The sequence below is a fragment of the Poromitra crassiceps genome (assembly GCF_964638095.1).
Source record: "Poromitra crassiceps genome assembly, chromosome: 5".
In the NCBI taxonomy this organism is placed as follows: Eukaryota; Metazoa; Chordata; class Actinopteri; order Beryciformes; family Melamphaidae; genus Poromitra; species Poromitra crassiceps.
Window position 1 is genome coordinate 41,996,523 of NC_139642.1, and position 138,304 is coordinate 42,134,826.

Consider the following 138,304-nt stretch of genomic DNA (forward strand, 5'->3'; position numbering starts at 1 on the left):
CTTTCTGCCCAAAGCTGCTGGAATAGACTCCAGCCACGAACAGGCAGAGAAAATGAATGAATGAAAATTTGTATTTTGTCATTTGTATCTCTAGTGGTTTACCCAGGGATGTAGTGGAGGAGGGGGGTAAAACCAAAATGTTTGATTTGCTAAATACATTTCCTCATCTTTTTAGGCTGACATAAATCCTTATAGCAGTGGTTCTCAAAGTGGGGTCTGGGGACGCCCAAGGGTCCTTGAGATGGTTCCAGGTGGTCCCCAGCAAAAAGGCTAATAATTTATTTTCACTAGAATTCATGGGTCATGGGTTTCATACACTTTGTGTAATAAAACATCTAAAAGTGTGACAAGCCTCCCACTCTCCTGGCTCTGTCTTGCAGGAGCCTGGTGTTGATGTTGTTAGGCTGATTGGGTGCACCTGCTGGACCTGATGCACTCATTGGGCCTTCAGACCATCCTCACAGATGCACCTTTTGTTATGTTAGTTTAATGTATTTTGTGTTGTCTTGTTATTTTCCCTTAGTTTTAGTTAATAAATTATTGTTTTAACTTTTACTTTGGCATATGACCCCCCTCATGTGTTACTTCCTTGAGGAGAGTCATACACAAGTAAGTTAAAACAATGTATTAACTAAAACTAAGGGAAAAATAACTAGGCTACTACTAGTCCTCACAAAAGCTAAACATCTTATCAGATGTGGGAGCCTGGGACAAAATCTTAATTTGGGTCAGTGGTCTATTTTATTTATTGATTTATTGATTGATTTATTCATTTGTTTGGGGGGGGGGGGTATTTGTGTTAGTTTAGGAGTTTGTGATGTGGGAAAAGTTTGAGAACCACTGTTTAGTGTAGCCCACACATCATAGTAAACAATCTCAGACTGGCGTTAATTATAAGATCCTCCTTTGAGGAACAAAAAAGCACAATTTCCTAGTGCAATTTACAAACCTTTTGATCTACATCCCTGAGTTAATTAATATATTTTCCAACGCCAATAAGTGAGTGTCATGTGACTGACAGAATGACGAACCAACACGAGGTCCTTTCCCTCTTCGGGGCAGTTCATTCTCCACTCCACTAGAGTGTGCATTTGGACCCCAGTATCCATATCCGTGTCATGTCTAAGGAGGAATGTTCATACAATGAGGGTCTGTGTAGTAGCGCCGCAATCGCCTCGGTGCACCACTCGGACAAACGATTGTCAATGGACTACTTGAGACGGATCTCAATCGGTTTACGCAACGGTTTCGGCTGCGTTGTTTTATTGGTAATTTGCAGTCAGATCCGGGTGGAGAAAGAACGAGAGAAAAAGGACTAATTTCCCACCAAAACATGCCGTGAGTCTTGAAGTTTAGGGGATTTGGCTCGTAGATTCTCCTATTTTGGTGACTATTTGCTCACTTTGAATTCATTGTTGGCTCTTTTTTTCTTACTGTTTGAGTGTGGCACATTTTGAGCTAAAGTAATTCTGACAGTGTGCCAGGGATGTAGGGATGTAACATTACTGAATCCATCGCGGAAACAGAAGTTCTGCGTGATATGGTTTTGAATGATCCAAAGGATATTGAATATAATTTATTTGTGAGCAGAGGTCGAGCGATTTTAGCAAGAGGGGGGGTCATCCCAGGGTTGAGTCCACGAGCTTTTCGTGTTTGTAAATCATCTTTATTTTAATTATAAGCTGACCTAGTGCCACCCCCGAGGAATAAATCACTAGCACCCCTATGGGTTTACACTCTGTGCTACTCAGTAGCCTAACGTTATGAGTTTATAGGGACCTTATCGTAGCCTACTTCATGGTGTTTTTTCTTTGAATCACTATTGAATATCTCCGCTTGAAGTGATACTTGTGTAATACCCTCCTACAATTTGTCATAGGATTGCAATAGCTCTTCTCACGGGACTTTGTGCGTGCGATTTGGTACATTTCCCCCCAATGGGTTCATAGCTGAGTCCATACATTTTCTTGTGTTCCATGCCCGTACTGTGGTCCATCAGAAGCTCAGTGGACCTCAGTCTGTGCGAACTTGTTGGGGACCTTTGGGCACATGGGAGAGGCGACTCCCGCTCAGTCCGCTGCGGGGGGATTCGTACCCATGTTGGGTGTTGGCATGGGCTCCATGCCCGGCGGGGTGGTGGTGAACGGGCCGGTGGGCACCTCCAGGGGCTCCGCCGTGCCGCAGCTGCACAGCGCCATAGTGGAGCGTTTGCGCGCCCGCATCGAGCTGTGCAGGCGGCACCACTCCACCTGTGAAAACCGCTACCAGAGGGGCCAGGCCGAGACCTCGGACCGGGAGCATGAGAGCACGCTGCATCTCCTCAACATAGTCCACCAAGGACCTGGGACCCGGAAGGCTAAGGGCGGCCGGGGGTCCAGCCATCAGCAGCCTCCAGACTACAGCACCAGCAGGGCCAATGGAGAGCAGAAGCCCCAGCCTGGGCCAGAGGGCGAGCAGAAGATCAACACCCGCATAGCGGTGAGTTGGGGACTGGGAAGAGTGATGGTGGTGGTGATTTTGGTGGTGGTGATGATGATGATGATGATGATGATGATGGTCATGTGTGGCTGGGTGATATCCTGGACGCAATCAAATACTGTTAATCTGCAATGTTTTTGACCAAATACCTCGATGATATTGTACAGGGATGACTACTTTCACACAATATTTACACAATGAGGTTTTTGATAAATAATCTTCAGTAATGTGGATATAATGACCAAGTGTGTACTGTAATAGAACAGCTAGAACAGTCCGGTAAGTCCAGAACATCGGCAGGAAAAGACAACATATCCCAATATTGTATTGCGATGGGCAATCCAAAATCTAGATGTCTAGTTTCATATCACAGTATCGATATGATATAATATAATTTATATTGCCCAGCCCTGTGGTCATGGTCATAGTCATGGTGAAGACAATGCGGCTGTTATCCTACTATGATGATGATGTGGATGATGATGAAAGAATAATTGGGGTTTTGATTGATCTAAAGTTACAAAATGCAGACCAAAACATCGCAGCTGAAAGGGAATATTTTAAAAACAAGGGGAACAGACTCTAGGCTCCCCCTGATTCTGTTGATTAAAGGGGCCTGAAGAAGATGGGATGACACCGGACCACAAAGCTTGTTTGCCAAGTAATCCATTCAGAGGAAATGGGTTTGGGGTCATGAGGTCACGGGGATGTTTCACATTTGCTGAAAAACCATGTCAACATCTCTCGCTGTGCATCTCATTCAAACAGATGGAAGAGCTCTGTGGCGTGTTTGTTGTTTAACCTATTTAATATGCACCAGTTCAGTTTCACTTGACAGGGCAGCTAATTCCATTTCCTTTCGGCGTTACATGAATACGATTCTCAAGAGTATGCTACATGTCATTGAAAGAGGTTTCTCATATCGTATCCACATAATTGATTCGTTTTCCCTTGATCAACATTTTTGAGTGAAAAATAAAATGTCATACAATTGAAAGGCATTCCAAGACCAACCAAGATCCTTTTTAAATAGTGACCTAATTTTGAATAGATTTCAAGCTTCATTCTGAAAAATTGTGAACAAAATGCCAAGAAACATCTTCTCCTTATCTATTGAGACTATCGGGAGATATACTGTAGTTTGCATACGGTCCCCCAACAGAAGGGCATGGCAAAGAATAGGGTTGGGAAAGTGAAGAGTGAAACACAAGAGGGCTTTCTGTGTGCCTGCTACTGCTGATAGCACTGACTTCCTGTATGGCATCTGTTAAGGGCACAGCCAGTGAGATGTGAGATTTATTTGGTTGTTTTCTTCCATTGGGCACTGGGGAGTTCAACAACTAGACTACAGGCTATGAAATGTTTCCCAACGACTGTTTCAATAGAATGTCAAAAGGGTGAGAGCTTGCAGATGTTTCTGCGTTAGGTTTGCTTTAGACACTAAATGGAAAAATAAACACTGTAATATTTGTTCCAGCAAAGCCATAAAAAAAGGCAAAATGTATTTATCATCACTGGAATTGGGCACTAGATATAATGCATTATGCAATTTTAAATTGATCTGTTTGGGCCTTTATCCATTATTCAATGCATACAGATCAAGAGGCTCACAATAACAATAGATTCCGCTTTATTCCCAGTACTAATTTGCTGTGTAGCCGCCCTCCATATATTTGGTTAGCATGCTGTTAGGTGCAGCGCAGCTAAGGAAGTGATGGGAGGCAAGACGCAACAACAGCATGGATTATATTGACTGTCTAAAAGAGGTCAGGGAACATCATTATCATGTAGCCTTTCATTTCTACTGATGTTGACTCTGGGGGAGCCAGCGTGTTCTACATAAAACTGATGAGTGCAGCAAGAGCACGGCGGATATGAAGTCCTGGCGTTCATGTTTATATCCACCCCGAGGTTAATATGTTTTTCACAACTCATGATGATTGGTGGTGAAGCAAAATAAAAAAAGTGGTGCAGCCAGTGGCAGGCATGGTAGAAATCCCCCTTTATATCCTGCATATCCGCTATTAATACTGCAGACAATGCTTTATTGAATAGTGCACACTAGAGCCAAATTAGTAAACTGTAAGACAAAACACTGCCTCTCAGCCAACTAGTTACCAAAGCGTTCCTTAAAGCAGTGGTTCTCAACATGGGGTCCAGGGACCACCAGGGGTCCTTGAGGGGGTTCCAGGGCGTCCTCCCCTGCACATTGACGAATTGTTAAGCTTCAGCATTACGTCATTTACAAGAGGATGTAATGAGAGAATGTAGAAGAAAAATGGTTTTGATCATAGTGTCACTGTTATCTCGCTCTACCTACAATACAGATAGTCATGGAATTATGGACGAAATCATACATAACGATTAAAAAAACGATTCGCAGATTTGGGTCAGAGAGAGAAAATCTCATCAAATGGGCTTCCGTTGCTCTGATGTAGACTGAAGTTGGGGTCAAAGGTTGAGAATCAGAATCGTTGCCTTCTAGCCTCCAATGGCTGAAGCAAGAGCAGGACTTGATGTTTCCTGGGGGAGAGAGCAAAAGAGCAGCAGCAGTCCAGCACAACGCATTCTTTTGCATTAAAAAGTGTCTCTTCTACAATGACTACATGTGTGCGTGTTATTGACTGTTCACATTGGAATTCGCCATGGAAATGTACACCGAGCAACACAATGGATTATGACTGGCTGGGAGTCTAGAGTGAGCAGCACTTCACAACGGTGCTCATTGAGTCCAGATTAACAAAGGATATTCTTTGAGATGAAACTGGAGAAATGGGAAAGAAGGAGAGACGAGAGCTTATGCAGCGAGTTGGAAAAATGATTTTCCTTGATGCACGCATGGCCTGGAAGCTTTTGGGTATATTCATATTTTAGATGATGTCTTTTTTTCTCCTTTCTTTTACATCCAGGACCGTTTTCAGCCTGTCCCTTTTCATACCTGTATCAGCAAATGTATTCAGCACAGAAATAGGTCACAGAGTAGAGCCTACAAAACATTAGTACTGTATTACAATGCACAGACATTCGGTTTCATCAGATCAGGACTATTATAGCAGCCAACTTATATTGTCAATATTGAGTAGAGAAAGTCATGTTTAACAGACAGGGATACTGCTTGTGGCATGCCATGCATTGCCGTTCCCTATTGACCTTTCTTTGACTTATGTACCCCTTGAGCTGAATTGAATTGAAAAATTGAATTGAATTGACACCTGCCGGGTGCTACTAGTTGTGGCGCGCAAGTACAATTTTAGCAATGGGCTTATGAAATCACTCGGAATATGATTTTGGAAATAAATTATAATCCCCCGTCTTTCCGCGTACCCCCTGCAAGCTGCTCAAGTACCCCTAGGGGTGCACGTACCTCTGGTTGGGAATCACTGGTTTAACAAATGACTCGCTAAGCACCTTCTTGAAAGATGTGTTGGCCATGAAACTGTTTGAAGCACGCGGCCTCCATATAAATGTTTAGAGCCACTGAATACATTTCCTGGATGTGTTTACTTCAAGTCAAACAGGCCTTGAAAATGCAGTAGAGGAGGGATGCCTGTGATTAACAGTCCTGTGTGCATTGGGAGGATTGTGTTGTATCCCAGTCTTGCTCTAGTGACAGATCTGAGAACAGTCCTGTGTGCATTGGGAGGATTGTGTTGTATCCCAGTCTTACTCTAGTGACAGATCTGAGACCTGGAGCAGTGTGCTCTCTTAAAGGAGTGCCTGTTGTGTTTGCCCATTCGCCACTGTCCACCACACACTCGCAGTCTGTGCTACTAGCTTGCTTTAAAATCCACTATGGCTTCTTACTGTGTCAACACATTCTGTGTCTACATGCTCCATTTGGTTCAGTAAACACAGCATGAATACTAACAATAGAACAACAAAACTCTTTATACATAGACATATGATACATTTACATTGAAGCAACTACAAATGCCGGATAAGTGCTTCCTCAAAAAGCATAAGAAATAAGATATTGCTTGTGATTACTAGTAGTGCTGAAACGATTAGCCGGTTGTGTGGGTTGCAACACAGTCTCACAGACAATTGTAAAATAGCAATGTTTGTAAGAATGATTGATCAGTCATTTTAGTCATTTTACATTTGTCAGACGATTAATAAAAAAATCTATTAATCAATCAATCAATCAATCAATCAATCAATAATGATCATAATCATGAGTTACAGCCCCACACGTGTGATCTGTGATGGAGGTCACGTATGACGGATGCAGTGTGTGCACATCATGTATGTATGTGTGTGTGAATGGGGCGGGGTGGTATTATGCACTGTAAGTGTTTCCTGGCATGCCCTGTTAGCCTGCTGAACTGCCTGAATCAGAGCTGCCTGCCGGTGGTCTGATCTCGGCCTCGCTCTGCTCTCTGATATGAAACAATTAGCCCAGGTCCACGGGGGCCACCCACAGCCAAGCCCACCACCATGCCCACACCCAGGGACACAGCCATGCCCACATCCACTGCTCATACCACAGATCACTTCCACCACACTCAAAGCTACAGTCTTTTTTAAGGGTAGCTGGTTGCTGGTTAGGCTCAATGCCAAATTGCCTGTAGTGCCCTATAGAGTGCACTGGAAACGCTATGGCTGCTGATTATTGACAGCAAGATGTGATTAAGCTTCTCCCATTGTGCCGAGTGTAGCAGTGAGATGAGCCGAGCATCTCACAATGTTCAGATGAAAAGACATGAAGAAAGGCCTCCGTATAGTAAAGCAGTGTTGTGATGAAAAGACATTAAAATAGGCCTCCGTATAGTAAAGCAGTGTTGTGATGAAAAGACATTAAAATAGGCCTCCGTATAGTAAAGCAGTGTTGTGATGAAAAGACATGAAGATAGGCCTCCGTATAGTAAAGCAGTGTTGTGATGAAAAGACATTAAGATAGGCCTCCGTATAGTAAAGCAGTGTTCTGATGAAAAGACATGAAGAAAGGCCTCCGTATAGTAAAGCAGTGTTCTGATGAAAAGACATGAAGAAAGGCCTCCGTATAGTAAAGCAGTGTTGTGATGTAAAGACATGAAGATAGGCCTCCGTATAGTAAAGCAGTGTTCTGATGAAAAGACATGAAGAAAGGCCTCCGTATAGTAAAGCAGTGTTGTGATGAAAAGACATGAAGATAGGCCTCCGTATAGTAAAGCAGTGTTGTGATGAAAAGACATGAAGATAGGCCTCCGTATAGTAAAGCAGTGTTGTGATGAAAAGACATGAAGATAGGCCTCCGTATAGTAAAGCAGTGTTCTGATGAAAAGACATGAAGATAGGCCTCCGTATAGTAAAGCAGTGTTCTGATGAAAAGACATGAAGAAAGGCCTCCGTATAGTAAAGCAGTGTTGTGATGAAAAGACATGAAGATAGGCCTCCGTATAGTAAAGCAGTGTTGTGATGAAAAGACATGAAGATAGGCCTCCGTATAGTAAAGCAGTGTTGTGATGAAAAGACATGAAGATAGGCCTCCGTATAGTAAAGCAGTGTTCTGATGAAAAGACATGAAGATAGGCCTCCGTATAGTAAAGCAGTGTTCTGATGAAAAGACATGAAGAAAGGCCTCCGTATAGTAAAGCAGTGTTGTGATGAAAAGACATGAAGATAGGCCTCCGTATAGTAAAGCAGTGTTGTGATGAAAAGACATGAAGATAGGCCTCCGTATAGTAAAGCAGTGTTCTGATGAAAAGACATGAAGATAGGCCTCCGTATAGTAAAGCAGTGTTGTGATGAAAAGACATGAAGATAGGCCTCCGTATAGTAAAGCAGTGTTCTGATGAAAAGACATGAAGATAGGCCTCCGTATAGTAAAGCAGTGTTCTGATGAAAAGACATGAAGATAGGCCTCCGTATAGTAAAGCAGTGTTCTGGTGAAAAGACATGAAGATAGGCCTCCGTATAGTAAAGCAGTGTTCTGATGAAAAGACATGAAGAAAGGCCTCCGTATAGTAAAGCAGTGTTGTGATGAAAAGACATGAAGATAGGCCTCCGTATAGTAAAGCAGTGTTCTGATGAAAAGACATGAAGATAGGCCTCCGTATAGTAAAGCAGTGTTGTGATGAAAAGACATGAAGATAGGCCTCCGTATAGTAAAGCAGTGTTCTGATGAAAAGACATGAAGATAGGCCTCCGTATAGTAAAGCAGTGTTGTGATGAAAAGACATGAAGAAAGGCCTCCGTATAGTAAAGCAGTGTTGTGATGAAAAGACATGAAGATAGGCCTCAGTATAGTAAAGCAGTGTTCTGATGAAAAGACATGAAGATAGGCCTCCATATAGTAAAGCAGTGTTGTGATGAAAAGACATGAAGATAGGCCTCAGTATAGTAAAGCAGTGTTGTGATGAAAAGACATTAAGATAGGCCTCCGTATAGTAAAGCAGTGTTGTGATGAAAAGACATTAAGATAGGCCTCCGTATAGTAAAGCCATCTGTTCATCTCCTTCTATTTGGGATTCGTGCTCATTGCAAGATATGGTTTAAACACTGCTGCAGGCTACAGCACAGTGTGCTAAATGTCAATCCAAGTCTCCATTGTGCATACTGCGCATACTTTTTGCTGTGCCATGTGTTAAAATGTCTTCTATTTATTTTGATGTTCATTTTTATTGTTAAATCTTAAAGGCCCCCATAGTATTCCATTTTCATGATTTTGTTTGCAGGGAGGGCTCATTATAAGAATATTGTTGATTTGTTTGTGGTTGATGATTTGTTTGTAAATGTAGTTTAGTTATAAGGGTGGTTGTTTATTGAATACAATTGCAGGCAAAGTCCTCACTGGCCCACCAATCACAATACTGATGGAAATATTTTAGTAATTGTTTCATGAGGGGAGCCCATCAAGATCTGATGCACTGACTGGAGTTGGTCAAAAACTACCTATTAAAAAAAATACATTTGATAAAGGACTGTTTTCCATCAGAGACCTATACATAGATGGTCATTTCGCATCCTTTGATCTTCTGAGGAAGAAATTTGAGTTGCCCAACATGCATTGATTCAGATACCTACAAGTCAGAGATTATGTTCGGTCCAAGATTCGTGACTTTGAAATTCTCCCAGATGAACATGCTCCAGGCACCTTATCTCCAGGTTTGTGTATCTGTTTGATGGCTGTGTCAGGGGCCAGGCCTCCACTGAGAGGATTAGAGAGGCATGGCAGCAGGATGAACTTGGTGTTGATTTGTCTGAAATTGTCTGTGGTCCCAACCAGGGATGTTCATTTTGAAAATTTTCCAAAATCGATAATCGGTGAAAATTAACGATCAATTATCGATCATCGATTTTATTAATACTTAGAAAATTTTCAATATTTTTTTTTTTTTTTTTTTTTTTACAAAATGAATGCCTATGGCAGAAAATACGAAAGACAACGTGTTCTCCTCAATGAACTCTTTATTTCAATGTGTCTCCTCTCCAACACTGCTGTCCCCGGCGCATGCCGGTGTGAATTTCCCATGTTTAAAACAGTTTTGTTGGCACAAAGGCCCGTGCCCAGCCAGAAAACTAGAGACTATATGAAGCTCCACCTCACGTTAGTCGGCTGTGCAATGGAGTGGGGCGAGGAGGAACGAATTCCACCCAAACCTAGTCCAAATTTTTTTTTTTTTTTTTTTTTTTTTTTTTTAATAATTAAAAAATCGATCCAAATGCCACAGGATCGATTCCAATCCTTAACGATCGATTATCGATTTTCGATAATTGATGAACATCCCTAGTCCCAACTCTGCTCAATTAACAACAGACACCAGCTGATCCAATTGAAAGTCACTCACCATCTTCACTATTCCAAGTCGAGGTTGCACAAGATCTACCCTTCTGTCTCTCCATTATGTGATAGATGTCAGGTGTTAGAGGGTACACTCTCACATGCTTTTTGGCTTTGCCCTTCACTATCCGGATTCTGGGCCAAGATATTTGACTGGTAAGGCATATAAAATAACCCTTCAGCCGGAGGCAGAACTCGCCATCTTCGGCTGCTCGGAATCCTCTCTGCTCCTCCCCATGGCTGTGCAGCACACTCTGACACAGGGGATGACTGTCGCCAAAAGACTCATTCTGAAAGATTGGAAGTCCCCCTCCACGCCTTCTTTTCAATTGTGGCTGGCGGACATGGTTTCGGTTGTGTGTATGGAAAGACTCGGGTTCTTGAGGACCAACTCGCTCGGGGAGTTCTCAACTATATGGGACCCGTTTCTGGCCTACTTGGACGAGGTTAGAAATGACAATTAACTTGCCCAGTTGATTTCTCATGGACTTCTCGCACAAGATTTTATGTACGGCCTCTTTTGCAAGCACACAGGCATCTTAGGTTGCTGCTAGCACCATGTCGCAATGTTGGTAGTGTTTTTTTTGGGTCCCCCCCCTCTTTGTCTCCGAGTTTGTTTTGCTTCTTAATGTTTGTTTTTTTGTTTATTGTTTTGTTTTTCATGTTCTGAAAGAATTAGAATATTACTTTGCTTTCAATTTAACCACTCAAGACAAAATCAACTTTTAACAATATCTAAATTAAACATGTATCTATATAATAGTGCCCCTTTAAGGGAAAAGTAACACAACTAAACAATCACTGAAATTGTCTTCTAGCAGAGGGTCATAAGTCTCTCTCTCCTGTCTCTTGATTGAACATGAACACAACAAAAGTAATAAATATCATTACAGTTAGCTCAAATAAAACATGATAGTATACTTCTACAGAAATATACAGTTACAGATTTACTGCCTTGTGTAATAGAAGTTACAGTTAAGTAACGTGTGTCCTGGGCATTCCACAGTCGTAGCCGAGGGCAGTTCATGAATTGGTAGCATATAAATCTAAGCACAGCTTGTCCTGAAGACGGGGAAATGGTAGGTTAATATCACACGCAACGTTAAGCCTGGAGTTTGTGAGTGTCCGGGAAATTACTGCCTCTGGAGGACATTATTTTGTTTGGACAGTATGTTGACTCTGACATTGTTAATAGCTACTGTATCATCTTCTGGCTAAATGATGCATGAAATGATAAACATAGTTTCATGATAACGTCATATTGCATGCATTATAAACAATTTAGCTACACATAAATTTTGTGATCCTGTTTGCTATGTCCCCAAGGGAAAGATGGGTACGAGTTTAAACAAGCACTGTTTTTTGGTGGCCGACCTAGATGCCAGATTTTGAAAGCACTGCAGTGAGGCAACACAAAGTTCACAGATGACTGCATTTTCTCAGAGGAGTTTTTTAACAATCCCTCTGACTTTATAAAAACGGTTACTAAAGATATATTGAGGTTATTGTATTTCATTGCTTCAAATCTGCATGATCTGATGTCATGATGCAAGTCAGAATGTTTAACTGTGGCGTTTCTGCACATCTCAGCGATCACTTCACTTGGCAGTCAAACAGTGTCTCTCTCTTTTCATTGTCTGTTGAGTCATGGTGGCTATCGCCGCTCATGCTAACCACCCAGTTCGTCTTCTATTCATTTCTAAACAAAAACAACACTGTTTTTACTAGCAGAAACATAAAACGCATCACTTCCTGTGCCAGAGCATTTCTCCCGGGAAAGACCTACATGTACAGGACTGTAGCAGACAGCAAATCTTTCATGACGGGTATCGACTGAATCGCTACTGTGTTACACTAATCAGCAAAAGAGAGTAACAAAACGCCACAGGTTATTACTCATTTATTGTCATTCATTTGTTATAAAAAAGAGAAGAAATACAAGCTGTATGGATGTCATGTGACAAAGAAACCCCAAGGGGCTCGTAAAAAAATGCCTCACCCAAAAAGACAAAAAGGAGAAAGAAAACAAGTTGAGGAACAGAGTTGCAGGTGAATTGGTCTGTAAAGCAAAGTAATGGAAGAATGAAAAATTAGTCTATATTGTCAGTGGAGTTTAAGTTGAAACTTTTAACAGCCAACACTGTCTCCTCAGCGTCTATAGAGTTCTTATCCTTCTCCCTTTTTTGTGAACTGCCAATGTCATCAGCATTATTCGTCTGGAATGGTCGTATTCCATTTTTACCACTGCTTTAGGAACTGCCTCTGGTCCTGGAGAGGTGTGAATAGTTTGATCATGAAAATCTTCACTGTTTAGAGCAGTGGTTCTCAAACGTTTCCATGTCAAGGACCCGGAAACTGACACAAATTAGACCACGGACCCCCATTTGATAAGATTTTGTCCCAGGGGGTCCCCCCATCTGATAAGATTTTTAGATGTTTTATTTTAGAAAGTGTATGAAACCCATAGCCAAAATAGTCATACATTCTGTCATTGTCATTGTGTTACTCATTGATGGAATTACAGTGGAAATAAATTACCGTACTCTTCTGCTGGGTTGGTAGTAAATCAACACTATAATCACTCACTCTGGGTCTGGGGACTAGATAATTAGACTAAGACACACACACAAAAGATACTTGTAAGTTGATGTTATATTAACCTGAAAACTATTTTGTCATATTTTGACTGGATGATACCTTTAAGGCTCCCTGGGTAAAGCTTTTGATAAATCCAGTGTAATTTGTCATAAAAAGACAAGGCTCAGCACTGGCAGCAGCGAGTTGGAAATAGCGCTCGGCGAATCTGGGACATCTCCGTACCTGCTGGTGAGCGGAGCTTTGCGTTGCCTTCTGCTTTCCTGAAACGAATGTGCCTTTATTCTTTTCTGAACTAATTTAGTATTTGTTAACAAGTTCCATGCGACAAACAAACAACAACAAAGAAACACAAAAGAATCAAGCAAGACAGAAGTTTCCAGACACCCCCAGCAAGGCTGGATGGGTATCAAATCAAAGGCAATCATGGATCATCTGTATCTACTAGTGGTGTCTTAAGAAAACCCCTCTCTCCTCTCCTCTCCCCCCTCACACTCACAGACACACAACCCACCCAGCCGCGCGCGCCTCATGTTTTATTCAGCAGCCTATGGGATGGCTGGGGCTTTCTTTGAAGAGTGCTGCTGAAGCCATCTAGTAGAGACCCATCTCATCCACAGTCTTCAAGGGATAATACAATATAAGTGGGTACATGCTCGGAGGAACGCAGGCTCTTCTGGTCCAGGTGGACCCGTTGCGTTCCGGCTGCCTGCATTGGCCTGCAGGGTATTTCGCCCGTGGTTCTGCAGAAATGCCCATCCTGCTTTAAAAGCCTTTCTTTCATTCTTTCATGCACATCTGGCTGCTGTCCTTGGCTGCGGCACGCGGCCTCGAGCAGAGCGTGCTGCAAGGTAACAATGTTACCTTCACCGCTCCTTTAACATTGGAGAAAATACACCATCAGCATCAACCTTGCAACATCTTCTCCCTAGTGTTGCGGTTGTTTGTGTCGAATATATCCTAATTTGCATCCAGTGCAAGGTAATGAATAACAGGTCATTTATATGTGCTTTGCGTGCAGCGTTTCCCATTCTTGAATGAAACACATGATGAAATTAAGTAATGTAATGAAGTGTATTTGTATTTATTTGTATTTGTATATATTTATTTATTTATTTATTTATTTATTTGAGGGACAGTGCACATTAATTAACATGACTGTAAACATGCCAGTGTTAGCCAAACGGCTAATCAACTGATGTCCCTTGGCCAGAACTGAAGATATCTCCTGTAGATATTATGTATAATAACTACAGGAGAGTATATTTATCTGAACCGCAAACCCCCCCCTAGTCTGACAAGTTCACCTAAACCGCAATATGAAAATGAGTTCTAAAAATTCCGCACAATTGTTTAAATGTCCTTGTTGATCCTCCAACTGCAAATTAGACTGTGTAAAGTGTTGTGGAATATGCCTGCGTACTTGTTTCATGTTTTGAATATGAATTACCCGGCGCTATTCAATGCGTTTCATCCAAGTGAACGTCTCGCTGGGCTGAAATCCCTCCTTTCCCAAGGGGGTTGGATTAGAGAGTCCCCACTGTAGCCCTTTGTTGTCGATTTGTGCTTTCAGCATGCTTCACGTTGTTGCCAACACTGCGTTTGAATTCTGAGTACTATGTGGTCCTCGAGACAGCACATCTCAGACGCACCACTGGGGGAGTTTTAGCCAGGAGGAGTCGCAGGAGGAGGACTGATGCAATTGCGCAGCATCTCAGCGATTACATTCATTTGACTGAGGAAGTATCGTATGGGTTTCCTGTTTCCATCATGTGGAAGTCAGACGTCAGAATGTATGTGAAGCTGGGGAAAATCACAGGGTGACAAAGGGCCGTATTTGTACGTACGTCTTCAGAGGGGCCTTGTCGAGGTCTCCGCTCATGCCTGATGCCATTTCTTCTGCTGAGAGAGCTCTTTGAGGGTTGTCAGGTTTTTCCTGCTTGACTTAATTGAAGAGAGGGCAGGATTGTGTGTGAGCACAGGAGAGGAGAGAGAGAGGAGGAGGGAGGGGGGCGAGAGAGAGAGAGGGCAGTTTGTGTGTGAGGAGAGAGAGGAGGGGGGTGCCTTGGAGTGTCTTTCCACAAGTGCTTACCCACTGCTGAAACTGGAACCCTGTGGGAACTAGCATGTTCAGGTGTATTTCATGTGCAGTGCGTGGAAGGTGAGTTGAGGAGACAAACGCACGTAGAATGAAACAGAATCAAAACTCTGCTGCCTTGTTTACGACAAACCCAGAGAGAAGTAACCTGGCTCTGCCCATTATTAGAGGTCAGGGAAAGTGCACTGTTTTGATACTTACAGCGTTCATATTGCAAATCGGTAGCACTTTAGATTAGGGAACACATTACTAACTATTAATGAGTTTCTTATTAACATGCATATTAGTCGTGTTTTGGTTCATTATGTGTTATTACAAACCACTTATCAGCACCTATTCTGTACTACAGTATTCTACAAGTATAGCCCATTAACTAACTGAACTTAATGGCTTTTCCCTCAATCATCCTAATTAGTACTTACAGAGACATGCATTGGGTTAGCCTGCTTTGCTCAGTATGGGGTTTATAAGGTCCTAGTTAAGAGAAAGTATTAAAGGTATACTATGCAACCTTTTTAGGGCCCTTCAAACATAAACTATTTTTTTCTTTTTTACATCTTAACACATTGACTGCCAGCCGTTTTTTTCTTGCTGTAGGTAGCTTCTGCCAAGGCATTTTTTGAGGATTATGGCTCATTTTACAAGAGCCGAGGATTGTTTTCTGCTTGGACTTGGTGAACATACAATATCTCAAAAGTACTAATAGAATGTGTACTTTCTCTGTCTAAAAGAGTTAGTTTGTAGAGTTAGTAGTTATGTAGATATTAGCCGTTGAGTACAGCATGGTTTCAGGGTCTGAGGCAGAAAGCTGAGATAATCGCAGTTTTGTGAAATTCAATCAAACAGGCAGAAAAGTCACTTTAACCATTTATTTTTGCCATCAGTGAGACATCAGACATCTGAACAATAGTTGTTTTCAATAATGGAGGAATAATACCATAATAAAATAAATAAATGTCAAAATAAATACAAAACAACAGCAGACCACAGGTCACTCCGCTTTTTTTTTTTTTTTACATGTTTTTTTTTTTTATTGGTTTTTTCGGTTCGTGATCAAACCGGTTTGGGCTCGTACACCGAATCCAGAACTGCTCCAAAATGTAATGGGTACTTCCTTGGCCCATGTTACACCCATCCACAAAGTTACATGAAAATCGGCAGGTGCTTTTTATGTATTCCTGCTAGCTAGCAAACAATCAAACAAAGAGCATCAAAAACAGGCAGTTTTTTTTTTTTTTTTACGACCCATGCCTACTTGTGCCACCGAGCACGGTTCCTCTCTGAGTGGTACACCTCATAGCAGTCAGCCCTGTGTAATGGGACATTACACATGACACAACGGTAGCGTGACTCGCTTCTAACACCTCTCTCTAGACAAACTCTACACCTCCTCGTTGGGCCAGCTTTTTTGCATGTGGCTGGATACATGGCCATGTGATGGCCCGCTAGATCGACATCCAGCCTGCTTGGAGGGTCCAGGTATGGTGCCCGGCCCGGCCTGGTTGCAGGTTGGTCACTGCCCTCCCCCCCACCCCCCACCTCCTCCCCGCCACCCCCCACCCCAGCCCCCACCTCCACCCCAGCCCCCACCTCCTCCTCCTCCACCCCAGCCCCCACCTCCTCCTCCACCACAGGTCTGGTCCATGCAGTGACAACACTCAGGATGAAAGCCATCAATGTTTTACACTTTCTCTGGCGTTTAGCTGGGTGTTTAGCTTTGTACAGCACAAAGTCGTTATAAAAAGACATTTGAAACATGTACATGACAAACTTGAATGGCCACCTGGATGTCTTCCTGGCAAAGGGATAGTAGGCAATGTTCTGGTCCAATCTGTCTACCCCATTCATGTACTTGTTGTAGTCGACAACGCACTTGGGTTTTGCATGTGGGACCCTCTCTCTGCTGCCTTTCTGCCTGACCTGCACCGTCTCCATCGTGTCATCGTGCAGCGTGGAAACCATTTTGACGATGCGCTTGTCTCGCCAGGCCAGAACCATGGTGCCACCATTGTGGCGCATGACAGTTTCCCCCAGCTTCACGGTGTGGTTGGTAACCTTTGTAGCAGGTGGCTCGCCCCTGTTCCTCCTCAGAGTGCCACAGACATGTGTCTGACACTCCAGCAGCTGTGCACACATTCCAACAGAGTTGTAATAGTTGTCCATGTATAAGTGGTACCCCTGCCCTGCCAAGTCCCCGAGGAGGAACTCCACTGTCTCGCCTAGGGTGGACCGCTCACCACAGTAGGGCTTCATGCTGTAGCAGTAACCTGTCTGGGAGTCACAGAGGATGTATGATTTTATCCCATACTTTATGGGTTTCTGTGGGTTGTACACCTTGAAGGCCAACCGCCCACGCCACAGGAACATCCCCTCATCAATACTAATGTTTTGACTTGGTGTCAACATGGCTCTGAACTTTTCTAACAGGTCGTTCAATACTGGCCGGACCTTGTACAACCTGTCTGCACCATCAACATCAAAATTGTTAGAGAAATGGAGGAATCGTGTCAGGAGCTGAAAGCGGTTGCGAGACATGGTTCTGGGGAAGTGGGGGGTAGCAGTCACTTCATCTGTGGTCCAGTACATGGACAGTTCAGGCTTCTGCACGATCCCAGTGAGGAAGTACAGTCCCAAGAAGCTCTTGATTTCTGCCACATCAGTGTCCTTCCACCTCCCAAGCCTCGAATGTGGCAGAGCCTCGCTCACCTGACTGATGTACTGATGAGCATACAAGTTAGTTTGTGCTACGATGGCCTGGAGCAGCTCATTGTCCAGGAAGAGCTGGAAGAACTCCACTGGTGAGGCAGCACCACCACTATGAGGACCCGGTTCTGCTCTGAATGGGATGTGGGTTGGCTCCCAGTCAGCATCACTCCACTCAGCAGGACCTGCAGGCCGAGGACGTGTCCCACTTCCAGCTCCATCTGCAAATTATAGAAATACATAATTACCATAAAATAGTGTTTTTTATATGTGTGGTACTGAATTCTGGAGTTCTAGAATTTCTGGAATTCTGGCTGGAACCTGTGATGTGAAAATAAACCTGATTCTGAAGTGTGCTCTTACCCATTTTCCTGGCACTAGAGGCTGTGGCACCAGGTGCTGTACCGCTACAGCTGGCTGCTTCAGGCTCATCTTCAGAGTCTGAAATTCAGTAAAATGAATTGACTGACTGCTGGCTTTTGTACAGTCATAGTAATTACATTTACACAAGTTACACAAGTCATCTCAAACATCGTCTTACCACTGCTCTGTGGACCTTCGCTCCTGGATGGGGCCCACTCATCTTCAGAGTCCTCCACGTCTGGGGAAGACGTGATGTCACTCGACTCGGACTCAGTCAGTCCAGCAGCCGCAACCGCGACATCCAGAGGCTCACCCCGTTCATCATCCGAGACCTCGGAATCGGTCTCCGGCACAAGCTCGTTTCGGACGGAAAAGAAATCAAGCAGTGATCTCTGATCGGCCGATCGCTTGCGTGTGGTCGCCGAAGACCGCTTGCGTTTGGCCGGCATGGCACAAACACGCCACCCGCTCCCAACTAAACTGAAATAAAACTACTGCTACGACTAGCTCAAACTGAACTGAAATAAGGCTAATCTACCGGCTACCAACTCGATCAAACTGAACTAGAATAAACTGAACTAGAATAAAGGCTAAATACTAAAATGAACTGACGCTAAAGGCTAAATGTGCTAAGCTAACTACAATGAACACTAACTGTAACTACCGCTAACTATCTATCTAAACAAAGTCTTTATAAAGACTATACTAAACACTACTACTGTACTAACAACTACAAACTAAATCAACTACGCTAACCAACTCGCTCTAAATCTGACGCTAAATTGCTGAAATTCTCTATGTATAATAAATCGCTATGTAATGCTGTCTCGCTCTGTCTCAATCTTACCTACACCCACGCTGATCAAAGGAGCCCGCCTTCCTTATATAGAAATCTTTGTTAGAGTACTTCCGGGGCAGCGGGAGAGGTCGGATCCACATTCACCTATTGCCCAAGGGCCTCACCTAGTGGAAACCACTGGAAAAACAGTTTGACGAGTCAAGTCGTCGCTGGCAGTGAACAGCTGGATTGTGTTTGACGACTACACTCGTCGCTGGCAATCAAGGTGTTAAAGTCATATTCTTGAAGAGCACTACTTCTAGATGGACAATGTGCTGTTTTAATTGTTATTATTAAACCATGACTAAAAACACCAGCCTGTTTTGCTACAAATGATACAAATGTAAACAAACCATTTATGGCTTTCAAGTACATCTAAAATCTATTTTTAGCTCTTACAAACTGATATTACTTGTATCAAGAGCTCTGTCAGAGCTAAAATATACTATAAAATGTAATGTTTGAAGAGCATATTATTAATATGCTTTTAAACTATTGAGGGGAAAACCCATAGTTAACAGCTAATATGTGTTCCCTAATCTAAGGCGTTACCTGCAAATCAGCTCAGGAACTATGAAGCTTTTGTTTTAGAGCTGACAGTTATGTGATGTGCAGATAACCAGCAGCTCATCCGTAACTGTTCTCATACTTATCTGCCAATCAGCCACCTGATATGTCAGTGTTTCCTGGAGCTGCACTGTTGTAACTGCCGTAAACAGATCTTGATTATCTAACGTCGCAGTTGACACTGGAGAGCTGGGTGTGGATGTCCATTTACGCTGTGGCCTTCCCGCTGCCGCGCAAACACAATGTCGCCACCTCCACCTCTCCGAAATTCCTTACGCCGATAATAAGCAGCCGTGACGCGGGTTTTAGGTTCACAACAAGAAAGGTCTTATTTGTGAGACCAAACCATTGAAGCCCAAACGCTATCAGCCATCTCTCTCTCTTACCGAGGGACAATGGGGTTCAGAGGAAAAGCAGCTTTATTTGCGGGACTTCAAACGGTCCATTCTCCCTAGGGTCATTACCCCGCGCAGGAAATGAGAAAGTGGGCTCCTGATGTCACTGGCAAACCCCTCGCCGGAATGCCGGGGGGAGGCGGGGGGGGGGGGGGGGGGGGGAGGAGGGGGTTCTTGCTAGATCAGAGTTCAGACATGTTTACATTACAGCTCAGGATATTTCTCAGAGCCGGGCCAAGCTGCCGAGGTTCCCAGGCTCCAGAGTTGCGGAGCGCTGAAAAGAGCCACAAGCATTCACTTTTCCTCTCCCCTCTCCCTCTCCCTCCTCTCCTCTGCTCCGCTCTGAGGTCCAAGTCATAGTTCAACTCCATTTGCATCGTGGTAATGCTCTGCGTTCTGTGCGACACCGCTCCTTAGGGAATGTTATACATGTGAAATGAATGCAAGGTGAAAGTCACTAACCATGTAGTTGACACGGCTTATGTTTGCCCATCTGAAATGGCGTTGTTGACATTGCTTTAGAAATGAATGTCAGGAACTAATAGCAAATTCAGCACAAGTATACATACATTATTATGATTTTTTTTTCTATAGTCCTTGACATCTCCTTTTCCTTCAAAAAAAGAAGAAGGTGTTGAATATGCATATCCTCTCCTCTGTCTCAGCGGTGACAATAAGCATATCTGGCAAAACACACAAGGTGAACACTGTCCCATTCTTAACATAAATTGAATAAGAGTTAGACAGACATACAGGGCCAATCCACTGCCGGTATGATGCAGGCTCCTCCCTGACTACAGCCAATCCACTGCCGGTATGATGAAGGCTCCTCCCTGACTACAGCTAGTGATCTTTTTATTATTATTATTACTACTACCACTACTACTACTACTACTACTACTACTACTACTACTTCTTCTTCTTCTTCTTCTACTACTACTACTACTACTACTACTACTACTACTACTACTACTACTACTACTACTACTACTACTACTACTACTACTACTACTACTACTACTACTACAACAGGCATAGCCTGTGACATCACGTTGAAGGCTGGGTTTACCCAGGCTACGTGTCTGTGGGTGGGAAGCCGGTAGGGTATGAGTCCTGGTCGCTTTTCTAGTGCATCCTCTGGTTGGTCAGGGCACCTGTTCGGGGGGAGGGGAACTGGGGGAATAGTGTGATCCTCTCACGTGCTACGTCCTGCAGGTGAAATTCCTCGCTGTTAGGTGAAAAGAAGCGGCGGGCGACTGCACATGTATAAGAGGAAGCTGCCATGTACTAGTCTACGGCTCTCCCCAGATCGGCAGAGGGGGTGGAGCAACGGCCGGGACAGCAGGGGGAATTGGCCATTTACAATACATCAGAACGGCAATATGGTCCCGCCCCCTTTTAGGGAGAAAACACAAGCCACTCACCGTTGACTTCAATCTAAAATAGCAGTACAAAAAAACAAATCAAAGAATTAATTTAGTTTATTAATGACCCAAAGACACCATGACATGACAATATATTACTACTCGTCTGGCCATAGAATGCGCAACATACACCGGAAATATTACCGTGACCCATCTAAAATTACAGCCCCGGCAGTCTAGCCTGAGCCAAGTAGCCTACGTAATAGTGTTATCACGATACCAAGATTTTTCCCTGCGATACGAGAGGGAGAGGCGAGGGAGAGAGAGAGAGAGGGGACAGACTGAGGGAGAGAGAGGGGGTGAGAGACTGAGGGGGAGAGAGAGGGAGACATTGCGCGTGCGTCAATAGGGCAGGTGAGACCACGCAGCAGCCGAGCTGCAGGGGGAGGCCGCGAGCCCGTGGAGCGGGCGAGCCTAGGAATCGAGCGCGCGCAGTGAGATGCCTAGTATATATATAAGCAGATATTTTACAATAACACACAGATAGATAGATAGATAGATACTGTAGACAGAAGTGACACAATTTATGCTTTTACTTTGAAGGCAGAATAGCCCAACCTCCTGTCCCATTCCTACCTAACGCTGGGCAGACCTTGGCACAGCTACACCTAACTTCCTGTCTGTTGCTAGCTAGTCTCTTGACACTGGTAACTGCGGAGGAAGAAATTATTCAGACTCAAACAGAGCAGGGCTGCTAACGTTACAGTCAGCGGTCCCATGTGTTGTTTTGTTGTGACGTGTCCTAAACGCAACATTGCAACATTCATTGAGCCAAAAATCTTTGTCTCTGGCTGAGCTACAAGTAGCGACCTGTATGCTAATGGATAGCAGCTAACGTTAGATTTGCCTTCCTCAGAGCCGCATAGAAACAAACACGTATTGTTGCTTCCAGAAGAGGGTGCGCTAACGTAAATATAGGATTATGAATGCAGAAACCAATGAATTTGGGAACGGAGGTAAAGCATTGCTGCTGGCACCGTCATTCCACGCTAGCATAGTGTCTCACGGTAGTAGCATCGTTTAAAGCACCGTGACGTTTAGGCACCGCAGTAGGACGGTAGGAACCGGTAAACCGGGCAACACTACTATGTAAGTTGCCGACTTCAAATGGAGCTCGCTGACCATGTAATGCGCTGAACAGGCGGACACCGGAACTAGGTCACAGTTGGGACATGAGTCACATGATTTTAGATGGTCAAAGTCATATTTCTGATGTATCTTGCGCATTCTGTGGCCGGCCGAGTTGTAATAGATTGTCATGTCATGGTGTCTTTCGGTCATTAATAAACCAGATTAATTCTCTTATTTTTCTATAACATTTTTTTTACTGCTATTTCACATGGAAGTGGCTTGTGTTTTCCCCCTAAAAGGGGGCGGGACCATGAGCGGCCTACAAAATGACGTATTGCCAATCTGATGTATTGGAGAGAAAATACAAAAAAAAAACATCTTCTTTGATGGCTGACCACCAGTGAAATCATTGCCGTGTGCTGTGGGAAGCTTTTATTCAACAGCTTTAGGGGTGGCCATCTGTAAGGCCTGCAATGAAACCTGCCTCACCCTTCCTTCAACAATTTAATTAGCATGTGTTTGAGTGGAGAAGACTTTTCCAGCCTGCTCAGAGTCACATCCTCAGGGAAACACCAGAATTCTGCTCTAGAAAACAGAATGGCACTTAAAGGATAAGTTCACCCAAAAATTTAAATTCAGTCATTATCTACTCACCCCCTGCCGATGGAAGGAGGGGTGAAGTTTTGTCTTCCACAAAACATTCATGGAGTCTCACAGCAAAACACTGTTGAAGTGAATGTTGACCCACTTTCAAACATAAAAAAACGGCAGAAAAAAACAAACATAAAATGTCTCTCCATACTACTCACCTGGCATACTCCAAGTCTCCACAAGCCCTGAGATGCCAAGTTGACTTGGAAATATGTAATTTACACCCTGTTTTTGGCTGAAATAGGCTACAGTGAAGACGCCAGCTAAAACCAGGGTTTGTGGAGACTTGGATTATGCCAGGTGAGCAGTATGGAGGCTTTTTTATGTTTGAAAGTTGGTCACCATTCACTTCTTCAATTACTTAGTAGAATTCTGCAACAGTGTTGTGCTGTGAAACTCCACAAATGTTTTGTGGACTCTAAAACTTCACCCGTCCTTCGATCGGCATGGGGTGAGTAGATATTAATGACTGAATTTTCATTTTTGGGTGAATTTATCCTTTAAAGTTATTGATATCATCTTCAATGCATAAATATGGGCCTGGGTTATCAGCCTTCACCTGGCCGTATCGGTCAGGGCCTAAATGGAATGGTTGAGAGTGCTGGCGCAGGCTTTCCCCTGCCTGCAGCATCAGATCTGGGTGTAGCGGAGGAACACAGATGGTCTTGTTTCTTGTTTCTTGCCTGGGCTCTGCCAATAAGGCTGAGAAGTGGCAGCTGGAATGTTTGTGTTAGTGCTGTGCTGTGGTGAGGTGTCACGCTGCTGAGCTATGCTCTGGCGCCTCCTCTCTCTCCACCTTGCCTACAGGCACACAGACACTGCTATTGCATCGACAGCACACACACACACACACACACACACACACACACACACACACACACACACACACACACACACACACACACACACACACACACACACACACACACACACACACACACACACACACACACACACACACACACACAGACACACACAGAGGAGAGGAGGGGAGACCATTGAAGGATCTCTGGTCTCTCTCTCTGCCCCGTCAGATCAACCGGGTTCTGGTTTGAACAGGAAGCAGGCCCACGGTGACAGAGGCGCTGCCGGCTCAGCCTCAGCGGCTATTTTAGACTAATTTCAGCTTGTATTACTGATTATGACATGTAATGGAAACTGGCTGCTGCACTGGAGCTGTGCCTTGCCTACATAAGATCGATGTAGAAGATATAACTATACACATATCGACTGTGAGTGCTGGCCTAGATGCAGAACATGATTCAAATGTAGAGCCCCGCACACCGAGGTATAGGTAGGAGGTCAAGGTGGATCATCGTCTGGACCAGATGAAGATCCACCTTGGACCGAAACGTTTAAAATCAAACTAGAAGTGCACTCGGAGAGCGCGGACCTCCGCCAAGGCCCATTCCATCCCCACCCCTGGAACCCCGACTCTCTACGAGCTTCCTATCCCTAGCTACGGCCCCTTTTCCCTAGCCCCGCCCCCTCCCATTGATGTGACCCGGATCAGATCACAGATTGCAGTTGGCACACTCCCACTTTGGAGACGTGAGAGTCCCAGCACGGAAGCTGAACAAGTTAATATAGCATACACTTAAACTGATATTGATTTGTTTAGGTGGGCCTTTTTTAGGTGGCTAAAATATATATTTTTTGCTTCAGTGCTGGGACTACTCTCTGCTTCTCCATACTGGGAGTGCACCGACCGCAATCTACTGGAGGTAATACACTGACTATCGATAAGTACCTCATACGTCAAATAATCCAAACTATCTAGTGTGTGAGGCACACACTCTGATCCACGTTCTGATATTAAACCCAATGTACACCAGATGCGTTACGGCTCCATGCGGGTCCGGTAAAACTGCCGGAACAGACTCTGATCCACGTTCTGTATATTAGGTTGATGCGGTCTGTTCTTTGCTTGGCTGTAAGCAATTAGTCCCGACAAAAGCTGATGATCCAGGCGTCCGGGTAGTGTAGCGGTAGATTTCCTGCCTACCAACATGAGGGTCGCTAGTTCGCACCGCCGTGTTACTTCTGGCTTGGTCGAGCGTCCATACAGGCACGATTGGCTGTGTCTGCGGGTCGGAAGCCGGATTGGGGGTATGTGTCCTGGTCGCTGCGCTAGCGGGTCCTCTGGTTGGTCGGGGCAACTGTTCAGGGTGGAAGGGAATTGGTGAGAATAGCGTGATCCTCCCACATGCTACATCCTGCTGGTGAAGCTCTCTGCTGTTAGGTGAAAAGAAGCAGCTGGCAACTGTGCATGTGTTGGAGGAAGCATGGTGCTAGTCTACGGCTCACAATTGTACAATGAGTACAATTGTGGAGAAAATGGGGGGAATCAGAAAAGAAGAAAAAAAAAGCTGATGATCCGCTGTTAAAATAGCAATGCGTCAAGTTCCAAGCGCAGCCACTCTTAAAGAGAATGGGAGATGACACTCTGATTGGTTGAGTTCATGTTGCACCCAAAACAATAATTCTGGTACTTAACCCAGCCCATTTCAGCTGGGGCAGATTTGCACCGTCAAATTAGGAAATGACTTGGACATGCCTCCAACTGCGCCAACGCCTGGCGTAGATTGCCCGCGCCTACCAACACAAGGGTCGTAGGTTTGAGCCATAGTGTCACAATTGTTGGCCGTGTCTGCGGGTGGAAAGTCAGATTAAAGGTATGTGTCCTGGTCCCTCCACTAGCGCCTCCTCTGGTTGGTCGGGACACCTGTTCGGGGGGGAGGGGAACTGGGGGGAATAGTGTGATCGTCCCGTCCCACATACTATGTCCTGCCGGTGAAACTCCTCGCTGTCAGGTGAAAAGAAGCGGCTGGCGACTGCACATGTATCGGAGGAAGCTTGTGCAAGTCTACTCTCCCCAGATCAGCAGAAGGGTGGAGCAACGACCGGAACATCCTAGCAGGCAATTGGCCAAGTACAATTAAGCTCAACAGTCACGTGACTTTTCGTGACGTTTCCGGCCCCGGAAGTAAGTATTCAATTTCCCGCCCGTTATTATTTTTTGTTCTTGCCCAAATGTTTTATGGTCACTCACGATCCAGTAGGTCACGGGTCGGCTTGGTTCCACCCTTAAAACTCGTTATATAAGGATTTTTCAAAATGTCTGTGGAGAAAATGTCTGGGGGAATTTAACGTCACGAAAAGTCACGTGCCTGTTGAGCTCTATTGGGGAGAAAACAGGGGGGAGGGAAACTTGATCCAAAAGTGCATTTATTTAACAAATTTGAAGTCCTCACGCAGAATGGTCACTTTATACTGGTCACTGGTCTCTCGCTATACTGGACCCTGATTGGTCAGGAGCTCCTCTAAATCAAATGAGGTAAACAATGCTGAATAGAGGCTTTCCAGTGTGTCTGTGCTGAAATGATTAACAAACTGAAGCAGTCGTGCACATCCAACACGCTTAAAAGCAGGTGCAGGAACCACAAAACAAAAGCAAACAAGGAAAAAATCAGGTCCGCACACTGTAGCTCCCTTTGGGTTATTTATTAGCCATCCACAACATGACGTTTCGAGCGACTGCTCTTCTTTAGACATAAAATACCACATACAGACGCCATCTTTAAATTCACCTGTCATCTGGTCATGTGATCGTCACATGATCCCAGTGAAATTACATAAAAGCCACAGATTCACACTACACAGTAGAAAACACATTTATACAGAAATAAAGGGAACAGGAAACATACAGGAAGCACAGCTTATTTGGGCATAATAACAATCGACACAATCCCTGTCTGACATTAATAAAAAAGGAAGTTCAATGCTAGGCCAGAAGCCCCAACGAAACGGTTGCTCAGCAGTTATGAGGTTCTCTCACAACAGACATGTTCCAAAATCAGAAATATAGAACATGGTCTTAGAGCACAATAAGAACATCAGGCCGAATGGCCGTCATACCTTAAATATGGCTCGATCTAGAAAGGCACCTCTATAAGGGATGACCCTAAAACATTACATTGGAATCAGCAATACCCAGTATGCTCTAACTGTAGGAGACCTTAGAGCATTTGAGTGGACAGCACAGGAGACTACTGTAACTGATACACAGTACACATAGCACCAGCAGTACAAGGTGGAATGGGCAGACACAGGATCACATTAATACTAGGGAAGACACTATCACAGTCTGTTAAGGTGCATACTAGAATCTCTTATGCTGCCAATCAGACCATAAAACTTAATTACAGAAAAGGTTTGATACGGAAATCCTCGTTTAGACCTCTTGGTGTGTGATGGTATCCAGTGTGTACTGTTGATCCAGAAAGGTTCTCTCCTCAGGAGTAGAGTCAAGTCACCTCCTCTCTCCGGGTGCAGAGGACAGCTTCAGGTGAGATGATTGGCAGGATTTGGGTGATTTAAGTGAGGGGAGCCAATCATGGCCAAGTCCAGTGATGATGCGTTGACTGGCGTCAGTCCAAAACAGCCTGAAAAGGGCGGCTTTTTAAAAATGCAATAACATTTAACTACTTGGTCAAAAGCCACATTTTTACAGTGATCTTTATGAAACATATTTGATCATATATTCATATAGACAGATGAAAGATTTAATTCCTCCCCTTTACATTTCTGTTGGTTTACTTGTGCTGCTAAATGAGATGGAAAAAAGATTTTTATTAAGCACATAAGGGCTGATTCCCCCGGCCGCCCTCTGCTTACAGGGAACAACTGTGTTGCTGCATTCTTCTCATAGCTTGTTGCGTGAAAGTCGTGTGGTTATTAAACATACGCATGATAACCAGATGGAGAAAGAGAGAGTGAAGAGTACATTCCTTTCTCACTCCCACTCTCCTCTACCACACCCCCATTGCTACGCGCTGCCACCCCACCCCCAGTTTCCTTCCTGTGCTTTTTTTAGAATCTATTGGATGTTTTTCCCACATCCGGCAACAAAGAGAGTCTTATTATGCCATAACCTAACAACATGGTCTTGTGTGGTACGGCTACACGAGCCTGCTCATAATGTTGTCATAAATTAACCCAAGCCCCCTCTCGCTCCTCTTCATGTCGGTTGTCCGATTAGTAATGGTTAACAGTTAAAAGAACAGATTAGTAACAGTTAACAGTTAAAAGAACAGATTAGTAACAGTTAACAGTTAAAAGAACAGATAATAGTCGTGTGGATTGTCTCCCTGAAGGGCAGAAATAATGTCTGCTGTATCGTGTGGAACGGTCCCTGTAAATAATGTTAATACTAGGTAACACTAATAGGTCAAGGTTTTCAATATTTTTAAACTCTGACAGATTATCTAAAGCATTAACCTCATCACCTGGTATGAACATTTCTTCTGGGAGAAAAACACAAATTACCTGAGAGATGTATGAACTTGAAACAGTGAGGATTGTAAAGACGGTTTGATTGAATTGTTTTAGATAATATTTTCACTGCCATCCATGCCACACTTCAAGAAGTTGCAAGCATCCAAGTGTACACAGAAGATGTAACGTAATTGTTAGTCTTTGTCACATAAAGCATCATAATGATCAATGCATATGATCAAGTAGTGATAGCAAATACTAAGAGCTGCAAGATAGGATGCAAACGGTTTAAAGTTTGAGCACATAAATCTGGTACTACACTGATTTGCTTTAATTGAATTTCATACATGTCCATGTAGTAGCATATAATGTCTGTGTTGAAGACAGTTTTTCTTCTTTCCCCACGATGTGAAATAGTTAATAGCTTGTATCAAAACTATTCCACAAAGCGGTGATTAAAATGATTGCCACCGATGTTTATAAATTCATGTCCTCATTGTCATTCCCAGTGAATTAATTCCCATAGCGAGACGGAATTTTCCCCTCGATTATGCTGACTTTGGCTGCGTTTGAATCAGCAGGCTCATCTGTTTTGCCTGAAGTGAGGAAAAGCGAGGGGGAAAAACAGCTGTCTAGTCAGTGAAGGGACGCGTTGCCCGTCGAGCTGTGAAATCTACACAAGCCAGCAGCAGCATAATCTCTCTCCCACCCAGACCACATGCAGATATGGACACAGCCTTGACCTAACCCTCAGTCATCTCATATAATGTAGCCATGATACCCGCCAATCCCATCTTGTTGACACTAAAACCAGATGCTGTCTTTGTTTGAATAACATTTGTGCTAACAGTGTGTATAACCTCATATAATGGCATATTTAAAACATTTGAAAAGACACAGTAGCACCGCACGGTGGTGAGCAGTGTACCTGTGAGTAAAAAAGATTGACCTTGCGATGGACCCGACAAAATCCACATGCTTCCTCCAGTCATAGCAAGCCCCATGCACACACACATGTACTGTGATTGTTATTCTAATCTACAACTTGTTCACAGAATTCGTTCAGCCTCGTGTGATGCGTCCATATCCTAGCTGAGGATGTGTGTGCAGACTAGACTGGAAGTGGGAGATTGATGATCTTAGCTTTCCGCTTCCCGCTTGCCATTGCCTCATCTCGACTCGTACTATCAGTGTGATCTGCCAGTTCATGTGCCATTACACAGCCTCTGTGCCCTGCGAGGTTGTTGTTTGTGTTTGCGAGCCGGTTCCTGGTTCCTACGGCCTGGACAGAGGGAGCCTGGCCAGGCTCTGTGCTTCCTCCTCCAGCAGATGCTGTGACGATAGCCAGATGGCTTTTCGTGTGTGCCTCGTCTTAGCAGTTTTCATTGCTGCGTTTTTCAAGGGCGCACTGTTCATTCGGTCATGTAACACCAGGCATGCAACAACCTCTCCTTGAATCAAGCGGTGATATATACAACGTTTCACTACCAATTAAAACAACTCCTGGGCATTTAGTGATTTTGAGTGTGAACTGCAGATGGAGTATCAAGAGATTTGTACTTCTTCATCCTAGTTGCTCTATTTGAATCTACCGTAATCTAGCGCAAGTTCTATACAAATAATTCAGATGTCAGGGGCTGCATGTTCGGCAGTAGCAGCAACATGATCTGGGATTTAACCCGGCGATGGAAGGCTCAACAAAGAAATAGTTTCTCTATCCTCACGCAACAGACCCGCTGGTTGCTTGACCACATGCCATTCGAGGAAGTCCTTTGCTTTTTAGATGCTCTGGACTATTTAGATTGACAAGATATGATGCTTACGGCCGGGGCCACAACATTTCCCTACGTGTCTTGATCAGAGCAAATCTCCTTAATATGACAATTCTGACATCTTAAACGCTAAAACACATGAAAGGTTGTGTTTTTAGCGTGTGTGCCTCCTTTAAACCTTGAGTGGATGTTAATGATCAGATCATGGGAAAGTTGTTTTTTTCCAGACACTTAGAGAGATTACCTGAGAGCTCTCTCACCAGCTGTGACATGTAAAAAGGACCTAAAGCACCGCTTCACAAGGCCCAGTTAGAAGCAGTCAGAGGAGCTGGCTGCGTGCAGAAACTTGCTCAGAGACAGTCTGTGTGCAACAGAAACTTGCTCAGAGACAGTCTGTGTGCAGCAGAAACTTGCTCAGAGTCAGTCTGTGTGCAGCAGAAACTTGCTCAGAGTCAGTCTGTGTGCAGCAGAAACTTGCTCACAGACAGTCTGTGTGAAGCAGTCAGAGGAGCTGGCTGCGTGCAAAACTTTCTCAGAGACAGTCTGTGTGCTGCAGAAACTTGCTCAGAGTCAGTCTGTGTGCTGCAGAAACTTTCTCAGAGACAGTCTGTGTGCTGCAGAAACTTGCTCAGAGACAGTCTGTGTGCTGCAGAAACTTTCTCAGAGACAGTCTGTGTGCTGCAGAAACTTGCTCAGAGTCAGTCTGTGTGATGCAGAAACTTGCTCAGAGACAGTCTGTGTGAAGCAGTCAGAGGAGCTGGCTGTGTGCAGAAACTTTCTCAGAGACAGTCTGTGTGCTGCAACCTTGAACTCTCCCTGCCACTGTGAGAGCCACAGACAGACAGTGGCGAGCTCCACACCTGCGGGGTGTCTTGTATGAGCCAGTGTCCTGTGGAAAAACAAGCCACGGGAAAGAGATGTCTTATTTTTCTCCACGTATATGCAGAAGAATACGCTGTGTCGTTTTATGATGTCTTACAGCTGCACCAGGCATTGATTTTATTTATTTATGGAAAAACACACCCGTCTTATCGGCCGACATCATATTTATAAGCCTAAATCACAAAGAGGGGGCTGTGCTGGCGTAGTGATTCTCAACTTTTTTTTTTATTAAGGACCTTTAATTTAGTCCACATCAGAGCCATGCCCCTCCCCCTCCCCATTTGATGAGATGTTGTCTCTTGGACCCAAATCTGAGAATATGTTTATTGTTAGATATGATTTTGTCCAGAATACCATGACTATGTGTATAGAAAGTAGAGAGAGAACAGTGATCAAAATAGTCATTCCTCTACATTCTTTTTAATGGTGTTAACTTGTTGTAAATTAAATAATGGTTACATTTAACATGATCAGTTTGCTGGGGACGGCTCTGGAACCCCCTCAAGGAACCCTGGTGGACCCGGAGCCCATGTTGAGAACCACTGTGCTAGAGAGAATCATCCCATCCCGCTTGAACTGAGAGGCAGTTGATTGGGTCTGTCCTGATCACATTCTGCTGTTGGTTAACTGAGGAAGTGACTAATCGAAACTGTAGCTTAGAGCTGTCGCCTCTCGTCTTTGTTATCCTTTGGTATAAAGCTGAGCAATCACAGCCGGCAGGGTTGGTAAACATGAGTGTGCTGCTGTGTGCAATTTACTGACGTCACCATTTCATGATTTCCGGGTATTGAAGATCAAAGTGACTGGCATTTGCACTTTTGCAGCCACCAACGTGCAAAGTTGCCTAGTGGAGCTTTGAATTTGCTGCTCTACCAAAATCATTCCCACGGGTTTCATAAATTCCGGTATTTTTATGGCAGTCAGACTCCATCCAAAATGAAATAGTCACCGGTCTCGACAGTGTAAAGCCGATCCTTGCGCAGACCGCGGCTATCCGGGGATCAAGGCAAACGGTTGAATTAGTTTTGAATGAGTTTAGGATAGTTTTTGTTTGCTTTTCGTGGAGGACTGTATCTACCTAATATCTTGCTGTAAAATATCAGTATCATGTGATATTTTGTTTTTGTCGTTCTGGGAAATGTCAGGCTGATGATAAATCATTGAGGTCACATATTTTGTGCACCCCCCTTCCCCCTTCCCCGCTCCCCCCTCCCCCCTCCCCCCCCTCCCCCCTCCCCCCTCCCCCCACTCCTTCTCTTGGTTGGCGTCGGCGAGAGCTCTGCAGTCTTCTCTGTGTGTCCGTCTATGCCAGCAGCAGCAGCAGCACCGGGCTGCACAGACCTTATTTGGAATGTCAGAACTGATAGGAGTGGGAGTCAAACAAAGCTTCCCACTCATTTCTTTTTTTCCTGCTTACTTTCTCACTGCAACAGTCCCTTTTTTTCCAGCTCAACCAACCAGCCCAGGTTTGCTGCTCCAGAATATGCCGAGTGCACATTTGTGCGACTCTTCTTAACGTGCGCCGCATGCGTTTTTTGGAATTGAAGTGAAAGCTGGGAAAGATGGCAAAACGCAACAAGTCCCCCCCTGCTCAGCTCAACCAGTGGATGTTTCCCAGCTTTCTGGGTTTGAAGCGGTTTGAAAAGACTAAATGTGTTTCCCTGCTCTGAAAGCAGGCGGCTTATCAAGACCTGGCTGAGTGAGGCAGCATTAACACAGCATTAAGCACTCAGGCCAGGTTTCCCACGGGATCCAAAATGGATCCTTGTTTCACTGGGAAAACCGCCACAGCAATGCTGTTAAGGAGCACTTTGCTGCTCTCGCATCAGATATTGATGAATATTGTTGCACGATTTGGGCCTGCAGTTATTGCATTGCAAAGCACACACGCACAGCAAGGAATTAGACTCCAAATAGTTTTATGGAGGTGGAACGTCCCTGAATACAACACAACTAAAGTTTAATTATGATTTAATCAATAGTGCACCGTGAATCATTCACACTACTGGGTTGCCTGGCGTTAGCTAGTGAAGCTATTTCAGGGCAGGAATGATACCAGGACCAAAAGGTCAGTGGACTGCCCCGGAGTGTGGCCAAAAGGCCACCTCTCTCTCCCCACACGGCCAGTTTGGCATGCCCTGTTTCAACCGGCCGCTGTGCCCTTACAAGAAAGTTGTGGATTTCCTCATTTAAAACGACGATGTGTGATGCAGCAAATAGGAGACATCATTCTGAATGTGTCACGACAGAAAATAAGCTGTTAAGGCCCAATTATACTCCGTTTTCATCCGTAAATAAGGGTGTCCGTTTCAAACGGTGTAATCGTCACTGCCCACATACTTCCATGCGTCTTTCACGTTGGTATCATGTTAAGCAATACATCCACCAGTGGGCAGTAGAGAGTCACATGTATGAGTGTGTATGTGGTTTTCCTCCGTTTCATGCGTATCCGTAAGCTTTCAGATGACGGACAGAAAACGGACGAAATGAACGCAGAGTACGGACAGAAGGTTCTGTCCGTCTCCGTTTCCGTCTTTAGCGTTGAGTATAATTGGGCCTTTAGACTTATCGTGTGTTACTGGACATGTAACTAACTTTGCAGCCGTCTTGCATACAGTATGTGCTGTATCAAACTGCACCACGCAATTTCTCTATTAGGATATTTATTTTGTTGCGGAAAAAGGACTGAAATAATTTTGGATTTTAATAACCATTAGTTTTGGCCTTGGTGCCCTACATTTTGGCCGCGATGCCCCAATAAATTAGGATTTATCAAAGGCCAGAGTGGCCTTGCCCTAAAAATCACTTAATTCCAGGGCTGTGTTTGATGGTTTTCTCTCTCTAGTGGCCGGAGACATGAGTGGAATGGCTCTGAGGGCTGTGTGTTGTTGTTGCTCAAGCCGACAGTGGCACTGTTGGCTGTGGCCGCGCTGCAGCTGCGCGCTGAAGAGCAGCCAGATGTTTGAGATGGTGAAAGGAGCAGCGAGCAGGAAGCGGCTCTGCGTGCCATAGGACTCGTCTTTGAAAACAGGAAGGCAACTTGTTCCCTGCTTATGGGCCTTTTCCTGTGGCATGACCGGAGGCGGGCCTTGTGCTTTTGACGGTTGCTGGGAAAAAGGTGCTTGTGGCTGCAATGGCAGTGGCCATGTAAGGGTATAAACACACTAGGGGGACCTGTTTAACTGCACGGGGAGTTTATTGTTCGAGGAGGCTCAAATCATCAGATTATCTACTTTCTCATGCCACCTGGTTTCCATTTCACGATGGCGTTTCCGCCCCCACGCTGTACTCATTAGCTTTTTGTGTAATGTCATGGTAGAACTGAAAGAATTTGTACGGCAACTAAAGTTAAGTGGTGGAAAATTGCAGTTTTTAATTCACTTCCCTGTGGCACATCACCTAGGCCACAAAACAAACGACAACACTGAGTTTTTCCAGTGTTAGCCAGTATTAGCCATAGCTCTCAGCTGCCTAAAGACACAACTTTCATTGGGTTTTATTATCCCGGTTTACCTCGTTTAGTGTAATAAATAGCTAATCCTAATACCCAGCATTGTTAAATTTGAGATTTCCTGGGTTTATGCAATCATTAGGATTTTTGTCATGCTCACAGTGACCCCTGGTGTCTATAGGGACTCTGCTATTTCATATTCCTCAGCATTTGCTCTGGAAAAGAAAAAGCTTTTAAAAATCTGATTTATACCCCCCCTCCCCTCCCACAGCCTCAAGCTGTCTCCCAGCCTGAAAATGGTTTCTTCTTCCCCTGCACCTCCTGCCCTTAAGCAGGCACAGTGCACATATACCAATTCAAAGCAACCTGTCATCATGGTAGATCCATCATGTCCCGTCGGTTCTTTTCGGTACACAGCGTGCAGCACATTAGATGTGGATTGAAATAACGAGTGATGAGAGAGAGGCTGTTCCCGGCGCTAAGCGTGTTGGACCAATGAGGATTGAAGTCGGTGTTACCACTAAATGAAACCCTTAGAGCTAGAATAGCAGCTTTAGCCTATTACGCTGTCGACAGGCAAGCCCTGCACAGTCAACTGTGACCGGCTCCCAGCTTGTTAAGTGGCGGGACGTCTTTCTCTCCATCACTTGGTCAAGAAGGGTTACGTTCATTGAGCGAAAAGGTGGCAGTATAGTCTATAATTCAAAGAATGACACTTGTGTGCCCTCAGTGTGAGAGCAGGATGTGCGAGCTAAACCTGGAGCACACCCCCATTATTTTTTATGAATATGATTTTACACTTTGCTCAGTGCGCCGCCAGTCAAAAGTTTGGCCACACCTGACTGAATGTACTGTGTTTTTCATTATCTTAAAAATAAACGCTTGAAATTAGTTTCTCAGACAAATATTTAAATAGTGAAGGTGAAGTCTAGGCATGAATTTATTTCCAAGTCAACGCCTTTGCCTTTCCGTCAAGGCAGAAAAACATTATACATGTACAATCTTTATTTGTTTAACACTTTGTTGGTCTGTCTGCATAAGTCCATCTGTGTTATTTCATTCTTTTGACATCTTTACCGTTATTCTAAAAGATGAAAAAAAATTAAAATAAAGAACAATGTGTCTTAAAACTAAAAACTTTTGGCTGATAGTGTGTGCATTATGGCAGGCAAATTAGTTTTCCTGAATGGTTTATTGAAGGGATCTCTTTATAGCAGTCCCAGCTGCCTGCGTGAATTGCTGGCTGGTCCTGGGAGCCTTGGGTTGTCTTCAGTATGTCCCTGTGGTTCAGGGTTGTCTTCAGTAGATGTCTCTGTGGTTCAGACTGACGTGCGGATGCGAGGCGACAGCAGCGTCAGGGGCTCTGTGAGCCACATGGCCGGGGGTGATGTGATGTGACGGCTTGTCACTGCCATGCTGGTGACCTGTGCTATGTCTGCTGTGAGCTGCTGCTGTGGTGATGCCTTGACACAGTCCCCCGTCCCCCCACCACCAGGGTTTGGAGGGTTACTTTAAAAATGTAATCCGATACAATTACTAATTACCTGTTACAAATTGTAATCAGTAATATAATCCAAGCATTACAATATTAAAGTAATGTAACTGATTACTTTCCATTACTTTTGGATTAATTTTGAACAAATTTCCTGCATTTGACTACTGGCATGCTCTTCAGGAGGACATTTCCCCCCTAAAAACAGCTCTTTCAGACCTTACGTGTTGGTTACAGAAGGGCCAATCTATCTAGTGGTGCCTGTTTCTCATTAATTATAATACAAAGTGAAAATAACAGAATGTCAGCTGGTGCAACTGGCTGCAGTCTATTATTTCACAAACTGCTGTGAGACCGGGTTGGACCGGGTTGGTGTTGTGTGAGGCAAGTGTTGCAATGTGTGTGCATCATTCTTTATTTTAAATGTATAAAAAAATTGTAATCCTGCTAGTAGTAATCCCACTTTTTGTAACTGTAATCTTGATTACATAAAAAAAAAATCTGTAACTGTAAGGGATTACAGTTACCTTTCTTTGTAATCTGATTACATAATCCAGTTACATGAAATCTGCTACTCCCCAAACCTGCCCACCACCGCACGCACGCACGCACGCACACACACACACACACACACACACACACACACACACACACACACACACACACACACACACACACACACACACACACACACACCCTACATCCGTTCCCAGGATCACTTCACTACCAGCCTACCAGGCAGGCGTCTGTGGGCCCGACCAAGCAGCCACAGCTCAGCTCAGGGACTCTGTCATCGCACACCCAATGAATATTAAATATCATGTAGGCATTCAATCAAAATTCCTTTACTTTTTTGAGACAATCCGGAAGGATTCATACAGTATAAAGAGCTTTATTTGAATTTTAGAGGACACTGAAATGAAAAGTGACCTCTTTTTTTTTTTTTTGCCTTTTTTCCTCATTCTATCATATCATATCATATCATATACAGTATCATGCACCAATTATACAATGTATGGCTAAAAACATTATAAAAAAAGTTTCTTGTATATTTATGTCAAAATTCCATTAATTAGATTTCATGGAAAATCTTTAGTGGTGACTTCATTCTGTAGCAGGATGCAACATAACAAGTGCAAACCTTTTAGACCACGGCACTTTTTCCCCTCGCCCAAACACACCCAGCCCTCGCCCCCTCCTCAAACACCACCCATATCCCCCTAGCCACTAATCATACCCACCCCTCGCCCCCTCCTCAAACACCACCCATATCCCCCTAGCCACTAATCACACCCACCCCTCGCCCCCCCCCCTCCCCAAACACCACCCATATCCCCCTAGCCACTAATCATACCCACCCCTCGCCCCCCCCTCCCCAAACACCACCCATATCCCCCTAGCCACTAATCATACCCACCCCTCGCACCCCCTCCCCAAACACCACCCATATCCCCCTAGCCACTAATCATACCCACCCCTCGCCCCCCCCCCCCTCCCCAAACACCACCCATATCCCCCTAGCCACTACTCATACCCACCCCTCGAACCCTGACTCTCTAGCACCTTCCTATCCCTATGGCCCCTTTTTCCTCACAACCCCCCCCTTCCCACACACACACACACACTTGTGCCCCCTTCCCCCCTCCCGGGTGACTGACTGACTGACTGACTGACTGTACTGACTTTTCCTCTCATGACCCCGGCGGGACCGCTGGTCCAGCGCCATGGTAAAAATTCCCCAACGAATTCCAAACAAAACCATCACAGGGTTTTGAACAATCTCACCCCTCCCATCAAATGACTGCCTTTCTCTCCCTAACTGATACTGTATGCCATTGGTTTACACTTGGATGAATGATCTCTCCCTGGGTTATGTCCCACACCTACAGTACATCCTGTTTGAACAGGAAATACATCGCATTAGGGCTCCTCATTGTGACTTTAAACTCCTGCTGGACAGTCCTAATGTCACAACAAGCACTCTTTTCCCTCTCAAATGAACAATATTTCAGTGGGATAATCTAAAGTATTTTCCTATCCTATTCTAAAAAGAGCTGCCTGGGGATATTATCCAGCTCATATTTGTTGCGAGGAGTAGCTTCAGATGCCTTGTCCAGTCAGCCTGAGCTCAGGCCTCTCAGCATTGTAATGGGCCGTGTGTGCAGTGAACAGTGACTGCAGAGATAGCAGCATTGCTTGTTCCTTTTCTCTCTCTTTTTCAAGAGGGGCCCCACATATTTCCTTCTGGGGTCCATATACATATTTCCTTCTGGGGTCCATATACATATTTCCTTCTGGGGTCCACACATATTTCCTTCTGGGGTCCATATACATATTTCCAGAGCTGCTTCCTCCTCCAGCCTACTTTGGCCCCAGGATATCACATTGAACCCTTCTGCTTCATTCTGAACAAAGGGCACGTCATAGCACAGACTGATTGGAATGCTGGCTTTTAATCTGTGCATTTATTGAGAACAGCGCGTCAATATTTGAATGTCAAGTGTCTGCAACTGTTTTTTTTATATTGTACAAGCTCCCCGTTTTATTAAAAATAGCTAGTTTCTCCATCGACTGTTGAGGCCGGGCTACAGTGCTGCTGTAGTGTTAAAAGAAATCTGCCTTCAGTAAATATAATGGATGATTTCTCTTCAAAGGAGCTCTTATCATCTCTTCCCATTTCCCAGAGGCTGCCACAAAGCTGCCTCGCTCGCTCCCTCTCTCTCTTTCTCTCTCTGTCTCTCTCCCTCTCTCTTTCTCTGTCTGTCTCTCTCTCTCTCTCACTCTCTCTCCCCCTCTCTCTCTCTCTCTCCCCCTCTCTCTCTCTCTCTCCCCCTCTCTCTCTCTCTCTCTCTCTCTCTCTCGTTTTGCCTGCTGCTGCTCATCCTTCTCTCCTGCCTGCTCTCTGGAGGGCAGCCTCAATCTAATACAACTGTGTCAGGAAGTGTGGGGATGCAAAGTGCTGATGAGCCAAAAGTAGCCCACCTCTGCAGTGTGCTGCTACGTCCCAACACGCGCCAGCCTGATTAGGGGGAAGCACACCGGCACACACCCATACTCAGCCCTGCACAACCTTACGCCCCATAGAAACAGATGAAATCCTGTTTCCCCCCCCCTGTGCTGTTCTGTACTGTTCCAAAATGCAATACAGTATATTATGCATTTGGGGGGGGAATAATAATCATACTCATAATCATTTAATCTGTCTAGAGAGCAGCATATCTGTAATGTGTTACCACTATGCCAACCACTAGTTTACCCATTATCCTGCTCAGCGCTGTAAATTATTTTAATTCTGTGCTATTTTGTCCAAGTAGCTGTGACTCGGTCGGGAGGTAGAGCGGGTTGGATCGCTTTGGATAAAAGAGGTCGTGGTTCGACCCCCCCCCCGGCTCCTCCAGTCAGCATGTCGAAGTGCTGACTGAGTCCTGACTCCTTGGGCAAGACGCTGAACCCCAAATTGCTCCCGATGGCTGTGCCATGTAGCTTGCCGACATCAGTATGAAATGTGTGCATGAATGGGCGGATGTAGGCATATATAAAGCACTTTGGGATGAAAGCGCTCTATAAATGCAGTCCATTTGACCATTTAGCCGTCATGTTTTTCATGTGGTGGACACTTCATGCCGGAATGAAACTTTTCTCTGATCCATTAGGAATCCAAATAGTACTTAGCCTAGCTCCTGCTGAATTCATCTTGTGATTCTATGACCAAAGAAATGAAATAATAAAATAAAGAAATACCTCATGCAGCATATTTGGTTTAGATCTAAGTTCAGTTATGTTTTCACTACAATATTTTGCTTTGTTGCCTTGTTGAAGCAGCCCTCAGAGGTATAGCATTTCCTTTGTTCTCTGTGCTATGTAAACCTCCTCTTGAAATTAAATCTGTGTGAAGCTTTAAGCCAAAGCCACCGTTACTGCTACTTAAATTGGACTTAAAATATGCAAAACATCACTGGTAGTATGGTAGCATTGCATGAGTTAGCCTGGGATAATGATTATTGTTTTATAGTATATTATTGTGATTGAATAACAATAAGCCTTGTCTCTGTAATAAACACCACCAGGAAAAGCACTGTCCCACAAGTCCCATTGACCTGCTTTGACTGGAATCATGTCCAGCACATGCCAGATGAATGTTCATATTATAGCAATCCTCCCCTTCCCGTTTGAATAATTAAAACCGTTATGTAAAGTTGGTCTGAATGTTTATTTAATTTTGCTGAATATGATGCCATGGCTTGCAGCTTTTCGACGGCAAGTGGAAAAACCCTATAATTAAATTGTGTCCGTCTCAATCGCTCGGCATTCTGGGAGCTGATAGCTGCATTTTTTATGACAGCTGATCATTGGCGCTGGTCTGAGAGGGCTCTTGTTTCATGTCTGGTGAAAAAAACAACGAGCTAAAATCCCCTCTTGCAACAGCATGCAACCTGCAGAACCGCATCAATATTATGTCTCCCTAGGAACACAATAGTCCTATTTATTCCTTTATTTTGGGAGTGTTTTTTCTGTGTCAAACGCCGAGAGGAAGGTTTCTAGCTCTCGCAGGAGCAGATTACAACATGTTTAAGGGCCCTGGTGAATAGATTAAAGGCTGGCGAGCTGGATCTTTTGTTCATACTCACGCTCACAAAAACACACAAATAGGGATGCAGCGATTAACTGATTTCACCGTTAACCGCGGTTTAAAATGTGACGGTTTTGTAAGGCTCAACTACACAGAGTGTTTCTGGTCTCACTCTCGCTCTCTCACTCAAAAGGACATTATGGTACAGTGGAAGTTAAAAGGACATTATGGTACTGTGGAAGTTAAAGGGGCATTATGGTACTGTGGAAGTTAAAGGGACATTATGGTACAGTGGAAGTTAAAGGGGCATTATGGTACTGTGGAAGTTAAAGGGACATTATGGTACTGTGGAAGTTAAAGGATCATTATGGTACTGTGGAAGTTAAAGGGACATTATGGTACAGTAGAAGTTAAAGGGACATTATGGTACTGTGGAAGTTAAAGGGACATTATGGTACAGTGGAAGTTAAAGGGACATTATGGTACTGTGGAAGTTAAAGGGACATTATGGTACTGTGGAAGTTAAAGGGACATTATGGTACTGTGTAAGTTAAAGGGACATTATGGTGCTGTGGAAGTTAAAGGGACATTATGGTGCTGTGGAAGTTAAAGGGACATTATGGTGCTGTGGAAGTTAAAGGGACATTATGGTACTGTGGAAGTTAAAGGGACATTATGGTGCTGTGGAAGTTAAAGGGACATTATGGTGCTGTGGAAGTTAAAGGGACATTATGGTACTGTGGAGGTTAAAGGGACATTATGGTACTGTGGAAGTTAAAGGGACATTATGGTACAGTGGAAGTTAAAAGGACATTATGGTACTGTGGAAGTTAAAGGGACATTATGGTACTGTGGAAGTTAAAGGGGCATTATGGTACTGTGGAGGTTAAAGGGACATTATGGTACTGTAGAAATTAAAGGGACATTATGGTACTGTGGAAGTTAAAGGGGCATTATGGTGCTGTGGAAGTTAAAGGGGCATTATGGCACTGTGGAAGTTAAAGGGGCATTATAGTACTGTGGAAGTTAAAGGGGCATTATGGTACTGTGGAGGTTAAAGGGGCATTATGGTACTGTGGAAGTTAAAGGGGCATTATAGTACTGTGGAAGTTAAAGGGGCATTATAGTACTGTGGAAGTTAAAGGGACATGGTACTGTGTAAGTTAAAGGGACATAATGGTACTGTGGAAGTTAAAGGGACATTATAGTACTGTGGAATTTAAAGGGACATGGTACTGTGTAAGTTAAAGGGACATAATGGTACTGTGGAAGTTAAAGGGACATTATAGTACTGTGGAAGTTAAAGGGACATTATAGTACTGTGGAATTTAAAGGGACATGGTACTGTGTAAGTTAAAGGGACATAATGGTACTGTGGAAGTTAAAGGGACATTATAGTACTGTGGAAGTTAAAGGGACATTATAGTACTGTGGAAGTTAAAGGGACATTATAGTACTGTGGAATTTAAAGGGACATGGTACTGTGGACGTTAAAGGGACATTATGGTACTGTGGAAGTTAAAGGGACATTATGGTACAGTGGAAGTTAAAGTGACATGGTACTGTAGAAATTAAAGGGGCATTATGGTACTGTGGAAGCGTGAGGAAAACGCAGAGACAACTCCTTGTTGAAGAGTTTAAAGATCACCCTTCGTTTATTTCAACAACACAACTTCACTTCCTCGTTGTCACAGACCACAAAACATAATCACCCCTGGCCTAGGGTGTATGGGAAACGGTGTTAACCAATCTACTAACAGTAGCGTGAATGTAATGTAAACACAAAAGAACATGGGCGAGATCGCAGTGAATTATCTGTAGTGTAGTGTTGTGAAATAAATGAATGCGTAATAATCAGGAAACCATGATCCCCCCAGACTATAATCGTACGATTAAAATCTATAATCGTATGTATCCCTACACACAGTACACACAAACCTTTGGAACAGGAACCCATAGGCTTCCATGACCGTCAGGGCTGCTGCTGGACTGACAGATGGTACTAGGAGGAGTCCTGGTGTTGCATCCCTGCGATGGCTCACCCTGAGCCCCATCCACTCGTTTCAGCATCAGCACAGCACTCAGCTTGACACACTAGCAGGCAGCACAGAGACGCGCTAACCAGCCTCCCAGCACCCAGGAATAGATCTCTGCCTCCGCTGACATGGTCAAGGTCAGGTCCTCTCACCGTAATGTTCCTCTGACGTCACGCGAGCAAAGGAGGCAGGAAGGGACCTGGAACTGGAAGTAACCCGCCATTCAAACCAATGAGCGCGGATGTGAATTTTGTAAATAAACAAGAAGCGTATGTGGTCTGAGCTTTGGTTTTTAGCCCGAATATTACAAAAGACGCCACTGATTCATAACAGGTCTAAAGTCGTGTTATAGTAGTCGGGCGCACTTAGTGACAAGCAAGACAACAGTAAAACGGACAGGTTTTTGGATTGAGTTTTGCGTCGGTGGGCGTAACCCATAAGAGAGCGAGCCCCGTACGCCCAGCGTTGCGTAGCAACAACACCGGAAGTAAGTCTAGAGTAACATTACGAATTCAAAAAATGCATCACAATGTATCAAGTTGTGCAGCACGGTGGGGGGAGGGGTCACTGGGAACACCTCAGCAGACACTGCTTAGTTTTTCATGATTTTGAAACCTAATTTTATATAATTGGCCACATTTTTAATGGTTCAAATTTGGCCAGGTGGTTAATAACACATTTTTCTATGGTGTCACAAACTCAAAACACATATTTATTTTTGGTTTCCAGGGGCTTTAAAGGTGATCTTCAGTAAGTGGCTGCGTCTCCCATCGGGAACCTCTCTCTCTCTCTCTCTCTCTCTCTCTCTCTCTCTCTCTCTCTCTCTCTCTCTCTCTCTCTCTCTCTCTCTCTCTCTCTCTCTCGTTGCAGTGCTGGCTTCTCCTCCTCATTATTTTCACTGGAAAGGATGAGCTGTTGCAGGGCGAATTCAACTGGCTACAAGTCGAGCGTATAATGTTCTCATGAATGGGCTGTCACAAGCAAGACGCGACCTGTTCAAGGCTGTTGAATGCACACCATGGATTGTTTTCTGCTTACTTAGCTGTGAGAGGTTTAGACGAGAGATTTAAGCAAAAAGAGATTCATAGACGTTTTTGTCTAGCCATGATTATGTGGAAACATGTTCCTTAAATTTGTGTTCCGTTCACTCTGAGACGGATATAAACTCGGATGACAAGGTGAAGTGCATTTTGCCGACATGGACAAAAATGAATGCTATCACTGAGGATTTCACCTCTAAGATGATCGGTGTATGAACGGTATATAATCCATACGTTTCAGCCTCTCATGCAGCAGGAGTCACTTTCAAAGTGATCCAGAGCTTCTAAGCTCATTAAATGTTAATCAAAAAATCTATTTTCAGATCACTTGGAGATCTGTCATGAGGATTTCAGGCCAGCTTAGAGGCCATTGCTTCTGAGCACTGAGCACGAGATGAACAGGGTGATACAATTGTGATGTGATAAATTGTAGTTTTTGAGTTAGCTTGGATAGCTACTGTAGCTTGGTTAGCTTGGTGACAAAGTGGAATGAATGAATTTTGATGACAAAAAATCTCAACTGTGAAAATATTTGAGGGGCTTCAGCTATGAACTTTGAAATATATTGTTGTCTACACAGTCCATTTTTCGCTGCGATCTGCAGCTCTATAGTCGTTCGGTTGGTTGGTTGTTTGCTTGGTCGGTCGGTCGGTCCACAAAAAGTTCACCACCCTTTAGCAGGCACAGTTTTCGCCGGGATGCAGGGTGGCAGTGGGGTGGGCTCAGTGTAGGAAATTTGGGTGCAGGGGAGGGGGGCAATGGCAAAAAATGCCCCAAGAAATCTCAGAATGCCCCTAAAAACCATGATCGAGGGGCAAAAGATTTCGATTATTTTATTTTCATTCAATTAATTTAATTTCCATTTCCATCTCGAACACACACTCAGCACCTGCAAGCTGGTTGCAACCGTCAATCCAAACAAAAGAAGAAGACGATGAAGAACACACTCACAGCACTCAACAGCACTGTTATTCACATGCAACTTCATGCAGTAATTACTATTTTTTTTAAAGTGGTCCCAAAACCATCCAGATCCATGAACTCACATTCTGTTTTGTTCTGTGATTCTGTCTGGACTCCAAGCTGTGCACAGTCATTTCAGTGGGTGGAAGTATCCAGTCCTTCAACCAGTGTCGGATCCAAATCCACTTGGAAGAATGGTGGACATGTCTTTTCTGCTGAGAAACTCTGCTGTTGCATATTCCTGTTCTTGTTTAATTGTTGTTATTGAGTCTATTTCTGCAATAACTGCACTTATGGCTGTGTAAACTCGACGAACATTGACGTTACTGCTCGAGCCGGAGAGCAATGGAAGCAGCCATTACAGTTTTGCCAGCGGCATTCCTGATTGGCTACGGTTACGATGTCAACTATTAGGCAGGTCCCTGATTGGCCCGAACACTCTGCAGTGTACGGGCCCGGGCTGGAGGCCAGACGGAACCGCAGAACGAAACAGAATGTGAGTTCATGGATCCGGATGGTTTTAACCAGTCGAGGGGGGAAGTTGCCCCAAAAATATTTTTTAAATTTGCTACACTACTGTAGGTGGGCTGCCCCTGCCATCCTGCATTGTCTGAAATTGGCATAATGCGCTCGCAGCTTTTGCGAATCGGCGCTTGTTAAATGGCACAGAGGCAGTAGTGAGTCTCACAGTGGCTCTGTCCTTTCCATTATTCATGATGCGTTTTCTCAGACAGTGCCTTGAACCATGAGGAGCAGCCCTGGCTGTCTTCAGGCACTCCAGAAAAGAACGCATGTGGAATGAGGGAACGTGTGTATGAACCCCGCACACTAGAAAGCCTTGTTTTCATCTGCATTTGGAGAAAAAACAGATGTCCGATATATGCGCCGCAGCGCCGGGGAGATATATTTAATAGTCTAGATCTGAGTGAAGATGCTGAGGGGGAGTTGTGAAGGAGTCGTGCAGACTCGTGCTGTATAGATGAGCTTATGGAACACGTCCAAGCTGAAATTATATGCGTCTCTCAATGTTTCTTTGTACCAACTCCTCATTACATCATCTGACAAGAGCTCTGTATTGCTTCTTCTCTCTAGCCTCTGAGAAACACTTGGTTTACTTTTGTGGCAAAGTGAATTAATTTAATTATTTCATTGTAGTCATTGTTCATTTTCTGGCTTTGTATTTTTGTTACATTGCAATATACAGAATTCCAATTGATCTCCTCATAATTAACTTATTTATTTTCTATCAATTTTATTTGTAAAAATCTGTATTGTTGGACAAGGGCAGAATTATACTCAAATATAACTGATCGGATATCATTTCTCATATCCCTCTACCTCTTACACCACCATCGTCATAATCATTGTCATCATCAACATTATCTTCATCTATCCACATCGATACAATATGCTGAAACACACACAGACACACACACACACACACACACACACACACACACACACACACACACACACTCAACAGCGCCAACAAAAGAAAAGAGGCTCAGTGAGTCACACAGGGATATTTGTGCTTTGATTAAAATGTGAGGATGTATTTGAAAACAGCTGTTAAGAGCATTATCAGAAGGCGATGCGGGCGTGCACGGAGTGGAAATGTAGTGAACTACAGAAATCACTCCAAGCCCTCGGGCTGTGAATCATCTTAATGTGATGTGTGCCAGCAGGTGGAAATGACTCCAATTTGTTCCCACAGTGAAATCTGCAACACTCTGACACTCCTCTGCTACAGTAACAGTAGGCTGAGCTCAGGTCGGCGTACAATTGGAGCCATTTTATTCCTTTGCTGGCACCGCATTAAACGACGAGGAGATAATCAGTCACTTTTATGTGTACACACAGTGCCACTGAACTGTGCGCCTGAGACGGCCACTGCAGAGACCATTTGTGTCTCTAGTCTTGTCGCTAATGACTCTTGTTAAGGGGCGAAAGCCATGGTTTTGTTGATGTGACCGTGATGATGTCCATACCTGAAAACTTAAATCATCATCATCATCATCATCATCATCACCACCATCACCACCATCATCATCACCATCATCATTATCACCATTTTTGCTACACTAACACGAGTGTTCTGTTGAGGCTTTTATGCGTCAGTTTTATGGAGTGTTACTCACGCAGAGTTGTGAGTCACGGCTGTGTGCTTATTAGCCCTAAATGAAGACATGGGGATAGGACAAAAGGAAGTCGGATATCTGCAGCAGCATGTGAAGCAGAATCTCAACCACAAAGGAGAAACTCTGCTATCTAACGAGGCACAATGGAGGAAAATATAATTTATGCAAATGAAGGAGACAGACAAAGACCCAATTCTTCTCTCTGCGGTCTATCGACTGTATCAGATTCCTAACTATCTTCTCAGCCCATCCACCATCCACATCCATACGTTTTATCAAAGCCATTTTCCAAATGCTCTTACAGTGTTTGGCCCTCAGCACATGCCTAATGTATAAATAGATTAATCAAATTGATCTGTCTGTATTTAAAAGTGTGGTATGATATATTGTCACTGTCATGTGTTTTCTTTGTCTGAATGCATCTCAGGCCTTGCTATGTTGTGTGATGATGGGATGATCTATGATAGGAGGACAATGCAATTAACCATATTTTGGCCTCAACCTTATCAATCAACAACACTTTATTCTACCAAATGAAAACAAATTCTAAAGCAATCTTCCTCAAATTCACTAACTGGTCAAGTAGGGCCTAAAGGCCTTGGAGCAAATTGTGAAATTGGATTAATTTACATGCTTATACTTTGAGCTGGGTGTACAATTTAATGCGGCGTGCTCAGAACTATCATCATAATTTAAATTGGCTCACAACTTGAAAGACGGTTTTTGAACGAAGTGCAATGATTATACAAAGAGGGTCTTGTTATCAAACATTTTTCTTGAGGCCACTCTTGAATTGAATTTCAAAATCCATGACCATTAACAAAGTCTTTTTTGGAAAACACTGTAATAGTGAATGAATGAGTTTAAGATGAGATACCGAGTCAGGGACTGAAATGGCTGAATACTTACATATAGTAGCATTGACACATTTCTCAACCAGGTTGTTGTGTTTTCACAGCTTCAAGGGTCTTTGCGGAGGAAGATTGAGGGACATGCACCGGGACACGCCCCAAAGCAGAATGGCCTCTCCTGCGGTCTCTCTGGATCAGACTTCAAGCGGGTCCGTGTGGACCCCAGTGTTCTGGGACATGGGCCCTGTAATCACAACCTGACCCAGTCCCAGTCTCTGCAAGGGGCCTCAGCCATCGGGATGCAGAGGAAGAATTACATGATGCCCCATGGAGTGGGCTCAGACATATTCAACATGACCCTGAAAGAGATGAAGAAAGAGCCAGTTGAGGTGCAGTCTTGTGGCCAGTCAAACGCAGAGATGATTTTTGACTTCAAAGATGAAGGTGGTGGTCAGATCGACCCGGACCTCCAGGATCTGTTCGACGAGCTGACAAAGTCCGTGCCCTCGCTGAACGACCTGGAGTTTGAGAAGATGCTCAAGCAGGACGACACGTTTGGTTTGGATCTAGGCCGGCCCAGTTCAGCGGGGGCAGCCGCCAGCCTGTGCTCCCCAATGGACAAGCCCATAAAGACAGAGTACAACCCGGATTACTGCCAGGCTCACTGCAGCTCACCGCAGCTCCGGCCAGCCTCAGCGGGACCCTCTTTTACCTTGACTAGCACGTCTCTGGCCAGCACGCCTACCACCGCGGCACAGAAGGCTAACACTCAGTCAGGACACCCCAGAGGCATGCCCTGCTGGCCAGAAGTCTCCCACGCAGAGCAGCTGAAGCAGATGGCGGCTAACCAGCAGCAGCCAGGCTCTCTGCTCCACCACCACCACCAGACCTCGTCTGGGGGACTGACCAGCTGGTCTCCTGCCATGAGCACCCACTCCTCCACCAGCTCCTTCCCCCAGGACAAGGTCTCCGGCCCGGCCCCGCTGAGCCAGCAGAGGATCGGCCCACAGAGCAAAGGCATCAACAACTGCCTCTTCAAGCCCAACGGGCACAACGGCGCCAATCATCTGGACATGAAGGTCCTCAGCACCAAGCCCACGTTGCACTTCAGCCCCAAAGCACCCCAGTCTGTCAATCAGCCGATGCCCATCATGGCGAGCTCGCTGAACAAGACCCCAGCCCAGCAGCAGCAGCAGTCATCTTCAGCAGGCCAGAATCAGCCACATTCAGCTCACCACTTCCAGAACCAACAGATCCCCCCGTCAGCAGCGCTTTGTCTGCAGCCCAAGACTATTCCTCAGCATGGAGCCGGGCTTCCCTTCAAACTGTCACAACAACGACAGGTAAGGGCTCAGTCCAACATCCCTGCACAGCGCACACACAGTATGTCACTGCTATCCAGTGTGATTGTACTGCAAAATAGTCAACTTAATGGCATTGCTAGGTATGTGTTTGGGTAGGGGGACTTTAATAGATGCAACCTGATTGGGGCTGAAACGTTGAAACGGGGCTGACATTTTAATCTTTGTGTATGAATAATGTGCAAATTCTATATCTTCTAACCATTGCAGCAATAACCATAATCCATAGTGTCTAAGTCTTACATGAATGTTGACTAGTTACAGTGTGTAGCCTCTAGCTAGCCTATAGTATAGCGTTTGTGGCTGAGTGTACATAATGCCTTACAGAATTACCCAAATATTTTGCTCCTTGTATTATTCCATTCATTTCCAGGACATGCTGAATGTCTGGATAGTGTATTTTGTCACAATATTTGATTGGAGCCTTTTGGCTATATGAAATAATATAGCATAGGCTCTCATTCTTTTCTGCTGATCATGTAGTAATTTAATACGCAGCACAGTGAAACTTGTGCTTTTAGTCTCCCGCTCATCAATCGCTTTCCTCACTTTGCTCGTGGCAGTCAACCTGCTGTGGGAAAGTGCGAGGAACAATGCCATGCTGTTTGTTTCGGGAGTGAACTGTCATTGTTCTAGCTGCCTGTCTGTGCCTTCACTGTTACAGCTCCCTCCAACCTGTCTGTGCCTTCACTGTTACAGCTCCCTCCAACCTGTCTGTGCCTTCACTGTTACAGCTCCCTCCAACCTGTCTGTGCCTTCACTGTTACAGCTCCCTCCAACCTGTCTGTGCCTTCACTGTTACAGCTCCCTCCAACCTGTCTGTGCCTTCACTGTTACAGCTCCCTCCAATATGTATTAACTGTCATTGTTCTAGCTGCCTGTCTGTGCCTTCACTGTTACAGCTCCCTCCAATATGTAGTTTCCCCTCAAAGTGTTTTGACGATGACACAGATTGCCAGAGCATGCTAGATTAACATGCAGGACTTCTAATTTCTCTGCTTGTCATGGTGGCTCCCCGTCAGGGCACAGATATGCACAGCGGGATTTGCTAATTGGAGGTTGTTAGCTACAAGGGACAAGTGGTGGAAAATGACAGTAATCTTCTTAGCCTGGTGCCGGAGGTTGAATGACTGATTTGTTATGATTGGGGAGATTTAGACCCTCCCCCCCTTTCATTTTTGCACTAACAGTATCTCTAGCTGTCTTTGTGTGAAATGATAATGCGAGCCACACACAGGAGAGCTCTCCTAACCTCTACAGATCCAGGGAAGTGCCTGGATGACTGGGGGAGGGAGGGAGGCAGGGAGGCAGGGAGGGAGGGAGGGAGGGACATGGAAGTAAACAAGGTAGGATGACAAATACTGGCCGCGCTCACACACACATGAGTAAAACAGAACCAGTTTCACCACTACACCAGCTGGCCATCTACGCCCTAAATAGAACGTGTGGCTGTGCACTAATTACGATTATTATTGTTGTTTTAAATTTGATTTACAAAACACTTTTCAAAACAGAAGTTACAGGCAATAAAACCGAAAAATGCACGCACGCACGCACGCACGCACGCACGCACGCACGCACGCACGCACGCACGCACGCACACACACACACACACACACACACACACACACACACACACACACACACACACACAAATGTAGGTCAAATGTCAGTCATGAAAATGCAAATTTTTAATACTAATGGTTTTGATACATTATTTGAAGGCAGGGTATTCCAAAGCCCTGACAGTGAAGGCCCAGTCACCTTTTGTCTTTAACCCAGACTTAGCAACCGCCAAGGATCTAGGGCTGTGCTCAGGCTCAAAAGGGATTCAAAGATTTGAAATTGAGCAAGAGCGGCGAGGCCTTGACAAGCCATAAGTCATCAGTCAATAGAATCTTGAAATTAATTAAAAAACTGAAAAATGTGGTTCATTCACTTAGTTCTGATCCAAAACCTCGTGGCATTTCGCACAATCTGCAGCAGTAGCACAGCCTGTTGGTTAAGGCAGGTAAACACAGGCATAACTACTGTAGGAGTAACAGACGAGAAGAAATGACAGCATGAATGAGATATTGTTTTGGAATGTTGCTCAAGCTTTGAACTCAGATCAAAGATGATGCCTAACATTTTAGATACTACAGCCTTGATATTGTCCGTTAAAGGACCAACAGAACACTGAATACGTCTTGAAGTGCATTCAGGGCATATAACAATATCTTAGTAATGACATACAGGATAGTACAAGTGTTATCATGTATCTACTGTAGTGAAAATACATTTGGATCTAGAATTGACCCTTGAGGTACGCCACGTGTAGCCGAAGAGGCGCAGATTTGACAGCTAAGATAAGCTGTGGTTGTGATACTCCTAGCTTCTTCTGGACCACATTTTGCAACATATGGTCTGATGAATGTAGTTGGGCAATTGTGTGTGTAATCCAACTTCAGACAGAGCCACTTTCACCCACATACAAAAATAAACCTAAAATCTGAAATTGATTAAATTGCTGACATAAAAAGTCAGTGTTAAAAACAGACACTGCAAAACTGTGTTGTGATCATCTATAAGGGAGGGAACCCCTATACTTTAGAACGGCTAAAACTTGGCTAAAACTAAACACTGACACATATCCTAGGCTGTGCTCCAGCTCACAGTGGTTTACATTCAAATGTCACATGTTCATATAATTTAAAGCTTTGTAATGATTAGTTATACATAGACAACCTCTTCCTCAGTCACTAAAATAAAAACTGTGAATCTTTGGGAATAAACTAAACGAAAAGCTCGGTTGCAAAAAGAAATTCTCAAGAACCGTCTCTGAGCATTTCTAGGCACAAATGGTTCTCCTGGTGAAATATGTACAGTCGGTGCTAAGTAAAGCCATGTAAGAACAACCCCCTTTTAGCGCTTATGTTTCTAGTGTGCTATACATTTCATCACATGATATCTTTTACGGGGGGATTGTGCTTGGGGTGAGAGTCGAGACAGCCTTTTCAACATCATGTTTTTAACGAGCCGTATGTTTGGACAAATAAAAAGTGCAGCCGTGAAGTGAGGGATAAGATAGTTTGGGGATTTTGGAGAAGAAACAGTAGCCACCCTGTGTCATTTCCACTAAGTGTTTTGAAGACAAAAGGCCTTGCCTTGTGGAGTCAGCAGGGACAGGGTTAACTGTCTGGAGTCAGCAGGGACAGGGTTAACTGTCTGGCTAATGTGGAGAGGACTGCTCACAGAGAAGAGAAAAGGAGTGGAGTCTCTTCCCACAGTGAATTGAATTAGTAATGCCATAGAAAATAAAGGTCCCGAAACGGTGCCCTGATCCCCTGTGTAACACTAGCGACCAGCTAGCGGTGGACTTCCTCCCACTGGGTGAAGCTAAAGACGTTTTTAAACAGGCAAAGATGTGAGCTGTGGTTCTTGTTTGAAGCTTCTCTCACAGCTTAATAATCGGTTGCTCGTTCAACTATGTCAAATTTCAAATCCGCCGCTCTCTTTAGCACTGAGGTTACACCAAAATACCTCACACACACACACATACACACTTAGGACTGAGTATGTTCTCACACACACACACATACACACTTAAGACTGAGTATGTTCTCACACACACATACATACACACTTAAGACTGAGTATGTTCTCACACACACATACATACACACTTAAGACTGAGTATGTTCTCAGAAAGCAGAGGGTGGAGGACACGTCTGCATTATAAGACTGTGAGTATGTTCTCAGAAAGCAGAGGGTGAGAGACACTTCTGCATTATAAGACTGTGAGTATGTTCTCAGAAAGCAGAGGGTGGAAGACATGTCTGCATTATAAGACTGTGAGTATGTTCTCAGAAAGCAGAGGGTGGAAGACACGTCTGCATTATAAGACTGTGAGTATGTTCTCAGAAAGCAGAGGGTGAGAGACACTTCTGCATTATAAGACTGTGAGTATGTTCTCAGAAAGCAGAGGGTGGAAGACACATCTGCATTATAAGACTGTGAGTATGTTCTCAGAAAGCAGAGGGTGAGAGACACTTCTGCATTATGAGACTGTGAGTATGTTCTCAGAAAGCAGAGGGTGGAAGACATGTCTGCATTATAAGACTGAGTATGTTCTCAGAAAGCAGAGGGTGGAAGACACGTCTGCATTATAAGACTGTGAGTATGTTCTCAGAAAGCAGAGGGTGAGAGACACTTCTGCATTATAAGACTGTGAGTATGTTCTTAGAAAGCAGAGGGTGAGAGACACTTCTGCATTATAAGACTGTGAGTATGTTCTTAGAAAGCAGAGGGTAGAAGACACTTCTGCATTATAAGACTGTGAGTATGTTCTCAGAAAGCAGAGGGTGGAAGACACTTCTGCATTATAAGACTGTGAGTATGTTCTTAGAAAGCAGAGGGTAGAAGACACGTCTGCATTATAAGACTGTGAGTATGTTCTCAGAAAGCAGAGGGTGAGAGACACGTCTGCATTATAAGACTGAGTATGTTCTCAGAAAGCAGAGGGTGGAAGACACTTCTGCATTATAAGACTGTGAGTATGTTCTCAGAAAGCAGAGGGTGGAAGACACGTCTGCATTATAAGACTGTGAGTATGTTCTCAGAAAGCAGAGGGTGGAATACACGTCTGCATTATAAGACTGAGTATGTTCTCAGAAAGCAGAGGGTGGAAGACACGTCTGCATTATAAGACTGAGTATGTTCTCAGAAAGCAGAGGGTGAGAGACACGTCTGCATTATAAGACTGAGTATGTTCTCAGAAAGCAGAGGGTGAGAGACACTTCTGCATTATAAGACTGAGTATGTTCTCAGAAAGCAGAGGGTGAGAGACACGTCTGCATTATAAGACTGAGTATGTTCTCAGAAAGCAGAGGGTGAGAGACACTTCTGCATTATAAGACTGTGAGTATGTTCTCAGAAAGCAGAGGGTGGACTGGAGGACACTTCTGCATTATGAAATCCGGTAACGTCGGAGAGTTGCCGTGGTCGGTGGGTGGGCAATGCTATGTCAAGGTGAAAAGCTAGTATTGCTAGTCACAGTTGTGTTCTGTATTCAGACTGGGGGAGAAGGAAAAAGTATAGCATTCTTACTGTTTTGTTCTGTTAATTCAGTGATCAAGATTATCAGGCTTCTGCTGATGGTGACGAAGAAAAGTCATCATTAGTCTGAGGAGTTTTTAGAGGGGTAAAAACCTAACATAGGCCGGTTTTCTTAATGAAACAAGATGAAGGTTTAAATAATTAGACACAAACTGCACTTGCAGTATTCCTCAACTCGGGCCTGTGATCGTGCGGCAGCACATCTCTTTGTGGGGCTTTGTGTGGACGTGAGCAGGCCACAGGGGTTTCAGCCTGCAGCGGGTCACTCCTCCTCCGGCAGTGCTGTGAAGGGAGGGTCACTCCTCCTCCGGCAGTGCTGTGAAGGGAGGGTCACTCCTCCTCCGGCAGTGCTGTGAAGGGAGGGTCACTCCTCCTCCGGCAGTGCTGTGAAGGGAGGGTCACTCTTCCTCCGGCAGTGCTGTGAGGGGAGGGTCACTCCTCCTCCGGCAGTGCTGTGAAGGGAGGGTCACTCCTCCTCCGGCAGTGCTGTGAAGGGAGGGTCACTCCTCCTCCGGCAGTGATGTGAAGGGAGTACTTGTTTCCTGGGAAAGGGAGCCGAGGCCAAGTCCAGATGCCGAGGCCCTCCCCAGGGAGCGCGTCCTGAGTCCAGACTGGAGGAAGTGCAGTGTGAGAGCTCGGCCTGGATCACTGTCAGCTGCCTGCACCGCCGCAGGATGGGAGACTAAATCACTCCGCTCCTTCTCTCAGGCCCGAGCCACATGTGGTATTCATTTACAACAAGCTTGTGAAGAATGAGAGGGGGGAAAAAAACATGGAAAACAGCTTTATGACACGTCAGGATGACAGAGAGGATTACTCAGTTGTACATGCTAACAAAACACTCGCCATTCTTTCTTGAGATGGAACAAGCCCTTTCCACTCTTACCTTTGTTGGGGAAATGTGTGTAATGGTCATCATTTCTCACAGTCCTGATAACTGGATACAGTGAATCAAAGTCGGCCACTCTGCTACAGTGTAGCAGCGTAACTGGAGCAACCACTGTTTTGATGTTTGGGTGCCTGTGTAACCACACTGCCATGCTTGGTTTGCAGTGTGGATTGAAGTGGGGCAGGCAGGGGAGGTAGATGGTGCCTCATGTGAAATAGCCTATGACTTCTGATGAGATTCAACTCCTTTCATTCTGCTATCATGTCTGATTCATCTCATTTGACACTATCAGTCTGTTACCAGGTCATTCCATGATAGTCAATAAATGCTTATTATAGTATTGTATTGTAGAGAGAAACTCAAAATATTCTAGGCACTGCCACTCACCCAGGACCTTGAAAAGTGGACAGGAGTTTCACTTGTTTAGTCTTCTGTGTGGAATCCTTGTGGATTTCTTTTCATGATGTGAACACCCCCCACACACACCCTCCTCCCTCTTTCTGTTTTTGAATAATACTTCCTTGTTTTTTTCTCTGTTTTCTCTGGGGGACCCACAAGTCACCACCCTTTAGAGAGTCATCCTCAGCAAAGAATCTGCCCTCTAACTAATAGCTTTTTGCTAAATGTGATGTAGGATTTCTAATCCATTTTGCTCTGGGAAGGTTTTTGAATCAACACAATGATTGACATTGTATACACACTGTGTGTTGACTCGGATTTGGTGCCTTTTAACCCTCCCTGATGACAAATGCTTCTACTTGAAGAGGCTTGGTCATAGCAGGGGTTCGCCTGGCTTTTTGGAGGGCTTAGGCGCTGTGCAGGAGGGATGCGGGGGTCAGGGGTAGAAAATGTAAAAAATAAATCAATAAATAATCACATCATTTTGGACCGTTATTATTACCATATGTGTGTACAAGCATTTGGAAAGCCAGAGCAGAAAATAAACAACACCCACAAAGCTTAAAGACAAAACATGCTAAAGTAGTCCACTGGGGACAAACATTGAGTTGACATTAATTTAGCTTAGGTGGTGCCCAAAATGGCTCGGCTGCTGCGCCTAAGCCTTATAATGTTAGGGAAAACCCTGCATAGTGTCCTTTTGTCCACAAGAAAGACAAATTTGACTTGGAACAAAGCTAAAATATCTACATGTGCCAATATAACAACTGAAACCAGCCTTACTGGTGAAAACTGAGCTGTAAATACATAAATTAGGGAGATTACAAGATAGTCCTTTCAAACAAACATCTGGTTTGGACATCTCAATCTCATTTGCGTGGCTACAATAACATTTTGATCAGTGTGATGTTATGTAGCCAGTAGCCAATGAGAAGCGTCCCTGCCAAACACAACACAGTGATCAGTAAAGAAGAGCTTATTAACTGGAGGTAGTCATGGTGCTGGCGCTCAGCTCCCCATCGCCACACAATCTTTCCTGCTGTCTCAGGGATTCTTTCCACTCTCTTTAGACACAATTATCAGGGGGAAAGCAGGCCTTGAGGAGCGCTCTCGCTCACTCCCCCCTCCCAAAACAACCCTCTTTCCAAGTCTCCCTTTTTCATCTGCAGAGGGAGTAGCCTTGACCACATTCTGGAGGTTGAATAGCATCTTTGACACAGATGCACCATTCCTAGTAGAGCTTTGCCCTCTAGTGGTACATTCAGGTTATTGCAGCATTTTGTTTTGCTGTGCTCATAGTACTCCTATTGTAATTGCAATAGCTTTCACAGCACTTACCACAAAGATCAGGCAAGAACAATATATTTTTGATGTAGTGCCACAAATGAAAAATGTCTTCAATAAATATACCTTGAAAAAAAGTAGTGCCACTGATACTAAAAAAACACCTGATGTGTCTACTGCCTTCTCAGGGTATTCCTCCTGGTCCACGGCTGCCCACTAACGGCAGCATTGGAGGCATGTCTGCCCAGTCGCAGCCACGGGCCCCAGCACCCAACAACCAGCAGAAAGGCCCAGCCAAAACCCAGGCCATGCAGAGACAGCTCGCCCAACACCAGCACACCATCAATGATGCAGTAAGCAAGCAACATGTTACATTGTATAGTTTTTACCTAATAGCCAATGCCTCATACCACCACAGGTTTAAAGCAATATTCCACTTAGTTTTAACATGGGGCTTATCTGTCGGCGGCTATATAGAAGAGAACATAGAGGGATAGTTCCTGTTAGGAGACTGAATCTACTTTTATTTGTAGACAAATTTGAGTGTAAACCAAGAATAGAAATGCAAAATGACAACAGAACATTGACTGCTTTGTTGTCTTACAAGTGGGATATGTTGTTGAATCTGTTCACAAACATGTTAAATGTAAGTTTTCAGGCTATTTTCGTGGCCTCATTCAAACACAACAATGCTACATCTGATCGTGGTGAAAAGCTAAGTGGAATATTGCTTTTACCATTTGAACTGATAAATCACATCATCAATATCCTGATCCTCTACTTTGTCTTTTCATTTCAGGACAAAGACAATGCGCAAGATCAGTTCAGTCGTCATCTCACAAGACCACCGCCTGATTATAAGCAATCAAGAAGTATGGTGGGAGTACAGCAAGGAAACATCTTCACAGGTATACTGTACATTTCTGATGGGATAGAAATACTCTTAATACGAACATGTTGTACTATCACGGCACAGGTGGCCCTTACTGTAATCAGCTATTCTGTTTTCTGTCTAGGTATCAATTCTTCCCCGTCTCTGAGTAATGGTCCTGAGAATGACCTACAATCCATGTCTTGTCACCTCTCCAATGGTTCCAGTTCAAAAATTAGCCCTTCATCGACGGACAGGAGATTTGGTATTGGAACTGATTGTCATCCAACTTCCTGTATTGGCCAGTTCCAGCAACACAACAATCAGAACAGAATTGGACTAAATCTGAATAAATCTAGGTTCCCGGGGCCAAACGCACAAGGGAATTCTTTCGGGATGAACAGTGTAGGAAATATGCAGCATCCGAGAGCGACAGTTGACCTGCAGTCCACAGGAGTACCGGGCCAGGGTCTCGGAGTCTTGATGACAAACGTCAACATGGGGTGGGCATCAGGCAACAAACAAGTGGCAACTGGGCTCGGTATTAGGAGGCTACCCAACCCGCTACAGTCTCAGGGTGCACAGCTGGACATGCCAAACCATCCCTACCAACACAGGCACATCGGCCCTCCCAACCAGGTAGCACCAGACATTGGGATGCTCCCTCTGAACCCTGCAATAAGGGGCGCGGTCCCCAGAGCCAGCCAACAACCAATGATGGCCTCTCCATCAACAGTGGGCAACTTGAACCAAGCCTCCCCTGAACAGAGAGTACCTGCAGGCAACTTTGCAGCAGCCAGCCCCAGTTCTAACAGCTACCAGAGTAACCGGGCCAACCGCTTGACCTTTGACTTCCTCCAAGAGGGAGACAACACAGTTCCAGGGATCAACACAGACTCTGACTTCATAGACTCTCTGCTCAAGTCTGGCTCTGGGAATGATGACTGGATGAAAGATATCAATTTGGATGAGATTCTGGGCGGACACTCTTGAATCAGGGGTCACAATTTGCTAACGGTGAAAACGGACCCACAGCTCAAATGATAGAGGATACAGATATTTGGTGTAGGGGGTCACATTTGTAAATTATGTTCAAATGGAATTTTATAAGCTCATATTATTTGTTATCCAAGTATACTGTATTGTTTTGTGTATTTTCTGTGAAAAGACTTCTGTCCTTACTACTCAATTTTATTTTGTTCCAGGTATATTGACCAAGAAACTGCTTTTCTTTGCAGTGACAATTTTTGTGGTCTGTTTGTCACGCTCATGTTGTAGTGCTGTCGTATAGGATACAACAATACCAAATTCACACTGTGAAAAGAAAACATTGCTGTATTGTTTAAAAAAAATAGTCCTGGTATTTCAAGTTAAGTTGCTAAATTTGCATCCACTATTTAGCATGATAAGGTATTTACCTTCAGATTTTTGTTTATCTACCATATAAACTATATCTTGCCACAACAAATGTTTTCCTACTTATTCTTCAAGCTTTTCATCTGTGGTGGTTTTTGATGCAATTTAAATAGTGTAACCATTTAATTTTTTTCATGTCATATTTAATAATTATTGGGATAGTATTGAGACATTATAATTCATGTAATTAATAAAATCGATTTGAACAAAGTCTTGTCTTTGTTTGTTTTCCTAGCTTTAGCTTATAGCTATAAGCATTGGTATACTATATACCAATGCTTATATTGGTTTGCAATGTAGAAGAAAGACAGCAATAATTTCTAAAGGAGACTTTTCAGTAACACTTTACAATAACGTACACAAATAATGTAGTAGTTACTAGTAAACTAATCATTAACTAATAGTTAATGAGTAATTTGTCATTAGTCAATCACTAGTTAATGAGTAGGTAGTCATTAGTTAATTATTAGTATCTAAGTTCCTGAGTAGAGTAGTTAATCATTACTTAATGATTACTAAATGTCAGCTCGTGAATGTAGTAGTTAATCATTAGTTACTGATTAGTCGGTCAGTTCAGTAGTTAATCGTTCGTTAATGATTAATAAATGTCAGTTTGTGAATATATTAGTTAATCATTAGTTACTGATTAATCGGTCAATTCCTGAATAGATGGTTAATGATTAGTAGCCTAAATGTGAGTTTGTGAATATATAGAGTAGTTAATCATTAGTTAATGATTATTTTGTAGGTATATCAAAGGTGTTCAATCCAAAGAGTGCGACTTATTCATTATTACTTAACAACACCACTTACCTTTATCGTTCCCCCCTTAAGTGCTGCTCGAGAGTTGTTACTGCATCAGTACCGAATCGTTACTTACTTATTACCTGACCATTAGTTATTATTTTTGTGTACCCTAATGTAAAGTGATGCATCATACTGAGTAGTCAACAGTGTTGGGGAGTAGTGAACTACATGTAGTTTGTACATTTTGTAGTAGCTTGCTGGTAGTTCAACTACATTCATATTTGCGTAGTGAGTCAAGTAGTTAAACTACCTTTTGGTCATTTTGGCGTAGTTTAACTACTCAGACTACAAACTACAATTTTGGGCAATAAAATGAAAGGAACAGGTACGGCTCCAGGATTTTTTCTAAGGTGGGGGTTGGGGGAGGATAGACCAATCTGTGGGGGTGCTAAGAAAATAGATTTTTATGACTTCAAAGTTACTTTATAATGAAGAACCCCCCGTCCCCAAATAAAACCAGATATGGTTTAGCCGTCATTCAAATTAGTTTTTAAATTAATTTGGCCAAAGAATATAAAAAAATATAGCTATAATACTACAAGTGACCACAAGGCAATGGCAGAAACTTTCACATGCAAATGGGGTGATTGGTTAGGTTTAGGCATGATGAGTGATGATTGGTTGGGTTTAGGCATGATGAGTGATGATTGGTTAGGTTTAGGCATGAGGAGTGATGATTGGTTAGGTTAATATCAGGATAAGAAGAAGTCCACAATTGAAATAAGCATTTTGATTGATTGGTTGATTGAATTTATTTGATAATTGATGAAAAGATACCTATACAACTGCCCAGCAGGAATACATACAGTACATTTAAAAAATCATCGAGGTTGAGAACACAAGAGAACACAATAAAACATCATGGACCATGTTGGAAATAAGTGTTTACACTTTTACATGCTATCCTTTGGATCTTTTATTGTCTCTCTATATATATATATATAAAGTCAATCAAAAGGTTTATTTTCATTGTGGACTTTTTCTTACCCTGATATTAACCTAACCAATCATCACTCCTCATGCCTAAACCCAGAGATGGGAAGTAACTAAGTACAAATACTTTGTTACTGTACTTGAATAGGATTTTCAGGTATCTGTACCTTATAGAGTATTTCTTTTTCTGACAACTTTTTACTTTTACTCCCTACAATTTAACACAAATATCTGTACTTTCTGCTCCTTACATTTTTCAAAACAGGCTAGTTACTTTAATTGTAATGCATGACAGACAAATATGATGCAATGTTGTTTGTTTGTCTCTCTCGTCTTGCGCTCCCCCCGCTTTTACGCATTATGTGCACCTTTTTCGTGGAAAAACCATGTCACAAACTGACAAGTGACAACTACTACCAATCACAGTTATAATGCAATTATTTGCCATTCAATCATCTGCACATCAACTACACCCTTGAAACATCTCCCTCTGGGTCCTCAGACTTTGATGGGTGTGCCACTTGCCAAGGCTTGAAGTGTAACTAGCAGTCCCTCAGTTTAGCACATAGTCTTTATACCCTTGGCAGTGGACATGGAGCAGAGGAATCAGCAGCAAGATGAGAAACTGATAATGAGATCCAAACTGGAGCCAAACCCATCAGAGTAAAAACAGCTGACCGAAGCTCACAGATGGAACAGAGCTTTTATGCCCTCTCAACAATGGCGTGTTCACCACACACACCCATGACCCACTCCCTGACTTGAGGAAACCTGTTTGGTGCCCTCACACAGATCAATCAGCATCCAGATTTACTGGATCCCAGCCGATTTAGTACCTGGGAAGATCTGGTCCTTTGCCACATGTCATCCCCTCTCTCTATCTTCACCTTTCCTGTCTGCCTGTCCTATCTAAATAAAGGCAGAAATGCCCCCCAAAAAATCCTCTTAAAAAAGAAAAGACCGCAGGATATTTACAGAAGATTTTCATGCTCTTAAGTCCGGTAAAGAACTTCCTAATTGTGAAGCGCAACTTTCTTTTTCAAATCACATAGTCATATTCCTCTCTTATCTCCTTCTTGTCAGACCTACTTCAACAGTCACAGATCAAGGTTTAAAGCTACAATATGAAAGCATTGCAAGACGAAGTGGGCTATAGCTCACTCACATAAACATGTGGATGTTGTGTGATGTTCAAAGGTTGTTTCTTCAATCCCTGCCTCAGGCAGCAACCATGATGCTATTTTTACCATCATCAGTAGTTTGAACACTCATAGAAATAAGCTGATGTAGGAGTCTAGGCAGTCTCTGACTCTAGCTCAGTCAGATAAACAGCTGCTCACTCGTTCATTTCCAACCTATCTCACTCTTTATGCTCTGTGTTGTTGTCAGTGTGAACACAGTGTGTAGAATTCAGAAAGTGAACTCTTAACAGTTCATAGCTTGCCAGGATGAGTCACTGTGTCTGTGTCGCTACCTGACAGGTGGATTATTGGTTCTATTCCCGAAGGAGGAGACATATTACAGCAGAGATGGGAAAAGTACGCACTTTCTTTACTTAAGTAGTTAATTGTGTTAAAAAGATTCTGATAAAACTACTGATTCAACTAAATTACTCAAGTAACAGTAAAAAAGTACAGGCTCAAGTATAAAAGTAAAAAAGTATTTTCTTTGGAAGGTGAATATAAACTCATAATTCAAATACTATTAAACTTAAAAGATCACTTCAAAACATATTTTAAGATGCATAAAGACTATACTTTAATCTTCTAGTCTTAATCACTATGACCCACTAGCTCAGATAGTTGGATTGCTGTCTAGCAGTTTGGAGCTTGTGGGTTTGAGCTTCAGTGACTTTTGAGGTTGTGGGTTCCATCCTCAGTCAGTTTTGAATGTCGACAGCCAGAGGAAAGAGTCATTTAAAGCCCTGAGAAAACCTCATTCAATCAGTCTGAATTGGTGGCACAGAGGCTTGCTGCCTGGCAATATTGAGACCTCAGCCACAGCCACTTTTGCGGTCGTGGGTTCGAGCCTCAGTCAGTTTTGAATGGTGACAGGCAGAGGGAAGAGACAAGAGCGCCCGGAGAAGAGCTGTGAGTGTGAAGGGCAGCTGGTGGTGTGAAGGAATAATACACACAGAGACACCGGGGCCAGAGGTTGTGGGTTCTAATCCCGTTCAGCTGGCACTGCCTGGATCTAAGGGGGGGGATGTTCTCCCCCCCTGACCTCTGCAGAGACATGAGCTGAGGGTTATGAGATGGACAACCACAGAGAGCTGAAATTTTACTGACATCGGATGTACATTTTCCTTTTTTCTGTTGTCCCTTTGCTAGCTGCCGCTAGGCGTAAAAATAACTTTTTGAAAAACTGCTCCAGACTCAGTATATGACATGTCTGGATCTCTTTGCAGTCTATCCACAGTGTCCATTTCTGTGGGTCTGTAGGAGGCGCTGTGTCGCTCTGTGTATCTGCCTGTAGGAGGCGCTACGCTGGTGATGTTAAAGACTGTAATATGTCTCCTCCATCGGGAATCAAACCAACAATCTACCTGTCAGACAGAGACAGTGACACAGCCGCTCAGTCGACTGAGCTATGAGCTGTTGGGAGTTAAGCTTGTGATTTCTACACACTGACAATAACACAGAGCATAAAGAGTGAGACAGGTGAGATTTGTACCAGTGAGTTGAGCTAGAGTCAGGGACTGACTAGTCTCCTTCATTAGCTTATTTCAAACTACTGGTGATGATAAAGAAGAATCACTGCTGCAGCTTATAATGGGAGTTCTTTTTAAGAAACTGCCTGAGGCTGGGATTGAACCAACAACTTTTGCATATCACACAATATTCACATGTTTATCTGAGTGAGCTATAACCCACTTTCTCTTAAGCTCTTATCATATTTAGTCAACCTTATCCTGATTTTATTTAGTCAAGTTTTCGTTGACTAAGTGTCTAAGTATTTTCATCTCATCTTAGTCAAAAAAAAATATTGCGTCAGGTGCAAGCGTGCAGTAGAACATTGTATCCACCTGCATTTGGCTCCATCTTCAGTTTCATTTTCATCTTCATAGCAGGAATGATACCGCTGGCATTTGTAATCAACTGACACTCTCAAAGGCTCACAAATAAACATACCTCTGGCAAGTTGTTTTATGAAGTCAAGTTGAGTTACAGCACACTGGAAAACACCATGGCTTACTCAAAGATTATCCATTTCATGCCCTGTCCAAGTGATTTATTGAGAATAACACTGTTCAGATCAACTTATTCTAAGAATTTCTGTTACTGTAAAATATTTTCAAACAGTGTCAAGCATTTTTCTGAAAGTATTATTCTAGTAATGATGTTTGCCTGTGGAATGTGGTCTATGATGTGAATTCTTTGGAATATGGATACAGTAATTACAAGTGTGTTGACGTTACCATGATGGTTAAAATCCGGCTCAACAACATGGCACTAGATAAGATACTATGGCGGATACTATGGAGGTGGGATTTTAGGAACCCTGGAAATAGTTTCATAAACATCAGAAAACAGACAAATACGACACATGGAAGACATGAAAAACACATAATGACCACACAAGAAAAGTATTACCACAAAGTATATACTTTATTTCAGGCCAATTTCAAAGTATCATATGAAGAGAGATATAATGTAACAGAATTTATTGTTCTAAAACACATGCACATATATATCTATCAAAAAAAGAACAGATCATTATTGAATATAAATTCATTTCATGTGCATTTAGAAAAATCTAAATACAAAATCCTTTAACTTGTGTGATTAGTTCTACTGCTACAATGACAGTCAACAGCTAATATGCTCTGACAATTAAACACTAAGTAAGCATAAAATCATGTTTGTGACAAAATGCATCGTTTAGTCAAAATTCTGTAGCCGTGCAATACAAGCACTGTAGTGTACCAAGTAATTTCAGTTGCATCAACACTGTTTAACCATCTTAAATCCACCATGATTTAATGATCAATCAAATCAAAATCAAATGGAAGTCTCTGAAACAGAATCTGTTCTCACAACACCATTTTTGTTCACTTTTCTCTGATCTAAACAATGTTGTTCCATCAAGTTAATACTACCAATTTTATGTATTGGCTGGCAATATAATCAATGTGACATACTGTACGGCTTCCTCAACCAAGGACAGGCATGGTAGGCTGATTATCCAAAAGATTACAGCAGTAATGCAAAAGTGTAGCCATGATGTAAACATTATAATCATCAAAATAATCTTGATCGTGAGGAAGAATTGTCAACATATTGTCTTCACCATTGCTGTAGTAGTTCCTTGCTCTATGAGAATGTAAACAACGTGCGAGCGCTATGGAAGAATCACTTGCTTCTCTGTTCTAAAAAACCTCATCCTTAAATCTCAGGGTTAGTCACTCAAAACAACCATCTCGTCTAAAAATGGACTCTCTCAGCTATATCTACTCAGACATATCCATTAACACACAAAACCTACATCATTTTCTCGTTAGCTTATACATTTTTTTCTTCTTTTTTCATACACAGGCTGATTACAAATCATACCGTTTCTGGACTCTTTAAAAAGGAAAGCAGAAATACGTAGGTGTTAAAAGAGTCATTACAAAAACATCTTTGGAATCTCCCGCAACAATTCCTGACTGAAATAATTACTGATTGTTTTCTTATTTTTGTCCCCCACAAGAAATTATACAATCTGCGTAACTCCCCTTCGTCAGTCAAACCCTGGCCTTCTACACCACTCCTCTCTTAAACCTGCTTCAACATGTCCTCGCTGTGGTTTAAAAGCAGCCCTCATTTCAACACAGAACAGCGTAGGCCCAGAGGGCACCAGCTCGCTCTCAGGAAGACAATTTCAAACATTGTAAATCTTGTATCCTGTTGTAGCATCGTCATGAGGCTTAATTGATCAAAGAGCTCTCGTTTCTGTTTAGCCTAGAGATTTACCTTTTTTTGGTTAATGTTTAGGAATATCTTAACATTGAGAACAGTAATAAAAGCTGCATGATACGATAACACTAATGCGTATATAGGAAATCAGAGACATGGATAGAATCAGCTAATTGGCAAAAAAAAAGAGCCAAAACTGAGTCGGTTTGTTGTGGAAGACTTCATCTCGGTGAATGAATATCATCTGCTGAAGTGATGTGCTGAAAGTTGACCCTGTTAAAAAGTATTAATTCATCTATGAAAGAATTTAAAAATAAAAAGCAAAAATGCCATTTGATCTACGCTATAATACATAATGCAATACCCTAAAATAAAAGATAATTAAAAAGATTAAACCAAGAACAAATCATGAAATTAGGCTTGGATAAGACTGAGATACAAAGAAGCTAGGGTTCAACAACAAGAAATTAAATCCCTAAAATCCCCTTATAATATGTGTTTATAAAACAGACATACAGTTTTGATTATTGAACATTAACGTACATAAAAGGAGAATGTGGTTGATGTTATGAATACAACCTCTCATATTGCTTATTGCTGCAATACACAAACTTGGTAATTGTTTGCTTTGCTCGTCTTTCAAAAGAATACAACTGAAGGCACTTGATTTGACAAAGGTTTAACTTAGACTTGCTGGCACAGCCAAGCAGCAATGTAGTAGGTCCCCAGGCTCCACCGTCCAACCCCATCCCTCCCCACCAAAGCCAACATGTCCAAACTGGGCCTCGCGTTACCTTTACTCCAAATCAGTATTGTTCGTTTTGCTTCAGATACATCATTTTTGGTTTCTCAGGCTCGTTGAAAATAAAAATAAAGAGTAAAAACATTAAAAAGGCCAACTATAATGCTATTTGAGCTAGAAGCAATAGTCCCAAACAGATAAGTAGTGCTGCTTCACACTATATTGCAGGAAAAGAGGCACCAGAGACTCCAGGCAGTTATGGATGATGGTAGTCCTTAAAAAAAAAGTACATGCACCCGCCCAGCTCAGCTATGAGGGGGAGACAGGGGGAAGGAGCAACCCCTGCCCCAGGTAAAGATGCCCTAGATTCACGGACAGACCTGTGAAAGATTTGGGGACCCTTGAGTAATTGTCTGTTCATGGGCCAGCCTTGAAGACACAGACAAAATAAAGAGATAATAAAAACACCAGGGAAAAGAAAGGAAACAGAAAATACTGCCTCAAAGAGCTTGGCCGTATATGCCGAGGCAGAGCTAGAGGTCCAGAGAGGCTTGCTGAAATGTCTTGTACAAAGCATGGATGCATCCTTCACAGATTGGAGCAGGCAGCAGTTCAGAGTGTAAGGTTAAGGAGCCTTCTATAACCATGTGAGGAAGCTCTCCTTGTCGATCTTGGTAGCTGCCAGCACCGACTCCATGTCGTTGAGGATGTCGGAGCTCAGCGCCTCCTGCAGGCTGGGCATCAGCTCCTCGCCCTCCACCGCCATGCTCTCACCCTCCAGGGTGCCCAGGTCCACGTCTGTCCCCGGGATGGCGTCCAGGTAGTCGGGGAAACGGCTGGGCTGCGTCGCCATGGAGGTCGAAAGCGAATCCCCTGATAGACAGTAAAACATTATGTTAAAATACTTTGACTGTGTCAGGGCATCAGCTTAATACAGCAATGAGAATAATTATAGTGCTATAATGATAATAATAATAATGATGATAATAATAATAATAATAATAATAATAATAATGATGATGATAATAATAATAGTTATTAATATTATTATTATTATTATTATTATTATGGTCCTAATACCAATACTTTTACTTGTCTGTTGTTTTTATGGTTATATTGAGTCATTGACAACTGAGGAACACAATAGTATCAGACTTTCTTGTGTTTTATCCTCAATTGTCTTTTTTTTAAAGCAGGTTTACATAATATCGTACATAATAACTAGTTTTAAAAAGATCAAATAAAAACATCAGCAAAACAATAATAATACAGATCTTTTTCTTAAACTAGTAAGCCGCAACATTTGTGTTGCAGCTTACTAGTTTAAGAAAAAGAGTGTTGGACGCGTAAGTAAGTAATGTTCAGAGAATTGAGAGGGAATTCTCCCACGAGCATCACACATGGGCCAGTTTGCTTCCAGACTCACCTGTGTCCATCTCGTCCACGCTGTTGAGGAAGTCGTCTGGAGTGCGAGGGACGCTGTAGCTGCTCATACTTAAGCCGCTGTCTGTGCTCTCATCCCTGGAGTGGTAGGTCCCGCTGAAGACACGCAAAAACAACAACAACAACAAAACGGTTAAAAATGCAAAGTCTACCCAACAAATCACCATACATCATGACTTTCATAAAACCTAGTGCACTTTGTCCCAGCAGAACTTTCGGATGTCTCCACTTAACTCTATTGAAGCCAAGCTATATGAATCTAATTAAACACTCCGACCAAAGCAAACACAGTAGGTTATTAAAAGCACACAGGCTGACAGATAACAGGGCCTGCTTCTGATGGCCTGGATTCCCTCGGGACATTTTGCATCCCCTCACGTTAAGACAATCACTTGCTGTTCCATCTCTATTTGAATGACTATGGTGACTAATCCCCAATGACGCTCTTGAAACTGAGCTTCACTCTTTTTTCCCTCTCCCTCCCCTGTTGTAGAATATAGGAAAAGAGCAATGATGAGAGAGAGAGAGAGAGAGAGAGAGAGAGAGAGAGAGAGAGAGAGAGAGAGAGAGAGAGATTTGACAAGCCTATAGTAATTAGCAGAGGAGAAATATGTAGGCAGAGTATGGTGGAGGCAGGATGAATGAGGCCATTGTGAGAGCAGGGGAGTGGAGGGAACAGGGGGAGGGAGGGGAGATTAGGTTGTCCTGTCTACTGACTGGACCACATGTTCTCATGGCCTGCTTGCTATTCAGCTCTCTCCGCACTTCTCGTCCGCTCGCTGTGGAACTGGGGCTTGGACTGCCGGGGAAGCAATTTCCAGAATTCCACGGTGCGGCATTCACACACAGTAAAAAAAAGTCCCAAGTTCCTATTAATACCTTAATATACCTTAATCGCAACCTTTTTCAGTGTTAAGTCTCAAGTTGTGCCCGGTTTTAGTCTCTTGACCGGCTCAACTTGTGCAAGTTGGACACACTTGGAAAAATTCAGACATGACAGATCCATTTCTGTCTACAGTTTCTGGAACTGCGCTGCCATGGTTTTATACTTTTCTTCAAATGATTACAACACCAGCATTCGAGGCCTGATTCGCTGCATTATAGCAGATGTCCAGCAGAGGTCAACATTGTGCAGTGAACTCTGGCACGGTGCGGCTGGTCTGAATGAGTCATTACCATGTGAAGAGGGTTAAGCCCACAGACTGGCCTTCTGTTTTTCCTACTTGTGTAACTCAGGGAGCTCGCACCAGGGCTCCAACTCAAACAGCACACGGGCTAAAGCACAACGGGAGCCGTCGCCAATCAGCGCAGCACCTCGGCCACTATTGTAGCAGGGAAATGACCTCTGTTTGCGCTACAGATGCACCCCTGACCTTTGACCTGTACTCCTGGCTTCATTTCCTGTATGAAACCAACCTGTTGAGGAATGGGTCAGAGCTGTTAGCCGTCATGGTGCGGGCGTCCTGCGCCATAGGGGAGGACACAGGGTTTGGGGTGCCGCCGTCCTGCTCCATACTGGTAGGCAGCTGATTCCTCAGAGCCAGTTCCTGTGGGTGATAAAAAAAATACATGAGGAACACAAATTAACCCCCTATGCTCACCACAATGGGTAATAAAAGCCCCTTTTAGATTGGCCCCAAAACATACTAATATCCACAAACTCCCAGCTTTTTCTCCGGTCTAAAGGTTACAAAGCCGTTAGTGATACCGGTTCAAATGACTCTGCAATAGACAAGGCTTTTTATCGGATCCGCTTTGATCGGGAAGACACACGCTATTTTTCACCCCTTGAGAACGGACGTCCACAGACTGAAATCCAACTTTTTTAATGGTTAATTACTTTAAATTGGCTTTACTTTGTGTCCACTCCAATGCAACCCAACTGATGGAATATGAAAAAGAAAAAGAAAAAGGCATGCTTTACAGCACTCCTCTCCTCTACGAGCGTCAAGTCAGCCAGGATGTAAAAGTCAGCCAGGATGTAAAAGTAAGTCAGCCAGGATGTAAAAGTAGGTCTTCCGCAGTGGGCGTTAAAAATAAAACCCTTTTTGTAATGTTAACCTTCATATTCATTTTGAGTGATGCTTTACAGCCACAGTTTCACGCCATATGTAATCTTAACATCAAAAGTATTTTGATACAAGGTTTGCTGTTTCGTTCGTTGAAATACCTTTTTCCCCCCAAATGTGAGAATTTTAATGTCTTTATTCTGAAAGTAAATTGCGGTATTTCCATTGCTAGTCTGGTTAACTGTCGCTGTCTTGACACAGCCCACTATTGCTGTAGTGTTTTTCAGAAACCTAGTTTAAATTTCTATAGATTGATTAACTGTTTATCCGGCCGTGACCGCGGCGCTGCCACAGTTTATGTATTGGAGACAATGGCATGGCAGGTCAATCTACTGGTTTAAGTGTCCAGGTCGCCTACAGCCTGTGACAGTCAATTCATCCACTGAAGCACCCAGTCGGGGGGAGGAGCTAACGGGTTGGGAGGGGATGTGAAAGTGTCAATGGCCTATTTTTAGCATTTAACAGGCATCGTTTATCTGTGTAAAAAAACCACAGCATATAAGTGGTAATTTTGATGTAAAAAAAAAAAAAGTATAATTATTTGCATGTCATAGCAGAATGCCAATTAGAAAATGGTAAATTGAGGGCTTACACACAGGCTGCCGGCTTGTTTCTGTCTCCTCTCGCAGAGTTTCAAATGACGTAAGAGACAGACTACAGCTGGACACATTTGTTTTCCACACATGCAGTATCAGATAAAGCAGAGGATTGAAGTCCTGGCTAAAACGTTTTGGTGTCCTTTTGTTGTTGCTTCCTTCCCTGCAAGTCCTTCCTTGAACAGTAGGTTTATTAAGACTCACCCGGTGTCACTGTACCTCGCTCTACTTTTACGGGGCCAAGGACAACATCGGGGAGGCAGCCAATGGGATATGACGTTTTTACTAAGAATGTAAAGAACTACTGCTAGACACCCTAGTGGTTAGTAGATGCCTTTATTGGTTGTGGTTTAGGAGAAATGGACACAATGTTCTCTCAGAAAAAATATATACTGTAGGCCTTCATTATCCCTGTAAAACATATTTTTATTAAATACTTTCCCCCCCTGTGTTCTGTTTATATCAGATGTACTGGCAGCAGTACCAGAAGGTGTTTCCTTCTTGAGCAACAAGACCTCTCCCTGCATCCCACGCACACATGTAAACAATCTGCTTTGGATTAGGAGGGATTATGAAGGCTGTGTACTGTAAACAACCTTTATGACTTCAGCGCTCTCTTTCGGTGCCTGACTGACGGACGTCAGCAGCACTGCACTGCCACCAGCCAGTCGCACACATCTCCACTCATTCTTCATCACACTCTGGCCATGTGGAACACATTTGGGTGTGGCAGGTATTGCCGCAGAAATTTGACTTCCACCGCGAGCATGCACACAGTTTCAGAGAGTGTCCATTTGCACTCATATATACAGTGGAACTAAAGTGTAGCTTCACCGGAAACATCTAGGATTGGGATGATGTTTGAATGAGTGAAATGCATTGTCTCCTCTCTAGTTGCTAATGTAGTGTTATGTCTTTCTTGTATGTTTGTTTGTTTGATTGAATCAACTTTATTGTCATTGCACGGAGTACAGCGAAATGCAGTTTGGCATCAACCAGAAGTGCAAAAGAGCTATAAAGTTGTTTGTGAAGTATGTACATTTGTATAGAACAGGATAAAATGTAATCTATATAGTATTGACAGTATTAACAGTACAGTATTTATAGTATTGACAGTATAAACGGGGTGTTTTGCTGTATATATATATGAAAAAAGGGGGCAAAAAAGAAATACTAGTCCACATGGTGTGCATAGGCAGTCATTTCATGTACACAGTGGTCTGCAGTCACATATGTTTTGTTCATTACGCCCTCTGGCTGCCCGCTCAGTGTGGATGTCTGAGGTTATGGTGCTACTAATGTTATGATAGAAATAAACACAGTACATTGACAGTGAGCAACAGTACCCAGCGTGATTAACTGTTCATATCTTTTCACTGAATAATATGTGAGTTCAATGTATCGCATTTATGTTCTCTGGACATTTAAATGTACACTCAAGACAGGATAGTGGAGACTGTCTTTTCCCTTCAGGTCACTTCCCATGTCGTGAACTTTTAACAACCGCAGTGAATGGCATGGTAAACAAAAGTCACCGTCACCGGAACCCTCATTCATAATCATAAAGCGCTGGTTCTACTGTTGTGACACAGCCTTGAGTAAACTACTGAGCCGGGCTGCACCGCCCTGTGTGGGCGGCGCTGTGACACATCGCCGGCAGGAAGTGATAAACTGACCACAGATGACTCACTCAACTTCATTGCAGGGTAGCGTAACAATAAAAGCCAGATCAAAGGAGCTCTAAGCTTGGGCAGTATACCTATGAACAATGACTCAAACTGAACAGGCCTATTCTACGTTTAGATGACATGTTATAGTTTGGACATCTTGCTGACGCCCTTATCCAGAGCAACTTTCATTACATGAGCAGTTAGGAGATCAGTGTCTGGCTTAATGCTTCAACAGGACACACCACTAGCTGATGGACACGCATAGCAAGTAGTGAACCTGTGATTTTTCTCATGCAGGATGGCCTCTCACACCACCAGGTATTTTACTAGTAAAATTCAGCACATTTAAAGAGCATGGTGCAGGTGTGGGAGGGGTATATAGTGTGTGTGTGTGTGTGGGAGGGGTATATAATGTGTGTGTGTGTTTTTCTAATCACACATAGCTGCATCTAGACTTTTTTGTAAAGCAGCTGGCCACTGTTCCTAAAATGGAACTGTACACCTGTGATGTCAGGGCCAGCAGAACATCCAGCAACAAGTGATGTCACAGGTGTTGAATGCACATTTAGAATGCCACCCATTTTCTCCATATTTCTGCCCTGGGGGCCTGTAAATTTTTTGTTTGTTTTGTTTCTTTGTTTGTTTTGCACCATGCTCTTTAAATAAACACATTTGCATTTCAGAGCTGCTAAAAGGTGTGACTCCTGACCTGGGGCCTCTGGCGGAGCAGCTCCTGTTGCTTCAGTCTCAGTCTGTCCTTCTCTATCTGCTGTAGTCTCAGCTGGTTGTTGCCCCCCATGACTCCACTGTGGGGGGGCAGCGGACCCCCCTGCTTCACTGGAGCACTCTGTGAGATCCTCTGCTGGTTCAGGGCTGCAGAAAGACAGAGGAGAGAGTTCAAATCTAACGGTCAGTGCTCCACGGATGCAGCCAAAACATCGCAGTTTCCTAGTGTATTTAAAAATACACTAGGAAACTTTGCACAATTTAAATCATGTAAGGTGATGTCAGTGACCAATCAACACTTCATCCATTTGCTGGGGACCCCCTGGAACCTCTCACAGACCCCTGGTGGTGCCCGAACTCCATGCTGAGAACCCCTGCTTTACACCAAAGAGACAACAGAGGAAAATATCTAACGTTGGCGAGTCCAGCTTTCTCTGGACAGAGTGCTGCTCGCTGCTTTTTAGGAGAAGGAGGTATTTTGTTTTTTACTAGCATTTGCTACTTGTTGTAGACAGGAAAGTGACCACACCCAAAACCAGAATTACATTTAAGCAAACTGAGTCTCAATTAGGGGGAATAAACAGGCATTTTTTTTTACATTCAACCCTTGACCAGTGCCAGCTTTAACACAATTTGCAATGATTTTGCAATGCAACTACACTATAACAACCCTAACATGGCTATGATGACTGCTTGTCGTACTGCTCGCCTGCATTCAGACGCAGCATAACAAGACGGACAACTCGTGCAGCTTGTGTGTGATGTGAACGTGTTGAGACGGGAGCCAGTGTAGCAGGTTGAGCGTGGGGCAAGGGAAGTCCCAGCAGACGTCTTCCTGCTCATTTGAAACAACGGCTCTTCCTGTAAGACCTGATTCCCTCCCACTCATGACTAAGACTGGCTTTGTTACTTTTGTACATTGCATCAGTCATGATGTGACTTATCCTCATTGTGCATTTGGTTTCCTTCAAAACAAATCGCAGATTATCCCCCCGAGACAGACTGCCTGGTCCTGACCTGATGTTTCCACATTAGCCTGTTTAATTAATGCAATATGAGCATAGTGTTGAAATCACAATCATTAATGTAGCTTGGTGAATACATTAGAAATCTATGCACTTATTAAGACCTGCAGGCACAGGCTTCCTTGGACACATGCAAACACCATACCGCTGTTAACTTTAGTTTCAAAGTACTTTCACCCAACAAAGGTTTGCATTAAGCACTAACACGCCAACTACATGTTTACAATATCAATACAAATGTGTGTGTATTGAAAAGCTGCACAGCTGTTCCCCAGAGAAATCTTTGCTATTCTTTAGCCTAGCGGGGGCGGGTCTAATAAACATGAGTAAAAAGCAGCATCTGATTGCAGCGATCTATGCATGCAAAGTAGGTCACACGTTTTATCAGTGTAGCAGAGAAAGACAAGCGAATGTGGCTGACCACGAGGGGTGTTACAGTAATCAAACCAATCAGGAGGCCTGTTTACTTATGTGCTCCAGGCACCAACCAAAACAAAGCCTCAACGGGGGCACAGTTTTCATGCGGGGCGGCCTTTCTCTGTGCTGTCGTGCCCGCCCACCCCCCGGCACCTTTCTCATCATCACCATTCAATCACTGTCTGTTTACACTATCTCAGGAGCTGAATGAAGCACGGCCCAGGGCACTCCCTGGGAAGCTCGGCAAGCCCCGCCCCACGCCCCTGTACACACTGCCCCCCCCCCCTTCTCCCTATACACACACAGCCAGGGAGCCGCCTCCTCTCTCCCACACACACACACACACACACACACATCAACCCGAGCCATGGGAGAGTGTGTGTCACTTCTCTCTGCGTCTTATCTTTGGCAGATACAGGACCTGTGTGGCCCAGATCACTCCACCATCGGGGCACCATTAGCTGTTCCCAAGCCAGAGGTGCTGCACATGGGCCATGTCAGCAGCCGTCCGTCTGTTAAGACACGAGCTTTGAAGAGCGCACACTCAAAACAAGGCAAGGCATTATCGTGCAAAGAGATCAGACCGATGCACAGACAAATAGACAGTAAACTTAGCGAGCGCACGCGACTTCCAGCTGCGTGCCTAATTGAACTACAAGTCAAGGATGCCGTCTCAAGACCAAACAGCCAAACAGCTAACCGTAACCAAAGTTACTAGGAAAAATATACACAAACAATGAGCGGGGCATATGGAGGCAGGGAGTTAAATGTGTGGGTGAGATAGGAGGGAAGGACAGGTTCATTTCAGGGCCACAGCGATAGTATAAAAGGAGGCCAGTGTGGGTGGGGAGGGCTGTGTGTGTGTAGGGGGGAGGGAGGGGGCAAAGCCAGTGTATACGGGCGGTGATAGGTGGTGGGCCTGGGAGATAAGGGACAAGTTAATGCTGTCTGCCTTTTGTCTTCTTCACGCACCCATGCAACACAACGAGCCAGCGACACACAGGCCTTATCAGCCCATCACACTGCCAGGCACACAGCAGAGGATCACCTGGGGCACGGAGAGCAGAGGGTGTGCCAGCTGTGGGAAGTTCTCTCAGTGACCAGGGCACAGCGCCTTTTGAAGGCGAGGTCAATATTTGTCCGCCGCCGATTTAACAAGTTTAAAAAAAGGTGTTGTGTTTCCAGCCTCCAGATAAGAAAAGTGGAGAAATAGTCTGGACGTGATACAAAGTTACAAACACTCTTTTATCATATTGTACTCCAGCAAAGTCTGCATGAAGCCACCTAGTGGTGACCTGGCATCGGCTCTGCATGGCAGGGAGTAGAGCAGAACAAAAATAAATGAATAAAATAAATAAATAAATAATTATTTTTTAATTTTAAACAAATACAAATAAAAATCACAATATGACCTTCTGCCATTTCCAAATCTCAGAGGCTGCAATTAATTCCTGAAGAGAGTGAAGTGTCCCAAAATGAATTTCTAAACACATGTTTAGTGGTCTAGGTCAATGGTTCGCAACCTTTTCCGACACATAGCCCACTAGAAAATCTCAAAAATGTTTTCGCGGCCCACATCCGACTGTAAACACTACGGAGGCCAAACGTTGTCAGAGCGCTTTTTATTTTATCTGTAAAAGGAGCTGTCCATCAACACTGCACAGAAAACAGAAAGAGGGGTTGTCTGCAATAGGCTAATCAATGAATAATTGGTTACTAATTAAATAACCATCATTCAACAATGGAGAAATGCATTCTCATAATAATAATAATAATAATAATAATAATAATAATAATAATATATTTTTTTATTACAAAAATCGCAATGTTTTGCAAATGATTTGGCAGCCCACTTGCAATACCTTCGTGGCCCACCAGTGGGGCCCAGCCCATAGGTTGGGAATGGCTGTTCTAGGTAATCTTTGGTCCATGAATCAAGAACAATATTGATGAAAAACTTTCATCATTCTCAAATTCGGTAAATCCTGCAGACTGACATAATTATTTTTTTTATATCTTAAACAAAAATTGTCGGCTCTACAATATTTCTGACATTAACAACTTTAAATTTAAATCTCAATTGCAATATCCTGTCAAATAATTAATTTTTTGGGTCAATATCTTTCAGCCCTAGCAGGGCAATGGAAAAACTGAGACAATATCAACATCAACATACAATTTTTGCTGTTGTTGGATTTTCAATGAAATGAGTATTGACACTGACAAAATTAAATATTTTTTGGTTCAGCTGAAAATGCAAATGAAAGTGAAAATCACTTGGAAGGTGTCCCTGCTAAACTGCTGTCTCGTCACACCACTGGAAAAGATGAGTGCTTCATGAGAGTGACATCATTAAGCAGCCGCCAGCAAGGTGCCAACTCGTCCGCTGCAGCACTGTGACAGCCGAGGTAGAAAAACAACATCACATGACAGATAATGCGACAATATCCTGGCTTTACGTTACGGCTTCAAAACCCCAAATCAAACTCGCCAGAGGAAATCTGTCTTTGTGCGCATGAATATCCTGCTAGTGTGCTTCCCCCCCCTCCTCCCCTCGCTGTCTCTCCGGAGTGCGTAAGAAAAACAACATAAGGGGCTGGGGTATATCCACACAGGCCAGCCCCCTTTTGAACTCCGCCACAGTGCGCTCACGGCTTGTTCGCTGCTCACCACCTCCTTGGATCTTAAAGGGGATGCCTGCTTATCCCGTCGGCATTTTCTCCTCTGTTCCTCCCTTTCTCTTTCTTCCCCTTTCGCCTTGCCTCTCCCTGCCCCCCGCCTCCCCTCTCACCAAGGAGCTCTTTGACTGAAAAGGTCTGGAACAGATTAAGAGTTGGACCGCAGAATAAAGAGGCCTGGCCCAGATTCAAGTCTGTCTGGAGCTGGAGCCGAACGGGGCTGTGGCTGTGCCTGCACTGTGGGCCTCACGCAGGGGGGAAAGCCAGCCGGCAACAAGCTCTCCGTTAAAGGCGCTCGGCTGCGTTTCTTCTCAAAGCTCAAATTAGCCTCCATTATCAAAGCAGCTGGCTTATGATTGGAGACCTACATAGCAGCAGTATAGAGGAGTCCATTCCCATGCACAACACAAAGAAGAACTAGAATTAACTGCAATTATTAAAAGAAAGTTTCCCCTCAAGCACAAAGCCACACATATCAAATTATTTCAAGTAGTTTGAAGTGTGCAGCACTTAAGAGGCCTTCCTAATCGTATTAAAAGGTGCAAACAATAGCAGCTGAGCAAGATAAGAAACGGATGCACATATTTTGAGCCCACAGAATTATGAAGTACAGCAAAAAAGATGATCTCATGTGGAACAAATTGACAAACGTCGATGGCACATAATGAGTTAACGTGGTCTCGTTCTCCCTCTCACTCTCTTTCAGGGGCCCAGCAGGCGTGTGTGTTCAAGACTTATAAATCTTCAAAGAGCTTAGGCCATCAGAGCCGCCTTCTCTCCCCAGCTGCCCTGCTCCTCTTACGATATGTTTTGCACTTTCCCGCGCGGCCCTCAGAGCAGGGCACGCATTCACTTGGAGAAGAATTGCTCTCCAAGTGGCCGCGCTCCATAACAATAATGCTAAAATTAAACAAGATAACAGGCGGCGCGCTTGTTCACACATGTTGCCTTTGTGAACCGGGATGAGCTTCCCTGGGGAATGGTGCTGTAACGGAGGGACGGCACCTGGAGCGTAAATGAGTCAGAGTGACATAAGCAGGAACCTTCACCTCTGTGAGCCTTCCTGGCACACAGGAGGATTAGCTCATTCCCATGGCCAGTGTTGCCAGATACAGCTAATGGTTTCCAGCCCAAATACTGTTCGCAAACCGCCAAAACGCACACAACAATACCAGCCAAACAAATGCAGGTCAGGCCCAAAACAGCCCAATCGGCGGAAAACCACCCAATCTGGCAACACTGCGCATGGTCAGAGAGAAGTCTCACGTCTCAGGCAGCATATGCTTGACCAGCCCCAGCACACTGCAAGCTCACTGTGAAACTTTAGCTCGGCCTGAGGGACTAATGGCCAACTCAGCTGTTGCTGGAACACTAAAATGGCTAACAAAAGGTTAGGTGCTGCTTTTTTTGTCTTCACAGGCACCTACTAACACCGGGGTGGGGGTATGCTGGTGGGGGTATGGTGAGATCTGGTTTTCAGTAACAGGCGGACTTGTCATTGCAAAACAATGTAGTGGGGTGAACTCAACTATGAATCATACAGATTTTCCCCCCTTCACCATTGCAATTACAGTGATACATCTTTTGTGGATTAGCCAAAGCTTTGTATTGGGGAAAAGTGAACTGCTGTAACAAAATAAGACCAAATGTTCAAGAAATTCTCTTCTGATAGGACACCATGTAATTTTTTCATACAGCAATACTTGCCATTATAACACCAAAGCACATCTATATTAAAGGGGAGCAAGTGGGTTTGTTCCAGAATTTTGGCCGGCCACAGCTATGCTGTTTTATGTGCGATCGGGCTGAAACTTTCAGGAAGTGTAAAGAGCACCCGTGCAGGTGACCTGACGGAGCCGGATTTTTTAATTAGGTGATTGCCCTAATTACCTAATGATGTGATGTCATCAGTGATGATGTCTTCTTCAGTGATGTCATCCTTCCTGGCTGAGGTTATAAGTTCAGTGATGATGTCATCAATGATGATGTCATCAGTGATGTCATAGAGCAGGCGAGGCCGCATAGCGGCCGAGCTGTGTATACAACGCGCAGTGGGCAAGCTGCAGGGCGGGCGAGGTTGCGAGCCCATGCAGCGGGCGAGCCTAGGAATTGAGCACGTGTAGCGCACGAGATTGCTAGTAATTAATATCTGCATAGCAATTTTACTTATTGAATGGAGTCTTAATTGACAAATATATGCATAATATATGCATTGAGCTTACCAAAGCGCGGGTCAAGTCGTGGGTCGAGCCAGGAGGTGGTCTTGTTCTTGTGGTTGATGTAGTAAATTTCCCCCTCTGATGTAATGGCTTGTTCCCAGCCGTCAGGGATGGGACCTGGGGGAGGACAGGCAACATTTAGGCTGCAGAGATCCTGGTGGTTCACTCACCGCTCAGCAACAGCGGGTTTCTTTTTTTGGACATACGGTTAAATTCATGGAGTGTAACTGAACAGACGAGCAAAATACAGCAACATTACATAGCTAGAACCAAGCTTTGGACATGGCACAGCTATAATCAGTGTTGAACTGGGAGGAGCAGCGTATGCTATCATATTATCACATGCATAATGTAATGCACGCACAATGAGAACAGTAAACAGTGTACACGTGCAATCCATGGCTACAGTAGCTAAGATACATCGTTTTTCATCTGGGGAGAGATATAGACTAGCACATGCTTCCTCCGATACATGTGCAGATGGCAGCTGCTTCTTTTCACCTGACAGCGAGGAGTTTCACCGGCAGGTCCTAGCGCATGGGAGGATCACGCTATTCCCCCCAGTTTCCCTCCCCGCTGAACAGGCGCCCCGACCGACCAGAGGAGGCTCTAGTGCAGCGACCAGGACTCATACCCCACCAGCTTCCCACCCGCAGAAACGGCCAATTGTGTCTGTAGGAACGTCCGACCAAGCCGCAAGTACCGTTACCGGGAATTGAACCCAGGTCTCCCCGGTAGTAGGTGAGTGCTTCTACCTCTATGCTACCCAGGCGCCCCACCTTTGAGAGATTAATAAATCTTTGTCATATTTCACTGCGAACATATAAGCCTGTCTGTGAACAAATAAGCTCAAATTAAGGAGACAACCCTCCTCCTGATTGATAGTACTTCAGCGTGGAATGGTGATGTACAGTACTGAGAATACAGAGAGATAGATTGATAGTATTCCAGGGTGGAACGGTGATGTACAGTACTGAGAATACAGAGAGATTGATAGTATTCCAGGTGGAACGGTGATGTACAGTACTGAGAATACAGAGAGATAGATAGTACTCCAGGTGGAACGGTGATGTACAGTACTGAGAATACAGAGAGATAGATAGTACTCCAGGTGGAACGGTGATGTACAGTACTGAGAATACAGAGAGATAGATAGTACTCCAGGTGGAACGGTGATGTACAGTACTGAGAATACAGAGAGATTGATAGTACTCCAGGTGGAACGGTGATGTACAGTACTGAGAATACAGAGAGATAGATAGTACTCCAGGTGGAACGGTGATGTACAGTACTGAGAATACAGAGAGATTGATAGTATTCCAGGGTGGAACGGTGATGTACAGTACTGAGAATACAGAGAGATACTCCAACTGTAAAGTCAGCTGCCTGTCAAGCAGCTCCCAAACATGTCGGACAGGACCTGTCACGCTCTACCTCCGTCTAACCCCACCTGGGGGCGAATTCCAGCTGCATGGACCGAAGTGATGTACAGCGAGACTCCGTGACAAGTACCAACTAGACTAGGCTGCTCCTGACTTCTATGCAGCATATCAAAGCAGGGCAGGGGATCGTTGAAAAATGGCGATACCAGTATCAAGAACCCTTAAAGTGATACCGATACCAATAAGAGTACTTAATTTGATAACCTTGTGTAGTATAGGCATACTTTTGAATGTTTTAGTGGCATCTCTGCACGCTGAAATGCCAACACAGTAGGGATGCCACGGTGTGGACATTTTCCCACCGGGTAATAAACATGTGACAACACCGGTGTTACGGGTGAGACCGAAGCTCCTCCGCTGTCCCCGCGGGTCAGCCCCTCCCTGCTGCTGTGTAACGTTAGCTTGGACGCTCACAGTCACAACACTGGCTGCCTGACAACTCATGGCTGCATCCGACTCGAGACAACTTTTCAGACGCCCGTGGAGACAATCTTTCTCAAAAGAAACTATCATTAACGACACATCTGGAGACTTTTTCTGACATGGGATTTAACATTATCAGCAAGCAGCAGTAAGCAGGCAATGCCTGAATGCTGGGTAAGTCCTCCCTCCCGCTAGCAATGATGCTAAGTTAGCATAGACGTTTAGCTGTGGTAAAAAATAGCACATTTCCAGAGATGGCCCCGCAGTGACAACAGAATGCACACGCAGGCTTAGCTAAGGGTCTTACCTACATGTGTATGAGGAGGGCATCATTTGTGTTCATAAGATGTATAGCGTTAACTAACGTTAGTTGCTGGTCTAACCAGAACAGTGGAGCCACACTGCAGCCCAGAGGGAGCGCTTGTAATTCACCCCGGCGCACGCTGAAACTGGCACGAGCGTGCAGAGTTTTTCTTTAATTTCTTCCTCCATAAAAACGAACGGTGATACAGGTGGGCATTTTATGTAATCGGTGTATGCCCCACTACCGTGTAACACCGTTAACACCGACTACCGTGGCAAGCCTAGTAGCCTACAACACAGTCACATACATTGCGTTCAATGTATGTGAATCACACCCATACCCATCACAGACTGCATGGGTTGTAGCAAAGTATGCTTGCGGTGATTGCAGACCATGAAGCAAAACCATATGAATCGTTTTCCCCCCCTAGATCTGTGTACAAAAAGATTGAACGCAGGTATCGTTTCACTGGAAAAGTTTTGATACTACTTGGTACTGGGTTATTTCAGTCGATACCTTAAAAGGACAACTTCACCGAAAAACAATGCTGATTTATTTTGCACATGATCTCACACACATATCTGAAAACGATAAACAGTTTTGCAGACATTAATTTAGTTTGATGAGTAAGAGGTGATTTGAGTCAAGTTGTGGACCAGTGATGTCATTTGTGCAGGAATGACATCACTGGTCCTTAACTTAACATCTTAAATCAAATTAACTCTCAATAACTGTCAAACTAAATGAATGCCTGCAAAACTGTTTACAGTTTTCAGATATGTGTGTGATCATGTGCAAAATAAATCAGCATTGTTTTTCGGTGAAGTTCTCCTTAAAAAAAAAGGTATCGAGTACCGATACCCAGTCCTATATGAAAGCCAGAAAAAGCTCTGAAATGGAATAACTATTCAAAGTCAAACCAACAACCACCAAGGAAATGTGACTGAGTTCAAATGCTGGACACACTGCAGGTGTGATTGTGTACTACATGTTACGTGTCACAAGTCAGTGTGTAATCAGTGTGTATATACGCACCGCTGGCTGGGTTCATAAGGTTCTGCTGTTGCACTGGCACAGGGCTGGCAGGGGCTGCCTGGTTCATCTGGAGCAGGGCTTTACGGGGGTCCACCCAGGTGGTGGACTGATCAAGGTGGCTGCAAGACACGAGACAAGACAGTCCAACATAAGTGAGATAAAGCACTCCTACCAGAGTTCAAATGAAGAGCCATTACCCAGGCTAAAGAGCCATATCAATGTGAACTCGGAAAGTCACATGGTCGGAGCTGATGACTCAGAGCCGTTTCAACAAACCCCTGAATGAAAACATTGAATCTAAGCCCTGCTTTCTGTAAGTGATGAGTATAACAGGAAACCAAACTCAAGTTTCTCTGTTTGGACATAGCCTGTCCTGTTGGATTACACAAACTCTATATAGAGTCACATACGGAAGCCATTTTTGCTTTGGATAAATTGAGATTTACTTATTTAATTTGTACCCTCTATGGCTGACTTAATATTCTATGTTATGAATCAGGATTTGAAAAACTGCCTGTTATTTTGAAGTTGAAAGAAAAACAAAAAACAACAACAACAACAACAAAACAGTTCTAAATGAACAACAAACAACAAAGCCCAACTGTAGATGACAACTGAAAATAAATCAACGCAAAAAGAATTGTGTGAGCGTGGGTAAAGCTGGGAACTTTCTGGAGAGTGCACTCGATGATCGGTTGCAAAACAACTATTGTAGCATCAGACACTGTTGCTCCATCTATTTTATGGCTTGTCTTTGCTGAGGGGCGGAGGGGGGAGAAGGTAGGGAGAGAGAGAGAGAGAGAGGGGGGGGGGGGGTTCGGCGCATTGTGTTGCATTCTGTGGAGGCATTGATAATTAGTGCATTGTTGGTACTTGTTGCTTGATTAAGATGGAAAGCTAATACAGGAAGCCCTCCTCTCTCCAGCAGGACCCTCTCCATTGAGGGAGGGTCAGTCCCAGGGCTCAACGCAGGGGGTCCTTTTTCCTGGAAGCAGCCTGGACACTGTGGAGTGTCAGGGGCTTTAACAAGCTGGCGCCACATTTACAAAGCTTTCACCTGCTGACAAAGGCACAGACTGAGCTACGACCTCAAACCCCACTATTCCCTCTTTTTTTAACCATCCCATTTAAAAAGACACCCCACCCCCGCCCCTCCCCTTCATGCAAATAGCCACCAAACTCGAGCGGTTTGTTTATACGACAACGCAACTCATCGCAGCGGCGGTTTGAATTATTTCAGTGCACATAACAAAAATAGACACAACAGAAGCAGTATCGGGTACTGAATACAATTTGACCCCTCCGCCTATATAACAAACATGTTTCGCACTATTCCGCCCGCTGTGGTTCTTTACGATTTGGGTGTTAATTTGATCCCAAAGCGCCATTAGGGCAGATTTGGGAGCAGCTGGAGTTAAGTGAGAGATTGGGAGAGTTCCTCTTGGCCTCTGCGATGATCCCACAGCCTGCCTGTCTGCTCTCTCTGTCCCACAGCCTGCCTGTCTGCTCTCTCTGTCCCACAGCCTGCCTGTCTGCTCTCTCTGTCCCACAGCCTGCCTGTCTGCTCTCTCTGTCCCACAGCCTGCCTGTCTGCTCTCTCTCTGTCCCAGGCCAGAGAGCGACACAGCCTGCCTGTCTGCTCTCTCTCTGTCCCAGGCCAGAGAGCGACACAGCCTGCCTGTCTGCTCTCTCTCTGTCCCAGGCCAGAGAGCGACACAGCCTGCCTGTCTGCTCTCTCTCTGTCCCAGGCCAGAGAGCGACACAGCCTGCCTGTCTGCTCTCTCTCTGTCCCAGGCCAGAGAGCGACACAGCCTGCCTGTCTGCTCTCTCTCTGTCCCAGGCCAGAGAGCGACACAGCCTGCCTGTCTGCTCTCTCTCTGTCCCAGGCCAGAGAGCGACACAGCCTGCCTGTCTGCTCTCTCTCTGTCCCAGGCCAGAGAGCGACACAGCCTGCCTGTCTGCTCTCTCTCTGTCCCAGGCCAGAGAGCGAGAGGCCTGACTCAGCACACCCCCCCCCCCACACACACACACACACACACACAAAGCAACCCATTTTGAAGCCCCCTCTTGTTTATGCTTTACTGATCAAAGGAGCTGCCAAATCCCCCACCAACCCCTCCCCCCGGCCCACACACACACACACACACACACACACACACACACACACACACACACACACAGGCAAAATAGCTCTAACTGCTCAGACTGGAGGGGCCCCTTGAGAAGGAAGGGTCACAGGGGGGCGGGGAGAGACGACGACGAAAAAGAAAGAAAAAAAGAATGAAAGAGAGAAAAGAAAAAAAAACAACAACTACGGAAGCAATCCCTCAGAACTCCATTGGCTGCATGAGTCGCTGTGGTCCTGTTACACTCGGAGCGCCCAGCCCCCTCCATTGCCTCCTTCCCACTCTGGAAACTATGACATTTATTATAGAGGAGAGGGGAACCGGGGAGGGGAGGGGAGGGGAGGGGAGGGGAGGGGACAGCGGACACGGAGAGAAGGGAAGGGAGGGCTTATCGTAAATGAGAGGCCTGCACATCCTGGTACACCAATGCAGAAGTGACTACGCTGCTGTTGGAGCGCAGGGCTGGAAACACGCAACCTCAAAAGCGCTGCAGAGAACTGCTCATAAATAGCCTTTAATGCTTTAGGGGAGGACAGCGAAGTTGTGCTTCTTTCAGCACAGATGAAAAGTACAAATATTGAACTTTCCATCAAAGGCTCACTGGGGCAGAATAGGTTTTGCAGCCCAAATCAAGCGAAACAGAGCTGAACAATGCTTCCTTTCGAAACAGAAGTATCGGGGTGATAATCAAAAAAGCCTGTGATAAGACCCACACTTCCTCAGAGTTTCGTAGTGAGTGCCACACTGCATTCAAAGTTGACTTTTAGAGAGTGTGTATGTGGGAATTGAGAGAAGCGGTAAATCAGTTACCAGGAGTCGGTAATTCATCAGCAGGTTTCAAAACTAAAAGATAATCCATTGACTCAACCTGCCCCGAACCCTGCGCCAGCCAACGCTTACTGTTGGAGGAACATAAAACAATGTCATGGCAACTGCTGGGCCGGCTGGAGGCCAGCAGTTGTTGTGGGGAGTTGCTGATGATTTGAGGCCTGTGGGGTCACAACTGCTCCGTGTTGTCTTCACATGTCCCTCACGTTGAGGCGCGCTCAGCGGGACAGCCGGCTCCACCCTCCCCCTACCTCAGAACCTCCCCCTCAGGCAAACTGGTCAGGGCTCAGTTCACGTCTCCATACTGTGTGAATCACTGGACAATAGGGAAGGGATGATGCGCTTGTCTTACGATATGTTTTGATAGGCAATATGAGGTTCACTTCACGCTACGACCACGCTACGATGTACTGTAATAAACAATAAGACTCCAACGACAACCAAGTGTGACCGCGCAGAATCTGTTTATTTTCTGAGTCAGCAATGTCACTGGCTTGCTAGAATGGTACGACAGTTTAGAGTTGTTGTTTACAAAGTTCAAAAACTCATCTCACTAGCAGAATACCCCATCCATGCAGAACAGTGATGTGCATCCCCTGTGTGACCGGTGGAGGCTGCGCAGGTTAGGTCACCCGCAGGGGGCGCTCTTTGCACTTCCTGAAGGATTCAGCGCGATCGCATGTAAAATGGCATAGCTGTGGCCCAACACAATTTCTGCTCACTCAGAGACTTCGCATTCTTGTTATAGGTTTTGTGATGACTAAAGCGTAACGCGATATATTGAATTTCTATCTATCGTCACATCCCTAGTGGACCGGGAGACAAAAACAAAAACAAACAAACAAACACAAAACATATACAATCCTCTGGTGCAAACCTCAGGAGACCGGCCCATGATGACCAAGTGGGGATCTGGAGCACGGGGCTTGGCTTGCACATTTTGGCTCCAGCTGTCATCATGGTGGCCTGTGGGCTAGGAGAGCACAGAGCAGGACTCTCCATGCACCCACAGGCACTCGACATCTCCTTGACTGATGGCCCAATTATCAAGGTGGTGTTTATTGAGCCTGTGTTATTTATAATGTCTCATGCTGATGGGGTGGAGGGGTGGAGGTGCAGGGCTCTTCACATAAACGCTAAACCTGACTTCACTTAAATGATGTGGCACACACAGGGGGGCCAATCGGATGGCAGCTGGCTCAGTCAGTGAGTTGGCTCTGCTTTATTTATTATGCCATCGAGATCAATCAAGACGCAACTCATCTTATCTAAATGTATATCTCATCTGAAAGACGGTTCAAATCAGAAACAGCACTGGGGGTAACGCTCGCAAGAGAAATGTGCCTCCACTTGTTTTCAGTGACTGATATGTTCAGTGACTGATATAGCACAATGACAAAAACATCCTGCCACACAGAGGCCCTATTTACTGTACACCAATGAAAACGGTGGCATTTCACATCTGGCTTGGAGGGGGATGATATTGCCAATAAGAACTCAATTCTGTGCTATAAATGACTCTGAATCAGCTCTACTGGCTGCCAAAGTGGCGGATCAAAGCCCGATTCGACTCCAGATTGACCAAAACTGTCCCTCTTCAAAAGCCAGATGTCAAAACCCATGTTTCTCTGGTGTAAAAGAGGGGCAGAGTGCAGCCGTGATGAAACACACCCCACAGCTGAGCTGTCAAATGTTAAAAATGGGATCCTCAGGCCACAGGAGCTCCACCCAGGGAGCGTATGGGAAGGTGGTTGGCTGAGAAGCTCTCTGAGGCAGGATGGCTGAGAAGCTCTCTGAGGGTGGCCAGATCTAATCAGGCTTGAGACCAGGATGACCATCTCCACTCTGCTTGAGCGGGGATGCCTGGCTGCCTCTCTATCAGCAGGACATCATCAAGAGATTATTGGGCCAACCTCCGTGACCCTATTGTGGGTTTAGGTTTCGCTTTGAAGGAGGGCTCACATCACCAGACACACTAACGAAGCAACTCCTCCAACTCTTCACAAAGTATCAGTACTATACTGTCAGTGTGGATCAGGAGGAGGGTCACTTCAGACTCATTCAAAGACTAGCTCTTTATATTTTCTGAAGAGTGCTGTGTGAGATGAAGCGGTCACTCCACACAGCAACAACTGTACAACACATGTACTGAATTTAATCAGTACAATTCTTTATTTACATTAAGTCACATACTCAAGTAGCTACCTTTGCAGTATCATAGTAGTAGTCCAATAAATTACAGATATGTATTGTGTGTATATTTACCCCCCCATTTTTGTTATTCTTATTAGATTGTATGTTGACACCTGCATCAAGAAATTACTTGTACATTGAATAAAAGGTTCTGATTCTGATATTGCAAATGTATTTTTTTTTAAATAAAAAACATTAAACCACGCTACAAAAATCATGAATGTGTTAATTGTGATCAGATGTTTCTTTACGTTATGTAAGTGCTACACCGTTACCATGCGGCACTGTCAGTTTGAGTCGTTTCGGGAACTCTGAAGCCCACCTGAGAAGGTCCACTTGTGAATGAAGACAGATACTACATCTCTGTGGAGATGCCCTCAGTGACAGTGGAGGCATTGATGTCTGGAGCAGAGGTGTTACATCAAGACTTTGGTAAACACTAGCCTGGCTTTCTCACAGTCCCATTTGTGTACTGAGCTGACAGGTCCCAGTTGAACAGGAAGGGGGGGCTTGTCTGTGTGTGGTCAATAAACCAAAAGTTTGACAAACACAAAGTTAGGCTAGGCTTACAGCCCACAGGTCTCCCAGCACCATTTGTGAGTAACCTCGGTTCAAAATAGGTCAGGAGGCAAATTGACATATTTATCACTTCCAGTTTTCTGCAACGTTTAAGTAGCTTAAACATCAGTTGACAGTCAGGAAAATAGCTAGCACACATGATGGCAACATAAGAAACTGAATGTGAGATGGATGTTTACAACTTATAGAACTGAATTCCAGTTTGGACAAAGGTGACAGATAAACACTGCTGCTGCGGCACCAGAATATTTCACCCAAATGGGCTGCAAATGGACACCTTAGAAAGCAGACCAGGTGGCCGACCACTTAATCTGAATCATCTGCATCAAGTTTAGCACGCAGATTCTTGGTGGGGGAAACGATTTAAAGACTTGTGGACTCAACAAGTGCTTTTAAAAAGACAGGGATGGAAGGTATGTAATAAGAGTCTTTTTTTCAACCAGTAAGTAAATGTTAGAGGAAATGGGTCTAATATATATATATATATATATATATATATATATATATATATATATATATATATATATATATATATATATATATATATATATATATATATATATATATATATATACACATACATACATACATACATACATATATATTACATATATATGTAAGCACAACATAAAGGAGATCAGCACCACAGATACCTGACTGCATACAATAAGAGCAAAAGGTCCAAGCAAACAATTAATAACGAGTGTTGAGTCAGTGCAATCACACTATATATGGCTTCCTGAACAGCTGTTGCACTAAGCAGAAGTCTGAGACCTCCTATTAGAGCAGGACAGATCTGCCTGTTTAGTGCTCATGGTTACCTGGGGAGCACGCAACTTTACTATGTAATTGCACAGAGTAAAAACATTGAAAAGAAACATAAAGCATAGCCTGTGCCGTGGGAGCAAAGGAGGAAGGAAATCAACTAATTTGGTCGCCGTGAATAACGAAATCAGTAACTTTATAGTCTGGCTGCAACTTACGATCGTTTACAATCGCGTAAGCGTTACGTAAAAACAGGTGAACGCGTACAAGAAACACAACTTGGTGAATCATAACAAGCTATGACAGCTATTGCAAAAATAGGCTCATCACAAAATGATTTCAAACCAATTGGGGGAAGTAGAAAAGTGTCGGACATCAACTGGCTCTACCTGGCCCTGAGGGCAGATAATAGCTACTACCCCCAAAGCTCTCCTCTGCTTAGGGCCCACTTCCCACGGACTCAAACCCCATTCAAAGCTGCCTTTAATAAGCCCCCGGAAACAGTGATTACCCCTCCTAGTTCACTGCTGTGTCTAAATTAGAAACCTTCATTAGTTTATGAGCCAGCCCTGGAGACCAGCCCTGCCCCCCAGCCCTGCCCCCCAGCCCTGCACCAGGCAAGGTGACCCCACCTCCCTGCCCCTGCTGTCATAAATCAAAGGCCACGGCAAACTGCTGGACCAAAGAGGAGGAAAGGTCAACAGACTTTGTTGACATTCTCCCAGTCTTCTCCCGGCTTAAGGGCTTTGTTTTTTTTATGAATCCCGGCAAAACCAAATGAGATCTGGAGGCACGAGATGGCTCACTCCTATCCCCTGTTCAACAGAAGAAAATAACAACACTTCCTTCCAAACTGAAGCCATCATCATCACCCGCTACACCGGTACTGTCTCTGGAGTCAATCATTTATTAGCACTGATTAGAATTCGCACCAACCTCCACGTGGGACAAAAGCTTCCGTTGTAAAGAACATAGTAAACCTGTAAAGAAAGCCATTGCTCTCTCTCACCCTCTCTCTCTCACCGCCATCTTTAAACTTCATCTCAGCCATTTGTCTATTTTTGGATGGCTCACATGAGTCTCAACAGGCCTGCGGTCTGAATAAAGATCACTGTTTCACTGCCGGGACAAAGGGAGGGCCGGAGTTTCTCTTGGCCCCTCTTCTAGTCATCTCCACATGGCTGCCATTTAACTCCATTGACACAGAAGAGGCACCATCACAGCTCCATTCATACCCAAACGGACCCTGGCTTTTCAACGGGAGCGGGTCAGCGCCGCCGTGACTCACCCAGCCATTCACTCACAGCAGATCCCGGCTAGTGACTCATAATGTACTACTGACCAACAACACAGAGAGGGCAACAACAAACATGATAACATGACTCAACTTTCACTCTGGACGAGGGTTCATATATGTATGAGAGAGAGGACAACGGCGGTCACCTGAGTGAAATATGACCCGTTTCTGCTCTGTCGGCTAGTGACTGACCCCAACGCCCCCCTCGCCTCCCCCCCATACTCGCGCTCTCTCTCTCTCTGCAACACTTCTGTGTCAGACAGGTCCTGTTTATAAATAGGGGAGTGTCTTTTCCAGCAGCTCTGCCGAGCACGCCTTTAATTTCAGATCAGATATCTTCACTTTGATGTGCGGCGGATCGAGGTTTCCTCACCTGAACCCAAACTCCCTCTGCCGAGCACATAGTTACTCCAGTTACATAGTTACTCCAGTTAGATTTGAGATTTGTCAATTGAGCATAACAGTGACTCCAGTGGTAGAGCAATTCTGTGATTTAATTTCATCTCATTTAATTTCATTTCATTATAAATAATGAGCACATAGAATAAGCTCATGAGGATTATGGAATTGTTATATAACAAGGAAAAATTTACATATTGTTTTCATTTAAAATAAAATCGCTGACGTTCAGTTGCTACAAGCGGCAACTGAGCTGAAACCTGCAACAAAAGTTGAATTCCTAAGATAAACAAGATTTAGTTTTGCAATCCCCACTTTCATTTAGTTTACAAAACTACTTCATTGTCTGGAAGGGCATGAGATCAGTCAGTTTCCAAACACTCACAGTGAGAATAGCCTTTTCTCTCTCCCACCCCCCAATCCTTTGTACCATTGCAGGAGAACCACCCCAAAATGGACCAGATGCTGTCCAGATGTGAGACCTTCAAACATCTGGTACTGAAAGCTCTCTTTTTATCCCACTAAATTTGAGGGCTATCATGTTTGTTCAGACCCTGCTGGTCAGAGCGCCGTATTTCAGCAAACTGCCAGCATTTTGCTTTTTAACGAGAGCAGGAAGGAAGGTTTTCAGTGTCAAAACCCATCTCTGAACACAAACGTCCAAACCGTTTCATAAACTGTGGATTAGCCTGACATAAATTGTTGACTCGAGGACGTCACTTGTATGAATAATTCAATGAACTACAAGAACAAACGGCCGTCTCATCAGCAGAAAGTACAGAGAATGAAAGCATTGAATGTGTCATTAATGACTAAGAAAGTAATGAAGTCTTGAAACAGAACCCACACACGAAAAACCTACTGATAAAACTCAGCGAGTGACCACTGGTATAAGTACTACCTCCTATCTGAGAAGTTGACTTTGGACCATGGATGTGGAGGAGATGCACTTCTGAGGAGATGAGTTTTGCAGAGCGGTCCTGTCCTCTGCTGTCTGGGGCAGCTACAGTGGGCCATTGTTTCTATTGAAACCTGAGCCCAAGAAAAAGGAACACCAAATACAGCAGCAGTCCCTCAGAGGAGTCCTCTTGTTTGCAGAGGCCACCAAATTTAATAACCTACAATTTAAGTATTGACTCTTTTTGAGCACACTGGCCACTATTATGCACTGTAGCAGATTTGCTAATTATTGTCAGCATAAAGTACACTGAGCAGGGCTGTAGTACTTGAGTCCGGTCTTTGTCTCGAGTCCGGTCTCGAGACCACTTTCCTACTTGTTGGACTCTTCTCGGTCTCGTGCCTGTTTTCACTAGGACTTGTCTTGGTCTCGGCCACTATTGGATATTCACTCAACTTTTTCCTGCCCTTTTTTTAATTGATAATTTCATAGATGTTTTGTTCAACTTATTCCCCCAAAATAGAAATAAAATTAAGGGATTTCAACCTGTGGACGTAATGATCCTCAACTGTCTATGCATTGATTGGTCAATTCCTATGCATTGATAAGTTGGCTGTTGAAGGGTTTAGTAGAGTGCTTCAACAGACCCGCTACATCTCAGTTGTATGTTGTGGCGTATGTTGTTGTTATGTCTTATTGTATTTTTGATATGATGCATTGTATGTTGTAATGTTTCAGGACTCTTGGAACAGTAGCCTTTGGCTAAAAGAGATCCTAATAAAAACTCAAACTCAGTTGATCCTTCATAAACTCCTTAAGCATTGTTTTTCACATTTGGAAAGATATGTACACAGTTTATTGCCTGTTTTGGTCTTGGCCTTGAATGGGACTCAAATTGCTTTGGTCTCGCTCCCGACTTGGTTTTAAATCACTTTGGACCGGATCTCGATTCAAACTCAACCGAATATGGTCTTGGAATTGACTCAGAGACTCGACTAATGTGGCTCTGACTGCAGTCCTTGTCGCTGAGTGTAAATATTACAATTAAACTCCTTGACTCTGCAACATCCCGAAAGACGATAACAAGAACCTGAAATGTAAGCAGGGTTCCCACACTCATTTGGACATCAAATTCAAAGACTTTTCAATGACTGTCATGGTCTTAAAATCATGGCATCTGATTTTAACCCTGTAAAGTGTCCTTGAGTGACCTGAAAGGCGCTTTTAAATAAAATGCATTATTATTATTATTATTATTATTATTATTAATAAAATACTTTTCATTGACTGTCATGGTCTTGCTTTTCCAATGACTGTCATAGTCTTGACTGTCATGGTCCTGGTTGGTGAAATTCAAAGATTCAAATTGGCATGTTTTGGTCTAAGACAGGATCGGCAACTGGGCCCCCATCCTCTCAGTGTGGCCCTCGAGTCATTTTTTAGGGGTGTTAAGAAAACACAGAAAGCATGTCGCATTGCCGCTGTGTAAGGCAAGAAGAAACAGCGTTGACTTGACACGGCTGCATGCAGCACACTTACTTCAGGAAGTATCTCTGGCCCGAGGGGGTCTTGGCCATCTCCCAGCCCGGGGGCAGGGGCACGTCGTCGGGGATCTCATACGAGGACTGCCGGAGGTGTTGAGGGGAGGCACCTGCTGGGACCATGCCTGACAGGGACCCGGGGGACACGGCTCCCAACTGGAGTGAGGCGGGGGACGAGTGCGCCCGGACGTGGTGAGGGGTGAGTGCCCCGGCTGTCCCTGCATCAGTGCTGGTCTGTGGGGAGGGGGGGGGGGGGGGGAGACAGACAGGAGATGTAGGACAGGCGGTATGGATTCACAACAGCATGAGTCTGTAAGTAGATACAAAAATAACCCACTTTTCCACAGAGGACCATTCAAGTTAATCTCATTTCATCTTATATGATTAAAAGGAGAAACTTACGTAGGCCTTTGTATTCGTTGCAGAACACAGGCCATTGATGAAGAGTTTCCAAACAAGAATCGAGCAAGCCTAAAACTTCACTTCGTTTCAGTTTCCTTCATGAAACAAGACTATAATAAATGCTTATACGGTTCGAAAGGATTGTATCCAAATGTCACAGCAAAACTAGAAGCCCTTATATGAACAGTATATCCTAGTGATATTAGAGGAGATGAAAATACCATAAAATATGATAATGTCACTATAATAAACTCAGTATAGGCTATAAATAAGTTAGGTTGCAACAAGTCCCTATAGGAGTTAGCGGACACACTATAGGACACACCAGATTAGGCTATAGGATACTGTACCCTAAATCCCTATACGAATATTAGTGATTTTTGTTTAGGGGGTTCTGCAAATTATATTACACAGATTAAAACAGATGATGATCTGTAAGGTTTTGAGTGCTTTATTTCTGTGAGGAAGCTGTGTTCATGGTGACTGTGTACTGTAGGCCTAAGTGTGAGTGTAGGCAGAGGGGGTCCTGGGCCTGTGTGTGACTGCACAGTGCGCAGACTCCGACACGTCTGTGCCGCTGAGCAACGGCGCATGCGCGGTGTTGACAAAACTCCAGAGAGGGATCATAAGCAACAGTTAACTTGGGAGGGGGGGGGGGATAAATAGGACAAATTCAGCCATCATATGATTTATTGAATTTAAAGCTTCTTGACTTCTACAGATTCTTCATGTTTATTTCCATCATGCTGGTCAAAAAAAAAAAAAAAACATTATTCTGTATTGCTATAGGATCAGTTTATTAGTAGCCTATTGGCCTAACAAATATGGCCTTTAAGAGTGTGTTTATTCTAACTTCCAAGCATAGGCCCTATATTTTTGCAGTGCCATGTTATTTATATATTTTTGAAGTGTTTGGCGACTTGTAATGAAATACATTGTAGTAAACAGTGTTATGCACCAAGAGGATTATGAGAACAAGTTTTATAACTTGCAAAAACAACCCTTACGAAAAGGAAATAGACAGTAGCCTACCCTAGTTCTACAATAGTTATGAGGTGACTGTACAAAAATCACAGCAACACCCGTCACCCAATGAGAATATTATGTGATAGTATAAGGGCAAACAAAAACCTAGACCATAAAGTGATCAGGATTAAGTACACTATAAAGTCACTGGTGAGTAGCAGAGACGCACTACGTTCCTATGGGAATATGCTGGTGGTTCTTGGGGATGGGGACAGACAGGGGGATAGGAGGAGAGACAGGGCGGCCTTACTTGTCTGGAATGGGACTTTGGTTCTGGAGGTTTGAAGAAGGAGTCTGGCAGCTTCCTCAGCCTCATGGGTACGGAGGGGGGTAAGATGGTGTTTTTCGGGTTCATCACGGCGTTGAAAAGCGCCTCCAGGTCGGTCTCAGAGTCGCCCCGGACATGGACGATCTGGTGTCCCACAGGAGGGTTATGCTGGCTCGGATCCATTATCCCAAAAGTCTGCGAACTTTACCTGTCCGAAACTGTAATGTGAAGTCAAAAGAATCGGCGTTCAAACCAAATCCCAAACTTTTACGCAGCAGGAAAACTGGAAATCTCGACGCCGATCAGTAATATTTGTCCCGAGTCATTCTACAGTAGCCGACTGCTGCTTTTCCCCCTCTTCCAAAGTGTGTTAGCTGTCGAAATCTGTAGCCAAAGAAAGCGTTTTCCCTTCGTTTCTTGGGAGCATACTGAATGTAACAAAGCGCAGATCTACTCCACACTGTAACCAATGTTGTAGTCTGGCCCCAACTTTCCAAAAGAAAAAAAGAAAGGCAGACGCAGCCCCACAAAAGAAAGAAAAAACAGTTGCCTGGAAAAGTCCCAGTTTATGCCTGGTTTGGCCTGTTACTGACTCTTCTTAAAAGGATTCATAGTGTACGCAGTACGCTACAAATCGCAGCAACTCACTTTCTCGAAAAAGTTTTGCTTTACTCCGGTCTAAACTTTGGGCAGGACATCAAACTTTATGACTCATGGGATGTGTGCTCCAGGGGCGGAGCTTGACTTTAATTGGGACAAGAGTCTTTAAAGGTACAGTCAGTGCAGCCTGGGGGCCCCCAAACTTTCCTGCTGTCGGGACCTCCCAGATAGATAGATAGATCCACATCAGACCGTGACCCTCCCCCCCACCAATTTGATCGGATTTTGTCCAAAAGATCCACATCTGACAGTATACATTTGTTGTTTGTTATTTGAACCGAAATAGTAGGCCTACAGAACTGTGTCAGGCATTCATCATGTTACAAACCCCAGACAGACAGACCCATTTGACAGTGTTGACCCCAGCAGAGTCCAGACAGGATTACCTTTTTTGTGTGTGTGTGGAAAAGGCAAGCTTATGCATTAACGGCGATAATTTCTAGTGAATTATATTTTAATTAAACTATTCCATTTTGCTGTGGACCTCTTGAATCCATCCAGGGCCCCTGCAGATCCTGGGACCCCGCTTTGGGAAGGTCTATTCCATTTGCAGCACAGAATGGTCAAATTAGGTTTTTTTTTTTTTTATAGTATTTCAATATTTAGCCTATTTGTTGAACTCCTATAGGACGAATCAGCGTGATGTCACTTGCCATCCAGAAATGCAGAACCGCGCGGCAGTTATTAGTATGAGTTGTGCCAAACAAACATTCATATCTCAAAAACTATACATCACATTGCTTATATTTTGACAATCTGAGTGAGAGCAGAAGTAACTCAAGACTTTGATGTAGGCTATAATATATGCATGTCGTGTTAAAGTTGTGTTTTAAAAATTTAAATAGAGTCAGCCGGCTAGAGTCAGACACTCGACCTTCTCAAAGCTTACGCTCCATAGGGTTCCAGTGCCGTTGCCACCCAGTGACGCGACGCGGTTTGTTACCAAAATGCTGCTCGGCTGATCCCTCATATACCCACACAGATTTTTTTAAGGGTAAAACAAATACACAAACGTGAATATTTATAAGTCCGAGCAGCATCATAACTCCAATCACGCAAACATAACAAGACAAAACCAATTCCTTCAACAGATGCTTTCTTAAATAAATTCATTTATTTTAAGTCTAGAAGTTACTTTTTAGATTATGGATTAAAATAAAAATAAAACAAATAACTGGTTAGAAATTGTTAGAACATTTGAGAATGGTGTACATAGCCTATACAGTAGGCTATATTATTGTTCAGTATAACTTAAAAACATCACCCTTATTTCTCTGTACATTGTTATTTATTTGTTTGATTGTTTACATACAGTACTTTCTCACTTTTTATATATAATTTTTTTTCTTTTTTTCTTCTTTTCTGATTCCCCCCCATTTTCTCCCCAATTGTACTTGGCCAATTCCCCCTGCTGCCCCGGTCGGTGCCCCCCCCTTCTGCCGATCTGGGAAGAGTCGTAGACACACACATGCTCCCTCTAATACATGTGCAGTTGCCAGTCGCTTCTTTTCACTTTACAGCGGGGAGCTTCACTGGCAGGACGTAACACGTGGGAGGATCACGCTATTCCCACCAGTTCCCTTCCGCCCCGAACAGGCGCCCCGACCGACCAGAGGAGGACCAGGACACATACCCTCATTCCGGCTTCCCACCCGCAGACACAGCCAATCGTGCCTGTATGGACGCCCGACCAAGCCGGAGGTAACATGGGGGTGCAAACCTGCGACCCACGTGTTGGTAGGCAAGGAATTTACCACTACACTACCCCGACGCCCAATTCTTTTCTTTTTTGTCATTATATGGCAATAGGGTAGATTGGGTGGAGTGATCTAAACTTTCATCTGTAGATAATTTCAACAACAAACCACAGTTAAATTAGTATCTATTATGTATAATTTAACTTTTTCTTTTTTCCTCTTCTTTTTAATAGCCTACTATTGTCATATTTAGAATATAAACAATTGCAAACCACAAACCACACTTGGAGTTGTCTCATCAATATGCATGTTTTTTTTACAGTGCTGCTGAAAAGTAGATCCATGCAGTTCCCACAATTGTTATGCAAATGAGGCCCCTCGTTCCATTGAGAAATCATTTTGTCAAGATCCAGTCTCTTTGGATATAGAGGCTCTGTCTCAACTCCTTTCCCATAGGCTACATACACTGAGCGAATGAATGATTATGAAGCCCTATTAAATCCCCGCAGACACTGTAAAGGCCTGATGAACAGATTAAAGGGCTGTGTTCATGTGTGCTCAGTCTGCCAGTCAGTCACATTACATACCCAGCCTCTTGCTGTGTTTCTGCTCGCGTCAGATGTTAATCCACGATTCAACTAGATTTTTTTTATCCATTTAGTGACTTAATGAAATAAAAAATATATAACTTAATAGGGAAATACATCATCTTAGTCGATTCGCGTGTGTTGATCAGAGCTGTGATTAAAGGGTTTAGTGGGCCCTGGAAGATTTTCAGATTTCAAAGTGGCCCATGGCATTCCTAAAGTTATAATCTCAAAGGATTTTCATGTAAATAAATGTCGGTTAAGTCACTATCTATCACAGACTGAGTTAACACAATGGTGATTGAGCCTATGGCCCATTGATGGAAGCCTTTGCATTTTCATAATAGGCTATTGCAGCATTTATGAACTGGGTGTCAGTGGAGACACCCCAGAGAGGGTAGGCAGAGCTAACGCAATAGACTTGCTCTTCAATACCGTTACTTTAGTAACTAACGTTACTGGAGGTTCCTGACAACTCTTGTGTGCAGTAGGATAACAAGCTACTTTTTTCTGGTCTCTGCTAGCATTACAGGTGGTTTCTATGGCCGAACAAACGGACTAACATCACATTATGCAACACTGTTTGGATCCCACCTGCAATTACCGCTCATCATCGCCATAGTGTCGCCAATGAGAACGAAACAGAAATGTTTCATTATCACTTTAAGTTTGGGAACCCTTGATTTTTAGCCTATTCCTTTCAGTTTGTTAACTTTTATTTAGCCTATAGTCGCCTCACTGCAGCACTTTTTAAACAACCAAGCTGAGCAAAAACTAGTGTAAAATATGCCTGTCCTTCCTAAACATTCAATAGCCTAATATTCCTATATGGACTTCCAGTTTGTGTGTGTGTGTGTGTGTGTGTGTGTGTGGGGGGGGTACTCAGATATTAAACTGTATTTTTAAACTCATATCACTATAGGGATTTATATTTTTGCTTTGATATTTTCAATGTGCCCTTCCTAAATGTATTAGGCTATGGATTACTATAGTTAATATAATAGCATAATTGTCAAGGAGCTGTCTACTATCTGCACAGTAGCCTTCATGACTTGTGTTCTGTTTTGACCTATGTGAATGAAACATTACTCGCACACACATGCAGCCGGTCAGGAGATGTCCATTGTTTGGCTGAAAGTAGTCATTTAACGCACTCACACGCATTAAATAGATGGACTGCAGTGGCCCTGCCTGCAGCCTGCAGCCGGAGGGGACCACCCACTTAGCAGAATGGGCCAATTTGGTCAACATCTCTTCATCTGTCTGAGGCGACGCAGTCTGGTTGGACCACTGCTTGTAGCCTATGTCACTGCATCAGAGTGAATTCCTGTAATGTGAGGAAACTCTCTGTTTTAAAAGGCTCGGGTGGGTCTGTGACGCACAGTTTCTACAGTCTGTGCAGATGGGAGCATGAGCGCCCCCTACAGGATTTGGGTAGGTCATCATAATAAACAATGAGCGGTCACGCACGCACGCACACACTCACTCACTCTCTCTCTCTCACACACACACACACACACACACACACACACAGCAGCACAAGCTTAAACTTGCAGCTCCGAAGATGTCTTGTCTTGTGTTCAATACTCCTCTTGCCCTTTCTTTTTGAGTTTCTGGGAGTTGGGCGGGTTAAGGCTTAAATATAATTAAGCTCACTATTGTATGATGACTCTGCTCCCAACATGAACTGTAGTAGCCTAAAGGTAAGATCTGAGGGCCGGCCTAAAGTAGGTTACACCAATATAATATAATATAATATAATATAATATAGAAACTAAAGTAGGCTACAGTGCATTGAAATTTGTTTGTTAAAAACATCTATTGGCATCAGGTCAGGTCTCTAATTGGGATCTTTTGAGAAATCACACACACATATTTAGGATAAAGCCGTAAGATTATACCTAACCCAGACATTGAATATTGATTACTTTTCACACTCTGGCATCACCTGAAACTCAATAGGCTTTTAACTGACACATTATAGCTACTTGATTGTAAGTTGCATATATCAGCAGTGGACTATCCAAATAAAGGGTGAGTGTTTTTTTTTTTTTCTGCAGTCACCTCATGCCCACTGGCTCAGAGAAGTGACAGTCACGTCCCTCCTCAAATAACCACAGTGGACATCTTTTGTCCTTTTGTCCATAGTGGAGGACAGATCATTTCACACAGCTGGTCTCATGCCGCTGCAGGCATCACACAGGAAAGCTGAGCACTTGTGGTGTAAGAGTGAGGAGATGGTGCATGACTCTGCATGGCGAAAACACACACACACACACACACACACACACACACACACACGCATGCACGCGCACACACACACACACACACACACACACACACACACGTTATTGTCTCCAGCTCTTTGTTGAAATACTCAGAATTTACACATGCAAAGAACCAGAAACCTGAAGTTAAAAAAAAGAAAAAAAAAGGTTCTTCACATTTGAGAGCCCTGACACTTAAATGAGCTTGGAACAGGTCCTAGCAGGCTGACTGAGGGGCAAAACCAGACACGCTGCTGAGGGAGGGGCAACTGGATTCACACTAACCTCCCCCCCTGGTAAAACCTCTTGTTGGGGAGGGAGATACAGCAACATATATAAGATTATCTTCTTCCACACAACAGCCTACAGCTAAAATCAAAATCATTTCAGCATCTTATCAATAATGCTGCTATTTAAAGCCTTCTAAGTGACGTAGAAACAAGAGTCATAGAAGAGGGTGCGTTGCAGCAGAAGGCAGGAAACCATCTGGCAGAGATTGACACCATCACCTTGTTGAGCCAGTAGGTTGAGTCTAGTGCACAAGACATAAGCTTCCTTTTTACAACCATCAAAGACAAGCAAACACACCTTTGGCATTGCGACATCTCTCTCTCTCTGTAAATGCTTCCTTCTCCCAGTCCATTCATTGACTGTGTTACAGATGGCTGAGGAAATGATAAGACAGGGACAGAATCCAATCAGCTCATCAGTATATTAATGAAAGAACTGTATAGTTAATTATCAATCCCCAATAGTTTCCATGCTGACATCAAATTACAGTCTCGCTCAAGAGCGCTGAAATATATTAATCATAGACTATACAAAAATATATATCGATGGGGAAACCAAATACAAAAAAAAAGCATCAATTCCTGACTGTGAAGTAGATGTATTTAATGTTATTATTTAGTTATAGGGGTCGCATCAAGATATACAAATCAAAAAGTGGAAGTACTTGTTTGGATCTTTGTACAAGAGAAAGTGCAAAACACACCACACAGTCCAGAGCAGTGTCTCCCAACCAGGGGTACGTGTACCCCTAGGGGTACTTTAGCAGCTTGCAGGGGGTACTTGGAAAGATTGGGGATTACAATTTATTTCCAAAATGATCAAAAACAATATTCCAAGTAATTTCATTGGCCCGTCTTGGTAAAACTGATTATTCTTCCCCAATTGAAATGGGAAGAATTGTATTAAATGGGAGTCATTCAAATTATTTCCATTCAATAATCAGATTTGTTAGAGATGCTGACTAAAAGTTTAATATTAGTTTAATAGAACAAATTTAGGAGAATCATCGACATGCATGAGTGAGGTGGTACTGCTGGGATGGCAAAACAGCTCAAGGGGTACATAAGAGAAAAAAGGTTGGGAACCACTGGTCCAGAGCATTCAATCCAATTCACGTTAGCAAGCATTATGAAGTCATATCTTTTTGGTAGACCTACTGCTGCAATAAAGTATCATCTTTTTTCAAGACAGGCATTTTAATTAATGAAATAAAATGAAATAAAATAAAAAACATGTAATTTCAGTAGGCACTTAAAATGTAATTGCTTAATTGTAAGTAGGTAACAAAAAGCTAAACAAAAATTTATTTTATGTATGCACAAGTACAAGGTGAATTGATGTCACTGTGTTACACATTCAAAATTTCAACGTGTTCTTGCTCAAGCAGATGGCGTAAATACAAAAACAAACTCAATAACTTAAACTTAAATTTGATCTCCATTTTTGTTTAAACTCAAACTAGGGATCTTCTCTAATCTAATAACTGCAATCATCTCCAGAGCTTGGTGTTACTCTGGCAGCAGGCACATTAGATATATAGTTAGAGACTAAGTGTTTCAAAAGAGGCTGCATCCCTTTTAGAGGGTCATAAAGTGCTTGTTCGTACAGTATACCACAGGTCAGATGGAAGTGACGGCTGCTGTGAACCGTACAGGCCTGGGTTCAGAATTTCCTCTGGTTTCGAGAGCGGCTGTCAGCTGAGAATGTGCGGTGCCTGTGATGGATCGTAGCCTTCCCTTCTCTCATCTGAAAACATTCGAAGAAGGTGAGGAAAAGAATGCGTCAAAGTCACCTCAAATGTCAAGACAAGCAACGATTCCCTTAAGCAACCTTTTTTTGGCTTGTGACCCCACTTTGACATCACAAAAATCTAGGGACCCCAGACATTCAAATTTCAGTACATGGGTAATATCATCAGTGACATCATCAATGATGTCACACAGGGGCGGACTGGGATCATAATTCAGGCCGGGCATTAGATACCAAGCAGGCCAGGCCGATACGGGCCGACGTGCGTGCCGGCGTCCGAAGGGCGGCGGCGAAAAATTTGGGCCGTTTGAAGCTCAATTTGGGCCGTTTGAAGCCCAATTTGGGCCGTTTGAAGCCAGATTTTGGCCGTTTGAAGCCCAAATTGGGTCATTTGAAGCCCGATTTGGGCCGTTTGAAGCCCAATTTGGGCCGTTTGAAGCCCAATTTGGGCCAAGTCCAATTTTACAATGAGATGCACACACTTTAACCCTGAATAAAGTAATAAAACCACTAGTAAACCAGTAGGCGGCGCCTGGCCTGCTGTTCAGTGAGTGGCCTGGCCTGGCCATGTCACATGTAACCGTATGCGGACATTCCCCCCCTCAGAATTCTGATTTTGATCTGAGAATTCTGACTTTAATCTCAGAATTTTTACATTAGACTTTCCCTCAGAATTCTGATATATATATATATATATATATATATATATATATATATATATATATATATATACACACACACTGTATATATATAATTATTATGATAATAAATATTATTGTTTCAGGCAACCCCATTTGAGTTCCAGGTGAACCCACTTGGGGTTGCAACCTGCAGTTGAAGGTTATGAAACACTGCCTAGAACGTCATACTTACAGCGGGCGCATCGATGTGTACAAGGCCACGCACTGCAGCGCTACCCCCAACATGCTCCTGAACACCTGCACAGGAATAAGAGAGGCAGCAGTACTGACATATTAACCAGAATAGTGCTGTCACCAAGTCAGCTTTGCTCCAGTCTTAAATCTTGATGCACAAGTCCCAAGTCAAGTCCCAAGTCTAAATGTAGAACACCAAGTCAAGTCAATCAGAGTCCAGTATCAATTTCATATCTTTAAGAAAACTAAGTATCTAGGACTTTTCAATGGGATAAAAACTTAAGTAAGGTAAGGTAAGTGCACCATGACTTTGATTTTTATAATCAGTTTCAACTTCAATAAATGCAATCATTTCATACAAATTCAGATGCCAAAAATGGAATTTAAATTCAGTCGTCTGGTGGAACAAATCTCATCACTTTCAATCTAAGTCATTTGCACAAACACAAGAAGATTCTGAAGTCTTCCGTCAAGACTTTAGCAACCTTCTCAAGTCATCAAAGTGCAAGTCAAGGCCCAAGTCACCAAAACCCAAGTCAGGTCAAGTCTTCTCTTCATGCATCAAATCAAGTCTCAAGCAATAGGCCTTTTTCACAGTGATCATTTTGTGTCAAAAAGGCAGGGTAAACACAGGTGCAAGCAAAACATAAATGAGGGTTTCCAACTCATTGGAAGTTGGAAAACCCCATTAATGTTTTCCTTGCACCTGTGTTCACCCTGCCTTTTCCATACAAAATGGCCACTGTGAAAAAGGCCCATCAAGATTGTGAGTTGAGCACAAAATTGCGAGTTGAGTCCAAGTCATGTGACTTGTTATGACCCGGGGTCATATGTTTGGTTGTCATATGTTAACACCAATCCTTTCCTCCTCAGTGTCAGTGTGTATTGCAGTGTGGTTCAGTGTGTGTGATTGAGAAATGAGATGCAGGTGGTGTCCACCCTGATTGGCCTGGTCAGGTGATGGGGCTGCTGATGACTGATTGGCTGGTGGAGATCATTTAAGCCAGCTGATGCCATCTTGCCGCCCCTTGCTCTCTCACTTCCAACAATGGAGGCCACCATGCTGAACCTTGTGCTTTGTAGTTTTTAACTTTTGTGTAATTGAGACATTGTGAAATTGTAACTTGTGCACTGTTACTATTTATCTACCTACAAGTAGCAGTATGTAGGAGAGAGAAGCCCAGTTTGTTTTCATAGCCTTTTCTCCTGTTTCTTTGTTTAGGAGTTAGGTAAGTGTTTTGTCTTTTGGTTTAACCCATCCTTTTCTTTTGGTAGGTAAGGTTGGGGTTTTGTTTGTTGTGTTGGCATTCTCTCTGAAGTGAAAATAAACTGCTTGTGAACTTTGGATCTTGGTTCTGGCTGTCCATTCTTGGGAGTGGGAAGAGTGGGGGAACTTTTGTGTTGCGGGCCGGTTCGTAACAGACTCGAGTCCCCACCTCTGCTAACTACAATCAAGTTGATGAGTTGTGGCCTATGCGAGGTGCTCACAATGCAGCTGGTGGTTGAGTCTGTCCAGGGAGAGGAGGATTTTCTGCTCCTCCAGGGAGATGGTGGTGAGTCCCTGCTGCAGTGCTCCAGCCCTCTGTGTTTGGGCCGTCTCCATAGCAACCATAATATCCCTTTCTTCCAGCAGGCCTTCAGCATGCATTTCTGCCAGGTGAAACTGTGCCGTGCTCTCCAAGCCTGCGAGCGGAGGGGTTAAGCATGTCCGAGGCATTACTTCTGAATTTTTCTGTTTTTGTACATTTGTGTAAAATGCAGCTGTACGAAAACTCAAACAAACCTTAATTTTCACATGTTTAAGTCCTTTACTGTTGAAATTATCAAGCATGCTATGGTGATAGATGTTTGTAATGAGAAAATTAGTTATCCTTTCACATTACTCTTAAAAACTTGGAAGGATTATTTTCTGGCATGCAAGAGTCATTGTTGATTTTTAAGATGACATGTAAAATGTTTCCTTCTGTCATGACAGAAACCCACACACAATGCACATAAAATACCTTCACATGGAAGTGGCAGCTCATAAGTACTGGAGAAAGGTCTAGCTGGATCTGTGGCCTGGTTTGTTGGCAAAGCAAATTCAAAGCACAACATAAAGGTGAAGTCATTCAGATTAACATTAATACAGTACACTGCTAAATGTCTGACAGGCATACAGCTTAAACGCATGGACAAACAAAACGAGCTGCAAACAAAAGCATGAGTCAGCGCAGCGGGCACCTTTTTGCGAAACACTGGAGACTCGAGTCTATCCTGAAAGCCTGGTCTTGAAAAGCCTAAATCGTGGCGTCTGCTGGATTTGACCGGCGTGGAAAGGGGATTGCGAAACCGATTCAGCAAGTTCTAACGCACCCTTTAGCGATGTGTAGGAACTGTGCTCTGTCCGTGCCTCCCCCCACGGCTGCTGCATGCACGTACCTGAGAGGGCAGAGGAAAGCGTCTGCTCCCCCAGCCAGGAGCCAGCTGTCTGCTTGGCTCCACCACACCGCCTTTCCTCCTGACACCGCTCTCCAGGGCCGGCCGTCTCACCAGGTTCCTCACTGAAAGCAGAGATTGACTTCTATTGATATCACACAGAAACAACAGTGGTTTGAATTGTAAGTAGTGCACGGTGAGGCCCAGGAGCCCATGGTCCTCTAACAGAAGATACATTACAAATCCTTTAGTCTCCAGTAAAGCTGACTGAAAACAACAAGGGATATTGTTGTTGAGCTTGTTAAATAAGAACTGCAAGGTGTAACGCTTTTCTTAACAGAGATGCAAAGTGCTGCAAAATAAACGAAGCAAAACAAACATCCTGAAAGACAATCCGCTGTAATAAAGGGAGGATGTGCCGGCTCAGCAAAATCCATTCATTGCCTCGCAAAAAATTAGTTCAGTTTGCGACTTGAATAAGCAATATGCAGGAACATGATATCTATATTGTAAAGCTTTTTATTCATTTATTTTTCCGATATGCTGTACACAACTCAGTGTTTGACACTTTATATTTATTTTGTTATTCTAATAAAGACGTGGGTTTTAGTTCCAAATTTCATTTTGGGACAGAACTCTTTTCTGTTTTGTTAGGGGTTTCTCTTTGTCCCTTTAAAATGACACTGCAAGCCAAATCACAGTTTCGATATGTATCAAATAAGTGCAATATACACAGTATGTCCACTATATCACACAGCTCACCTTATGTGTGTAAGCACTGTTAAGGGGTGCCATATTTCTAAGTAGTGCTGAAATACAGGCTGAAGCGTTAAGTAGTCACACATTCTAAATAGTATTCTTTTATGCAATGAGAAAATCATGGTTTAGATACAGCGTTTGATCTCACCATTGGAAGGGGAGAGAAAGAAGCCGCCCATTCTTGTCACAGCTTTGACACCACTGATAAGACTATCACCGTTGATGGTAACATGGGAGAGATTGGCACGGGCTTGAGGCAAGGCAGACAACGGGCCATTGTGAGTCAGGAAGTTTCGAGGGTCACCTAAGTCAATTGTATTAAAAAAAAGTTAGAATGTTCCAAGCATTCACTTTCCAGAAGTTACTCGTTTCCCTTTCGCCACGTATCTCACCAAAACTTTGGACTTTTCAACACCAGAACATAAGATGAAGCAAAAAAGAACAGTACCTCTGTTATTATATAGATCTATTTCAACAAAACAGTACTCTCATAAAGAGTGGTAAGTACGAGGGGCCAAAGAACACATGGCATATCAATGCAATTGATGAAAAACAGCTTTCTGGAGAAAGATTATCTCTTAAGAATCTCAGACAACTTTCCAAATGGGCAGACACACAAAGAGCATACAGTCCATTCATTGCATTTTCCTTCATCTATGACAAGGTGTGAACACAGTTCGTGGTAAAAAGAAAGAAAGACATTGATTGATTTGAGGGGTCACTGGGCTTGTAATGTACCAAGGATAAAGATTGAACAGGATAAGAGGGACAATTTTGGAAAAAAGAAGCCAATCATTAAACAACTGACTTGAAATGTGAGGTTGCATAGCTAATGCTAAGAAATAAACTGCAGAGAAAGTGCACAAAAGTCTAAATGACACATCCCTGCAGGCAACAGACACAGGGACTAGGCCTAAGCTGCAAGGGGCTGTCAGCCAAAATATACATTACCGTCCTTGGTGGCTAAGGCAGAGCGCACACCATGCCAGAGCTGTGAGATCTCCTCGTCTGTGGGAGTGCAATCTAAACAGAGGCCTTTTTCACTGAACCCCATCAGCCCTCTCCTCCCACCACAGCCCTGAGTCTCCTGATGACCTGAGGTAGGCGTGACTTTGCTGCTGCCCTCCGACATGGGGCAGTTATACGAGGGTGGCAGTGGTGTATACATAACACTATGATCTGTTCTGATTACATGATGTGTGTAAGGTGCCAAAAAGCCCTTTGAGTTGTCCTTGTGCAAGGCCTGCTCTACGGGCACAGCTTGTTTACAGTTCACGCCGGCCTGATCCAGGCTGTTGTAAGGAGTCTTGATGACGTATGCCGTCTTGTCCCCTGTGTTTTCATCTGCGGTTTCCGTCCTGGGAGGTGGGCGAGGGACCATGATCTTCCCCTGGCTCTTGGCGATCTGACTGACCTCTGTGGCAGATTGAGGTCGCACCACGGTGCCCTTTCTGGCGCGCGAGGAAACAGGACCCGCTCCGACCCGGGCGGAGCACGCTCTCCTTGGGACCTTGGGGCCAGCCGTCCTGGTGTTGCTCTCTCCTGGCTCGGGGGGCAGGCTTACTTGAACCCCGACATCTGCCCACGCTTGCTTTGTAAAGTGATAACCAGTGGAGGCCGGAGGGGTCACGGCAGGTCCAGGCCCGGAAGCCCCTGAGACCGAAGCCAGACTCAGCTGGTGGTCTTCTAGGCTGCTCTTTGACTGAGATGGATTGGAAGATCTGCCTTTCATCTGTTTCCTGATGTTTATATTCTGCTCCTTGTCCTCAGTTTCCAAATGTACTTCGTCAAACCAGCGTAATTTTTTTTTTACACTGTTGTTGCCCTCCACATCCCTGGCTTTTGCCCTCGTCAATTCAACGCTATCTCTAATCGTGAAGGCTACTTGTTTTGCAAAAATCAAGTGTCCTGAGCCATACGCAGATGTAGCATCTCCGGACCCATATTTGGACTGCTTTTTAAGGATTCCTTTAATGAATTGGACTTCACATATTTTGGAATTTGAATGAGATATCCCCGCTGATAGAGCTAATCTTTGTGCTTCCTCCTCAGGACACTTAAGGCATTTAGGAGTGTCTGATTTGATGTTAGACAAGCATGCTTGTTGCAGTGATCCTGCGCTCACAGACATCTCAATTTTGGATTCGGAGTTTGAAACCTTGTTGAGGTTGTTTATGGCATCACTAGACTTTTTCTGGGATGACAGATAGCTGTTTTCTCTTCCTGTTGGCTGGGTAGTTTCTTCATATGGGGCATTATCTGTGCTGTCATCTTTCAAGAAAGTATTAGGCTTTGGGAGAGCCTCAAACAAAACATCTTTGGGGTTTCCCTTTTTAGCAGGCAAAAGGATTTCTGTAGCTGATGGATGTTTTGCACGTCTGTCATTGTGTCTGATATCAAACTGCACCTCCTGTTTGAGACGAGAAAATTCAAGCGCTGTGTGTCCTGGACCAACTTTGTTATTTGTAGCCACTGTCATTTTGTCATTGGGACTGTTTAGTGGGTAGCTTTCCCGATAGTGCTCTGCATCAATAACTTCACAAAGAGTTAACAGACTGCAGTTGCCCAGAGGGGGTGGGGTTTCCATTTTAGGAGTTTGCTCAATAGATGCTAACCCCCATGTGGCTTGAGAAGGGTTGTGCGTCCTATTGTTTAGCCCTCCATACACCTCTTCTTTTTGGGGCTTAGCGTCATGCATCCTTCCCGGCTGGGGTAAGTTATCAGCAAGAAGCATCGCCGCCGAGGAAGACATTAGGTCAGATGATGGACAAACATCATTTTGGCTTCTCTGGAGTGGCTGGGGCTCCTCTGAATAGGAACATTGTGGATGTACTGTGCCGTGGCCGAGGTCCTCATTCTCCAAGCTGTCCAGACTTGACAGGCTTTCAGAATGACCGAGATGATACACATGCTGCTCCTAAAATATGAAGACAAAAGAGTGGTGAGGAGTAGCAGCAAACAATAATATGCATTACATTTTCCATATATATGGAGGTGGCCAGCACAAACAAAACGAGTGACATACTGTTTCTGTGTATGAGAGAGAGAGAGAGAGAGAGAGAGAGAGAGAGAGAGAGAGAGAGAGAGAGAGAGAGAGAGAGAGAGAGAGAGAGAGAGAGAGAGAGAGAGAATTTGAGTGTCCTAGTGTACTCTGATGCACTAGTCATCTCTGTAAAAGGGTCCTTGTTTGCTCTGGTGATGCTCAACACGTCTTGGCAGGCAAATTCAAGGCTAGGATTACACTTTACCTCATGCCCCTTTTCATTTCCCCCCCAACAGTGCACTGAATGCCACAGAACAAAAGAGTTTGGCAGCTCTATTTGTTAAAATTTCTTCAAGGTGATACAGTAAGTTCCCTACCAAATGTTACATTTTTCCCTTCTGACACAATCGGGTGTTAAACTACTTTAAATTACTTTTTTTATCCAATTGATGTTAAGCACCATAACATTTTTAATGCTCACATTCAAAATTCTACCATTTGAAAATATGACAAAATAGCTGGTTTTATAGTTGCTATGTACACTTGCTGAATTGTAGATCATGTACTATCATGCCCCTTTTACATTGGACTAGCAACCCGAGAAAATACTGTCAGTAAGCAGACCAGGAAGAAAAACCTGATCGAGATCAGGGTCTGGATCAAACTCTGGTCGGCTTGGTGTGAACGTTCAGTGCTTAGTCTGTGCCATAAAGCCACACTTCATGGCTTGTTGTTTCTGGCACGAGTGTTAGGTAAAAAAGCGCACTATATAAGGTGCTGGTTTATAAAGCTGAGACCTTACAGCTGCAACAACAGAACAGAGCAGCTTCACAGAACAGTGTCTGAACCGTCGTCTTCTTGTCTGCCTTGCTAAACAGCACAGAATGTAAACATATCTGCTTCTGATGACATTATAAGGTGACAGCCCATATAAGTGATGATTAAGGCAGTGCAGTCACATGTACGGGTCTGCCCTGCGTCTGCGGTGAATGGGACAATCTTGTGTACAAGGTTGGGAGTGAAGTCAGGTGTGATAAAGGGGTATTACACATATTATACAGGATTTCATGCAGACATTCAGTGCCTTTGAGGTGTTCTGGTAGTTCAGTGGATGTCTAGTCACACAGTTGGTACAAGTTTCAAAATGGGGCTCATGGCCTTCATTGCATATTTGCTATGGCGTCATACACATTATACAAGATATCACATTTCTACCTGCAGGGATCATTAAAGCACCATAATATTATTATTTATTACCAGCAGAGTTAACTGCTCCACTCAGTGAGGACGGTGCTGCAACTTTAACATAAACAAAGAAATAAATAACAGATTTCTCTCTTATAATTCTAATCCATAAATCTATCGGGCAGCCAGGAGGGGCGTTCCTGGTGCTCATGCGCTGCCCCCTGTAGGTCATGTGTAGGATGAAAAAAATGAGAATAATTCAGAGCTGAGAACTAATCAGACCTAGTCAAGTTGGATGAGGGTGGAAAGATTAACCTGTTAACCCCTAAGCCCATTTTTCAGCTCACCTGCCGAAAATGACATGCCTGAACTGAATTGAGTATATCTCCACAACTACAGGGTATTTTCTGAAAATTATTTTTTTCAAAAGCTAGCCAACACCTGTGAGATTGCTGTAAAAGTGTCAGAATTAATTACAAATGTACTGTATCAGAGTAAAATCAGTTAGAACATGGCAAAAAATTAAAAATTCAAGCTCCGCCCAAAAAAAACAACACTATTTTGGATGAAAAGCACCTGAAAATCATGGGTTGGTAGCCAAATTATTCTATGGAGCAGTAGACTAATATCTTATGAGTGCTTGTATCAAAGGAAATCCTTAGAAAGTGAACCAGAGCAATTGTACAGATGATTTACTACATGTAGGCCCAGGCGGACATGATCTGGGCACAATTTGGGTATCATGGGTGCCATTTGACTTTTCTATGGTAGAACACTGAAATACCTTTTTTTTCTCCTACTTACATATCACTATAGGTACTCAGTTAATATGCGTTATGGTTTGGATAACTCTCAAGCCTTATATCTGTATTTTTACTGTGTGAAATGCATCAGAAAAGCCTCTTGAAATTGCAGGCAAAGCTTGGGACGTTACGCAGAGGGATATCTCGGGACCCCATTGGCCGATTTCGATGATTGACACCTCTATGGAAGCGTCAGAGCCAATAGAATCGACGTAAACTGAAAGAATTTATGTCAGACCGTTTTCCAGGAAATGCTGTCGACTGAACCCAAAGCTCGTCTATTCTGTGAAGATGACCACTCCATGTAAAATCCTCCATATGGCTTTGTAAACACGATGACTGTAAAAAAACAACACTTTAAGATGATGAAGAGGCATTAGGAGTAGCAATTAGTAGCGTTTTTATGAAGTCAAACACAACTTTTGATTTGAAAACAGCAAAGGTAAGACATAACTTGTAGTTTTATCTGTAAAACGTTAAAACTTTTTTGCTGTTCTTTGACAGCCTACTGAGTGAGTTTTCATCTCTCAGAGACGAGCTATACCTCTTTGGAAAGAGCAGAGCCTTAGCTATCCAAAGCCGCCTCGTTTGGAGAGAAAAGATTCACTCGCAAAAACAAATCACCACATAAGCGCAGGCATGCACGGTTTTCTTGTTTTTGCTACATGGTGATATTGTTGCTTGGGGTTGGAATTATTTTTCGTTTGAATACAAATGCTTGTCAGAGTCTTGTAGCCACGTTTCTTCCTGACATTTTGGTGTACTGTATGTCTCGCTGCCTGCTTCCTAGGCTGCTGTAGAGAGTCATTTGTGAGAGATGACAAGGGCTCAGCCCGCCGGCGGGCCCGCTAGGGGGGAAGAGGTTAAAGATATATCAGTATAAGCCTTGGTTTATATTGCTCGCCCCAGATCAATACTCTGCACTACACCGAGTTCAGAGGGAAACTACATCCTTTTGTCTTAGTGCACATTTAGCTCAAGTAACCTACCTGAGGACCGCGAGTGTCTCGTTCCTTCTCCTACCTGAGGACCATGAGTGTCTCGTTGCTTCTCCTGTGCGTCTTGGATCTCGCTGAAGAAAAGCTGCTGACCGCTCTTGCTGTGCTCCTGAAGCAGTTTGGTGTAAGCCTCCACAGCGGACAGCACCCGGCGGTGGGAGGATCTTGATGACGTGGGAGGCTTCGGAGAGGGAGTGCGGCTCCTTTGTTTTTATGGAAAGAACGGGAAAATATACAGATAAATCAACGTTTTTTTTCTCCTCCAGTTGCTGTAAAAGGCAATACATAAAACATATTAAAAAAAAGTCTGAATCCCACATCTTAATTTCATCCATGTTAACAAGGAATTTACTATTTTTACCTGCTAAAGTTGGAGTTGCTGGACAGGAAAGAGGACTGCCGGCTGTATGAACTCAAGCTGCCTTGAATCTGATTAAGTGCATCTTCAATATTTGGAATGTTCTTTCTAAAAGCTGAAACATCATAAAGGGGAAGATTTATAGCATACAGTAGGGGTGTGAAGTGAATCTTTGGATATCTCACAATCCGATTCACGATTCAATTCAAAATGATTTCCAGATTCAAAATCAATTCTCGATTCAGTACATAGGGGGATTTTGAGGATGATCTACTCCAGTCCACTGTGGGCTACATTGTAACTGCTAAGAAAGGTGCAAATGATGGCATGAAAGCAAAATAAAGTGTATAAGACTAGTTTTTTGTATTTGAAAAAGTTTTATCATCAGACTGATTGATTGATTGAAACGATTTATTTCAAACAGTTAAAACAATAGATAAAATGAAAAAACCAGTAAACATAACAGTCCAATAGACTTCAGCAAAAGGAAAATACGTAAACTCCAACATAAAGAAAAGGCGAACTGTGTGAAAAGGGTCCGGAAGAAGCCTAGGCTTATCGAGTCCTGCCCCCAAATCATTCATAAACAAATTATGAATGATTTATGTATCATTCAATGTTCATGTATACACATACATACATACATACATATATATGTATATATATATACACATACGTATACAAACTTACCCATACACACACAATATCATAAATCAACCCACATATCCCTATCAATACTTATTCCTAATAATACATTCCAATATTACCCCAATAACCCAATGATTTGATATTAACTTGTGTTGTACCAATGCATATAAGAATATATACAATGTACACAACAATTCTATACATAATGTATATTACAACATATACCATATACAACACTATAATTCATTACACATACCATAACTTTTCTACATATATGTATATTAATGCGGGCCCGGTGCCACGAGGGGGCAAAAGGGGGCTTTGCACCCTCAGTTCAATTTTCTGCCCCCTCACTTAATTTTTTTTTCTTTTTTTTCCGAATAGTTCATCTATAAAGGCCAGTTAGGCAATGTTTGTACCTGACATGTTTCGGCTGCTGTTTCTGCAGTCTTCATCAAATTTGATCAGTTTAAGTTGATGTAGGCTACCCCCTATAAACATAGCTCTGTTGTTTCAGAATTGGCAATGAAGCGCTATTTGCTGTGCTTTGGTTGTCACAAGGTGTCAGAGATGTAGCTATTTATTAAATTTGAACCTCACTGCATGTTGTAGTGAGCATGACGTGATTAAACACACACACACACACACACACACACACACACACACACACACACACACACACACACACACACACACACACACACACAGAGCACAGAGAGAGAGAAATCAGCTGCACCCAAGCACACAGCATGCCATGAGCAGAAAGATGGAGACAACGCATCTGATCACTTTATTTCTTTAATTTAATTAACCTGGCACTGACTGGCTATTATTTTGTTTATTTTTTTGTCGATTTTTGCAGCAATTGTTTATTCTATGACTTTTCATATAGACATACATATTATGTTCAGAGTGCTCCAGACAGGTCCCGCATTTCACGTTATACAAAGCTCTGCTCTATTAATGCCTTAATCTGCTGCTGTGAAATAAATGTTTTATTTTATTTTGAGTAGTAGTCTTTCTTGTGTTGTTATTGTGCTTTTCAGAGGTTATTATGGTTAAAAAGTCCAGAAATAGGCATAGCGGGTATATATCCTATGTTAAAAAAAAAAAAAAACGATCAATCATTTCATAATGGCGCCGGCCCTGTATTAATGTACAGAATACACATCAGACCAGGCACACACACCCACCACTAACACAGTAATACTCTGCCAGGAAGAAAAAAGGACATTGCCAAAAAACAACAAAAATTCGAGCTACTCAATGTATTTCTTGATTAAATATTTTTTTAACTTGGATTTGAAAATGGAGATATTAGCACTTTGTTTGATCCTGTCATCCAGTCTGTTCCAAAGAGTCACCCCATAGACTGTAATACACATGCGCTTAAGAGTAGTGCGAGCACACGGCTGTTTCAAATTATATTTACCTCTTAAATCATAGCATCCTTCTCTGTCTGCAAACATTTTTTGAATATTACCAGGAAGTAGATTGTTCCTCGCTTTGAACATAATTAGTGCGGTTTTGTAATCAATAAAATCCATCCGTTTCAATGCATTTGACTTTATAAATAGTGCATTAGTGTGTTCCAAATAACCTACCTTATGAACAATCCTTATTGCTTTTTTTTTTTAAGTGTGCATAATGTATGAAGGGTACTTTTATAGGTATTCCCCCAGACTTCCACACAATAATTCAGGATGGGTAAAATAAGAGAGCAGTACAGCATGTACAGTGATTTCAGGTTCAGAAAGTGTTTAGTTTTACCTAGGACTCCAATATTTCTCGACATTTTAGAGCATACAAACTTAACGTGTGGTTTCCAACATAAGTTGTGGTCCAAGATTATCCCCCAAAAAATGTTCTCAAAAACTCTTTCTAGATCAACATTATCGATATTTACTACGACTGGGGTATTCAAGTGGATCCTTCTTTTACCAAATAACATAAACTTGGTTTATTCTACACACACACGCGCTCATACCTGCACACATATTCACTCCACTTGTCCCATCCCTTACAGAAAAAACACATGAACTTCACATGTGCTATTTCACATGTGATCACATGTGAAAACATGTTAAATATCACATGAAAACATGTGGAACACATGTGAAACATGTGCTTTGCCCATGGGAAGCATGTGGTTTTGGAACGTTTTCACATGTGAAATGTGTGAAACCCATGTCAATTCCCATGTGATTACATGTGAAACCTATGTGATTTACATGTGAAACCCATGTAAATGTTGTTTTCCACATGTGGAAAACATGTTGCTATACAACATGTGGCAAAACATGTTATCACATGTGATAACATGTGTTCCACATGTGAAAATGTTCCAAAACCACACGCTTCCCATGGGTTTCACATGTGTTCCACATGTTTTCACATGTGACATTTAACATGTGTCCACATGTTTCACCACATGTGCCACATGTGGTGAAACATGTGGACATATGTGAACCTCGTGTGTTTTTTCTGTAAGGGATACAAAGGACCACAATGGAAACAAGCCCTTGGGCTTTATTGTGTTTTATTCCTTTTGATCAATATTTTTGTTGTATTGTCTTGCACAATTCTGCTCTTATTGAATCAATAAAGTTATCAATCAATCAATCAATCAAATTTCTTTAAATTTAGCGATAATTTGTTCAGGTCGAACTTTCCCATTTCTGATGAGATTCATGCTAAACTTGCACAAATACAAACTTCTTAGTATTTCTCAGCTCTCAGTGACTTCAAGAAAAATAAGTTGAAGTAATAAAAAAATAGATCATTGGGAGTTGTGAATTGATTCAGAATCGTGGAAGATAAAAATCGCGATTCTTATTTTCTGGGACACCCAAACGTGTGATGGTAGCATTTCGAGACCATTGTGTGTTATTTCTCAGCTCAAAGAAGCGTGTGTGCATGTGTGCGTGTGTGTGCGTGCGTGTGTGTGTGTGTGTGTGTGACACTAACATTGTCTTCTTCTCTGAGAAGGAGGTAGATGGGCTCTTTGGAAGCGTTCGGTGGCGTCCTGCACACGCTGCCTGCGCTGCTGCAGGATGTTCTCTCTCAGCCGCTGCTCCTGCACATCCCACTGCCTCCGCCTTTCCTCCAGAGCCCTGCGGCACAAGCAGGCCAGCGCGCTAATTAAGGCACAATCTAATTGATCAGGGCTAGAGTGACCACGTTTTAGATCAGGAAACCCGAGTCCATTCTGCGAGGTGTGTCAGTCATTAATAAGTTAAAGGCAAAGGGAAGTCAATAATGATGCCAACCAGGCTCAAACTAATCCAGCATCAGATCAAAAATTGGTGGAAAAAAGACAATCCAGGTCAACAAGAGTGATGGGCATTTTTAACAGATAGTGGGGCCAATAAAACTAGGCAGCCGCTGCGAGGGCACCAAGATGCTTGTGTAAGAGCATCATTCACTCACATATGGAAACTTAAGACCTGTAATAAAAATAACAATATATGCCTTTTGCGATTAAAAAAAGAAAGAAAAAAAGATTGATGGACCACTGCTACAGAATGTTTAGGATTTTATAAAATAACATGTTTAGCACTCTTAAACTCAAGCCTTTAGCAAACCTGTTTCTGTACCATGATGAGCAATAACTCACTTGTTAAATTGTTTGCAATAACGCATTGTGATTGAACAAGAGGTGCTTTTAACTGCAATTTACAAACTTGTACTTCATCGCTCCCACCGCTTGTACTTGTTTAGTGTTTGATACTATTGTAAAAATCATGCACGTTGTATAAAAGCAATGACATAGTGTCGGTCTGGCTGTATGATGGTTACTGGCAGTGTTGCTTTACGATCTTTAATAGCACCTAAATGTTTGATGAGTGCAACATGTTGCTATTCGTGATGCAGCTGTAAAACAACCCTTACAGAAAAAACACATGAACTTCACATGTGCTATTTCACATGTGATCACATGTGAAAACATGTTAAATATCACATGAAAACATGTGGAACACATGTGAAACATGTGCTTTGCCCATGGGAAGCATGTGGTTTTGGAACGTTTTCACATGTGAAATGTGTGAAACCCATGTCAATTCCCATGTGATTACATGTGAAACCTATGTGATTTACATGTGAAACCCATGTAAATGTTGTTTTCCACATGTGGAAAACATGTTGCTATACAACATGTGGCAAAACATGTTATCACATGTGATAACATGTGTTCCACATGTGAAAATGTTCCAAAACCACACGCTTCCCATGGGTTTCACATGTGTTCCACATGTTTTCACATGTGACATTTAACATGTGGACATATGTGAACCTCGTGTGTTTTTTCTGTAAGGGAAGGAACAAACATGGAAAACAAGTTCCATAATAAACACCGAGGTAGTCTTTTCACCTCACTAGATCATTCTCACTTTTTTAAGCAAACACACCTCTGTTTTGCAGAGTGGGTACAAGTATGATTTTGAGTTTTTGTTTTACAGTACTACATATACAGTATATAAAAAGTATATCGCTGACGGATCATTAACTTAATGTAATAAATAAGGTTGTCTTAACTTTGGACCTGCTTTTCACCCACGTAGCATTAAAGAAGAAGAATGGAAATCTAAATTGCCTCTCAGATAATCAATCATACAATAAAACTGCAACCATCCTTGCATTAGCCCACACTCTCTCCACCCCCTTTCCTGCTTTCAGCCTCTGCACAGATTTAGAAGGTTATTTATCTGTAAGTGATTTGAACCTCATATGGCTCTGACCCACAGTTACCGCCTGGGCCCGCGGATCTATTTACAGGTCTCTCTAGAGATGACTAAATCCTGTCAAACGCAACCGTGACTTGCGGAATGTCTCATCCACCACTGCCCCTTCTCCTCGAAGGTGTGCCAGCCAGAGCCAGAACCATAAGCAGGTCTGTCTCTCTCTCTCTGCCTCCAGGAAGAAGACTTTCTGGGCAGGTGCAGGCTATAATATGAAGACGGTAGGGTGAAGTGATAGGGGATGCAGACCTGTTGTTTACAATGTAAAAATGCATTGTTATTAGAGTGAAACAAACTGACTTCCTGCGGCGGTTGGTTTCCAGGGAGAACTTGTGAGCGCGGGATCTGCACGATCTCTGCTCCTCGACCAGAAGCTGTCGCTCATCATCAGCTCCGAGCCTGGCATGTCTACAGGTGAACAGCTAAGGAGGAAACTGCAGTGTAGCAATGAGCGGATATCCCTTAAACACAACCTTCAACTTGAATGAATAAAACATGTCAAAGTTCTTGTGGATTATACAGGCCACACTCTGAGCCATATGTCATTTAACTATAAACACATTAGGCTACCATATTACACACACACACACACGCACGTGCGCGCACGCACGCACACACACACACACACACTGACACACACACACACACACACACACACACACACACACACACACACACCAAGCAGCAGGATACGAGTGGTAGAAGAAGTTGTCCTTCAAAGCTTGCATTCTAGGAATAGACATACAGCTTCAGCTGCTAGCTAAAGCTAACTTGGCTAGCTAATTAGCTAATTAACGCTAACGAAACGTTACCACTGCCTTCTCTTGTCTTCACTCAACCATTTTCAGGATGCAGCAGATATAACGTTACTTGCAAATGAGATAACATTCGAGTCCACATATCAATTGCTTCTTCAACGGGACAACACCCTCGTCAGCCGTTAAAAAAAGTAATAAGTAATTTGGAAAAGTTGCCATTTTTCCAGCTGTCTCTCCTCTGTGTACAGTCACGCCATGATGGTAACCGAGGACGCGCCCGCGCTGCCTTGACAACCTCCACAGCGACAGTCGGTGGTGAAATCCACGGTGTGACCAGCAGAGGGCTCACCTCAAACCTAAACTGAGAAGCCCCTGACTGCAGTACGCAGATCGGGGAGTGGCTCAACGTGGGCGGAGTCAAACGCGCACTCAAAGTAAAACTCAGCTCTTTCTTCTTCTATCAGATCTTCGGCAGTGTGCACGCTTCTAGGCGTATTACTGCCCTCCGCAGGATAAAGTTCATAGTGACTCTTTTTACAGTGTTTATCATGTAGGAAAACTACTCTAATATATCAGTAAAAATCCTGTTGAACAAGATCGTATTTTTATGACATTGTCTGGAAATTCCTGCTTATCAAACTGAACCAACAAACAGTGCTGTGATTCCTTTCTCTGCCCATTGAATAAATCTATTATCACTTGCAGCTGGCTTAAAGTCTGGGTCAAAGCTCAGCCACCTCAATATTATTTCTTTCTGAATTTTAAGTTGTTTCACTAGACGAAACCAGGTATCTATAGAAAACCTAACCCATCGACTCTGAATATCACTGTGTTTAGCAGCTAGTGGGGATCCTACCAGGTATCTATAGAAAACCTAACCCATCGACTCTGAATATCACTGTGTTTAGCAGCTAGTGGGGATCCTAGCAGACTTTGTATAGGTGAATCCATCAGTGACTACAACACATTATTATTGTAATGTTCTGTGTAGGTGTTGGGATATTTTTTACCTAATATTCGATATTCTTGTCTCATCTTGTGAATAAAATAATGGGAACACGTTTACATTTTCATGAGCCCTCAAAACTTCACACACAACTTCTTACTGAAGTTCAGCTCCCACTGAACTTGAAACCTGTGTAACTAGGGCCAGCTGAATTGGAACAGTGAAGTGAAATCAATGCATTTGATAGACAGACATCCCTATATTTTTACTTGTTAAATGTTTTCTTTTTACTAAGTCCATTATTTTATCCATGCTGCCTATATTTAAAAAAATATATAGAGAGAGAAAGAGAGACACATCATGTTAACCTGTGTCTGCTTTTTTTTTTTTTTTGCTCCAGCATTTGCCGATCCAGCAAACACAGGGATGCGCTCAGAGGGTCTTCAATATTCCTCTTTGCATGTGCTGTGGGGCCCGCCGATTCCGTTAGCACATTTTGGGACTGCTCACAGGATCACTGGAGAGAGAAAGAGAGAGACAGCATGTTAACCTGTTGACGATCAAAATCATGTTACCTCGCCCTAAATCAAACGCCTTGAAAAAAACAGTCATCTATCGTGCCATCAGTCATTGGAACAGCTGCCCCCATCACATACGTCAATCAAACAATATAAGTCCTCTTTCAAATTCCATTTAAGAACCCATTACTTAACAGGTGATCAATAGTCCAGCTGGTCACGAGCAACTCCATTTTTGTATTCTCACAAATGTATGTACAATGTAACTTGTAACCCACCCAAAATGCAAATGTGTTATATTACACATATCTGATATATATCATGTATTATAACTTGTAAACATCACACAAATGTGAGTGTATATATGTATAAGACTTGTATTGTATTGCATTATTGTATTGTATTTGGACCCCAGGAAGATTAGCTGGTGCCACAGGCATCAGCTAATGGGGATGCTTTTTAAATAAATAAATACATAAATAAATAACCTGTGTCTGATACACCTTAGTGTCTTCTGCTCACATGATCACTGGAAGAAAAAGAGAGAGATGTAATGTTAACCTGTGTCACATTAGGACACCACCTCAAATACAAACGCTCTTCCCTCTGTACTGAGGTGAGATAAGAGGGAGTTACATTAGTACACCACCACAAATACAAACGCTCTTTCCTCTGTACTGAGGTGAGATAAGAGGGAGTTACATTAGTACACCACCTCAAATACAAACGCTCTTCCCTCTGTACTGAGGTGAGATAAGAGGGAGTTACATTAGGACACCACCTCAAATACAAAACGCTCTTCCCTCTGTACTGATGTGAGATAAGAGGGAGTTACATTAGTACACCACCTCAAATACAAACGCTCTTCCCTCTGTACTGAGGTGAGATAAGAGGGAGTTACATTAGTACACCACCTCAAATACAAACACTCTTCCCTCTGTACTGAGGTGAGATAAGAGCGAGTTACATTAGGACACCACCCCAAATACAAACGCTCTTCCCTCTGTACTGAGGTGAGATAAGAGGGATTTACATTAGAACACCACCATCAAATACAAACGCTCTTTCCTCTGTACTGAGGTGAGATAAGAGGGAGTTACATTAGTACACCACCTCAAATACAAACGCTCTTCCCTCTGTACTGAGGTGAGAAAATTAGTACACCACCTCAAATACAAACGCTCTTTCCTCTGTACTGAGGTGAGCTAAGAGGGAGTTACATTAGGACACCACCTCAAATACAAACGCTCTTTCGTCTGTACTGAGGTGAGATAAGAGGGAGTTACATTAGTACACCACCTCAAATACAAACGCTCTTCCCTCTAGTGAGGTGAGATAAGAGGGAGTTACATTAGTACACCACCTCAAATACAAACGCTCTTTCCTCTGTAGTGAGGTGAGATAAGAGGGAGTTACATTAGTACACCACCTCAAATACAAACGCTCTTTCCTCTGTACTGAGGTGAGATAAGAGGGAGTTACATTAGTACACCACCTCAAATACAAACGCTCTTTCCTCTGTACTGAGGTGAGATAAGAGGGCGGCACATGGTTGACCAGAACACTTGCGAAACGTTAGTGATAGGGAACTCTGAACACGGCTGAAATGTTAAGTGTCAGGTCACTCTGAACACGGCTGGATCGTTAGTGTTAGGTCACTCTGAGTACGGCTGGATCGTTAGTGTTGAGTCCCTCTGAACACGGCTGGATCGTTAGTGTTGAGTCACTCTGAACACGGCTGGATCGTTAGTGTTGAGGCTCTCTGAACATGGCTGGATCGTTCGTGTTAGGTCCCATTTCACATGGCTGACCAGAACACGCGCAAAACAGTGTCTTTTGCTCACAGGATCACTGGAGAGAGAAAGACAAACACAGCATGTTAACCTGTGTCTGATACACATTAGTGTCTCCTGCTCACAGGATCACTAGAGAGAGAAAGAGAGACACAGCATGTTAACCTGTGTCTGATACACATTAGTGTCTCCTGCTCACAGGATCACTGGAGAGAGAAAGAGAGACACAGCATGTTAACCTGTGTCTGATACACATTAGTGTCTCCTGCTCACAGCCGTCACAGGATCACTGGAGAGAGAAAGAGAGACACAGCATGTTAACCTGTGTCTGATACACCTTAGTGTCTCCTGCTCACAGGATCACTGGAGAGACACAGCATGTTAACCTGTGTCTGATACACATTAGTGTCTCCTGCTCACAGCCATCACAGGATCACTGGCGAGAGAAAGAGAGACACAGCATGTTAACCTGTGTCTGATACACATTAGTGTCTCCTGCTCACAGGATCACTGGAGAGAGAAAGAGAGACACAGCATGTTAACCTGTGTCTGATACACATTAGTGTCTCCTGCTCACAGCCGTCACAGGATCACTGGAGAGAGAAAGAGAGACACAGCATGTTAACCTGTGTCTGATACACATTAGTGTCTCCTGCTCACAGGATCACTGGAGAGAGAAAGAGAGACACAGCATGTTAACCTGTGTCTGATACACATTAGTGTCTCCTGCTCACAGCCGTCACATGATCACTGGAGAGAGAAAGAGAGACACAGCATGTTAACCTGTGTCTGATACACCTTAGTGTCTCCTGCTCACAGGATCACTGGAGAGACACAGCATGTTAACCTGTGTCTGATACACATTAGTGTCTCCTGCTCACAGCCATCACAGGATCACTGGAGAGAGAAAGAGAGACACAGCATGTTAACCTGTGTCTGATACACATTAGTGTCTCCTGCTCACAGGATCACTGGAGAGAGAAAGAGAGACACAGCATGTTAACCTGTGTCTGATACACATTAGTGTCTCCTGCTCACAGCCGTCACAGGATCACTGGAGAGAGAAAGAGAGACACAGCATGTTAACCTGTGTCTGATACACATTAGTGTCTCCTGCTCACAGGATCACTGGAGAGAGAAAGAGAGACACAGCATGTTAACCTGTGTCTGATACACATTAGTGTCTCCTGCTCACAGGATCACTGGAGAGAGAAAGAGAGAGACAGCATGTTAACCTGTGTCTGATACACATTAGTGTCTCCTGCTCACAGGATCACTGGAGAGAGAAAGAGAGACACAGCATGTTAACCTGTGTCTGATACACATTAGTGTCTCATGCTCACAGGATCACTGGAGAGAGAAAGAGAGACACAGCATGTTAACCTGTGTCTGATACACCTTAGTGTCTCCTGCTCACAGGATCACTGGAGAGAGAAAGAGAGAGACAGCATGTTAACCTGTTGACGACCAAAATCATGTTACCTCGCCCTAAATCAAACGCCTTGAAAAAAACAGTCATCTATCGTGCCATCAGTCATTGGAACAGCTGCCCCCATCACATACGTCAATCAAACAATAAGTCCTTTTTCAAATTCCATTTAAGAACCCATTACTTAACAGGTGATCAATAGTCCAGCTGGTCACGAGCAACTCCATTTTTGTATTCTCACAAATGTATGTACAATGTAACTTGTAACCCACCCAAAATGCAAATGTGTTATATTACACATATCTGATATATATCATGTATTATAACTTGTAAACATCACACAAATGTGATTGTATATATGTATAAGACTTGTATTGTATTGCATTATTGTATTGTATTTGGACCCCAGGAAGATTAGCTGGTGCCACAGGCATCAGCTAATGGGGATGCTTTTTAAATAAATAAATACATAAATAAATAACCTGTGTCTGATACACCTTAGTGTTTCCTGCTCACAGGATCACTGGAGAGAGAAAGAGAGAGACGTGATGTTAACCTGTGTCTGATACACCTTATGGCCCAATTCCACAGCAGCTAGTAGCGCGGTCCCGCTCCGCTCGACTCGACTTTTGGTCTCATCCCACCATCAAAAACCGGCCCAGCTCGGTTTGATTTAAGGCCGAGTCGTGCTACTTTTGGTCCCTGCCTCGTCGGGGTACTTCGGGCTGGCGAGTAGGTCCCAAATGGTGACGTAAAACTCTGATGGCTACTGATTGGTCAGAGAGAATCGTGTTTACTCTGTCTACTGACTGTCAATGCAATGCTGGCGGCTGCATACCAGTTTAGTGGTCTTACCTTATCTTCTGTTATGTATATTTCCATCAGTATTTTGTGTCGCTGCCTTCACCTCCGGTGAAATAAAATCGTGGCGGGTGTTCAATTGTCTGAGAAAAAAGTCCGCTGCTCGCTCAGGGAGCTCTGTAGCTGAGTGGAGGCTGCAGCGCTCCGCTAGGCCGCAGCGGGTTTTTGGAAGCCCCGGTCTTGCCTGGTGAGAGGCTGCGGGGTAGAGGCTTCACTCTGTTGCGCCTCTCCCGTCCCCGCACAGCGCAGCATGCCTGTGATATCATTCTCTTGGCCGATTGTCACATTTGCCCATGTACACTGTAGGTCATTTAGAGGCACCAGTATTTCATAAACAGTTTAAAAGTTCTGTGGATGGATTTAATTGTAACGTTATGTTATAGCCGAAGGACAGATATGCGGTCGCTATTTTTAGACGACCAGCTGTGGGCGGGGGTGGGTGGGGGCCGATCGAGCGCCGGTCGAAGCAAAACATCCATCGAGTAGAGACGAGTGGAGCCGAGTGGGGACGAGCTGTGCAGGGCTGTTAAGTGTGGTGGGATTGAGCCATTAGTGTCTCCTGCTCACAGGATCACTGGAAGAAAAAGAGAGAGATGTAATGTTAACCTGTGTCACATTAGGACACCACCTCAAATACAAACGCTCTTCCCTCTGTACTGAGGTGAGATAAGAGGGAGTTACATTAGTACACCACCTCAAATACAAACGCTCTTTCCTCTGTACTGAGGTGAGATAAGAGGGAGTTACATTACTACACCACCTCAAATACAAACGCTCTTCCCTCTGTACTGAGGTGAGATAAGAGGGCGTTACATTAGTACACCACCTCAAATACAAACGCTCTTTCCTCTGTACTGAGGTGAGATAAGAGGGAGTTACATTAGGACACCACCTCAAATACAAACGCTCTTCCCTCTGTACTGAGGTGAGATAAGAGGGAGTTACATTAGTACACCACCTCAAATACAAACTCTTCCCTCTGTACTGAGGTGAGATAAGAGGGAGTTACATTAATACACCACCTCAAATACAAACGCTCTTCCCTCTGTACTGAGGTGAGATAAGAGGGAGTTACATTAGTACACCACCTCAAATACAAACGCTCTTTCCTCTGTACTGAGGTGAGATAAGAGGGAGTTACATTAGGACACCACCTCAAATACAAACGCTCTTCCCTCTGTACTGAGGTGAGATAAGAGGGAGTTACATTAGTACACCACCTCAAATACAAACGCTCTTCCCTCTGTACTGAGGTGAGATAAGAGGGAGTTACATTAGTACACCACCTCAAATACAAACGCTCTTTCCTCTGTACTGAGGTGAGATAAGAGGGAGTTACATTAGTACACCACCTCAAATACAAACGCTCTTTCCTCTGTACTGAGGTGAGATAAGAGGGAGTTACATTAGGACACCACCTCAAATACAAACGCTCTTCCCTCTGTACTGAGGTGAGATAAGAGGGAGTTACATTAGTACACCACCTCAAATACAAACGCTCTTTCCTCTGTACTGAGGTGAGATAAGAGGGAGTTACATTAGTACACCACCTCAAATACAAACGCTCTTTGCTCTGTACTGAGGTGAGATAAGAGGGAGTTACATTAGTACACCACCTCAAATACAAACGCTCTTTCCTCTGTACTGAGGTGAGATAAGAGGGCGGCACATGGTTGACCAGAACACTTGCGAAACGTTAGTGATAGGGCACTCTGAACACGGCTGAAACGTTAAGTGTCAGGTCACTCTGAACACGGCTGGATCGTTAGTGTTAGGTCACTCTGAGTACGGCTGGATCGTTAGTGTTAAGTCACTCTGAACACGGCTGAATCGTTAGTGTCAGGTCACTCTGAACACGGCTGGATCGTTAGTGTTAAGTCACTCTGAACACGGCTGGATCGTTAGTGTTGAGGCTCTCTGAACATGGCTGGATCGTTCGTGTTAGGTCCCATTTCACATGGCTGACCAGAACACGCGCAAAACAGTGTCTTTTGCTCACAGGATCACTGGAGAGAGAAAGAGAGACACAGCATGTTAACCTGTGTCTGATACACATTAGTGTCTCCTGCTCACAGGATCACTGGAGAGAGAAAGAGAGACACAGCATGTTAACCTGTGTCTGATACACATTAGTGTCTCCTGCTCACAGGATCACTGGAGAGAGAAAGAGAGACACAGCATGTTAACCTGTGTCTGATACACATTAGTGTCTCCTGCTCACAGCCGTCACAGGATCACTGGAGAGAGAAAGAGAGACACAGCATGTTAACCTGTGTCTGATACACATTAGTGTCTCCTGCTCACAGCCGTCACAGGATCACTGGAGAGAGAAAGAGAGACACAGCATGTTAACCTGTGTCTGATACACCTTAGTGTCTCCTGCTCACAGGATCACTGGAGAGAGAAAGAGAGAGACAGCATGTTAACCTGTTGACGACCAAAATCATGTTACCTCGCCCTAAATCAAACGCCTTGAAAAAAACAGTCATCTATCGTGCCATCAGTCATTGGAACAGCTGCCCCCATCACATACGTCAATCAAACAATAAGTCCTTTTTCAAATTCCATTTAAGAACCCATTACTTAACAGGTGATCAATAGTCCAGCTGGTCACGAGCAACTCCATTTTTGTATTCTCACAAATGTATGTACAATGTAACTTGTAACCCACCCAAAATGCAAATGTGTTATATTACACATATCTGATATATATCATGTATTATAACTTGTAAACATCACACAAATGTGATTGTATATATGTATAAGACTTGTATTGTATTGCATTATTGTATTGTATTTGGACCCCAGGAAGATTAGCTGGTGACACAGGCATCAGCTAATGGGGATGCTTTTTAAATAAATAAATACATAAATAAATAACCTGTGTCTGATACACCTTAGTGTTTCCTGCTCACAGGATCACTGGAGAGAGAAAGAGAGAGACGTGATGTTAACCTGTGTCTGATACACCTTAGTGTCTCCTGCTCACAGGATCACTGGAAGAAAAAGAGAGAGATGTAATGTTAACCTGTGTCACATTAGGACACCACCTCAAATACAAACGCTCTTCCCTCTGTACTGAGGTGAGATAAGAGGGAGTTACATTAGTACACCACCTCAAATACAAACGCTCTTTCCTCTGTACTGAGGTGAGATAAGAGGGAGTTACATTAGGACACCACCTCAAATACAAACGCTCTTCCCTCTGTACTGAGGTGAGATAAGAGGGAGTTACATTAGTACACCACCTCAAATACAAACACTCTTCCCTGTGTACTGAGGTGAGATAAGAGAGAGTTACATTAATACACCACCTCAAATACAAACGCTCTTCCCTCTGTACTGAGGTGAGATAAGAGGGAGTTACATTAGTACACCACCTCAAATACAAACGCTCTTTCCTCTGTACTGAGGTGAGATAAGAGGGAGTTACATTAGGACACCACCTCAAATACAAACGCTCTTCCCTCTGTACTGAGGTGAGATAAGAGGGAGTTACATTAGTACACCACCTCAAATACAAACGCTCTTTCCTCTGTACTGAGGTGAGATAAGAGGGAGTTACATTAGTACACCACCTCAAATACAAACGCTCTTTCCTCTGTACTGAGGTGAGATAAGAGGGAGTTACATTAGTACACCACCTCAAATACAAACGCTCTTTCCTCTGTACTGAGGTGAGATAAGAGGGAGTTACATTAGTACACCACCTCAAATACAAACGCTCTTCCCTCTGTACTGAGGTGAGATAAGAGGGAGTTACATTAGTACACCACCTCAAATACAAACGCTCTTTCCTCTGTACTGAGGTGAGATAAGAGGGAGTTACATTAGTACACCACCTCAAATACAAACGCTCTTTCCTCTGTACTGAGGTGAGATAAGAGGGCGGCACATGGTTGACCAGAACACTTGCGAAACGTTAGTGATAGGGCACTCTGAACACGGCTGAAACGTTAAGTGTCAGGTCACTCTGAACACGGCTGGATCGTTAGTGTTAGGTCACTCTGAGTACGGCTGGATCGTTAGTGTTAAGTCACTCTGAACACGGCTGAATCGTTAGTGTCAGGTCACGCTGAACACGGCTGGATCGTTAGTGTCAGGTCACTCTGACAACGTCCTGGATCGTTAGTGTTAGGTCACTGTGAACATGGCTGGATCGTTAGTGTTAAGTCACTCTGAACACGGCTGGATCGTTAGTGTTAAGTCACTCTGAACACGGCTGGATCGTTAGTGTTAAGTCACTCTGAACACGGCTGGATCATTAGTGTTGAGTCACTCTGAACACGGCTGGATCGGTTGTGTTGAGTGCCTCTGAACACGGCTGGATCGTTCGTGTAGGACCCATTGCACATGGTTGACCAGAACACTTTTGAAACGTTAGTGATAGGGAACTCTGAACACGGTTGAAAGCTTGGCATCAGGTCACTATGAACACGGCTGAATCGTTAGTGTCAGGTCACTCTGAACACGGCTGGATCGTTAGTGTCAGGTCACTCTGACTACGTCCTGGATCGTTAGTGTTAGGTCACTGTGAACACGGCTGGATCGTTAGTGTTAAGTCACTCTGAACACGGCTGGATCGTTAGTGTTAAGTCACTCTGAACACGGCTGAATCATTAGTGTTGAGTCACTCTGAACACGGCTGGATCGGTTGTGTTGAGTGCCTCTGAACACGGCTGGATCGTTCGTGTAGGACCCATTGCACATGGTTGACCAGAACACTTTTGAAACGTTAGTGATAGGGCACTCTGAACACGGTTGAAAGCTTGGCGTCAGGTCACTATGAACACGGCTGAATCGTTAGTGTCAGGTCACTCTGAACACGGCTGGATCGTTAGGGTCAGGTCACTCTGACAACGTCCTGGATCGTTAGTGTTAGGTCACTGTGAACACGGCTGGATCGTTAGTGTTAAGTCACTCTGAACACGGCTGGATCGTTAGTGTTAAGTCACTCTGAACACGGCTGAATCATTAGTGTTGAGTCACTCTGAACACGGCTGGATCGGTTGTGTTGAGTGCCTCTGAACACGGCTGGATCGTTCGTGTAGGACCCATTGCACATGGTTGACCAGAACACTTTTGAAACGTTAGTGATAGGGCACTCTGAACACGGTTGAAAGCTTGGCGTCAGGTCACTATGAACACGGCTGAATCGTTAGTGTCAGGTCACTCTGAACACGGCTGGATCGTTAGTGTCAGGTCACTCTGACAACGTCCTGGATCGTTAGTGTTAGGTCACTGTGAACACGGCTGGATCGTTAGTGTTAAGTCACTCTGAACACGGCTGGATCGTTAGTGTTAAGTCACTCTGAACACGGCTGAATCATTAGTGTTGAGTCACTCTGAACACGGCTGGATCGGTTGTGTTGAGTGCCTCTGAACACGGCTGGATCGTTCGTGTAGGACCCATTGCACATGGTTGACCAGAACACTTTTGAAACGTTAGTGATAGGGCACTCTGAACACGGTTGAAAGCTTGGCGTCAGGTCACTATGAACACGGCTGAATCGTTAGTGTCAGGTCACTCTGAACACGGCTGGATCGTTAGTGTCAGGTCACTCTGACAACGTCCTGGATCGTTAGTTAGGTCACTGAACACGGCTGGATCGTTAGTGTTAAGTCACTCTGAACACGGCTGGATCGTTAGTGTTAAGTCACTCTGAACACGGCTGGATCATTAGTGTTGAGTCACTCTGAACACGGCTGGATCGGTTGTGTTGAGTGCCTCTGAACACGGCTGGATCGTTCGTGTAGGACCCATTGCACATGGTTGACCAGAACACTTTTGAAACGTTAGTGATAGGGCACTCTGAACACGGTTGAAAGCTTAGTGTCAGGTCACTATGAACACGGCTGAATCGTTAGTGTCAGGTCACTCTGAACACGGCTGGATCGTTAGTGTCAGGTCACTCTAACAACGTCCTGGATCGTTAGTGTTAGGTCACTGTGAACACGGCTGGATCGTTAGTGTTACGTGACTCTAAATACGGCTGGATCGTTAGTGTTAAGTCACTCTGAACACGGCTGGATCATTAGTGTTGAGTCCCTCTGAACACGGCTGGATCGTTAGTGTTGAGTCACTCTGAACACGGCTGGATCGTTAGTGTTGAGGCTCTCTGAACATGGCTGGATCGTTCGTGTTAGGTCCCATTTCACATGGCTGACCAGAACACGTGCAAAACAGTGTCTTTTGCTCACAGGATCACTGGAGAGAGAAAGAGAGACACAGCATGTTAACCTGTGTCTGATACACCTTAGTGTCTCCTGCTCACAGGATCACTGGAGAGAGAAAGAGAGACACATCATGTTAATCTGTATCTGATACACCTTAGTGTCTCCTGCTCACAGGATCACTGGAGAGAGAAAGAGACACACATCATGTTAATCTGTATCTGATACACCTTAGTGTCTCCTGCTCACAGGATCACTGGAGAGAGAAAGAGAAACACATCATGTTAACCTGTGTCTGATACACCTTAGTGTCTCCTGCTCACAGGATCACTGGAGAGAGAAAGAGAAACACAGCATGTTAACCTGTGTCTGATACACCTTAGTGTCTCCTGCTCACAGCCGTCACAGGATCACTGGAGAGCTAAAGAGAGACACAGCATGTTAACCTGTATCTGATACACATTAGTGTCTCCTGCTCACAGGATCACTGGAGAGAGAAAGAGAGACACAGCATGTTAACCTGTATCTGATACACATTAGTGTCTCCTGCTCACAGGATCACTGGAGAGAGAAAGAGAGACACAGCATGTTAACCTGTGTCTGATACACATAAGTGTCTCCTGCTCACAGGATCACTGAGAGAAAGAGAGACACATCATGTTAATCTGTACCTGATACACCTTAGTGTCTCCTGCTCACAGGATCACTGGAGAGAGAAAGAGAGACACAGCATGTTAACCTGTGTCTGATACACTTAAGTGTCTCCTGCTCACAGGATCACTGAGAGAAAGAGAGACACAGCATGTTAACCTGTATCTGATACACCTTAGTGTCTCCTGCTCACAGGATCACTGGAGAGAGAAAGAGAGACACATCATGTTAATCTGTATCTGATACACCTTAGTGTATCCTGCTCACAGGATCACTGGAGAGAGAAAGAGAAACACAGCATGTTAACCTGTGTCTGATACACCTTAGTGTCTCCTGCTCACAGCCGTCACAGGATCACTGGAGAGAGAAAGAGAGACACAGCATGTTAACCTGTATCTGATACACATTAGTGTCCCCTGCTCACAGGATCACTGGAGAGAGAAAGAGAGACACATCATGTTAACCTGTGTCTGCTTTTTTTTTTTTTTGCTCCAGCATTTGCCGATCCAGCAAACACAGGGATGCGCTCAGAGGGTCTTCAATATTCCTCTTTGCGTGTGCTGTGGGGCCCGCCGATTCCGTTAGCACATTTTGGGACTGCTGGTGATGGTTCCATCTTTTCCCCTGCTCACATGTGCTCTGAGCTGCAAACAACATACATGTTTCTATAAAGGAGGTGATTTTTACATGGGATAATTTATTGACAACAAATATTTTCGTTTCCAATTTCGATTTCAGAGATGCTGTCTAACATAGGTGACTATAGTAGGCTATTTTGGTGTAGTTTGACCTACCTGCATCTGGAGATGGTGTGGGCATAACTGCCGGTGTTTGCACTGTTGAGATTTAGCAATTGTTATTTATGATCAAAATATACTAGCCTATCCTTATTGTTTATATATATATATATATATATATATATATATATATATATATATATAGCCTATACCCCCCCCCCCCCCCCCCCCGGTTCTCCCCAAAATTTCAATAAACCTTTGGCATATTATTACAATACAACAATACTGGCGGACCATAATAGAAGATGCCAAATCATTCAAAACAATAAGCATTTTGCTTTTAGGAGCATTGTGCCATGCGCTGTTCCAAAACGTGTCAACGTGTGTCGTTGCCTGGGAAACGCAAATCCCATAATACAACTGTTCCCATTGCATCCCATAATAGTATGATGCTACTTGGGATGCCATTGCCAACAGTGTTTCCATTGCCCTCAGAAATGCGCAAAATCTAAATATCGCAATAGAAATTGGGTAATGGAAACACGTGAATTTCGAAAAACCTCCCAAATATCGCAAAAAGTTTTTGCGCTCTCATGAGGTGGTTTTTCAGACGTGTCGATATAGCAGTTTATCGAAACAGTTAATGGAAACACATTTTCCGCATTTGCACGTCATGTGACCCTTTCTCCTTTGGAAAAGGAGCGGAAAATAAGTTCGGTAAGTAAGGTTCGATTAGCCGTGGCAAAACCTCCGCAGCAAGTGGAAAACTTTGAAGCAACGCTACCTAGCAGAAAGGCAAGTGTTGTGCAAAAGCGGAGCCGGGAAAAATAGATAATGTGTAATGGCAGAAATCGGCGCGCGCGCGCTAACACGTGCGCGCATTTGGGCGGCGAGATGAGGGGATGAAAAGCACACACTGGTGCGGTGGTGCTGTCTGAAGTGAATACAGTGACTGTGAGTAATACATTGCACACGTTTCAGGTGCAATGTTATAATTATAATACAAATTAAACAAGAAGAAAAAGCCAGCACTCAAAAAGTCCTTTTCAATATTTAATTTACCTCAGTCAGGAATACAGCAGCACATACATGTTTCGGCCCTACGGCCTTCCTCAGTGTGGAAGGCCGTAGGGCCGAAACATGTATGTGCTGCTGTATTCCTGACTGAGGTAAATTAAATATTGAAAAGGACTTTTTGAGTGCTGGCTTTTTCTTCTTGTTTAATTTGTACTTGTGCCGTGCACCGGACCTCTTTGTTCACTCTCCGAGTGTGCTCGCATTTTTCTACTTTTGGATAATTATAATACAGACATTCCGATTATTGCACCATATCAGCCTTTTCCCCCCTCCTCCATCTCTAAATCGGACCAGTTGTAGGCTATTAGGCTACATTTTTTCCTCTGCCTGTCGCGCTCACTGCATTCACTGCAGCCAGCAACGTTGCCACTCATTTTATTTTGAATTGATAATCAGGCTCGTTTATATGCGTTGTAACTTCGTGTTGTGATTTGCATTGACCATTGGTTGGATTTGAGCATGCAGGGGACGGGATGATATGGCCATATGGGGCAGATCCCCATTTTTTTCAGGTGTGTGCGCCGTCAGACCAAACTCAACTTCAATGGAAACGCCTACGCCTAAGTCGCAATTGTACATTGTCGAAGTTGTAGAAATATCGCAATTATTTTGCGAAAAACTAATGGAAACACAGATGCGAACAGGTTAGCTAAAAGTTTAGCGTCGCCAGCGAGGGCCCCCACCGTTGCGGTCGGGGTAGGCTACATTTCGAAATCCATTTAACCATTTAAACCATTTAACATCATTGCCATATCTGAAACCTGGATCCACCCAGACAAAGGAATGGACTGAAAGGCGCACTGTGCATCTGCGCTTCCTAATTGCAAATTCATTCATTCATCAAAAATAATATTTGCTTATTTAATAGATGGAGATGTGTGAACATTTAATTCTAGCCCATTTCAATAGGCTAGACTATCATACATCTGCAACCTTTCCCTTCAAACTGGCAAATTAACAAAATGAAAATCGCTAAAGTAATAGGCCTACCGCTGTATAAGACTGGAGACAGACACAACTTCACAAATTATAGACCTGTTTCACTACTTCCACAATTCTCCAAAGTTCTTGAAAAACTCAACAATAGACTGGACAAATTTATCAATACATGCAATTTACTTAGTGACAGCCAATATGGATTCAGAAGCAAATCAACTTCACACGCATTGATGGAATCAATAGAAGATATAGACCAATTATACGCCTACGTCACAATGACAACAAAGCAAGCTGCGTGCGCAACGTGTAGGCAGAAAACCCTCAGCCCAGCATTCACAGACAGTAAAAAAGCCCCGCTGTCAGGACTGCTCTATGCCCATCTGCAACACACAGTTATATTTTAGTTTTAAAATGCAGTTCTCGGCTTACTACCACAGCTTATCGCCTAGTGATAAGCAATGTTATGCATCGAAATTAACGTTGTTTAATGGGATATGTCTTACAGACCCATACGCACTGGCGCTGTCAATTGGCCAAGCCTAGTCATACATATCGTGCATTCCTTTATAACTGGGGATAGCGTAGATAATTATTCTGTAACTTGCAAAGATATATTGTTATGTTGATAATGCACACAACTCAATAATGACATTATGTAACGTTACTTGGTCGTTAACTAACCGAGCGATGTGGCTGAGCAGCCTACAGTTTCAGGCAGCTTACCTGATTATGAAGAGCACTGCAAAGTCGGGCATTTTTAACGATTTCCTCTTTCGGCTTGCAACCAAAGACACCTACGGTTAGCATTAAAAGCAAGGACTAAAGTTTTACCGAATCCCGTCAACTCATACTGCTTTTATGCTAACCGTATGTGTCTTTGGTTGCAAGCCGAAAGAGGAAATCGTTAAAAATGCCCGACTTTGCAGTGCTGCTCATTTCATATCAGGTAAACTGTAGTAGGCTGCTAGTAACAGCCACATCGCTCGGTTAGTTAACAACCAAGTAACGTTAAATAATGTCATTATTGAGTTGAACTGATTGGAACGAGGACATCATTAAAAATGCCCAACTTTGTAGTGCTCTTCATAATCAGGTAAGCTGCCTGTAGCTGTAGGCTGCATATCGCTCGGTTAGTTAACGACCAAGTAACGTTACATAATGTCATTATTGAGTTGTGTGCATTATCAACATAACAATATATCTTTGCAAGTTACAGAATAATTATCTACGCTATCCCCAGTTATAAAGGAATGCACGATATGTATGACTAGGCTTGGCCAATTGACAGCGCCAGTGCGTATGGGTCTGTAAGACATATCCCATTAAACAACGTTAATTTCGATGCATAACATTGCTTATCACTAGGCGACAAGCTGTGGTAGTAAGCCGAGAACTGCATTTTAAAACTAAAATATAACTGTGTGTTGCAGATGGGCATAGAGCAGTCCTGACAGCGGGCTTTTTTACTGTCTGTGAATGCTGGGCTGAGGGTTTTCTGCCTACACGTTGCGCGCGCAGCTCAATGTTGACAAGCTGTATAAGGGGTCTATAACAAACTCCATTGACCAGAAACTGCACTCTATAGGGATATTATTGACCTCAAAAAGGCATTTGATACCATCAACCATGATAGGAAACAATACGTGAAGTTAGGCCCTGTGTTTTCCTCACCTCTTCCTTCATGCTGTCTGTCATGACACTGGCAACGGCGCTGATCAGGTCGTTGTATCTTGTCCCAATAAACACCGTTGCTGTGGCAAGGTGAGTGCTCAGTAGCCTACGGGCCGGGGTAATACTCTCCCACTAAATCCTAGGTCCTCTTTGCGCGGCTCGCGAGACGATGGTTACTTGTGTGGTTTTGCGGTAAAAGTGGCTCTCCTCTTGATTTTGACCAGCCAAACAAAAGAAACTGCGTGGCGCGCGCCTAATTAGTAGTGGGAGGTGAATTCTGCCCCGCCACTTGTCGCAAGTCACGTGACGTTTGACCACACAGAGGTCATAGAGTCAACGCTGTGCAGCCAATCCATTTAGAGGGATGATATGATTGGCTGCTGCTAATTTTCCACAACAACACAAATCACAAACCACACCGACATCAAAGGTGCACCTGTATAAACAAAATGCCGATCCCAGGCCTTGTTGAGGTTGTGCACACACGCGCGCACACACACACACACACACACACACACACACACACACACACACACACACACACACACACACACACACACACACACACACACACACACACACACACACACACACGCCTTTCAGTCCATTCCTTTGTCTGGGTGGATCCAGGTTTCAGATATGGCATTTCCCATTTTACACTGTGCCATTTTCACGTCTAGGTCTAAAAGCCGGCTCCTACCAGAGTCTTCACGTGAAGTGAAGAGGTTATCCGATGCAAATGAGTCAAACGTTGAGGTTGAGCCACTCCCCGATCTGCGTACTGCAGTCAGGGCTACTTGGCCTAAACTGGCTCAATGCTGCGTTCAGGTGCGCCTCGTAATCTTGTCCGCCTACACAGTGTCAACAAACTTAAAACATCAAGCATCAGCCAAATAGATTACAGTACATGTAATACAGCATGGGATGGGAGAACAGAGAAAATTACAAGATGTAATTACCTTTACATTCAAATAATGTCAAATATACATTGTCTTCAATGCTTAGTGAGCTAGTAGGCTATACGCTTATGAAGAATCTATGGGAAAAAATCATTTTTATTTAAATTTTGTATAGAAGAAATGTATAGAAGTTAATCTTATATAGCCTAAAATTGAGTAAGTGGGTTCTGTCTGTCTGTTTGTTTGTTTCTCTGTTTATATATTTGTCGCACATTGGATGATGTCATCAGTGATGGTCACTCAAGCAATTGTGATGTCACTTATTATTATACAGTCTATGGATGTCATGATGTCACTGATGATGTCACATGTCTATGACATGCAAAGTTGAGCAATTCTGTGCTGAGTGATGTCACTCGAGCAATTGTGATGTCATCAGTAAGTGGGTTCTGTCTGTCTGTTGCTGCATTCAAGAGGGCTTGTTTTTACCGTGAATATGTCGTGTGTTTGTACCGTGCACACGACATGCTTGGCAAAATTATCCAGCTCCATCTGGGGCCAGTACAGAGCACGCCTACAGAGCATGCCCCCTACAGAGCATGCCCATAGGCGAATCCCTCTATCCAAAGAGCACCTCAAACAAACAACAGTCCAAAGCGCTCCTTCCCAAACAAGAACATTTAATAATTATAATTATAATAATATCTATAATAAATAAATCAAATATTCACAAAGCAATCTAGATGGATAAATAGCACTACAGGTGAGAGGAAAATGTAGCCTGTTTGATCTTATAGTGTGAGGTGTTCCTTAAAAAAAGATGAAACACAGCTTTTACATTTCTATATACATGGTATATCATAATTATTACATATTTATTATCACACTATTACTCCTGTTATCATGTTGTTACTAAGCTGTAATGTAAAGTGCTACCAATAGTTCCTTGACAGCCTATTTGTAAACTGCTTGTGTTTTTGCCAATGCCATACAGGCATAAACTGTAATGCTGAGCAATGCTGACAGTTAATAAATGTGAAAGGAAACACTGGGGGAAACAGAGAGAAGGATACTGCCTCCACAGAGAAGCCAGTGTCACAGTGATTTCAGAATCACTTTTACAACAGTGCTCTCCTTAAACACTGATGAGAATAGTTCATTGTACAATCAAATCATGAAAACCTGGGTCACTCACGCTTTGTTTCAGAACTTTAGAGACTTTTTTTTATTGGTCATGGGCCGACTATTCCACTGGCTAGAATATGATGGGAGCTTATGATGGGAGATGGGAGCTTACGTATATAGTGTAGTGTTTTTACCTCTACATTGACTTGTTTAAAGGTAATTTAAGAAAATGTGGATAGCTATATTTCCATATCATTTGGCTTCCATAGCACAATATAATCATGTTCATTGTTTGCAGGTATTCTTCTGTACATATTTTCACAGGAGTCACTCAGGGGCTTTTAGGGAACTTCATTTTTCAACCTTCATTCATATTCAACCTCAGTGCCTCATTTAACAAAGGCACCTGCCTACTTTTCCTCCTCCCCATTTTCCTATGACAGGTACATTTGATTGAAATGACATGGGTGTATGCTACATCATGTCATAGCTCCCCACTTTTGCTCTTACACCCTTCCTGAAATTATCAATACTGTGGCCTTTGACACTTACTGTCAAATGCTCTCTGTAATGAAGCAGTGTCCAACGATGAAATAATCTTAAAGCCATTTAGGACAGAAACAGAACATTTTATTAAAATATTATACTTACTCATATGGCTCTTCTCCCCGAAGATCTGCACCAGGAGGACCTTGGTCTCCATGTTGAGCATGATACCTGCTCACACACACAAACAGAATTAACTAAGGATGTGTGATTGCCAGTGAATGTGTACATTTTGAAAAGCATTGTATTTATGGTAAATGGCCAGCCTATAGTGCTTTTATCCAAAGCGCTTTACAATGAGTAGGTATTCACCCATTCATTCATACATCGATGGCAGCAAGCTACCACGCAGGGTGCTGGCATACCATCGGGAGCAATTTGGGGTTCAGTATCTTGCCCAAGGACACTTCAACATGTGGACTGGAGGAGACGGGGATTGAACCACTGACCTCTTTTATCCAAAGGGATTAGTGGACAACCTGCTCTACCTCCTGAGAAACAGCTCCACATTATGTCTGCCAGTGGACCATCAGGATAAGAGTAGGCATAATAATGTGTTAATTCCACTACAGGAGAGACTTGATGTTGTCCTAAATTAGGTGGGGGAAAATGTGTGCATACATCGGTATGCAACCAAAACAGCTGGAAAAGCAGTAAGAACATCCTCTTCATGTTTCTCT

The 138,304-nt window shown here is 43.6% G+C and overlaps 3 protein-coding genes across 4 annotated transcripts; 1 reads left to right on the plus strand and 2 right to left on the minus strand.

The window, feature by feature from the left end:
* Positions 1 to 1,213: 1,213 nt before the first annotated feature.
* maml2 (mastermind like transcriptional coactivator 2) lies at positions 1,214 to 58,886 on the plus strand. The gene is made up of 5 exons (XM_083637947.1): positions 1,214 to 2,478; positions 47,525 to 48,760; positions 56,636 to 56,800; positions 57,247 to 57,355; positions 57,464 to 58,886. The coding sequence occupies exons 1-5, from the start codon at positions 2,050 to 2,052 to the stop codon at positions 58,309 to 58,311; spliced, it is 2,787 nt and encodes a 928-aa protein (XP_083494073.1). The 5' UTR covers positions 1,214 to 2,049; the 3' UTR covers positions 58,312 to 58,886.
* Positions 58,887 to 64,073: 5,187 nt separating this feature from the next.
* On the minus strand, positions 64,074 to 95,123 carry yap1 (Yes1 associated transcriptional regulator). Of its 2 annotated transcripts, XM_083637269.1 has the most exons (8): positions 94,466 to 95,123; positions 92,786 to 93,021; positions 82,162 to 82,280; positions 78,961 to 79,074; positions 72,602 to 72,765; positions 68,974 to 69,104; positions 67,541 to 67,653; positions 64,074 to 66,987 (listed from the first exon to the last, which is right to left on the minus strand). In XM_083637269.1, the coding sequence occupies exons 1-8, from the start codon at positions 94,664 to 94,666 to the stop codon at positions 66,752 to 66,754; spliced, it is 1,314 nt and encodes a 437-aa protein (XP_083493395.1). In that variant the 5' UTR covers positions 94,667 to 95,123; the 3' UTR covers positions 64,074 to 66,751. The 2 variants fall into 2 exon arrangements, with proteins under 2 accessions (XP_083493395.1, XP_083493396.1); XM_083637270.1 differs by lacking the exon at positions 78,961 to 79,074.
* A 6,408-nt stretch (positions 95,124 to 101,531) lies between these two features.
* On the minus strand, positions 101,532 to 118,228 carry cep126 (centrosomal protein 126; the record flags this gene model as incomplete). Its single annotated transcript, XM_083636673.1, has 13 exons — positions 101,532 to 101,731; positions 102,608 to 102,672; positions 104,098 to 104,292; positions 104,613 to 104,670; positions 105,031 to 105,152; positions 105,935 to 106,090; positions 106,738 to 108,196; positions 108,560 to 108,703; positions 111,781 to 111,958; positions 112,117 to 112,228; positions 115,729 to 115,874; positions 117,801 to 117,908; positions 118,194 to 118,228. The coding sequence occupies 13 exons, from the start codon at positions 118,226 to 118,228 to the stop codon at positions 101,648 to 101,650; spliced, it is 2,862 nt and encodes a 953-aa protein (XP_083492799.1). The 3' UTR covers positions 101,532 to 101,647.
* Between the last annotated feature and the right edge of the window lie 20,076 nt (positions 118,229 to 138,304).

Coding starts and splice junctions, on each gene's coding strand:
- maml2 (XM_083637947.1), top strand. CDS start 2,050: ATGGGAGAGGCGACTCCCGCTCAGTCCGCTGCGGGGGGATTCGTACCC. Junction 2,479..47,524: donor AGATCAACACCCGCATAGCG/GTGAGTTGGGGA, acceptor GTGTTTTCACAG/CTTCAAGGGTCTTTGCGGAG. Junction 56,801..57,246: donor AGCACACCATCAATGATGCA/GTAAGCAAGCAA, acceptor TTTTCATTTCAG/GACAAAGACAATGCGCAAGA.
- yap1 (XM_083637269.1), bottom strand. CDS start 94,666: ATGGATCCGAGCCAGCATAACCCTCCTGTGGGACACCAGATCGTCCAT. Junction 93,022..94,465: donor CAAAGTCCCATTCCAGACAA/GTAAGGCCGCCC, acceptor CCCTCCCCACAG/ACCAGCACTGATGCAGGGAC. Junction 79,075..82,161: donor CCTTATGAACCCAGCCAGCG/GTGCGTATATAC, acceptor GTCCTCCCCCAG/GTCCCATCCCTGACGGCTGG.